The 144179-nt window shown below is 40.1% G+C and overlaps 3 long non-coding RNA genes across 5 annotated transcripts; 2 read left to right on the plus strand and 1 right to left on the minus strand.

The window, feature by feature from the left end:
• Positions 1–31301: 31301 nt before the first annotated feature.
• On the minus strand, positions 31302–54396 carry LOC137184037 (uncharacterized). Of its 2 annotated transcripts, XR_010928608.1 has the most exons (4): positions 54067–54396; positions 53095–53181; positions 39329–39426; positions 31302–32015 (listed from the first exon to the last, which is right to left on the minus strand). It is a non-coding gene; the product is annotated as an uncharacterized lncRNA (long non-coding RNA). The 2 variants fall into 2 exon arrangements; XR_010928607.1 differs by lacking the exon at positions 39329–39426 and having other exon boundaries at positions 53099–53181; positions 54067–54387.
• LOC137184038 (uncharacterized) lies at positions 54306–73632 on the plus strand. Of its 2 annotated transcripts, XR_010928609.1 has the most exons (5): positions 54306–54435; positions 69714–69847; positions 70631–70879; positions 71823–72077; positions 72169–73632. It is a non-coding gene; the product is annotated as an uncharacterized lncRNA (long non-coding RNA). The 2 variants fall into 2 exon arrangements; XR_010928610.1 differs by lacking the exon at positions 69714–69847 and having other exon boundaries at positions 54315–54435; positions 72169–73631.
• A 29964-nt stretch (positions 73633–103596) lies between these two features.
• Positions 103597–105772, plus strand: LOC137185313 (uncharacterized). Its single transcript, XR_010928824.1, has 4 exons — positions 103597–103685; positions 104163–104327; positions 104540–104599; positions 105100–105772. It is a non-coding gene; the product is annotated as an uncharacterized lncRNA (long non-coding RNA).
• Positions 105773–144179: the final 38407 nt, after the last annotated feature.

Raw genomic sequence — 144179 nt, forward strand, 5'->3', positions numbered from 1 at the left:
ACTTTAATGCTACAGCTAGGAGTATAACATTGTCATTTACATCAATGTCTTTCTTCAAGTCTTCCTCCACTGTGATCCCTCCACTTCACAGTGGAGACACTCAAGACTGCACAGAGAGAGAAACATGTAAAAGAAGCTGAACATCATGCAGCTCTCAAAAACTTCTCTGTGTGAAATGGCACTGGACAGAAAATTGTTTCTTGCACTGCAGCAGTGTTGAAGGTATTTGATTATTATGTATTATGTAACTCTTGAATATGTTTTGTGTCATAGTCTTTAGTTTATTAACTTTCTGTTTTCTTTTGTCAGGACCAGCTCCATCCCCCTACCTTCACATCACCATCTGTGCATCCATCACAGTGGAGCCTAACTACTGTTGATCCTTTGTCAAGTGATCAGGTGTACTGCTGCAGGGACACATGCACAATGCTGCACATCAGCCCTCACTCAGTTTCTGAGTGACAATTCCTCCAACTGTGCAACATCAAGCTCTCCCCTAAACAACAAGGTAACACTTTTATTATTTTACTTCCTTCATACAAGATCCCTCGTCAACCAAACCACCTGGTGCATGCTGTTTGCATTTACAACTCCAGAACACATCGACCAGATAATTGGAAATGTCAAAGGTCATGTTGACACTGTACTCCGTTGGTTTGTGCCGACAATGGACAGATTCAACAAACAGCAACATGATAGAACACATGCCTGGACAGTTGACAAAATGACTGCTTCTCTGAAAAACAATACACCAATTTAAAAGATTCTTTTTTGATTGTCGACATCTATCCAAGCAATGTATGTTTATTTTGTATTTCATAAGAATTTATTCCTTTCCTTTTCATTTACCACAAGCTAACTAATTAACCCAGAGAAGAGGAGAGGTTTTAGAAATATTAATCATTAGGGTGGGGTTTCAGCTGGGAGGTACGTCAAAGGTCTTTCACACTTGTGTGCGTAGCCTTGGGCTGATCTAAACCTCATGGTATACACAGCGGTCATTTATATAACTCCTGTGTTAAAAGTTCAGAATATTCAGAGCAGTCTTCACAATGCCCACAACACATGCCTAGGTCAAAAAGCCACATCTAATGATTTGATTGGGAAAGAAATGTTCCCATGCTAGTTTTGACATGACTGTCAATTCAGGGATACTGGATCTTTAAAGCCATGAACTAATGGCGGTACCCTATCAGCCTAGGTCTAACCATGATGTGAAAAGCCTTTAATGGTATGGCTGAAGAATATTGCAAACCATCAGAATTGTAATGTCTTTGTTGATCAGTGTCTCACAGAGGACACTATGTATACAATTTTCTAATGCCAGTAGCTCTGTTTAGACACATTTGTCACAAGTTCTTGTGCACAGTATTATTTGTGCACTGTGCCTACCATAAAACCATAAAAAAACAAACAAAAGAATGGCTGAAAGAACAATGTATAACAACAACCTAACAATGCATATTTTGCACGTACAGGACATAACTAGTGCAACTGATGGTGAAATATATTGTTCAGCTCTGCCTTATACAACTATACTAAACTATACTACTTATACTAAAGCAGTATGGATTTTGGTTGTTATTCATTTTACTGCAAGCTCTGCAGTCTTTTATAAGGCAACTCATTGAGAATCAAAGTCTGTATTTTAATTTAATTGTTTGTTTGTTTGTTTGTTTGAGTTGAAATAGGGCCAACCCACAGGTGAGCACCCCATTGGCTTCATGGGATACATCATCACACATTTAAATCATAGAAATCTTCCTAAAATTTACTTTATAAACGCTGTCTCAAAACTCACTCTTTTTTTTTTAGTTAGTAAGTTGACTGAGAGGGTTTAAACCTTATGCTGTATGCAAAGGTATAGGCCCATTTCCAATTTTCAATTCACTTCAATTATTTCCAGGTCTCTTCCATCATGGTCATTTTATATACACATAACTTAGTTCAGTTCAATTCAGTTCAATACATTACTGTGGCTACCATCTGAGCTTCTGGTAAGGTCTGGGGGCTTTTATTCTTAGGTTAGATTGCTGACAGGAAATATTTACTGGTATATTGTAAACCATTGATATTGTAATATCTTTGTTCATTAATCTCCATCAAATGATACAAAGTTGTGCAATCTTCTAATGTCAAAAGCTCTGTTTTGACAAGTTTGTCACTCTCATAGGCACCATGGTTTTTGGTTTTGCAAGTACAGTTTTTATGTATTTTCTCTGTTCTTTTGATGATGAAACATACTGACAATCAAAGTTTATAAGCACTATGGATTTTGTTTTTTTCTTTGTATTTTCTATGTTCTTTTTAGTTGTTTATTGGTTATTTCTTTTACTGCAAGTAAGTTTGTAATTTTCATATCTATTCAATTCATTTAATTTCAGTTCACTTCAAGTATGTTCAATCAATTTCAATGTGATTTCTTTCAGTTTTATTCAGTTCAATAAATTATTCATCCTTACTTGGACAATTGAATATGTGGAGATGCTGTCACTGTTACAGCCCTACCCTGTGTGGGGTTGCACATGCAGAACTGTGAAAGACATCTTGTGGACATTTGGTGAAAAGATAAATAAAGTCAATCTAATGTTGGATCAAAGCAATGACTTGTGGCACCGAAAATCAAATGAAAGATGTCGAGTTCTCTGTCAGAAGAACAGTTCATAATGTTCATAAATACATGGTGACTAAAATCGTTGCTGAAATATTGCACTACTAATCATCGCTATTGTCTGGGTCCAGGTATCATCGGATAATTCGTAATTCATTTGTAATTTGTAATTCAAAAACCAAAAAACAGTAAATCTGTTATTTGTTTCAAAACAAAAAACAAAAAAATGTTTTTGGTGTCGGAATCAAATAACGAAAAACCAATCAAACCCGTCCCTTTTTTCGTTTTTGCCGATTCGTTTTATTGTTATTCCTTTTTGGATTGAATATTGCACAGGTCTGCCAACATTCAGCCAATTCGTTTTTGCAATTTGAAACCAAAAACGGAAGTCACGTGTTTTTCTCCTTTTTTCATTTTAATCCAAAAACGAAATCACATGATCTATTCCTTTTTTGTTTCCCAACAAAAATCCATAAAACCAAATTCAAAAGACCATGCAATTTTGGTTTAGAAATCAAGTATTTTTGTCAGTTTTGTACGATAGATGTGACCTTCATATATGTCATACACAATGTGTATGACAAGAGAATAAATTAAACATAAATAATTAATAAATAATTACATTATGTAACAGTGGAGGTTGAATAAAATGCACAATCTAAAGTCCAGTTTGATGAAAATTACCAAAGTGAAAGTGTAGGGCTTAAATGAGGGATGTGAAACGTAAAGTTCAGTTTTATAACTCCATCTTTATCCTATTTACACACATGCGCGCGTGCTCACGTATTAATTACGTATTATTAATTAATATATTGAGGTCTAAACTGTGTTGACGGATGGTTGGTTTATATATCATAATATAAATGTCCTTTATGAAATAAAGACTATGCAATGTGTTAGTATACTTTACAGGTCTGGCAGAAAATATAAGTAAAATAAGTGGCGCTAACTCTCAAACAGTTTCACGGGGTTCCTCTGTTCCTCTGTCGCGTCTGCTTGCTGAGCATGACAAGAGACAGACAGACGCTGCATCTCAATTGCTCGCATGTGCCACCTGGTGGTTATTGTTGCGCACTGCAGCTACTCCCGGATAAATTATTTCACCCCTTTCACTGTGGTCATGACATTGAAATGAGTGACACCTGTATGTGAAATGGTAACAACAGTTTGGTAACGTGGGCACTTCTGCTTGTCACTTCTGTGACTGTTTGGGAAGGACGACACAGACTATTTCCACACATGTAATTAATTAGGCTATTAATTCACTCTATACAAATAATATATCACACATTTTTTGGATAAATTATATTTCATATGCATAGCATATGTAGGCCTATTTATTAATTTTATTAGGTCCTGTGCTTGCATAATGTTGGGTGTTACATTTTTAATAGAATGGCCATTCTATCCTCTTGGAATTTAATTTTGACGTTTTTACACTTTACTTCCGCTTCCTGTCTTTCCACCACGTCCCAAATGAGAAATGAAAAAAGGAATTTGCAAAAACCAAAATTGCACAGTCTTTTGAATTTGGTTTTCTGGATTTTCGTTGGGAAACAAAAAAGGAATAGATCATGAGATTTAGTTTTTCGTTTTTGGTTTAAAATGAAAAAAAGGAATTGGAATTATCCGATGATACCTGGACCCAAAAGACCATGCAATTTTGGTTTAGAAATCAAGTATTTTTTGTCAGTTTTGTACGATAGCGGAAGCAGCTACATTAGTCTACCCATGATCCTCAGCGACCATTGCTATGGTGAAGACGCCAGCAACAGCCGCGTGTGTGTGTAAAACATGGTGTAAATGAGATGAAGATGGGGTTATAAAACTGAGCTTTACATTTCACATCCCTCATTTAAGCCCTACACTTTCACTTTCGTAAAGTGCTAAATTACGAGCGCTGCTGCTAAAATTTCAGACAATCATTAATATAAATGAGCGGCTCATGATTTTCACTCGCACAATAATACCCTACGTCACTGTGGATTTTCTTTAGTCATCCTCCCTCTCTTCGTTCTTCAAAAGGGCATCTATGTGAAAGGTACAAGGGTAACATAGCTCCTTTAAGGAATAAGGCAGTGCGTGTGTAGGTATGTGTATGTAAATGTGCGTGTGTAGTTGCGCAAGCGCAGAGGGTGAGTGGCAGAAACATGACAGGAACGTGAGCGGAGCAGAGGAAAAGTTTAGCAGTAAGTTGTCAATCTGACAGTAAATGTACAGTACAGGCTGTTTGTCAGTAAATAAATGCTGCAGCTCCTCAAGACAAAGAAAATACTCACCTATCGAAGGGGGTTAGCCCCGAAGTTAGCAACTACGTGTTAGCTTAACTTGACCAGGCTCACTTAAGGTGGACTTACTTTTAAGGTGGACCAGCAATTCTCATTTTAGTGTCAATCTCAGCCACTGTTTAACAGAGAACAGAGAAATGTCTGGCTGATGAGTCTCTGTCTTGAGTTTTTCATATGCCCCCCGCCGCTGCTCCAACGCAGTCAACTTTTTCATCAAACTGGACTTTAGATTGTGCATTTTATTCAACCTTCACTGTTACATAATGTAATTATTTATTAATTATTTATGTTTAATTTATTCTCTTGTCACCTTCATATATTTCATACACTTTGTTTCTTTGTCCATAGCACACATTATTTTCCTTACAGTTCAATGTACAGTAAAGTACGTTGATCCCAATCATAACCAATAATCTGCAGTACTACATAATGTTATACTGACTATATGTTAAGGCTGTTGCTGGCGTCTTCACCATAACAACGGTCGCTGAGGATCATGGGTAGGCTAATGTAGCCGCTTCCGCTACCGTTCAAAACTGACAAAAAATACTTGATTCTAAACCAAAATTGCACGGTCTTTTGAATTTGGTTTTCTGGATTTTCATTGGGAAACAAAAAAGGAATAGATCACGTGATTTCATTTTTGGTTTAAAAGGAAAAAAGCATGTGACCTCCGTTTTTGGTTTCAAACGCAAAAACGAATTGGCTGAATGTCTGCAGACCTGTGCAATATTCAATCCAAAAAAGAATAACGATAAAACGAATCAGCAAAAACCAAAAATGGGCCGGGTTTGATTGCTTTTTCGTCATTTGATTCTGACATCAAAAACGGTTTTCCGTTTTTTGTTTTGAAATAAATAACAGATTTACCGTTTTTTGGTTTTTGAATCACAAATGAATTATGAATTATCCGATGATACCTGGACCTGTCTGCGTGTGTAAAATCAGCTGTGTGTTAATGAATGTGGCGCATGAAAAAACTGAAGGCACCAGCTGCCAAATAAAGCGTAAAGGTAATTCACCAATCAGAATAGTTCTCTCCGTGTAGTGTCTGTAAAGACGAAATTTCACCTCACTGGTTGCGGTGTGATGTCATCGGTTGTCAAGCCTTTGCCCCCCCATGCTTCCCACAAGGCGTCAAAGTGTAAAACACGTTACTTCCTGTTGCCAGTAGGTGGCACTATGACTCAGATCCAGTATTCACAAATGGATCTGTTAAGGGCGGGACTCTTTTCAAGCACAAAAGGTTTAGGTCTTTTAGGATCATGTATGCCGGAGTTATTGCAGTTTCAATTTTCAAAACTCACCATTTTGATAACTTTTCATCTCCAGGGTCTGTAGATGATACTGACTGAATTTGAAGTTGCTGAGGTCAAATCTCTTGGAGGAGTATGTTAAAGTATGCGGGCTGGAAATGACTAAATCTGCGTAAAAATCGCAATGTTGATCCAAAATGGCCAACTTCCTTTTGGACTTAGGGTATGTGTCCAAGAGACTTTTTGGTGCATCTGGTCATGATACATAAGCATACTGAATTTCGTTCTTCTAAGACAATCTGTATCGAGGGGCTCAATTTTCTTAATTTTCTGGGGGGCGCTGTTGAGCCATTTTGCCCCGCCTTTTTGTGAAACCCATAAAATATCAAATTTTTCACCACTTCCGATGTATGTGCAAAGTTTAACAACTTTTCGTGCACGTTTAGGCCCTCAAAAATGCGTTTGTTTCGGAAGAATAATAATAATAGAGAAAAATAATTCCTTCAGATCCAATAGGGCCTTCACACTGTTCGGTGCTCAGGCCCTAATAATCCAGTAAATATAATCTGTATAATAAATCCAATAAATATAGTTAATAATATATAATAATAGTTAATAAATACATTTGAACATAAACTTTTAACAGAGCGCAAATATAATCTGTATAATAAATAAAATAAATGATCATTTAAAGATGCACAGGAAATAAATAACTATCTTACATTTTTATATCTGCAAACACATTAGATCTCTCTGTTTGAACGCTGAATATGGCTGATGTGCTTGCCATTAACTTGGATCTCCACCTTTCCTTTCTTTAGATCCCCATCAAATGGCTGCCATGAAGCTTCATTGATTTTCAGTACCTCTCCAGTTTCAAGGAGTACTTCAAGTTCCTCCTTGTTCGAGTCCACCTCCATCACACCAATGATGTGCGCAGTGACACTTGTGTCTTTTGCCTTCTGTTGAGATAAAGTAAACATACCTTGTCACTTAACCAGTCATGGAAGATGTATTCAGATACAACAATGTAAAAATACTCCATTACAAGTAAAAGTCCTGCATGAAAAATCATACTACAGTAAAAGTACATAAAATAAAAAAAAAATTAAAAAAATAAGAAATACTTTCTATGTGAATCAGCCACAGCCTCTCTCTCTCCAGCTCACCAGCAGTATCACATCCTTACAAGTTAAATAGTTAATTTTTTTCAAAACTTAATAAATACGTAGTTTTCCCTTGTATACTTCAAAATTGTAATAAAAAAAAGGAAAAAATATTATGGTTGTGTTTAAAAATGAAAAAACAAAGGGAACAGCAATGTACCTCAGTCTCAGTACAATTCGTTGTCTGGAGCTGTAGTCTGCAGTCACTGGTGGAGGCTTTTACATGCGAAAATTTGACATGGTCCCCAATGTTGAGGTCAGTAACCGCTGCCTCCCTCCACAGGCTCAGGTTAATCCTGACTGTGTCCTGTTAAAGATAAGGGAATACCATGTTATTTATGTAATGCCACATTAATACCCAGGTGAAAAAACAAAAAAAACAACAAAAAAAAAACGTCATGTCAGATCTGAATCTGAGATTACTTTTGAACTTCAGTTAAACAAATGAACCAATTTATCTAATGTATAGCCTACCTGCTCAAGGGTGATCCTCCGAAGTGGGACCAGGTCTCTCCCTGGACGGACTTGGCTCAATGCAGATATCTAAACAAGGTAGATTGCTGTGTTGATTACATTTTACACTTTTTATGACCATATTCAGGAGTTTTATATTATCAAAACTTTGATTCCAGAAAGAAGCCACTCTCTCATCAACTAACAGACAATCAAGTAAAAGAGAGCACACTCCATTGTAAAAGTAAAAAACTTACTTCAACCACCTGTCCCTCGATGGTCATGAGGCCCTTGGCATCTCTGCAGTCACGCAGATGGGTAGGGGGTGAAGTGGGGTGCAGCAGTGCCTCCACGGACTCAGTGCGGAGCTGCTCAGACGCTGCAAGGTCTGAGGTCCGAAAAATCTGGCAGCATCAACCAATGCTCAGGAAGAAAGGGGGAGACTGTCCCCTCAGACTGCGGCCTCTGAGGATATAGCTCCTTCCCTCTTGAAATCGTGTGCTGAATTCTTCGGGAGAAACTTCTCGTCATCATAGCAATCATAGCAAGCTATTTTTAGACCTGTTTTAAAAATGTCATTAAGTCTATCCCGCTCTATCTGATTTTGTATTGAAAAAATCTTGCTACCTAATTTGTACTGATACACAATTTGTATGGTGAGGTAATCCACCAATCAGAATAATTCTCTCCTTGTAGCTTCTGTAAAGACGAATTTTTGCGGCGCTGGCCGCGGTGTGACATCATTGGTTATCAAGCCTTTGTCATTGGCTAATCGCTATTGTCTGTGTGCGTGTGGGGTGGCAGGAGAAACTACTCCTCATCATAGCAAGCTATTTTTAGACCTGTTTTAAAAATAGCTTCTATTCTCCATATCTATTCTCTCCTCCTCCTCCTTACAATTACACAACATAAGACACAATACAATACAATACATAATACAATAAACACATTAAACACAACAGATGCAGTGAATACAGTTAATACTACATAATAAAAGTGAATGAATACACTGAACATAAACTTTTAACAGAGCGGAATAAATATCAATAAATAATAATCCTATAAATATAATCTGTATAATAAATACAATAAATATAGTTAATAATATATAATAAAAGTGAATGAATACATTTGAACATAAACTTTAAACAGAGCGCAATAAATATCAATAAATAATAATCCAATAAATATAATCTGTATAATAAATACAATAAATATAGTTAATAATATATAATAAAAGTAAATGAATACATTTGAACATAAACTTTTAACAGTGCACAATTAATTAAAATATCAAAATGTTCCATTCTTTAAGGACATTTATGGTTGTATTCAGCTTTTTTATACCTTTTATACTTTTTATAATATTCAGCTTTTTCTAAAAAATTTCTGCCATTGAAATGAATGGACGGAATGTTCAAATCCTCTTCTACCCACCCCACATTTCAGCCTTAAACAGGTCAAAAGACTTTCAGCTATTAAACTATATTCAGCTTTTTGATATCTTTTACGTTTTTACACAATCACAGTTGAAGTTTTATCAAATTTTCAGCCCTTCTCAGATTTTTACAGTAGTGTGTATTGCATTGAATGTTCAGGCTCAAATATAAATTATCACAGCTCCTTTGTTTTAAATCATACAGAAACATATCCTACATCAGTGTCACCACTGAGGTCTCGGCTCACTCATGCTGAAGACATTGTTTCACTGTGACTTTTAGTTTTTCAGTTATATGAAGTTGTTCATGCCTGATTTTGGCCTAATAACAGATTGTCTTCCCCCATTTTCATTTCATTTCATTCTCAGAGGGGTGCACGAAGCTATTTTTAGACCTGTTTTAAAGGTTTATTCCACCCAAATACTGAGTTCTGTGCAACTCCTTACGTTTAAAGGTTCATTCCACTCAAATACTGCCTTCTGTCCAACTACTCATATGCATTTGTTCTTTCAGTCTTTTCAGGCATTATATATTCCAACTTCCATCTTTGACAGTATTATAATTTAGCTTCTGGCTTTTCTAGCAATGTATTTCAACTCTTGGCTTCTTTAGCTAATTAAGTTCAGCTTCCAATGTTGCTAGTTTTACATTTCAGCTTCCAGGATTTTCAGCAGTACAGTGCAATGCATTTCAGCTTTGAGCCTTTTTAAACAAAATTAATTTCAGATTTCTGCATTTTCAGCAATGTTATTCTTTTTCTTCTTCTATACATTTTTCGCAACCTTTCAACTGCTTCATACTTTCAGCTATTTCAACCTTTCAAATATCAAAATATTCAGCTGTTTAAGTACTTTTATGCAGTTTTTTTCACAACCTTTCACCTCTTTTATACTTTCAGCTATTTTAACCATTCAAATATAAAAATATTCAGCTCTTTAAGTACTTTTATGCAGTTTTTCACAACCTTTCACTTATTTCATACTTTCAGCTATTTCAACCAAATATCAAAATATTGAGCTCTTTAAGCACTTTTATGCAGTTTTTTCGCAACCTTTCACCTCTTTCATACTTTCAGCTATTTCAACCATTCAAATATCCAAATATTCAGCTCTTTAAATACTTTTATGCAGCAATTTTTTACGATTCACTTCAGCTGTCAGCATTTACACATATTTTCCACAGGAAATGCATTTTCTAGTTGTGTGAGTGCTGAAAGCAATCACACATTGTTCTTCTAACTCTTTATTGTGTGATTGCTGAAAGCAGTCACACTTTGTTCTCACTCTTTATTGTGTGATTGCTTTCAACAATCTTTGTTCTTCTCACTCTTTATTCTTATTCCGTCTTCTGTACGTTTTTTGCCATGTTTCAACTGCTGCATACTTTGTGCTATAAGAACCATTCAACTGTCAATCTGTGCAACTCATTCAGCAGATGTGTGCTTGTATTTTTCTGAAATGTAACATGTTTCAGCGATTTTATATAATTTTTTAAAACATTAAAATTTATAATGGCAGTCTATGGGACGAACCGTCCAACTGAGTTGGAACCTTGGTCACTTTGACACTCAACTGCTCGGACGTCCCTTATCGTACAGACGCCAACTGTAAAAAAGTTCACAAAACTTTGAACTTTCAAATTTATCAGATTGTTTAGTGATATCTTTTATAGTTTTTCAGCTACTTAATCCCAAAGTCAGGGGTTTTGCAGACTTTGTCAGGTCTCACCAGTGTGTCATGTGATCAGGCACAGTGGAGAGCACAGATATTTTTAGGCAAGAAATTTTTTTCTAAACTGCTGTCACTCCCACAATTTTAACTCCTCAAGCACATATCTTGCCTCAGTATGTTTCCACAAGCCTCCTCCCTCTCACAATGTAAATACATTTCACATAGGACTTACAGTTTTTGAGATCTGAACCTTAATTGATAGAGAGTCGCTGTCATGTTCTCATTAACTGCAATACAGTCTGCAGGATGTGTGTCTGCTCTCACTCCGGTTTCTTAAACTTACAGATTCTCTCTTCCTTCAAACACTTTTTACACATATCATTCATTCTCATGTTAAACTAGTCTTGCTTTCACTAATGATGCACAAATCTCTGGGCTTCAAGCTCTAGTTTGAGACAAATACATTTTCATCATCAAAATGGAGATTTTTTCCCCTCATTTTTGTGAATGTCTGTTGGCTCAGTGGTTTAGAACATTGTTCTCCTTATCAGCTTCACCTTAGATGGTAAGGTTGTGTGTTCGATACCGGCTTGCTGCAGTGCTCCTCATAATATTGCTCTCATGTACAAAGTTGCTTTACATCTCTATCATATACCATAAGTCAATTCCTCTCTATCTTACTCTAACATTATTACCTAAAATGTGGATTGATATGCTTGTTAAATACATCTTTTCCTGTGCTAAACAGCATGTGTGAGTAGTACAGTGGTTTAAGCTCATGTCAATTCTCAACTCCTTTCAGATCCAAAGGTTGTGAGTTTGTGCCCCACTTAGTGCAGAACTCAGTAGAGATGAAGGAGTCCAGGTGATTTCAATCTGTTTAATGAGACTGCTACTGATAAATTTCATGCAATTGACAGACAAAACACCAGAATCTGGCCTGGCATTGCTGTATGACATGTTAGCTCAGTGCATAGCATGTCTGTTTTACAAACATGAGGGTGTAGGTTCAATTCCACCCATTGCTGATTTTAATCTTGGTAGATTTTTCAATAGTGTTCAGCTTCCAATAATGCAATCTAAAATTGCTTTCAGCAATCACATGCAATTTCTACAGAAATTGCATTTACCAGTTTGTTTTAGCACCTGACAGATAATTGACAGTTGATCTTGATAGTAAACGAGCAGGCTGTACAAAACAGACAGATAAAGAGATGAGCACATAGGAAGAAAAAAAACAAACAAGGAAAGACAAGACAGGCAAACAGTCAGAAAGTTAAATAAACAATATAGAAACAGGTGAGGTTTGTCTGGGGGAATCCTGCACATCAACGCATAAGGTATTCCAAACTTGTCTGTCCAATGCTGAAGGAACTCACACACAAGCTTGCCCACACACATCACACAAACACACACACTGCACACTTGGCCTAGAGACAGACAGAGAAAGATAGATAGAGGAGCCTGACATCAAATCCATTCAGATAAGAGAGCACTAGGGGAGATAATAAGCTAGCTTGATGAGATAGACTAGACTCCTCAAATCAACATGATCCAGCCCTGAAATGAGAGGAGAGGGGAGAGGAGGGATACATTTTTGCTGTTTGAATGTTACCCATTAAGTTTCATTCGAATTCTCAAAGAAACATCAGATTTACACTTAAAAAGGGTTTTTTGGTCAGCTAGAGAGGCAAGTTTGCTGAATTTGATAGACTAAAAGAAAATCTGTACAGTTTATATATAAAAAATATATAAAAAAACATGTATCCTTTCTTTGCTAAAGAGCATCCCTGCTGGTAATTCACCTCCAGAATATCCAGCAGGTGTTAGGAGTTACACTGGGGAGCTGACAGGAATGTTAGTATGCCTCTACGTGGGCAAGTTCTGCTTCAAGGCCCATAGTGTAAATTGAATCAGATCTATTTTATTAGGGGAGGTCTTGTAATGTAATTTAACTGTATGTACTATGTGATATTGCAGGACTTTTTCATAGGTAGTTTAGGTAACTTAAAAGGTAATTATTGCCTTGTGCTATTCATTTATTGCCTATTTTTTACAACCTAACTTTGTGGAAAGGAGAAGGGGAACAACAGGTTATGGAGAGTCCCTTGGGAGCACTTTGTGTGTGTCAGTAGTTCAGCTTTATCTCTGGGGAACATCCCCAACTCCGGGAGTGATGTCCAAATTACTAAATGTGTGTCATGTAGCAGATGGATGTGACTGCCCTCGTTGAGACCTGCTGATAGATGTAACAGTGGAGCAGAGGACAGAGACTGAGATAGTGATGTAACCAACCTGCACGCTGGTATTTGACATTTTACAAAATTCCACTATTTGTCCTTTGCTGAATAATGTATTTGTTTTCGGGCACACCCCTACTCTATGATATGAAATAACTTAAATGACTGTCAGCACTAAGAGTCTACAACCATACTAGCAGCTCTGTGAGGCTGTACTCAAGGCACAATGCTGCTCTGAGCTAGATGCTAATGTTAGCATGTTAACATGCAATCTGTCCAGTAGTTGTTGAGACATTTGAGTCTGGACCGACCGATCAACCAGCCAACATCGCCATAGAACCACGTTGACAGCAAGGATAAAAACCAATATATCACAGCTCATAACAACCATAATCAGTGACGGCAATACAAAAAACTGTGGTAATGCCATGGCTATAGTCATAATCACAGTAACAGTAACAGCCTCAACAGCAGAGTCCATGTGTACTGTGGCCAGTCACAGAATATCATATAATATCATAATGCAGTCATGCTGTATGCTACTGTCAGAGTTCAGACTTCCTCTGTGTATCAGAGGGATGTAAAAAGTATTACAAGTATTGCAAAACTTGAAGCAGTATAGGCTGAGATTTCCTGACTTTAAGTCCCTGGTATGGGTCAATTCCTAATAAGAGGTAATGCAAAAGAAAATAAAAAAATCCAACCATGACCATGAAAAAAACATGAAATTTCTGAGATTTCTCTTTCTAGACTTGAAGAAGTCAAATCCATGCTGAATTGAAAATAATTAAAAGTGAAACAATGGGATGTTCAAGTTGATGTTTAATACATTGCCAACATGGACTACAGCTATACTTTAATGATAAATGTTTGTTTTTTGTTTTTAATGAAAATCCCATTAGTATGTATTTGATTTCCTTTATTGTATGTCATAGTTGTAAAAAAAAAACAAAAACAACATTGAACATTGGGTAAGCAGACTGTATTGGCAGCATTACTTCCATTGATCAACATATTTGTCCTCTGGGCATGTCAGTATTTATACCTCTGAATTTGTGTATTAGTGTGTGTATATCTGTGTGTATGTGTGTGTGTGTGTGTGTGTGTGTGTGTGTGTGTGTGTGTGTAGCAGTCTGTGCATGAAACCTCCCAGCTGCTCTTCCATTGACTTTTACTTTCCCTGATAGAGGATGTCAGTTTAGTCGACTAAATATCTACTAGCCCTTTATTTATGACACATGGATGAAGTGTTGCTGCTTGCTTTTTCTTCTTCTCTGAAGAGGTATAGAGAGAGTGAAGTGTGTGTATGTCTGTGGAGAGAAGAAGGGGAGGCAAGAGAGGACAAGAAAGGCAGAAATCAATATATTTTTACTGAAAGCCCTTGTGTAGCAGGAACAGAGACAGGAAGGAATGAAGGAGGACAGACAAAGGAGGGAAAGGGGTTCAGGGCAAGGGAAGAAGTCAGAAAGGATGGAGGGAAGCAAGAAAGGAAGGATGCAAAAAGAGTTGTTTTTCATGTCTTGCTTGTCAGTCAAGTTTCACAGCAGCCTTAGTATTCAGGAATACACTGTACTGGGGTGAGTGTGGACTGCAGTGGTTCATAGGTTGGTGTTGTGAGGCTTACACTGCAAAAAAGTTCCCACAACAAACAGAAAATGCTGCCAACAAGACAGCTGACCTTGTTTCCAGTGCAATTTCACTTTCAGGACTGTTTCCACTAGTCAACATCTTAACTTTCAAATGCATGAATTACAGTATATTTTACTGCTTTATTCTATTTGGTGGATGATTGGGGTCCTTCTGATAATGTATGAAAGGGGACATATTATGCTTTTCCTTATTGTCAGACATATATATAATGTCAGAATGTCGGATGTTCATTTTAAAAGTGGCCAATGTGTCAAATAACAAGGTAAACATATGTAGAGGTAATCCCTGTGCACAATAAGCACTGGCGTCAGACTGCTCTGAATGTTGGAAGTGTGCTTTTCATCAGCTCTTGATCAAACATCATCATCACTGTGGCTGTTTGACTGCTTGTACTATTCCTCCCTGCATTATTAGGGCCTGAGCCCCAAAGGACGAAGGCCCTTGTTTCTGTCTTTCTTTATTATTCCGCCACTTCAGACCTAAATTTGACCCCCTAAACATGCTCAAAAACTCACCAAATTTGGCACACACATCAGGTCTGGTGAAAAATTTAATAAAATGTAAAAATTAACCCCCAGTTTGCCAAAATGAGCTCTCTAGTGCCACCTATGTAACTAAAATGGCCGCCACGGCCCGTAGGAATGTCGTTGAGAGATCAAACCAACTCAATTATTCGTTTCATCAAGACCTACAAATCATATGCTGATACCCCTGACCTAAATCCAACAGGAAGTCCACAATTATCCTGTTAATATAAGACTTTGCCTCAATTTTGGCCCCTGAACAAACGTTTTCTCCTCCGAGGGCGTTAATGGTATCGTATTCAAACTTTAATAGATGACTTATGATACTGTGCTGAAAACAAGATGTTAAAAATAATTGTAATAACTTGAACGGTTTGGATTTTATAAGCCCTGAAAGTTGCAGTGCCACATCACATCAAATGTATCCCTTACAATGTAAAACAATGGGGGAGGCATGGACTTTGTGTCAAACATAGGCTTCTGACATCTAAACTCTAAGTCTGACCACTTTCAAACCTGTATCAATGGAATTGCCATGAAATTTCCTACTAAAATACGATTTTTAATGTAATATTTGGCCAAAGTAATGGGATTTATGAGGAGATTTCACAAAAAGCGTACTCTAAAATCCTCCTCTCCAACTGCTCCTGGTCATGTGACTCCCTCAATGCTGTGAAACATTCTGCAATACACACTCATTATAAAATCACAGGAGGAGCAAGAAAAGACTCTAAAAGTCAAACTCTAATATCTCAAAAACAGTAAAGGATAAAAACATGTAAATTCAAGATTTGTGGGTCAAAGTCTTGTGACTAATTTAAAGTTCAAATGAAGTCTGTATCTAAAACTATGTGGAAGCAGTAAATGTTCAAAAAGGTGTGGGTTTGCTCACACTCTCCATTCAAGTGTATGAGTATTTTTCTGTGTCCAGCTGCAGTTACTTATTGTCTCTACACACCTGACAGTACACATCTCAGTCAAACTTTGACCAGGTCATGTGGGTTAAAAGTCTTTACTTTTCTAAAAATTTACTTGATGAAAATTAGGAAATTAATTTGTTTTACGCACAAACTCATCAAGCGTTTTCAATTTACTAATTGAAATTCAAGTGAATGGGCCCAAAACTTGCATAATTTTGATGACAGGTGTGAGCAAGACAGACATGTCTCACCCTGCAGAAAATTCTCATCCTCACACCATTGAGATTTGATGTTTCGCCATGACAGAGGAAGTTGTTATAAATTTATTGTAAATGCTCCAGTCTGCACCAAACTTTACATGTTTGATAAGACTCCCGGCCTGAACACATCTACATGACAATATTCCATCAGTGATGCAAACTGGCTGAATAGTGCCCCCTACGAAATTTCAGCAAAGCAGCTCCAAAATAGTGGACAAAGGAAGTGATGTTTATCTCCTTCTTGCACTGTCTGAAAACAGCCCGGGTCTGAAGACATCTACATGCCTGAGACAGAAGCCTTTCGATTGCGCCGCAGCCTGACATGCACAGAGGCGCGAGGGCCTGTTCATCGCTGCTTGCAGTTTAATTATACATGTATTTTAAACCATCAATTATGCTTCTTTGCAGACATTCTTTCATTTTTTTTCCAATGACACATTATCTTGATTTAAAGGTGTGAAGTGATGAAATGTACCTTACCCTTTACTGGCACTTCCTGAAAGGTTGTCCTCACCACAGAACACAACATTATACAGCTCCTTGGTTTATTCATCAGAAAGATTGCATCTCATGGAGGTATAAAAATGTATACATTCATAAATGGGAAGGTTTTGCCTTAGAGCAACAATATGCAGTAGAGGGTTAAAGGTACTGAGTGGAGATTTTGACCACTAGGGGTGCTATGGAGCAATGTCTTTATGAGTGGGTCACCTGGTCACAGGAAGGAGTGGGAATCACAGATTAACTCATGATACAATACTATCATAATATTCTTCCCACGATAAAGATATACCACAACAAAGGTGATTCTGCGATACACAATATATCACAAAAGAAATAATCTACAATATCTGTAACTGAAGAAGAGAGAAACAAATACTTCAAAGAGCAGGAAATAGTTACGTAATGTACAATCTTTGTTAACAGTATATGGGTTCCACAAAAAAATAAACGCCACAAGTATAAATATCACAACACTGATAACTGTAGCCTCAGTTTGTGCCTCTCACAGAGCTTCTGTTAGCATTAGTAAACCTGATAAGAGACAAAAGAGAGGCGACATCATGCTAATAACCCAAAAATGTATTCCTTTTCTGTGACAGTAAACACAACACACAACCCGTGATAACTAAGTGATATATTCAGAGCTTTACCAGACATTCAGGGCTGACAACAGTAACGTTAACATGATAAACAGCAGGGCTACAGCTACGTACTGACTCTCCCCCATAGACACAAACAGCAGGGCCATGACTACATACTGACATTCCCCCACAGACACACACACACACACACTGGAGAGCCTCTCGTAGCAGTGCTGCTAGCTCAGCTACAACACAGGTACCACACAGAAACTTACAAAGGGCCGTGAATGTGCTTCTAGTGGCTGTCAAAGCTCCAGCAGACTCTGTGTTCCCAGCATGTACAACAAGAAGAGTGTGACAGCAGCTGCTCATGGCTAGTTATTTTGCTTGCATTTCTTTTCTGCTGTCACCTACAACTGCCATCTATCTGACCGTCACCAACCTGTTCAGTTCCTCCACTGGGAGGTGGAGGGTAGTGGCGCTCTGGTAGTGGTAAGTCAAAGTGGCTAAATCTATTCTGAGCAGTCCTATGTTTAAAAAAACGTTCAGATATTTGGCACCAGTGTATCGATAATATATAGCAAGTGGAAATATTATGATATGTTGCAATATCGATTTTTTTGTCCCACCCCTAGTCACAGGTGTCACACTATTCCAATGATCTACAGGTAGCATGTCAACAAAAGGCAAGATAAACTCCACAGTGTGACTTTAAAACAAGATTCAGGAAGACATTAGAAAAGGAACTAAATCAGAGTGATTTATCTTGGTAACTGCATTGGATGTTAAAAAATTATTTCAGTGTGGGTGGTTTTCGTAATCACATTAGACTACACGTGGGCATAGTTTGTGTGTTTGTGTACTGCAGGATGTGGCTGCACCTTGAGGTGTTGCTCATGTGTAAAAACCATTAGATTCACTTCATTGAAATTCAGATGGAATTCAGTTGTTGATCACACGTCTTGTCCTACAACATGGTGTATAGCATCTTTTGGCTCATGCAAGGATTCCTCTGCTATTCTTGAGCAGTCAGTAATTTGGCATAGCTTGCATTTCACTTATACAAGCTCCAAAGGTTCTGTGTTTGACGACAATTGCTCCCATAAACACACACATACACACATTTGGCCTGATGCGTCTTCCAGTATATCACGGCAAACTATTATTGAATGAAAGCATATAACTGTCATTTTTCATTTACAGGGGAACGCAATCCACAGTAAAAAGTTCCTTTCCCATTAATTTCCCTTTGCAGAATCTGCTCTTCTTCCTCCCTGAGAAATGGGAAAATAAAGCCGATAAACAATTTAGACAGATGCTCCATCAGAGCAGAGCCACTCCTTATTCAGATCAGTTTTTTACTTGCAACGCTAAGGTGGATGTGGAGGTATTTCACGATAGGACATTTTTTTACATTCTCTAAGTCTTATTGAGGTTTGCCCACTAGGGGGCTTCTTACCAAAGACTCCTCCGAAAGTACTGATGGTCAAGAGTTGATGATATGCAGCAAATGTATCTAATATATAATGTATCATCGTTTCAAAGTTTATTTACTCATTCAAAGATGTGACCATAATGAAATTAAAACTGTTTAATGGATACTGATATTAACATTATTATTTTAATTTGCATTAAGCAGTTTATTATTGGTATTCAGTCATACATTGGGATATACACTCACTGGCCACTTCATTAGGTTCACCTGTACAATCTAATGTAATCCAATACAACAGCTCTGCCATTTACAAAGCTTACACACTTTCAGTTTCTGTTGACATTGTCTGAAAGATGATAATTCTACCTTATGTTTATTATTGAGGTCATAGTGGGTGGTGGTGGTGTACTGGAGTGCATTTTATTGAAAAGTGTTCCTAATATTTTGCCCACTTCATGTATGTTAAATACTTATTTATATTTTAAATATAATGCACTCCAGTACACCACCACCCACTATGACCTCAATAATAAACATAAAGAAGAATTATCAGCTCATCAACAAAAACTGAAAGTGTATAGGCTTTTTTTTTAATGTAGAATTTATGGCAGAGCTGTTGTATGTCGTCCACGGAGAGGTGCCACAGCCCCACAAAGGGTTTCCAACATCATCACTGAGTGTGCTATTAAAGGGAAACTTTGGGTCCTATTCTCCTATCTTTTTGTGTCTAAGTGACTAATGGGGACAAAAACTTTTGAAATTGGTCCAGTTTTGTGTGAGAGTGCTTTAGCCAGCAGCCATGAAACATGCTACAAAGTAATCCTTTGGGGTAATTGCACCCCATCCATGTACGTCCAATAAAAGCGCTTGTTTTTGCCACTGACAGGCTCGAATTGTTATTATAAGTGTCTGACAACATTGTGGAAAGGATCCCTACAGAGAAGTAAAACTTTTTTCTTTGTTGTTGGGATCCAGTTGGTTTGTTATTGTGTCTAACCAAGTCTAGCTCAAGGAGAAGTCTTGCTCTGAAATCTCATGAGAGTTGAGTTGTTGCAGGAAGACAATGGTCGAAATGTCAGTGAGAGTAAGAGAGAAGAGTGCCCGGAAAAGTTTGTTGCGTTGGAGTACAGAAAGCATAGCTGAGTGTTATCTAAAAGATTTTCACAGTCATGGCTGAATATTTAGCTAATTATTTAGCTGTCTCCTTGCAACAACTCAACTCTTGCAAGTTTTTAGGCAAGACATTAATGTGCAAATTAAATGTAAAATGTGCATCTTGCATTGACACTCAGTGGAGGAGTCTCCCCTCCCAGCACATGGGGGAGTCATTGTGGATGGCTATTGCGGTGGGCAGGAATGACCTCTGTAATGGTCATTGTAGTGGAGCTGAGGGAGCCTCCTACTGAAGACACTCAAACTGTTGTTTTACCAGAAGGTTGTGTAGGGGGTGTTTTGTGTTGTCCATGATGCTGAGCAACTTGTGCAACATCCTCTCTCTGCAACCATCTGCAGGGGCTCCAGAGCAGTCCCAAGCACTTCTTATTTGTTACATTTTGCACTTCCTTCTTTATCAGTTTGTTAAGTTTCTTAGAGTCACTGTCTCTGATGCCTCTGCCCCAACAGATAGCTGCAAAGAAAATTGCACTTGCCACAACAGACTGGTAGGAGATGTGCGACATCTTGCTGCACCAACCCAGTCTCACATCAAAATGTATAATATCTACATTGGTCCACAGTGCAAAATGTATTAGTTTCACAATAACGACTCTTGTGAGATGACTACATTGTTTTAGCCTATTCTTTACTATTGGCCTGCATCCACATCATGTGACTGTCAAGTTTCTGTCTGTGAAAACAAACAAAATGGAGAACATTTCTTTTATTCTCAGTGAAAAATGCAATATTTTAGGATAGTCTCTGCATTAAAATGTGTTTTGATTACATTTCTAGCGAGAAATGTGGATTTTATTTTCATAATTTTTGTTCAGTGAATGTATATGACACTTAATTTGTTAGTTATTACGAAGGTTGTTTCAGTTCTCACTAGAAAATTGTAGAAATGCAAGGTTTTCTATCGTTGCCATGGTGGTTGCTATAGACCCTGCTGCTGCTGAGACCATGTAGTTGCATGTTGTTTGAATCATTGTCTTTACGTTGTGTAGTTATCTGAGCTGTTATGTTATTTGTATTATTTATATAAGTGTTTGATTATGTTATTTCAATAAAAAAACACGAGTTTAGAGTGGAGAAATGAATTGAATTTGAAATCCAGAATTTGAAGCTTTGCAATTAGCTGACCAGAGTATTAGCAGCCCGAAAGTATTTTCCTCACTGTCATCGTGTTAAGGTTTTCTTTTAATGATATCTTTAACATTTCTCAACACAAAAACACAAAAGTGTCCTTGATAACTCAACAATATGATAGGCTAATGTTAAGGCCAACAGTTTTCTTCTTCGATTCTGAGAAATAAAGTTTTTTTGTCAGTTTTCGACTGAGGAAGTGGCCTCATTACCCATGAGCCTCATCGACTGTTACTATGCAGATGAAGAAAGTCCATTTTGTGTTACGCTACAAAACTTTAACTTTACTTTTACTATTATATATGCTATTTACTTTTGATTACTGAATTTATTCCAAACTGATTAAGATTTTTGTGTGTAGTTGGTTAATTGAGTTCCCCCATCCGACCCCATTCACACACACATGCGCACCCACACACACACACACACACACACACACAGTGCATTCAACTCCTTTTTTGGCCAAAATATCTGAAATAAACCAATATCTTTACTTTTTTCTTAACATAGATCATCTAGATGCAGTGTAATTGTTAGTTCAGCTGTACTAGATATTTGATATACTCAGGAGATATACCTTTTCACGACCCTATTTTACAACCTTACTTTGCACACAGGAAGAACTACAAGTGTGGTGCTGATTTGTATCAAGCTGCAAGGCACAGCTCTAGGGAATTGTAGTTTTTTAAAAATGAGTGTTTTTCCTAGAATTTGAAGTTGTAAATACTGAATTGAGAGTACACTGAGGAGTTTAAGGGGATGGTTAACACATTTGTGTAAGCAGATATTTGAATATCTAATTGTTAAATGGGTTAAAATTAATTTTAACCATATTTTACCCATATTTGACAGCGCCCCCAGTTGTTGACTATACTCACATGATAGCTGAGGTCAAGAGGTCTCTGTAACAGGCTGAAGCCCCTTTTGTTGCTGAATTTTAAACCTTCCATTGAGGTCAAGGTTCAAAGATCAGTATTTCAAAACCAGAGCCATGTAGAATCTTCACACACATATATTACTCTCCAGGTCAAGATCTCTCCAACAATATATTTGGTTTAGCTCTACAACAAAGTTTTAATTTTCTCATTTCATGGATCCAAGCCATCTCAGGCCTAGTTTCAGAGAGAACTTTGAAGCCCCAAGATATAAAATTAAGCTTTTTGTTTGTTTGTTTTTTCTTTTTTAGTGGAAACTAGTACAGTGCCCATTCAAAACGTGCCTGTTCAGAACGGGCCAATTTCTCAATACCCTGTGCCCATAGACACAAGTTTGGTAGACACTATAATTTACCAGTGCTCCCTGAACACCTCACATGCAGGTTATCGGTAGACACTATAATTTACCCATGTTCCCTAAATGCCTCACATGCAGGCTATCGGTTGTTGGGCCTCAACCATGGGGTCAGACAAAGAAAGGCCTACATGTAAACTCTGAAGCCTGGCCACAAGGCCGCTTCTTTCCTTTGTTCCCCTGAAACAAAGGAACAGCGCCAAAATGCTGCTCACAGACTCCATTTCCAATGATGCTTTGCAAGTTCGCACCTAGGTGCGAACCCAACAGGAAGTGTCAGGCTCTCGTCTCTGATTTGCAGAGACACATCAATATCACAGGAAGTCCTGGCGACGCAGCCCTGACATCACCACCCCTGTAAAAACTGAAGGCACCCAGAAAAACATGCACTCCATAGTGCATATTGAGCTGGGGGAAGCTTTGCTGCCTCCGTGAGCCAGTATACTGAAGGAGGTAACTCCGTGCATGTGTACTCTCCCCTTGCTGGATGTGACGAGACTTCGCCCGTGTTCATCCTTTCTTCAGGAAGACGCAGATAACTTCTCTGCCCCACTCTACTTCAACTGAGTCAACTGCTGTTTTCTCCACCATGCTGCCAAGGATCAGCTGCCGTGAAACCCCACTGACAGCGTGAGGATGGCCCCGTCAGCATCTGAGCCAAGGAACCGAGCTGGACCGAAAGACAAACTTAACACACACACCCTGCTCGCTTTCTAAAGTGACCAAGTAAGAGGTTTAAGTCTGGGCAGAGACAGTGTTATAGTGTGTTAGTTTCAGCTTCAGTGCTGTTGTTGTTTTTAGCTGTTAAGCTTTGTTTTGTTGTGTGAATTGACGGACCTATACACTGTAGTATTTAAAGTTTGCTGCCTGTTTAGTTGTGTTCACCACGCTAGAATGGCAGCCAGAAACCAGACAACATGTTTTACAGACTGCCGTCCTTACGCACGCCCTCTGTGGACAAAGGAACCGCTTCCCTCCCCCTCACGGTCGCCTTCCCTCTTCCTTCCCTCTCGTTCGACTAACCCACACACGCACAGCAACAGCTGGTGCCCAGATTATTAATTAATATTAATAATCTCTTGATTTCATAACTTATAATTATCTATGATAATTATGAATTATCACTAATAACCAAATGCACTCCTAACAGTCCTAACACAGTAGACACTACAATTTACCGCTATTCCCTAAATGCCTGACATGCAGGCTATCAGTAGATGCCACAATTCACTGACACTCCCTAAACACCTCACACACAGAAAATTGTGAGACTATAATTTTGAGTTGAGCTGAAGTTGATTGGATGAACTGTAGTGTCCATTCAAAACATGCCTTACACATCGTGCACTCTGTGTTGAACATACATACAAAGTTCCTGCATGTGAGGAACAGAAATAGAGCTTAACTCTTTGAACTTTGTCAGTTCATTTTCTATGGAAGTTCTTATCACTACGGGTGTAATCCCATCTCTGACCACAATGTGGGTTGCAATGGCAGAATGGCGCTGTCTGTATTTCCACTCGGTGAATCCACATGCAGAGGAAGAAGCAGAAACAACGTTGTTTAAGAGGTATTTTTATATATTTCTGAATGTGCCTGAGAAATCCCTTTCTGAACATGCCTGAGACATCCAGCACTAATTCTTGAACGTACATGCCAAGTTTTGTTTACAGCATAAAGTTCAATAGAAGTCATTTTAAAGTCATTAACACTATGGATGTAACCCCACCCCCGACCACAATGTGGGTTGCAATGGCAGACTGGCGCTGTCCGTCTTTCCACTCATTGAATCCATATGTAGAAGAAGAAACAGAAGCAACACTGTTCATGAGATATTTTTATATATTTCTGAATGTGCTTGAGACGTCCAGCACTAAGGCCACATTCAGACCAAATCAGGCGGTGCGCCCCGCCACCGCAGGGTCGAGCGGAGGTGTGGGCATGTTTATTAGAAGGATGTATCCACTGTGAAACAATCAGAAAATAATATTTATTGAGCTGATTCACCGACTTCCTCACCACCAGCGCTCCCTCTCTTCATTCACTCTCTAGCTTGCTCGACCACAGCTGCTCTCTCTCTCTCTTGCTGGTGTTCTCAGCTCCCTCTCTCTCTCTCTCTTTTTCTCTCGTCTTTTTTAAAATGAGTCGAGAAGCCGACAGCAAAGTCTAACGTTACCAAACAAAGAGATGTCCTTACCTCCTCCTAGTAACATGCACTCCCTCATGGCAGAGTTTACAGCTCTGATCAGTCTGATCTCCGGCTGTGATTGGCCACCGCAGCCTTCAGCCGCAGTGACATCAGATTGCATTTCTCCAAAAGTTGACACTAGCTCCATGCAACCACCACAGCGGCCAAAACGCCTGCAGACGAAAAGCACTACCCCCATTCAAATGAATGGGAGGACTGGCGTTTTCGCCACACCACCTGATTTGGTCTGAATACATGCCAATACATCTGAATACATGGATGTGCATGCCAAGTTTCATTCACAGTGACATTACAGAGTTCAATAGTAGAGTTTAAGTTTTTCATGTCATTAACATTATGGTAATCCCACCTCTGACCACAATGTGGGTTGCAATGGCAGAGTGGCAATGTCCGTATTTCTGCTAGTTGACTTTACGGGCAGAAGAGGAATCAAATCAATGTTATCAACATATTTTTTATATATTTCTTGAGAACCACTCATCCAAACAACTTCACACATCAACACTGCACTTCCCCATTTCCACAGCAATCCACCCGCCAGGTATGAAGTAGATTGGATGAACAGTTCTTGAGATATGTGAGGGACAAACCCACATATATACATACATCATACATACAGACAGACAGATAGACAGACAGAGATTGCTTGCTTTATATAGAGAGATAGTGACCAAAATGAGTCACCTTCAGAGATTACAATGCTGTTGACAATCTAGTACATTACTACAGGCTTGGAGGGAGGCCTGAAGTGCTTGGGTTAGGGTTAGGGTTAGGGCTGAAAAGACCAACCCCATTCTCATTTCCAGGTCATCAAATTCAAACACATGCATAGGTTACTATCTACACAACCCCAGAGATTTTTTTTATTAGTTAGTTATTAGTTTATTAGTTTATTAGTTTATTGTTTTATTAGCCAATGCAAGCATATGAAGAATAAAAATAGACAAAAGTAAGGTAATAATAATAATAATGAAATTAACAAATTAATATTAAAGTGAAATTAAAATTTTAAAATCTATTTACAGAATGGTATAGTAGTAGTTTTGAAACCTGATATAAAACTTGAAATGAAATATTGACTGTAAAAAGGATACATGTATAGAGAAGTGTATGAAATATTTGAAGGTGACGAGCAAAAAAAAAATGACGTGCATAAATAATTAAATTATGTGATAGTGGAGGTTGAATGTGATGCACAATCTGAAGTCCAGTTTGATGAAATATTGGAATAATGACAAGTGCAGGGATTAAATGGCAGATGTGAAATATAAAGTCCAGTTTGATACCCCCATCTTCAATGTGGTATTGATGCACATGCGCACGAGCGCGCACACACACAAACACACACACACAGTATTTATTGAGGAAGACTCTATTTTTTAAGAAAGATGATTTCATATTAAATATCCTCAGCCACATATTCTTGGAAACAAAATTAAGCACATTCACATTTTACAATCACAGGCTATAAAACGCTTTTTCTTAACAGAGATAGTGACATTTGGATTCAGGGTGAGGCGGACGGCAGCAATTTGAAATGGAATGAAGCCCACTGACGGCAGACAGCCCGAAACAGTAGGTGAACACGCCACATCCGCCATAACACAACACTCTTCCCGAGCCTTCCACTATCAAAACCTGACAGAAAAACTTTATTTCTCAGAATCAAAGGAGAAATAATTAAAATGGATGGCCTTAACATTTACCTATTGTACTGTTGAGTTATCAAGGACACTTTGGTGTTTTTGTGTTGAGAAATGTTAAATAAACTTAGCACAAAAAGTAAGGAAATTTGTGTTTGGTAGATTATTTTTTTGTTGTAACAATGCTTCTTGGCAATAAATCTTATACCGTTGGGAAGCCGGTTTATTTCCCTTTTAAATGGTGCCACATTTGTAAGGAACATGCATTTGTGGGATGAGCAGCAGAGATGAGTATATGGGTTGCACCCATGGAATATTTGCCAAAACCTCTCTGCCAATGCCAAACAGCTTATTTTGCTGTTACTATTGACTCTTGTTTTGAGCTTCTGGTACCCCCAGGTGCTGCCGATCAGGTGCCTGATTGGCACCTGATTGGCTTGCCCAAACAATCCGGAACAGACTGCATGCAGCCAATCTCTGGGCTCGTAGGGCTGCCAGGAGAACTGCTATGACTGCCCTTCACCGTCAGGCCCATTTGCACTGGTGTTGGCAACACGTGCACTGGAACCTGAACATGTGGAGGAACGTTATGTTCAGTGATGAGTCCAGATTCTGCCTACAGCAGTTGGATCATAGGGTCAAAGTGTGGAGAAGACACAGAGAATGCTAAGCTGATTGCTGCACCGATAGAGTAACATCTTTTGGTGGAGGCAGTGTGATGGTGTGGGGCGGCATCTCCCTCACTGGAAAAATGAGGCTTGTCATCATTGGAGGCAATCTCAATGCAGAGAGATATGAGATGAGATTCTGCAACCATTGGCAATCCCATATCTCCACAGTCTGGGACTGAACTCCATCCTCCAAGATGACAATGCTCGCCCCCACAGAGCAGGGTTTATCAGAGACTACTTTCAGAATTTGGGAGTGGGAGAGGATGGAATGGCCTGCCAGCAGTCCTGACTTCAACCCCACTGAACACTTGTGGGATCTGCTTGGGTGTGCTGTTGGTGCCAGAGTGACCAACACAACCATGTCGGCTGATTTGCGACAAATGGTTGAAGAATGGGATGCCATCCCACAGCAGTGTGTGACCAGGCTGGTGACCAGCATGAGGAGGAGGTGCAAGGCTGTTGTGGCTGTGTATGGTTCTTCCACACACTACTGAGGCTCCTGTTTGTTAAATGAATAAATTGTTAAATTGCCAATATGTCTTGTTTCTTCAAACTTCAATCATCTAATCCACCAAACAAGAGTCAATGGCAGAATAAGCTGTTTGGCATTGGCAGGGAAGATTTGGCAAATATTCCATGGGCGCCACCCACATACTCAGCTCTGCTGCTCATCCCACAAATGCATTTTCCTTACAAATGTGGTACCATTTAAAAGAGAAATAAACAGGCTTTCCAACGATATAAGATTTATTGCCAAGAAGCATTGTTACAACAAAGAAATGATCTACCAAACACAAATTTCCTTACTTTTTATGCTAAGTTCATATCATTAAAAGAAAATCTTTGTCAGGGTGGGTGAGTGGAGCAGGTGGACCCAATTGCAAGAGACAGCAGGCAGGATACAATGCAGAATATTTAATGGATAGGTTCAAAAGTCACAGGAACATAGGAACACTGACCATAATCACAGGAACTAACACAGTACAAAAGCAGACGACTCGACAAAGACCGAACTGAAAACTGGACTATAAATACACAGGGTGTGATTGCAAACTAGACACAGGTGAGGGAAACAAGACACAGGTGAAACACATGAGATAATCAAACACAGGAAGTAAAGGTGAACCAGACACAAGGAGAAAATATTTCAAAATAAAACAGGAACTAAATTAAACAGACAATAAGTGACACAACACACGGGCAGACTGGGAGCAGATAAACTGGGGAAGACACTAGGAGCAGGGCTGGGCTAACCAGGGTGATGCAGGGCAGGTGAGAGGAGGTGCACATAAATACAGGAGGAACACACAAGGGAAACAGAGAAAAAAACAAAACCAGGCAACATAAATGCAACAGTGAAAACTCAAGAGAACAAAATACACAAAGAGTCCAAAAACCACAGAAAAAGTCTCGGTAGGATGTGACAACCTTAACATGATTGAACACAGTGAGGAAATACTTCCAAGCGGTGACTCCTCCGGTCAGCCAATTGCAAAGCTTCAAATTCTGGATTACAAATTCAATCAATTTCTGAGCTCTGAAACCTACGTTTTTTATTGAAATAACATCATCAAACAGTTACATAAAATAACACAAATAACATAACAGCTTAGATAACTACACAAACGCAAAGACAATGAGAAATAAATAAGTGTCCATAGCAACCACCATAGCAACAATAGAAAACGTTACATTCCTACAATTTTCTGGCATGACCCGAAATAACCTTTGTAATAACTGACAAACTAAACATCATATACACTCACTGAACAAAGATTATGAAAATAAAATGCATGCATTTCTCGCTAGAAATGTCATCAAAATGCATCTAAATCTGGAAACTATCCTAAAATTTTCCACTGAGAATAAAAGAATGTCAGCCATTTTGTTTTTGCAGACAGAAACTTGACAGTCACATGATGTGGACGCAGGCTAATAGAAAAGAATAGGCCAAAAAAAACATAGGCATCTCACAATTTTAGAGCCATTATTGTGACACTAATACATTTTGCACTGTGACCCAGTGTATTTATTATACATTTTGATGTGAGACTGGGTTGGCTTCACACAATGAATGGCCTAAACTTCCGCAAGAAGTAGAGTCTGCTCTGTCCCTTCCTGTAGACAGCCTCAGTGTCACATTTCCAGTCCAGTCTGCTGTCAAGGTGAATGCCCAGGTATCTGTAGCCCTCCGCCACCTTCACCTGATCTCCCAAGATGGAAATACTGTTTAGCATAGTCGCAGTCCTCCTGAAATCCACAGCCATCTCCTTTGTATTGGTCATATTTAAAAGGAGGTGATTGTTCCCACACCATGCCACGAAGCCCTAACCCTAACCCTAGAGGTGAGGAGTTTGGAAAGAAAAGGATATCATGGACTGGATTTAAAAAGGTGAGAGTAAAGGATGATAACAAAAAGGAAAAAAAGAAAGATGAAAACAAGTTCAAAGTCAGAGGACATTAGCAGAGGTTCAAGAGAGGAGCCAACAAAATGAGAGAGAGAGAGTAGTCAGAGACTGAAAGTTGAGAAAAAGAGCCATCCCTTCTTTAAAGGGCTATGTCAGCCAGTGCTGATGAATGTGGTCAAACATCAATGCAGTGTGAATGATGAGGCCTGGCACTATGTTGACACACACACACACACACACACAGACACACACACACAGCTACAGTATGTTCACAGACATATGCACTCACACAGCACTTTGCAAAAGTACCTCCTCCTTTTTTGATCCCTATAACCTCCATTTCAATTTCTATATTAAAATGTCTCCCATTGTTTTATGTGACTTGGCACATTGCTCCTTGCTCTCCAATGTCAGCGGGCTGATAAATAAATTGATGGACAGTAAAGGGCAGTGTTATCATATGCCATGACAGACCAGTGTGTCCAGCAGCAGCTCGATCATCTCTCATTCCAGACCTTGTTAAGACTGTGCTTTCTCAAAAAGAATTCAGTGCAAAACTGACCTGCTTAATGTCTTTCTTGTAAGTCATGTGATATGTCATCTGTTATGACCTTTTGACTTTGGAAAGATATTTCAATATTCAGGTCTGGAGTTGCAACTGTGCAGGTCAAACTGTAGATGTTGAGTTGTAGGATCATTTTGTTAAACTAGGAAATTAGACATATTAAAAAGTTCTTTATGGCATCAAAAATGATTCTGCTTGTAGCTTTTTCCGATAAGTGTAGTCCTTTTACTTTGACTTGCAGCTCACATTTTTATGTCTTCATCATAACCCATGTAGGTGTGTCCTTTGTCTCAGAGGCATTTTAGAGAAAAACCAGTGTGTTTCCATAATGTGTCCATAGTTCACAGGTTGAGGTATGATGTCTTGATGGATAGCTTCTGCCCTTTTTTTTGTTTTTCTTCTCTTCTCTCACTTGAAACATTGAGAAGATGTAATGCCACTGACTTTTCAATAATCCCACAGATTTAACAGGTTGTAAACACACCAAGGTTTAATCAAAACCAATGTCGGTTTATTTGTTTATTTGCAAATTTATTTGTAACGTGTATGTTCTGCTTGATTTCTCCATTTCTGCAGCAGCGCTTCCTGACAAGCACTGTTTCATCCCAGTTGTAATTGCATACACACACTCCTGTCCTATAATTACTCACCTGCTCATCACACCCATAACATGAAAAACAGAAAATGACCACATCCACCATTTCCAGCAGCGTGTGTCATCTTCATTGCGTCCCCCCCATCCCTCCTCCTCCTGAGCCTCTGAAAAGCCTTCTCTCCCATTCGTTAAGCATAGCGTCTCCTCTCCGCTCAGCCTCAGCCTGCCATTTATCACGGTGGACCAAGGCAAATGGAGCTTTCAGCTGAGTGGTGATAAGGAATCGCAGCCACATTAAAACATCTGTCACACCTCCAGAGCTGTGCACAGCGGGCGATACAGTGGCTGGAAGAGGAGGAGGAGAGGCGGATTAAAGAGAGGAGGAAAAGAGGGTGTGTGGAACCAGACAGATCCATTTGGGCGCGCTCAAATTTATCCTTGATCTCCACTTTTTCCCCCTTTTTAAAAATCATTTCCCCACTTTCTCCTTTCGTCTTCTTCTGTCCTCAGTCAAATTCCATCCACAAGCTTCCTTCTTCTCAACCACCATCAAATTGTATGTTTTACTACCCCCCCCCCCCCCCAATAAGACCACACTTCAAAGCAAAGACCACTTCAGCAGTTTATATGAACTTCAGGATGAGGCTTTATTGATCAGACATGTGCATTAGCAGTCAATGGCACACACACACATGCATGCACACACAAAAATGCACCAGTGCTTTTCTTACACAGCATTTGTTCTTACACTCAATAGCTCTTCAACCATACCACACTTGTTTTGCACACACACTTCAGAATCTACAAAGTACAATAAAAAAGTCTCCATAGGAGAATGCATTTATAGCAGCATGTAACAAAGTACAAATTCACCAAGATACAGCATCTCAGCATCTATAATTACCTACCTGGCTTGTTTTATTCAGATTTAGCAAATGACTTCAATGCCTTTTGGGTAATCTGTTTGATAGAGATAAATCCATGCAGTAACTGGTGCATGCTGGGTATTTATCCATGGATGAGTTTCTGCATCACAGTCCAATTGTTTCTGTGCAGAAAGCTAATGTAGCTTCAATTTTTAGATTTTCCAAGCTGTTTTCCAGTAAATTAGCTCAAGTCTTTCCACTGCTTTTCTGTCCCTCCACCCAAGTGTGTGTGCATAATTCGCAGTGATCAATGCACAGCTACAGCTGGTTGAAGGGGACCAAATCCATTGAACAGTTGATTTGGTTCCATTTTACCAGCTTTAGCAAAGCATTTTAGGGGTGGGCCTGGTCTGAAAGGTGGACAGAGTTGAAGAGGAAGAGGAAGTGAGGAGACAAATCTGGATGGAGACCTGAAAGAAACAGAGTGAGAGGGAAGATATTATAAGAAAAGGGGTTGTCCAGGCAAGCAGCTGCTCATTCAAAATGCGCTCATTTGTACATGCATGCACAAAACACACCCAAACATGCAGACACATAGCAAGCAATCATTGATTATCGGAGGAGACGTTGCCCTTGAAGGAGCACATGTTACTGCATAGAAGAAACAAAAATATACAAAAAAGAAATAGACTTTTTTAGAAACAAGATGAAGAAAAACAGAAGAGGACGAGAGTATGTGCATGTGAGAAGGAGATACAGAGAGAAGGGGAAAAAAACATTGTGGCTGATGAAAAAGAGATGAGAAAAACAAGGAGAAGGGCCCTAAGAGATAAGAGAAGAACACATATAAACAATGGTTGCAGACAAACTTGAGAAAACAATGAATTCATCACCTAACTGCCAATACTGCTAATGAAGCCAGCAAGACAGCAGGAAAATTAACACTCATTGACCTCTAGTGCTATGTGGAACATCTCCTCCTCTCATTCTAACACATACACACTAACACACACAAACTTCCTCATTGTTCCAATCTCTTCTCTTCCCATGATCACTTGTATTTCAGTTTTTTTGGCCCATGCATGGTTCAGCCCTGCTGCCCGCCTGAACGTGGGGGCACAGAGATGATGTACTCAGCAGTCTTCCTGCTAACTGCACGGCTCTGCTTGTCCTTGCAGCAATTTACTCATTTCCTAGTTCAATTAGCTTAGCTAATCATTTAATCATTAGGAAATAAACTGTTAAAGCAGAGTCTTGGCCCCGGAATCCAAGCTATTGATATTTTCTGTCTGGATATTTTTTGCACAACTGACTGATATTTTCTGATCATTAATTTTTTTTACATATCTAATCAGACACAGTATCTTTCCTTGTAGATTACAACTTTCCCTACACATTACTACTGATGTTCGAAGCTTAAGCTGCAACAATCAATATTTCAGTATTAATTAATGGATCAAATGACTGTGTAATGTGAAAGGAGTCGCTGTAGTGAAACATCTACAGAGCATTATCACCCAGCTTTGCAGTTCCCCTCAACTGTACAGAGCCTAGCATCTTTCAACTCTTTGTTTTGCCAGAAATACTCAGAAATGTGTATTAATCCATGGTTGAAAATAGTTCTCAACAAATACACTTTTTACTCCTCCTTGGGTAATGTCTGCTAAAAACTACAGTGCTACTGGCCTTATTCTTTAATATCACGAAATGTGATATCAGTCTAACTATAATTTCTCTTTCATGATTGTGTACTGCTACAGCTTTCACCAAAATGTAATTCTCAGCTTCATGAATTTCCCTTGATGTGCTCCTGTTAGTATTTAAACCAGTATTTAAGAGAGAGAGAGAGAGAGAGAGAGAGAGAGAGAGAGAGAGAGGGAGAGAGAGATTGCATTGTCAGTCCTGTCTCAAAGCTATCCACCCCTCTCTAGATAACAAATACATCAGCCTCACTGCACACAAATTACATTAAAAAAATAAATACTTAAATACAAGCAGTGCATACAAGGAAGCATGGAGCAAGACAAGGCCTGTTCATTCTTCCTATCTCTCTCTCCCTTTTGTTAGATAAACTTGTCACCTGAGACTTTGATGAGGGGGATGCATCCTTGGCTGAGAAAAAAAACTGTGAGGAAAAGAAAGGAGGCTGGAAACGGAGGGGAGAATGGCAAGAGGAAGAAAGTGGGAAGTAGCACACAGACAAGGAGAGGACGAGCTAGTATGGCCTGAATTCTCTACCTGTCCCAGAGCTGCTGTTGTTCTATCTGCAACATGCAGCACTGCAATGTGTGTTTGTGTGCGTGTGTGTGTGTGTGTGTGTGTGTGTGAGTGTGAGTGTGTGTGTACAGAGTTAATGTGAATGTGTGTATTCCGTGCTTCCGAGCATATAACCTGCACGGCTGTTCATGTCTATTTTTTATCTCCAAAGTGTAAGTGTGAATGTGCATGGACAGTGTTCTTGTTGTGAGCAAGTGTGTAATTTCTGCGTATTGGTCGGCAAGCTTCTGTGTGTGTGTTCAAGTGTGAATATCAGCTTCAGAGGAGAAAGCCCTGCACATGAAATCCTTTTCATAGCAGGATTTTCAGTAGATTAGGGAGAGAATCCCTTCACTACGCCGTCTGCGCTTTATTCCAGCAATCTGTGGCCCACACACTTATCAAATGGGCAACGCTCCTTCACCCTGTGCACCTCCACTCAGATCCAACTTCAAACAGAATCATTACACTTGCAGCGTTTTATCATTAACCTCGCTCAGATGCCTACTGAAAGCTTCACTGGTGAGCGCTCTTTCAACATTAAACTATAAGGTGCTCCATTAAGATAAAAACTACTATAAATGGAGGTGTTGTGCGTTTGTTAGTTTAGCAGAGCAAGAGTTATAGCCCGGATAAGTGGCGCTGCAAGTGTGCACTCTTGCATGTGTGGATGCTGTAGGTGCCCTCTGTCATCCTGACTGCATGGTTGGAGATAGGCTGGCTACTTGTCTATTCTGGGACTGTGCTGCCCGCTGCATTCTTGCCCTTATATTGGAGACAGGGAGGAGGGGATGAGGTTTAGGGACAGCTGGACACCAGCAGAGAGGGAGGGAGAGACGTAGTGGTAACAACAGTCAGGGAGTCATGGTGGGAAGGTCAGTCGGGGTGTGAGGCGTCCCTGGGGAGACTTACACAGCAGAGGTGGTGTTATGGAGCAGCTGCCAGCCCACCACTATATACAGCCTTCGCAAGACGAGTGACACTTTGAAACTAGTCCCGCAGTGGACTCTGTCACTCTTGCTCACCGTGATATTTTCATTTCAGATGTATGGCCTGACACCAGGGCTGTACAAACACATCTTGCCGCAACTCCCATCGCTCACTCTGCCTCTTCACTCTCGCTGACCATGTTGCATGCTCTGTGTCTCAGTCTCTTTCTCTCTCTGTATTCCTCTCAGCTCTCTCTCTCCTTATCAGGAAAAGTGGCTCTCAGTGACTCACTGATTGACTGACTGTCAGGACATGGCTTTCCATTCAGCGACACGCTGTGGGAGGGCAAGGCCCGGAAAAACTCTGACAGCACCACTTTCTTGTTGTAAGGCCACTGTTACAAAATAACCATTAAAATCCAATTAGAATGCAATAATCTTCTATAATGCAGCATTTAAATTAAGCAGATTTAGACAAACCATCCTAATGAAGGCCTCTGTGCCTGTCTGATGATGTTTGCCAGTTGGTAATTACCTTGATGCAAGGCACACTATAGTAATGAAACAAGTTGACCTGTGGTCAGGCTGTAAACTTTATCTTCTATGGCTGGCTGTATTTATTCCTGCTAATTACCCACTGACTAGAGGCAGAGGGAAAAGTGGGATCTATATATCAAACTGAGTGCCAACATTTAGGGTGGAGCTAACAGAACCAACAGATCCACAAAGGATGCCATCTCCACTGTTCTCCACTCAGTTTTCGCACACCTTAAAAATAACACCTACACCAGAATGCTCTTTGTTGATTTCAGCTCAGCATTTAATACAATCCCCCCCATGAAACTGATTGGAAAACTTAACACTCTGGGCTTGAGTACCACACTCTGGATATCGACTTCCCACAAGCAGACCCCAGACAGTTTGGATTGGTGGTCACACCTCCTCCACTCTAGTGTTCAACACCGGAGCCCCCCAAGGTTGTGTGCTTAGCCCTCTACTATTCACGCTGTACACTCATGACTGCAACCCTCGATATGGAGAGAACTCTGTTGTGAAGTTTACGGATGACACCACCATCATCGGCCAGATTTCAAACAATGATGAGAGTTCATATCAAGAGGAAATCAAAAATATTGCAGAATGGTGCACAGAGAACAACATACTGCTCTATGTCAACAAAACCAACAAGCTGATTTTTGATTTTAGAAAAAAGTAGGCAAAGACACACACCCCTGTCTACATCAGTGGAACTGGGGTGGAGCAGGTGAACAGTTTTAAGTTCCTGGGTATCAGAATCACAGAGAACCTGTCATGGACATCACACATCTCCACCCAAGTAAAATAGGCTCAAAAATGATTGTACTTCTTAAGGAAACTTAAGAAGGCAAAATTCCTGTCCCAAGTTCTTGTTAACTTTTACAGAGGAGAAATAGAAAGCATCCTGATTGGACATATCACAAATTGGCATGGGATGTGCATGGCCCAACTTAGGAAGGCTCTGCGGCGGGTGATTAAAATCGCCCAGAACATCACCAGTACCCATCTACCGAGCATCAGTGATATCAGTGAGGTGAGGAGCCTGCACAGACCCCAAAGGATACTAAAAGACAATAACCACCCCAACCACAGCCTGTTCTGTTCCTGCCTGGCAAGAGATACAGAAGTATCCGCTGCTGTACCACCAGATTACAGAGCAGCTTCTTTCCTCAGGCTGTGAGACTCCTCAATTCATCCTCTGCACTCCAATATAAAAAATAGTTTCATTTTTATGACTTGTTATTAATTAATCCATTTATATAATTTCTGTTTTTGTGAGTAGCATTAAGGGACTAAAAACTACATTTCGTTATTCAATCTTGTGTTATAAAATGATAATGAATCTTGAATCTTGATTATCTATAGGATTGTGATGAGCATTGCATAAGTGGTGTAAAATAACAGTCCATCAGACCCCCCCCAGCGAAGGCCCCCTGTCATGAGGTTAGCAGTGCTAATGCTACTGCAGTCCACTGCAGACACTGGCTGGCTGGCTTTTCTTCCACCACCACCCCTCCTCCCCTGCATTCGGACGTGAGCAGCACTCAGCAGCTGACTCAGCACTATTCCCGTGCCTGATTGGTTGATCAGAGAAGGAGACAGGAGCATAACAGGACCCTTTATCCTCTGCTTAGCCACTTCCTCACTCCTGTACTCTCCCTTAAGATAAAACATGTCTGCCGGATAAAAACACTTCCTGACCTTGTGCGGCTGCTCGGCTCAGGTGCCATACTGTGCCTACCATATGGCACCTGAGTGGTGAACTCTTTCCTTATCAGTCGGCAGCAGTCTCAGGGTTACTGTAGCTTATGATGATGGTATCTCTAAAGCTACGTCCACACTGTTGTTCATAATGTGGAGCAACTTTAACAGTATCTCCACACACATAAACAGCAGGGTTACCTGCTTGACCTTCTGTCGATATTTCAGTTTTCAAACAGTGCATCCAACCTAAACTATCTTTCCAGTAGATTTGTTTAAACTACTGTGACCAGTTTCGATTATGGTCCTTAAATGCATCTTGACAGCATCTTTAATGTGTCTATAGGATATCATTAAGTGTGTCTGCAGCACTCATACTTTGTGATTATTGTGGTGTTTATCTTCCACCACTCTTGATTTTACCTCACAATGATTTAATTCTCAAAGCGGTTTTATTCCTTAACCTTTTAATCTAATGGCAACACCCTTAAGACGATCAATACCTATTTAGATGATATATTTAATTATATCCTCTCCTCCCTCACATGCTCTCCCCTATCTGCCTTTATTTGTAGATGAACACAACATGTAAACTGGGCTTAACACTTATTTAACCTTTAAAAAAATACCATGTATGTATTCTAGATTAATATAACCTTACTGGACTCTTGAGGACTTTGTCTTTTCTTAGACTTTGCAGAGGTGAAATTCTTCACACTGTAAGTGTCCTTAATGAGCCACTTTATCCAGTAATTTCACCAAATATATTTCCAGAGAGTGTGCAAGCTAAAACACTGTTCAGTAAGGAGACCTCCGCATATTACATGTGCATGTGTCGTCTTACCAGCCTTAACTGCCCTTCAGACCTGTCCTCAACACAGTAACTCACCATCAATAACTCTAATGAGATTAAAAACATGGCGACAACGCCAGCATTGCTGTATCCGATTTTATGTGATATAAAATGCTGAGAAGAAAAAAGCTAAGAAAATTAAATGGAAGCGGTGGTGTCTAAAGATGCTTGGGACAGCCAATATCAGTAATTATCTGCTCATAAACTCACATAAGGATATAAAAATTGCTAAGAGCTAACTCCTGCACACAGTCTGTCACTAAACTTCTTGGCAAAGTAGAACAAAGGGAGATAAACGGAGACAGCTCGGATAGCAAGAAATGATGGGAAAAGCTTCAGTTTCTCAAGTGAAAGGAGATCGGATTAAGAGAATGAAGGGCACAGCGGAAATTAAATGAAATAGTTTTACATGTGCAGGCTCTTCATTTTGAAAGGAACTTTTTGAATTTTCTTTTTTTTTTCCACAGAAAAAGATATCAAAGTGGAGAAGACGTCATCTCGTTTTGTCAGGGAATGATGTCATGATCCATGTGCAGTGGCTGCCAAACCGCAGCAGACCTGCCTTCTGTCTTCACCTTCCTCTCTCTACCTATGCAGTCTGATTCACACTCTGAGCACGTTCAAACACCCCTCCTCCTCCTCCACCTCTTACCCTGCTCCCTCCATCCCCTCCCTTAACGAACCACCGCCACCACTTAGGTATTTTTTAGCCCTGCATTCATTACAGGCCGAAGCAGGGCCACAAAGGCACGCTTGATATACGTTCTGTCGTGAAACAAAAAATCCAGTGCAGTTTAAGTCAGAGAGGAGCTCAGGCATAAAGATAGTCCCAGCTGACACGCTTTCTATTGTGAGAGAGTTGGACACCCGCTCTTTCTAAGCCTATATATGCACAGAGATTGAGAGGCTTCATTACGACTGCTCTGTTCTAACTTGGGACAATGGGGATCGAAAGAGGCCTGAGCTAGTTAGAGACATCATGATTAGAATCTGTGTCAGATCAGCGTCTTGGTTGCTTGTGTGAAGATATATGTGTCGGGATGGGTAAGTGTGATTAAACTAAGTCAACAAAGCCTTTAGGCTTAAAGGCAAAATACAGTTTACTATGAAGGGCTGGAAGGAGTCTAAAGTGCAGTGTGGCCAGGACTCTATATTGATTTTCTTATCAACTGTTGGTCAAAGATGAATAATTTAGCTGTAAATTAAACATTTAATTTAGAGCCATTACATTTATTAATTATATAAAATTTTAATATTCACTTTTCCAGAGGTGGGAAGTAATTTGGTAAGTATATACAGTATACACAAGTAATGTACTTAAAGTGGCTACAATAAGTATTTTTATCCTAACTATGGATTGCATGACTAGTTATATGTGAAAGGGGGCTCTTGCAGTGATGAACCCACAAAGAATTATCCCCCCCCAAACTCTGCAGTTCCCCTCAGCTCTACAGAGCATTTTAGCATCTTCCAGCTCATTGTTTTTGTTTTATGCCCCACAACTTACTATTGTTTTGGTTCACTTTCACTGCTCTCATCATCGTCGTATCCAGACACAACAGGCAGCCGTTTTCAGCAAAAGACCTCTGATAAACCCACTGTACACTACCTGTTCAGAACAAAAAAACAGGCAAAGTTAGCAGCTAGCTGTTGAACATAGCGGAGCATTTAGCAGCTAAAATGCCAGGTATTTCTCTCAGTTGGTGCAGAACAAACCAGAGTTAAAAAGATAGTGAATGACTTTGAATGAATGCTAATGTTGCTTCTGACGAATGTATAAATAAGCAACTGCTTGCTAATACGTTCACTATATCAACTTTAAACACTGATGATATGTCAATCTTGAGTTTACAGCTTGTTTCCACTGCTCTGAAGTGGTCAAAAATTTCAGAGACAGATATTGTACTTTTAAGTCAGCTACACGTATTTAATAGCTGTAGTGATTAGTTACTTTGCAGATTAAGACTTTACATATATTAAGTATGATTCATTGAATTGCAGTTAAAATTAATTCCACCTCAAACAGCTAAAACAGTAAAATGCACTTATACTTTTGATACTTAAAGTATACTTTGCCAGTAACACTTTTACTTAAATAAGATTTTTAATGCAGAACATTTACTTGTATTGGAGTATACACTGTGGTATTGCCAGTTTTACTTAAGTAAAACATCTGAATAAATTTTCCAACGCTGTGCTTCTCAAACTTTCCCCCCTTTTCTTTCCACTTTCTCCTCTGCTCTCCTCCTTTAGGGACTTTGTAGCCAGGCCAGAACTCCCCCTCTGCCCTGCAGCTTTATTGTTCTCATAACAAACCACTAGAGTCCAAGAGTTTCTCTCTTTCATTTTTTCTCTCTCCATCTTTCCCTGCCACTGCACTGACCCGGCCTGGCATCATGAAGCTTAGAGTGGTCCTCTCAGCTGTGTGTCTGGCCACAGACTGACCAGTGGAGACGCATGAAAGGAAATCAGATCAAATGGAAAATACACCATGACCATAATGCAACATGAAAATGTTGCATTATGTAATGTTATGTACTGTACCTGTTTAAAGCAATTAGGAACATATTTACCATTAGTAACACTGCCTCAATCTATCTTATAGTATACATGTGTTTCATGTCATGACATCACTGAGCCCAATGCCTCAGCGAACATGTTTGTGTGTAATATAGTAACATGCATGCCACTGCTTTTATTAGTTATATTACATTTCTTATCATTAGAATTATTACTAACAGCATATGATGGAGTAGTCAGTATGGAAGTGATCAAAATCTGACCTCCACTCAGTCGGCACCATAATGCAAATCACCACTAAAACAAACAAAAACTACTTTATGCATTTTACCATATAATATGACTTCATCATCACTAAAGTGGATGATACTTACTGTTATGTATATTTTCAATTCATAGTGCAATGATTTTTGTCAGCTTGCATTAAAAAAATGAGTGCTTTATGTGAATTAACCCTAAACTACATCACTGCTCAAAGGATAAATATTTTTCTCAGTGTATTTATTATAATATATATAATTCTATATTATTATAAAAAAAAACCCTTTTAAAAACACATTTATGAGCCACACTATTGCACAGCCTGTGATTATTACAATGAACACACACACTGTAGTTTATTTTGACTCAATCCCACACACACTGTCCTGCTGCTCAAAAACAAAGAGCACCAAATATGTATTAATCCGCCGCTGTAAATGATCCCCAAAAACCCCACAGCAGTATTTAATACTGTTTGAGTAACTTTTGCTAGAAATTACAGTTCCCAGATTTGATTCCATTGAGGTGATGTGTTGATGTTGCTGGACCCAACAGGGAAAAACGTTTTCACACCACTGGGTGGAATTCTACGAAAGGAGACCATAACTACTACAATAGCCTTAGGCCAATACACAGCCCACTCATGCTGTTCACTAAACCTATAGTTTCTACAGCACACTCTGTTGCTGATACAGCACTACTGGTGCTGTGTAAAGCCCACTGTTACAGATAGTAATCCAGCTATCATATACTGTAATAGTCTCTGTGCAACAAAATGGAGGCAATTATCTCAAAGCACACAACAATCAGTGGAACAGATCACAACACATAATTCTTTATGAGTTAGTGAGGTTTACTTTTGGCAACTGACTCTCTCTTTCTGTCTGCGTAATCCAGGTTCTTTATGATCCCACCCTCTTTCTCTTTTGTTCCTCTTTTTCTCTGCCTATTGATCATTTGTTCCTCGCTTTTCTTGTTAGCCATGACCCCTTCACACATTTTTAGGTTCTAATGTAGCCTTTACATCACAACGATTTCCTTATTCGTTTCTGTCTTCTGTTCTTTAACCCTTTCCTAACACCAACCTCTATTTCCATCTCTATCTTTTCCTTGTCAATAAAACAAGTTCTGAGCAGCGAGTACAATGACGTAGGAATGCTCATAGCGCATCCCTGCCTAACTCACTGTTTGACTGACATACTCCCTGACTGACAGGCTCATTTTACCAGCTGAACTCCACTGCTTTCGCTCTCAGCCTTGCTGGCTGCTTCACTCATTCTCTCTTTCTTGGCCTGTTTGCCTCGCTATCATCCTGTATCACTGGCTATAGCAGGCACTCAGCACTCCTGCATGCTGCTCCCAATTACACTCCTCCTCTGGTAGGCCCAAGGGAAATGGATGCATGAGGCCCCACTCCGATAGAAGACATGTTAGCATTGGCAGGTTGATGGAGGCATGGGCATGCTACACGTAAATCACATATAGCCACATGACACAGACACAGTCAAACACAACTAATGTACATCAAAAGACAATGCATCTGTTGTCCAGTATGCTCATACACTTCATACACACTCACACACATTAGTTGATTAATATGATCTTCTGAATGACGCTTGACTTAAAATTATAGATTACTTACTTCTGAAAATCCTTAAAGGCACTGAAACCTATTTTTGTACTAAGCTTCTTGCTTACTTTTTCACATGAGAGATTTCTGTAGTTGTGCTTTTGCTTGTGCTCTTCTCACTGGTTTGAAGTGGGTGGGCCTGAGTTGGTAAAAAAGGTGAATTTCCATGCACCAATCAGGATTTAGCAGCATTTTAAAAATCAAAATCTACTGACAGCTCTGGGGGTTTCTACCTCATGTTGTCAATCAAATCAAACCACACCCACACAGTCCTGATGAAGCAGATTAGCTTTTTTTGTGTTTGTAACACAAAAATAAATCATAAGAATTTTTTAAAAATTGCTTATTAAGTCATAAATGTTTAATTTTAAACTGAAATACTCAAGATTTGAAAGCTGGTTGTCAGGGGCTTTAACAATCCTTCCAGTTCTGCTTCAGATCACTTCTCAAAAATGAACCTACAGAACACTCTCTCACACAGTCCTCATTCACTATTCTCATAAACAGTAATGGAAATAACAATCTGCCCAGGAATGCATTATATCTCGAGTTATACCTTATGAGATATATCACTGAGACTCTATTTTATATTTTCCCTGAGATGCCTCTGCAGGCAATATATTCTTGAAATGTTGCAGGAGATGGATGCATGTGCTCTGAGGTTGGGGGCTGTGTTATGAAAGGACAAAAATATCCTATAACTATTTTCTGTCATAATGTATTTTGAACTAATTAAAAATGGAGTGTTTATTCTGGGGTGAGTGATATCGTACTATGAGAACAAAGAATTAGAAGGGGGCAGGGGGCTTTGTTCTCATTTTTTGGTCAACTGACAATCACTGTGTCATAAAATTGTAAATGTTACAACCTTATAAACATAGACAGAGTGTAATTAGAATATTAGGATGACTGTAAACCCTGGCAGTAATTATGAGGGTGTCAATGTAAGGGTAACCTGCGTGTGAAAATGTGTATGTGTGTGTGTGTAATCTTCAGCGAGCAGGGAGAAACAGTAGCACAGTGGGGATGTTGAAGAGGGGGGTGCGGCCCACCACCACCATGCCCTTGTTCCTTTAATTACTTCCCTCTGCTTCATAGCTTCACTGCATAACAATTATCCTGTGTGTTCATTTGAAGGGAGCAGACCCTCTCTCCTTGTATTGTACAGTAATGGACAGGCTCTAGTATCGGCAACATAACTTGATGTACAGAGAACAATAGTGGGAGCCATTAGATTAGACTTGGGCTAATACAACTGTCTTTTCCCTCTTTTTTTCCTCCTTGCACCATAAACAATAAACAAGTGTCAAAGTTGCCCCTGGCATTGCTCATTCCAGATGAAGTTTTTCCTTTTCCTCTCTGCATTGCATCTTAAGACGTAAACGTGTTTGGCAAAGAGTATAATTGGAGGAAATGAGGAAATAAACTGCAAAATGATGTAATAATTTACAAGTCCAGCTGGTGTCCTAGAACTGTTCTAATCAATTATGCACTGTAGAGGAATTATTCACCTTTTAGAGATATGTTTGTGGTTTTGCTGTGTCCACACGAAGGACACACGTGCATGTGTATACACACACATAAGCACAGGCGGATGGGAAGGGGTTGGGCCTTTTGCAGTCAATTGGAGTCTAATTCAAGCAGATGTCTGTTTAATTGATCGAAACAAATTACCTCAACATTGATCCCTGTCCCAGCATAGGGACTGATCGGCTTTTTGGAGGCGCACTGTGTGTGTGTGTGTGTGTGTGTGTGTGTGTGTGTGTGTGTGTGTGTGTGTGTGTGTGTGTGTGTCTGGCAGGGTGAGGCTCTTCGACTCTGACCCACTCACAGAGAATGTATGACTTAATTGCTAAATTATAAATCGTAATTTGGTTTCTGATTATGCTGTGTTTTCTTAATTGATTCTCAGTTTCTCTTTGAACTGATGCACCATCATTCTCACATTAAAATGCTGGGCCAAATGACTAATTGACTTTTAAGGCTCATAATTATGAGTAATTCATTAGGTTTCTGAAGTAATTTATTATCAGGACTTTATCTTTTTTCTTTCATCTGATGTCATCTGTCTTTTTTCTTTCTTTCTTAGCAGTAATTTGTCATGATTTCAGGGGGATAGCTACAGTACCATCATGTTCCATCTTTGACACACTAATAAGCCTAGTGTCTGTTTTAACAAAGAGACTATTGTTTTGTAATGACTGAGTGCATGAGCAGCCTGCCAGTGTAAACTGTGAAATTACACATTTGTCTTGGCTTTAGCCCATCACTGATACTACAAATAAAAGCAGCTTCTACAGTGCGAGAAACAAATCAGTGAGCCACTGCTCTCAGTACAGACACACCATGTCCATGTAATGTGGACATATTAGAAAAAAGAACATAAACAGCTGAATAAATCAATACTGCGGCTGTTATTGCTGCTGCTGATAGCATATGTTCTATTGCAACTTGCCAAGTGTGTTTGTGTCTGTCTATCTACACATTTCATTTACATTACACCAGTACATGTAACGGTATTTCTGTGTGTATTTTATGTCTTCCTATTATTGGAAGATGACTTTGGGGGGTTCAGATGTACATTCCCCCTGAGATTCACTTTAGAGACATAAACATAGGAGGGGATATAATAGGCTGTGTCTGTGTCCTTGTATCAGGGCAAAACGACACATACATTACCACTCCACCGCATCTATTTCAACTTCTATTACTCTTTACCCCTATTATATTCCGTGAACTGCCAGAGATGCACACTTACTATAAACATGATTAAAACAGAAGAAAAAAAAATCCCGGTAATAAACTTTGACACTTAATATAAAATGCCTGACTTTACAATCTCATCCCTCCATCCTCTGCGCACATCTCCTCTTTCTCTCTTCTGTCACACACATACAGGTATACATGGATACATACTAACAGTCCATGATTTTATGTTTGTGCACATCCACACACACACAATCAGACAGAAACTCTATGTAAATGCTAAAGGCTTAATTTTCATTTCCCATTACTATTCAACCACACTTCCAGCCTCACCCCTACACGATGTTTATTTCCATGAACACCACATTTTTCTTGCATGTTTGTATTGCCATCAAAAAATACCACCCTAAATACCTGCAATTATTATTAATTATTATTATTATATAAAATGGTTCCTTTTAACATCCTATCTATTTTAATTTGTCCAGCACTGAATCATCACCACTGTGGTGAAAGACATTTTCTACAAAGTTTTATTGGGGATGCTCCTATTTTGTCTGTTCAGCCATGAGGACTACTAATTGCAAACTACCCTATCTTCTCCTTCTTCTATTTATTGCTTTTTTGAGGGCACATTTTATGCATTTATTCAAGAAATTATAGTAGAGAGATGACAAGAAATGAGGGTAGAGAGAGATGCTTAACTACATTCAAAAAAGGTCCCCAGCCAGATTTAAACAAGGGCTGTTGTAGTTCATGGTCTGTGCCTTAACTCCTAGGCTAGTCTATTAATTTCATATGCACCAGAAATTTAAAACAAGTCTTTTTCTCTGGATAAGAGAAGTAGGCACTCTACAGGTGTTTGGAACAGTAAATCTAAAATCTTTCATGAACTCAGTAAGGTTGAGCAACTATTATGTGTTGACAGAGAGTTGAAAATCAATCATTCCCTTATATTACCATGTTCATTATCATGTTAAACTACAGCTGTACAGTTGGTTTTGCATGAAATTCTTCATTCACAGACTCAGATTTCTTCGGTCGTTACAGTCAATGTTCCACATGACTGATCTGTATGTAACTACTGCTAATCCCTCACTGGACCTGTGGATTACTAGCTTTGCCTTTGCCCTTGTGTGGACTTCCAGATGGGGGAACCAGTCAACCAGCCAGTCTGTCAACCGGTAAGTCAACCAGCTTTACCAGCCGGCTACCCGCCAAGCCAGCCAAGGAGAGCAGGGAGGGAGGGTCAGGGCAGCCCTGAGACACCAGAGGTCTCTGTGTGTGTTTGTCTGTGGATGGATGGCTATCTAGTGTGGAGCAAGGCAAAATGGTGCGGCTGGTTTACTTTTAGTGGGGCCCCCCTAGTCATCCAGCTTTGACTGCCTCAGCACGGTGCCGCAGTCAGCATTGTTGCATATTTAATGTCCTGATGAGAGCTTCCACCTGCTGACACAGGCAAAGTGACAGAACAATACCCGCCCAGCCCCCTCCCATCCAACACACAAACACACACACACACACAGATACACACACACCCACACACACACACACACACACATACATACACACACACCAGCCCTGAACACCATCATCAATCCAGTAACTCTCTCTCTCTGCCTCTCTTTCGACTCGCCTCATCTCACACGCTCACTCGCCACAACTCCCTACGCTCCAATCCCACTTCAGTGTACGCTGCTCTCTTGTTTCCCTTTTGTCATCCCCCCTTCTCTCTCTGTCACCCTCAGCACTGTGTCCTTCTATCTTTGAATTCTCCCACAGTACAACAACCTTTCCCTCTGGTTCTTACAAATCACTGCAATAAATCCCCCCCAACATAAAAACACACACGCACACTTGTACTTACTCACAAACACATTTTCTATGTTTGAGGAGCTTTATGAATATGTTGCTGAAGTGTGTTTCACACATTTTTGGACACTGTTTATCTCAATGGCCTCTTCATCTGCAGCTGTTAAGATTAGACCTGTCTCTCATATTGATGCTTAATTAGCTTTGAAACACACTGTCTGACTGCATGTATTGTAGTGCTAAACAATTCTGTTCTAAACAAAGCGAATCTTCTCCTTTATTAACCCCCCTAAGATTAGATAAGATTGACAGAAAGTGTAATCCAACTGCAAATCCCTGTTGGCTCTGGCACAGTGCCCCGGGGTGTACACCTGAAAAGGGCCAAATTACTGCACTGAAACTGGCCCAAATAACACCTAAACAGGGACAGGTAAATCCTAACTAGGTCACATACAGTATTTATATACAAAGTAGGCCACTAAAACCTGACACACTTGTCATACCTGCTTCCAAATCACATCCAGATTAGTCATTGTTCACACACAAACACACACACACACACACACACACACACACACACACACACACACACACACACACACACACACACAAAGTGGCACCTATGTGTTCTGCTGGCTCAGCAGACTGAGATAGATATCATGTAGACTGACACTGTAGATTTGACTCAGAACCACCGTCATAAGTCATTTTCCCATTCTTGCTTCACTTTCCCTCTTTCAGCTATCTAGTAAATACCAAAAGACATAAAACTTTCCCAAAACAGACACTGCTCTTCAGATTTTCAAGTGCTGTGTCACAGAGAGTGAAAGAACACACAGAGCAAGATCTAACAAGGAGCTGCAAAGACTGCTGTAAAGGATCTGCATATTTTTGATCACACAAAGGACTGATTTAGATCAAGATCACTACATTAAATATGCAGTGTTCATAACCAGGCCCAACAAGTTGAGCCCAGATCCAGACAGTGTGACTACAGACAGGCATCTGAGCTTAAGAGTCCACCAGCCAGTCTCTGCTTCTTCCTCTTTCTGACCATCCTCTTGGACTGTGCTATCCATTAGCAAGCATTTAATCACTGCACCATTTACTGGAAACTGCTGTCTGCCTCTGGTGTTTGCATGTGTGTGAGTGTGTATTTTTGTAGCATTAGCGAATTCACACTATCCAATCCAAAAACCTGATAAATAACAGAAAAGGAGTATTCCGAAGAAAGCAGAACACGTTCTTGAAACCGTTGCCATTAGAGTATAAAGAAGTATGTTTGCTTTTCCGCAAATAAACTCAGAAGAACAGACTGAAAGAGATATCCAAAAATCTATTGTGGGCAAGAGGAAAATGCTGACTGGAGTTGTAGCTGCATCTACAGTCTTCAACTGTATGCATCTCTCTGCAGCACCAAGCTGACTGGACTCAACTGGGCTACATCAGGGCAAACAAAGTATGTTCACACACTGCACATGTACATGAAGCATGCATACAGAACACCTGGGAATATGATATGGAAATAAAGCACATAACACACATTATCCAGTGAGTTTCCATAGAGTCAGTTTGCAGATTCAGTCATGTTTGCAAAGCACAAATTCTTCCCGTTTAAATGTTTGAGTTTTGTTCAGAAGCAGCGCTGTAATTTTTCCTAACCTGGGATACATACTTCTTTACATTCCATAGTTGCTCTTGTTCATATGGGCATATAAAGAAGTATGTCCCCCAAGCAGGCCACTGTCCTTGGTGGCGCATCAGGCCCCTCCACCCCAGCTTCTTTTCTTCCTCTTCCTCACCCCTCTTCCTCCCCTCCTGACACACACCCACTCAACGAGGAAGAAAAAGATGTTGAATCAGGATCCACACTGACCACTGAATGCACATAAGCCCCTATCTGATCCCCCATGGCACTGGCTTCAGGGTCCCTCCGTACACTAGTGACTTAGATAGAAACTGAGTACACACAAGCAGGTAAACACACACACATACAAACTCAGGAGTACAAAAACAAATTGTTCATACAAAAACATACTGAAACACCAGTTGTTACACCTCAATAACTTTTGTAACTCCTTTAAAAAATATTTAGCTTTGTTCTTCTGACCTGTCCAGCAGTTTTTCCACCAAACCTCATTACATCATTAAGATGAAAAAGATTTTTTTTCAGTTTAGATTGACACAAGACCTTTACTGCCCGCAGATTAATCCACACCTTGTTTCATTAACAACATATATAACTGTCACCCAGAAACCATATTTCACTCTTGTAACATTGAAACACTGTAACATTGCCTTTTTTCTCACTTAAGGAAACATTTTTTACACTAGCATAACTACAATGTCTGGCGATCATGTGTCTGCTCTGCTTTGACATACTGTACATTATGAAGCAGTTTCACACACACACACACACACACACACAGACACAGACACCCGGCACGCGATTCACCTTGAGTGTCACGCTTAGAGGTTCAGCTGCAGCAGTGGAAAGAGGGAGTGGGGGGGGGGGGGGGGGGGGGGGGGGGGGGGGGGGCTGAAATGAGGGAGATGTTGCACTTACCTACAGGCAGATGTTGGATAGAAACCCCACCTCTCCTCCCTCTCTCCCTCCCCCTCCTCCCTGCCTCCTCCTCCCCTGCTTCAGCTGGGCCGATGCACCAAAGAGAAGAGGTAAAGCAATAAAGCAAGAGCAGAGAAGAAAGGAGACTGGAAAGAAGAAGTGCTTCGCTCTCTCTTCTCTCAGTCTGTGTCCCAGGTGCTGCCTCTGCAGTCTCTCTCTCTCTCTCTCTCTCTCTCTCTCTCTCTCTCTCTGTTTGCCACACACTCTCTCTCTGTCTCTCTAACATCCCCACTCTGATCCTCTCTCTGTCTTTCCCTCTCTCTCCTCTCCTTAATCTCTCCCTCTTCCTCACACAGAAAACTTTTAGTCCGGCGCGCAGCGGCTCGTCCCACCAGTCCTCCGCCGCTGAGAGCAATTCCACTTTTACCTCTTTCTCCCCGCTCTGTGCTGTTCTCCTCTTGCACACAGACACTGTCCCATGCAGTCTATAGGCTAGCATGCTATGCAGTCTCCCCTTGACTGCCCACTCCCCTCTATATAGCATGTGCTCTCATTGTCTCTGTCTCATGCTCACACACTCCACACCACACTGTCTGCCCTCCTCCCTCTCTTTTAGTCAAACTACAGCAGCATTACAGTCCCATGCTGAGCAGACAGTGGTGTGATGAGGGTGAATGCCATGTGTGAAGTGGCGCATGGACAGGTTTATGAGAAAGAGCAGCCAGAGCAAACTAAAGGGATGCCAATGCATGTGTGTGACCTACTGTACATGTGTGCTGTCTGTCAATCTGCAAATGTATGTCAGTGTGTCTTGTGTATGTGTGTTTCTTTGTATATGTGTGTGTGTCTTCAGTTGCCCTTGTTGGCTGACAGAACCCCATTCACCTGAGACCACCTGCCCCCTCCCTCAGTCCCTGATCCACAAGCAACCACCCTCTCTATACACATACACATTGACACACAGCCCCCAACCTCCTCTACTGTTTCCTCCTCCCCCAAGCACCCCCCCTCCCCTCCATCTTCTCAAAGATCAATACCAATTTATAGGCAAATGCACAAAGGCTGAGTCGCGCTTTTAATGAATTGAACCATTGCTAACGTCAGACATCTAATAAAGGCTCTGGGAGAGGTGCTAAGAAAACCTATGGCAGAGCAGCAGGAAGCATATAAGGGTTATTTGGAGTGAAGTGTGTGTGTGTGTGTGTGTGTGTGTGTGTTTGAATTACAGGTGAACAGCTGTTACTGTGTCGCAATTTTCCAACTGGGCTTCCCCTTCAGATATCTGATTCAGTTAATATGAGGTCAGTTATGATATTGAGGACATAGAGAGTGTGACAACTAAAAAAACCAAGCAAACAAACAAACAAAAACAGGGCAGACACCAGTCCCAGCATGCATTTCTCCTGGAAGCATTGGCATTGCCAAACTGCATTAAGTCTTTGTTTTGTCTTTAGCTGTCAACCTTTCACCTTGAATGAACAATACAGGTAATCAAATCTCTATAAAACTGTTGACACAGCACATTATTCACACTTCTTATTTGTAATATTCTAATATTTTTTTACTTACAAGGGACAAAAGATACATTTTTCTACTTGACTACTCCACAGTGAAGTGTGAAATTGCTGTTTTGTAAAAGCAGCTATGTCAATATTTCTTCCATGTGTCTGCACACTTGTGTTTGTGCATATCCTTTTGTGTGTCCACTGCACAGGTACTATATATTGCTTTTCCATGCCATATAATTTGACTTTTGTGTCTTGTCCTTTGCTTTGAACAGACAAATTGCCTGAGTGTATCAACTGCATCTTCAGAATCTATGTGAATATGTCATCCTGCTTAGCCCCCACTAGCCCCTTTGTGTGTTCCTACCACTGTGTAACCAGTGCCATGGGGTCTGCGCACATCAGCCCTACCCGCCCAGTAATTAAACTAAAAGTCTCTTCCATAAATCACACTCGTCCTCTCCTCTCTCTCATTCCTTCCCTCTTTTCTCTACCAGTGATGGAACGAAGGTTTTGTAAATCACCAGCCAGGGCTGGTAAACGAGGGGGGTTTTGCTCATGTGCACACTAGCGAACACGCATACACACTTCAAGCCTGCACTAGACATGGACACATTGCAAAGAATTAACCTGCCTATCCACTCTGGCCTCTACACCACCACTGTCACAATATTCCAGGCAGGAATTACAATTCTCCAGGGAGAAATAGCCAACTGCTGTAGATTGCAAGATAAGGACAGTGTGTAATATACACCCACATTGCACACAGCTTTGCAGGAAATGGATGGAATTTGCCAACGTCTGGCATGACTTCTGTAATCTTTACAAGAGGGTGGTATTGAAAAGCATGTTTCATCCCAATAAACCAGTCGGAAACAGATTGATATATATTGGAAACACTGTATAAATTCTCATCCTCTTCTTCTTATTAACCTTGTTCCTTTCTGTATGCTCTCAACATTCATAGTCACTGCAGTTAACGCCATATATATACAACCAAGCAGGCTGTCCCCCATAGGCCCAGGCTGTGCTGGGACACCCGACACCTCTCCACCTCAAGCAATTCACCCTGAAGCCTGTCAGGGCTCTGGACGCTTGACAGACAGCTGACCACCACTGATCTCCCTGGTATCTGCTAACTGGGTAAAATTAGCCTGGGCACCGGGGCGGGGGCAGAGGGATGGGAGCATATGCATGACACTTTTAGAAACTCGCTTCTACTTTAAATTTCTCTCTCTTTTTCTCTCTCTCTGGAGAGTGACACGTGTGCACCCTGTCTATAGATAGAGCTGAGGCCTGTTGGGATGGCCGCACCAACACTGAGCTTAACACTGGGACGCATTAGAGCATACTCGTGGTGTTTCTACTGATAAACCTCACCTGTCCTCCTCATGCAATTATAGCACACTGTGCAGGCCTGCGCAACACCATGCGTTTCTACACCAGGTTCTGCTACTGACATATGGAAATATTTTATGATGGGTGGCTCATATGCTAGCCAAAATGCAATGCAATAATTTGGTAAAAGATATTTATATAAACGAATTTTAATAAGAAAAAAAAACAAAGTGCAGAGAAAAAGATTTCATGTGATTTATAAAAATAAACGTTAATATTAATTTTCATATCAAATGACAACCATATATATACATCATTTTGTGTATATGTCATATGTTTATGAATTCATAAGTTCAAATAAATTCAGCACGCACATATAAATAGGCAAAAACCTAAGTTTATTACCTTTAGTTGACAACTTACTGTACTGACACTCGAGCGCTGTGCAAACTTCATACAGGGCAAATTGTGGAGTGTACTGTAAGGACGCTTTTTATTCTAAATCATTTGCACTGAATATCAATATGGCTGAACTAGCTGATTAGAAAACACTCCTGAGTGTAACACTTCAGAGATAACCCTTGACCTTTTAACCTCATGTGAATGTGCAGAGATGGTTCTTTGCCAACATGCAAATCACAAGCTGCAGTTGTAATGCTTTCTCTGCTGCAACAATTCTAACAAGGAGTGGAGTGATAAATAAATAAGACTTCTAGCTCCCTAACTCACAATCTATCTGTTTTCCAAAGAGCAGAAAAAAAAACTGTCCTGTGTGAGAAAGTGGCTGGGATAAAGCACACTGACACACACACACACACACACACACACACACACACACACACACACAGAAACACACATTCACAAATATATGCTGTAAGCAAACTCAGAAAAAAACACTCATTTCACAAATAATAAATACACAGGCATTTCTACACCTACCATAGTAAAGGTGGTCCAGATAGGGATGGTGGCTCACATGGAGTGAAGCGGTCGCTGCAGGCGGAGTCTCTCCTCCCTGGGAGCTGAATCAGCGATGGAGAGTTTAAGGATGCAGAGAGGAGAAGAGGAGGAGGAGAGGAGGAGGAGTGAAAAGAGAGGAGAGGAAAGAAAAGAAGACGGTCATGGGACTTGCTTTGCCTCTCTCTCGCTGGTTATGGTGAAAAAGGAGGAGGAGGGGAAAAAAACAGGCCGACCAAACAAAAATAAAACAACATAAAAACATAATACCCTGTGCAGGTAGACAAGAGAGAAAAAAATATTGGCCAGTAAAAAAGAAACAATAAAACTTTGAGAGGTTTGTGTAAGAAGCTTCGATTTGAAGTGATGGCTGGGAAGGGAAATGCGTCAGCTGCCAGTCCCTCCTCACCACACCAGGCCATGTAAAGTTAGAAGGAAGACAGCTGATCAGACTGCCAGAGAAGGAGATGGTGCGAGATAGTGAGTGCTGACAGAGCTGAAGGACAAATCAGGGAGAGGGAGGGAATGAGAGAGAGAGGGAGGGGTTGAGGGAATGAAAGAGTGACTGAAGAGAGAATGTGGGTAAGGAAAACCAAGGAGGAGTAATGTAGACTGAAGAGTAAAAGCAAATAGAGGGAAGGTGGAAAAAAGAAAGACTGGGAAGGAAAAGATAGAAAGGCAAGGGAGCTGAAGACAGAAATAAGAAAAAAGGGAAGTTAGGAGAAAGATGAAATGGATGGAAGAGTGAAAGGAAGGACAAGAACAGAAATAAAGAAGCAAGGAAGGAAAGAGGGAAGGAAAGAAAAAAGCATAATGGGAGGTAAAGAACACAGGTGCAAAGTTTGGATGGATAAAAGGTGGCAAAAAGATGAGCAAAAAGACAAAGAAAGGTAGGTAGAAAGGAGTAGTAGCATGGGAAGCTTTTCAGAGTACACTCAATTATCTCTTACATTTTCCTGTCCTTTCTTGTCCTTTTGTCCCCATATTCCACTCAGTCACTTTCCTGTATGACGTCCAGTTGATGAAAACAATTCCTCCAAAATAAAGAGATGAAAGAAAGACTACAAAAAAAGTTTGCACACCCCAAATGAAGGAAATATGAAATTGTTAGGTTCTGGGGTAAAAGGTTAACTGGTACAAGCAATGTTTGATTTTCTTTTTTTTTTTTTTTGTATTTAAATTTTTTCCACGGAGAGTCAAAAATAGAAGAAAGCAAGTTCGAATGAACGGCACTAAAGGACACACTGTCAGGGGGGAGCAAGTGACAGGTTCAGTGTGATCAGAGGAAACCCCCACCGTCCCAGGGTTTTTATACCAAGGTAAGAACCGGAGACACGCAGCCCTCTGCCAGCCCACTCGCGCAGCCATGCTCCACGGCCTTATTTAGTGAAGAGTGGCAAAAAATAGCCTCCCAAGTGCTGCTGGGGGGTAAAAGTGGGTGGGTGGGAGAGTGGGAGGGATAAGGCGGGGAAGACTGAGAGGTGAGTCAGAGGGGTGTCAAGGAAGGTGAGGGTGGTAGTGGTAATGGAGTCAATTTCAATCATTCTCTCTGCCATTTGACTAGTCTGGTCTGAGCTTGATTTACCCTTCATTCACATGCATCTATTTCTTTTCCTGCATCTGTTGTCACCTCTCAGTGTGTCATGTTACTGTCCTATATTCTGCCCTGCTCAGGATACTTAAGCTACTGTACTTACACTCTATCTGCACCATGCGTCTTCTAGCCTGCATTACTTTTCCTGGGCTCAACTTTTTAACAGCAGTCCATGATTAGTCCTTTTGATGGTTATTTTGAGTCTGTAAATGACAGATTATTAACTAGTCATTTTACCTAAACATTTTGAAATATTACCTCAAAGCTCAATCTGGAACCCTACATATTTTTGCAATGCAGATTTTTGAACATTATGACACAAGATTTTGTTTGCTTTATCAGCAATCAGAATTCTTAATCCAAAAAGATGGTATACATGTCTTAAATGGTAAATTGACTGTACTTGTACAGCGCCTTTCTAGTCTTCTGACCACTCAAAGCGCTTTTACGCTACGAATCACATTCACCCATTCACACACATTCATATGCTGAATGGGTACAGGGGCCACTATGCAAGGTCCCAACCTGTCCATCAAAAGAAATCTAATCAGTCACACACATTCTCACACCGATGGCACAGCCACCAGGAGCAATTTGGGGTTAAGTATCCTCCTTAAGGACACATTGACATGTGGACTGGAGGAGCCGGGAATCAAACCAGCGCTCTTCCGATTAGTAGGCAACCCGCTCTACCTCCTGAGCCACAGCTGCCTAGCATTTCAATCATCATGCAGCATAGGTCTATGGATGGCAATCTCAGTTGGTCCACCAGTTTGGTGCGGTCTGAAATGTCTCAACAACCATTGAATGGACTGGCATAGAATTTTGTACAGATATTCATGGTCCTCAGAGGATGAATCCTAATGACTTTGTTGATCCCCTGACTTTTCCTCAAGCACCACCATGAGATCGACATTTTTATTTTTTAGGGAAATATCTTGATAACTACTGGATGGATTGTCATGAAATACACACATTCATGTGCTCCTAAGGATAAATTGTACTTACGATGGTGATCCCTTTTCCTTTCATGCAGCACCATCATCAGGTCAAAATTCTTATTTCCAATAGATCCAATATTTTGGCTTATGACCAAATACTTGCAAAACTCATGACATTTTTGTCAGCCTCAGCTGTACTTGTGTTTAATACTAATTAGCAAATGTTAGCATGCTAACATGCTAAACTAAGATGGTGAACATCGTCAGCATTTCCTGCTAAAAATCAGTATGTGAGCATGAGCATTATAACAAATCTTTTCTTTTTTATGAAATAGAGTTTTAACTCTTTGGGCCTCAAACGGTCATTTATTTGAAACTATGTGAGAAGTTTGGAGGTGAAATGTCTCTTTGATTAAACTGCTAACAACTCACAGACATGTGAAATGTGACAAGAAGCTCCAATCAGACACTTCTTTTTGTAAAAGGGGTCACAAGCCAAAAGGTTTGGGAAGCACTGATTTAATCTTTAAAAATGCAGTGTAATTTATAAGCTCATCATATACCATGTATTCCATGTAAACTTTAAATTTGAAATGTAACCAGTGACTAAAGCTATCAAATAAATGTAATGGAGTAAATAGTAAAATATTCCCATCTGAGTAGACGTATCAAGTAGCATAAAAAAGAAATACTAATGTAAAGTACCTCAAAATTGTACTTAAGTGGCCCACAGTACTTAAGTAAATGTACTAAGCTACATTCCACCACTAGTATTTTATGGTATTTTTGCCTTAAATTAGTAGCTATGTATAATGTGTATCTTAATCACATGGAAGTCAATCTCAAAAGCACATGTGTCTTAAAGCACATGTGTAACTCTACCTTCTCGAAAGTCTTGCCCTTCAAAGTTGACATGCACTGAAATCAGCACTATAGTTGCAACCTCCTTAAGCCTGTCCCCCTCTCTATCACTCTCCCCTGCCAAATCTCCCTGCTGTATTTTTAGCCCTGCCAAATAAAGGGGTGCAAGGCCTTCCACCACCAAGCACCCACCCAAACTCCCACACACCCTCCCCACACTGACTTGCCACCAGTTGTAGTCCAATTGCACCATGCCCCAATCCTCAGCTCCAGGGTGGTGCTAGGTATATATGGAAAGTTATAGTGTGAGAGATGGGACCCTCATAGAGACGGCGGGGCAAGAGAGGTGTTCACTTGGTGTATGGCTCAGATCTGATGAAGAGTCTCACGTGAAGGAAATATATCTGTGCAGGAAGTGGCTGAGAGACACGGCGAGATGGAGAGAGAGGACCCGGGAATTGAGAGGACAGGAGGAAGAGAGCAGAGATGGGGAAAGAAAGGATATTGATTTCCACCTTAAAGAGGCAATCTCCGCTTCTCAGGAGCTCCGGGGACTACGCGTGTGTCTGCGCTTGTGTGTGTGTTTGTGATCTGTCGTGGGATCACAGAAGAGACTGGAGACACTAGTGCAGACATCAAGCACACACACACACACACACACACACACACACACACACACACACACACACAATTTTAGAATGTTAATGATGTTCAAAAAAGTAAAACAGAGAACAAAGGAAAAAGACAAACACCTTTAAACTATTCACTTTTCGTCTTTGGCTTCTTCACCAGTGTCCCATTGCTCCAATTAGTCCCATTACTCCTTATCTTTTCTTTTTTCCCTCTTCTTCACATCCTTTGATTCCCATTTTTTCTGTCTTTTTTCATTATTCTCAGCAACTTTTTACATTTGCTTACACTGAAGCTTTATATTTCTCTGACTTATGAGTCAGAGAGCTCTCACTGACAAATGCTTAAGTTTAACACAAAACATGAGAGCAGTGTAGATAAAAAAAAAAAACCCAGAACAAGAATATAGAGTGAAATTGGTGTCAATATTAGTGACACATGAATATTTCATGATCCACAAATTGACGACGACAATTTGTGAATGAATTATTGTGCTCAAAAATGTGTTTTCTAATCAGCAAACAAATATAACGCAACATGAACAAAGATAAACTGATTTTACAAATAAATACAACCCAACTTTTATATATAGAATATATAAAATATATAGAGAGTATTCTACATATTTCATTGTTTAATTTGGAGAACTTGGTAGGTTTGCACAATTGATAGAGTTTGTCTTTTTACAGAATTTTTTATTATAAGTAAAAAATGAAAAGACAAGCCAGTTAACTAGAATTGGCTTTCTTCTTTGGCCTCCCATGTCATAGTAATGTTAGGAGTATTTTTGTGTTTTTCTGGTGTTTCTACAAACAAAATAATCCAATATTGACTAATAATATATATATGCAAAAGAAAAGAAGAATTTCAAAAGAAAATGTTATTGTTGTGAAAATGATGATGACATGTAGTATACTGACATTTATTCAAGCTTGGTCAAGTTGTGTCAGTTTGAAAGTCAATATTGAGTTAGATTACATCTTTAATTTCTGAATACACAAACGCTCAGTGAGTGAAGTGTTTGCCTACTGTGTATGTGTGTATATGTGTGTGCTAGGGGTGTGCCCGAATACACATACATTATTCGGCAAAGCACAAATAATGGGTTTTTTACGAATATTTGTTTCATACAAATATTAAAAAAAATATTTGTTAGTTAGAGGTCTGTCTGCAATGAGGTGATGAGTAAAGTTTAGCTCAGTAGTCAGCGCAGTCGTCTATGATCTGGGAGACTCCAGTTCAAGACCCAGTGTGGGGACTTCCTTCATAAGGTAGTTTACTTACGAACACTTATTGTAACACTTTAATTTTCTAAAATTAAAAGCGTAATAAAAACAAAAACAGGATTTTTAAGCCTCTTTCCACTTTTATTCAAATACAAATACAAATAATTTTGCTGCCTCAACAAATACAGATACAAATACAAACACTGGGCTTTCTGCTCAGTGTTGGGAAGGTTACTTTGAGGCAATGCAATGCACACTGATTTGATTGGCAAATGAGAGGCGGTGTAAATTCAAACAAGAGAACCAATCAAAAACAATGCTCAACATTTAAGCACATACTGCCAAATGAATGAAGCCTGTCTAGATGTAGAGACAGTTTGATGGTGATGCACTCAAATTTGTCCCAACGGCTTTGCTGACCCACGTTGTATTGAAATTTGCCATATGAAGGCATTCCTGCATGACAAAATACGCGAAGCAACAGAATGAATGTTATATTTTACATATAAGCTTTTTATCAAAAATAATATATTCAGATATAACCCCTTTGTAATCACTAACATTTTGATTAGTAACTGTAATTCAATTGCATATTTATTCTCAGTAACTGTAACGGATAACAATTACATTTATTTTGTAATTTAATTACATAATGCTGTTACATGTAAATAGTTACTGCCCAACACTGTGTGTGTGTGTGTGTGCATGCGTGTGTGTGTGTGTGTGTGTGTGTGTGAGTGAGTGTAAACATTCCTGCAACATGCCTTACTGTCTCTTTCCAGTCACACTGTACCTGCAGTGCTGCATGTGTGTGTGTGCTGATCTGTGTGTTTGTGAGTCGCACAGTGTTGTCAGTGTGGGCACTTTAGAGTCTGTACACTCATCTGATCCAGCTTGGTGAGCAGACAGAATAATAGGGTTGTGTTGTAGAACAAAAAACGATGAGCTCCTTCAAACTCTGTCTCTCTGACAGAACAGTCCTATCGGGGCAAACTGCTACTACCAAGACCAAACACCAAAAATTCCCTTGTTTTTTCCCCCTCCTGTTTCACTACTCCTTCCCCTCCTCCTCCCTATGATGCGGTTAAAGTTCCCTGGGGACCATTACTTTAGCTGGCGTGTGAAATGGCCCCGGAGATGAATGCTTTTTCTGCATTACCTGGTGGCTGGGGAGAAGCAATGGATACAGTGTACAGATCCCGCAGACACTTTTTAATCTGGGAGAGAGAGCTCTCTCATCCAAGCCAGCTACAAGATTGAAAAAAGTAAATGTAAACAGAGAAGGGAGAGGCCAGAAGGCAAAGATGAGGAAGCAAAAAAAAAAAAAGAAAAGAAAAGACGGAGGGGTGACAAAAAGAGTAAGATGTGTGATTGTATTTTTAATTACTACCACTGGAGAAGAAAGACTATGACTTTGGGTAATACTTTACCATAGGAGGACATTGACTTTCAATTTGGCTTTAACCCTAATTGTGCCGGACTAGCTGGACCAACTGCCAGTCCCTGAGCACCTCATGAACAAGGAGACCAAACTGTGGGTGGGGGGCCTCTGTCCGTAAACAGGAATTAGCTCACTTTATGTGTCCACACTGAGGAGCTGGAGCCAGAGGAAGCAGATGCTCTCAGAGGTCAATGACCATACCAATTGGTTAAGTAGCAAAATGCAAATCAAAACACAAACAGACTCAGGGACCCAGCTCATATTGTTATTCACAGCCACTGTGAAGCAGCCAGTGACCTTGTACATTTTCAAGCTAAATTAAAACCACAATGACAATCTTGTGAAAGAAAGAAAGAAAAAAGCTTTTTACAGATAGGTGTCTACAGGTGCATATCTGAACAAGAATATGGACTTGCAGTGGCAGACTTTATTGTTTTTATTGTTGTCCACCATTGGACATTGGATATATATATATATATATATGTATGTATGTGTACATATGCATGTACGTTTGGCCTAAATTTTAAATTTATACAAAGAAGGAAACGTAATATGAGGGAAATATCCCTCCTGTTTTTCAGTGTTGGGCAAGTTACTTAAAAATTGTAACTAATTGCTGATTACAGATTAGTCATTGTAAAAGTAATTAGGGCCTGAGTTCCAAAGGGGCGAAGACCCTATTGTATTTTGTGTGTTTGTTTGTTTCTTCTTCTTCTTCTTCTTCTTTCTTTATTATTATGCCACTTCAACCCTTAATTTGATCCCCTAAACATGCTCAAAAACTCACCAAATTTGGCACACACATCAGGTCTGGTGAAAAATTTGATAAAATGTAAAAATTATCCCCCAAAGTGCCAAAATGTGCTCTATAGCGCCACCTATGTATCTAAAATGGCTGCCACGGCCCGTAGGAATGTCGTAGAGAGATCAAACCAAAACTCAATTATTCGTCTCATCAAGACTTACAAATCATACACAGACACCCCTGACCTAAATCCAACAGGAAGTCCGCAATATCAAAGTACGACTTTGCGCCAATTTTGGACCCTCAAGAATCGCTATCCCCTCCTAGGGCGTTAATGGTATCGGCTTCAAACTTGAAGACATGACTTATGACACTGTGCTGAACAAAAGCTGTTAAAAACTTTGTAATAACTCCATCGGTTTAGATATTGTAAGCCCTGAAAGTTGTAGTGCCACATCACACCTTACAATGTAAACCAATGGGGAGGCAATCTCTTGGCATGAACTTTGTGTCAAACAAATGGTTGAATGCTCATTGAGTGAGAGTGACAGTTTAGTGATAAAGTGCTGCAGAAAAATAAAATCTGACTACTAAAATTTGTAGCTCTGTACTGCAGTTTTTCCTTAATTAGGTCCCAAGCACCTAGCAGAGCAGAGTATTTTTCTGTGTCCAGCTGCAGTCACTTATTGTCTCTACATACCTGACAGTACACATTTCAATCAAACTTTGACCAGGTCATGTGGATTAAGTCTTTACTTTTCTAAAAATAAACTTGATGAAAATTAGGAAATTAATTTGTTTTACACACAAACTCATCAAGAGTTTTGTTTACTAATTGAAATTCAAGTGAATGGGCCCAAAACTTGCATAATTTTGATGCCACAGGTGTGAGCAAGACAGACATGTCTCACCCTGCAGAAAATTCTCATCCTCACACAATTGAGATTTGATGCTTCGCCATGACAGAGGAAGTTGTTATAACTTTATTGTACATGCTCCAGTCTGCACCAAACTTTACATGTTTGTAAGAGTCCCGGCCTGAACATGTCTACATGACAATATTCCCTCAGTAATACAAACTGGCTGAATAGTGCCCCCTAAGAAATCAGCAAAGCAGCCCCAGCAGCAGGCAAAACAGTGGACAAAGGAAGTGATGTTTATCTCCTTCTCACATTGTCTGAAAACAGCCCGGGTCTGAAGACATCTACATGCCCATGACAGAAGACCTTCGATTGCATCGTGGCCCAACATGCATGGAGGTGCGAGGGCCCGTTCATCGCTGCTTGCAGCTTTAATTACATTACTTATTACTCAGCAGCAAAAATAATGTGTTATATTACTTGTTACTTTACTTTCATTACTCAGCCGTCAAATCCATCAAAGTTGCCCTTTTAAACAACACAAAGTCCTCCACACCCACACACTGCATCTCATTTAACACATGTAGAAATAGAAAATGAGACATTTGTGTTTTAGCAAGTGGGCAGGACACAATTTGGAAGGATTTACTGACCATCCAACAGCTAGTGTTAGCGTAGCCTCGTTAACTGCACACAGCACTCCAGAAGTCCAGACCCCAACTGCATGATTCACACAACTTCCAATTCTGAACTAAACTAGCATCAGGTGACTCCTGAATGTAGGCGTACCCGTGGCAAACATTACTAAGCCAGCGAAGTACACATGTCATTGGAAATAAAGCGAGTCGCATTTCTCCTCCTCCAGAGCAATCTGTCTGCTCAACGCAGAGACCACACTGATATCAACCATCCATTAATCCAGTAAGACAGTGAGTGTGCCAACCCTCAAATGTAAAAGTAACAGAGCATTACTTGGATTAGTAACTGTAATATAAGTAGTGAATTTGAAATTGTAATCCCTTACACTACTCTACTACTCCCTTACACTACTGAAAAAAGTAACATACTGCCCAAACACTGCTGTTTTAATTGTAAAAATCTGTTGTTTTTTATTTTACTTGTACATTTTTATTTTTATTGGGTTTTTTTGCCCTTTTTATTTGTATTAGCTGCTTTTGTCTTGTGTTGCATTATGGTTTTTCTGTATCGGAAAAGTTCATGGAGAAAAAAAAAGTCCCATTTGTTTCCCAGCCACTGAGGGTGCAGGCCAGAGTGTCTAATTAATATTCAATGTTGCATATTTGAGTGACAGGTAGCTGGCAAGGGAGATGCAGTATCAGCTTACTAACATGCAGTATTAGCTTAGTATGCTAGTAGCACGCTTCTGTAGTTGTAGCTTGCAGGCCAGGTTGTAGACACTATAGCAACTTTTTTGCGGACACCATCATCCAGTATGCCAACTAAGTGTCATAACATTTTTGGTATTTTATGCAAATTAAGTTTAACAAGGCTAAGAGTCTACAGCTACATTAGCAGCTCTGTGAGGCTGTGTTTATCCACAGGGGTGCTTTATGCTAAATGCTATTGTCAGCATTCTAATATATTCATAACCATGCTGATGTAGAGGAGGTATAATGTGAACGGTCTGTACCAAATGTCATAGCAATCCATTCAATAGATGTCAAGATATTTCACTCCTCAGTGATGCTAGAGGAAAAGTCAAGCGATCACCAAAGTCATCGTGAATGGCTGTAGAAAATTTCATGGAAATCCATCCAATAGTTGTTGAGATATTTTAGTATGAACCAAAGTAATTAAATTAATTGATTAATTAAAAGTATCTGAATGTATATCATTGTAGCATCAGGAAATCTAATAATGTGCCTTTACACCTTAGCTGTGAATTTCCACTTAGACTCCTAAGAGCCCATTTCTATTTAGAATAAACAACTGCACTGCCAAACTCAGAATTGGCAGTAAGTCATATTAATGAAGGGGTAGTACTAGTGATGTTGGATGACATTGCTGCAACTCATTTAAAATGTCTTAATTATTTCAAATGGCTTCATTGTCTGTGACACACTGAAATACTCATATGTTTATACACTGACCTTCATGTAAAACTATAATTTTTCAATTCAGGAAACATGAAATGCAGATTGTTAGTTGTTGTCTTTTAATAATAAATAATAATACATTTTATTTGGAGGCGCCTTTCAAGTCACCCAAGGTCACCTTACAAGAAATAGAAGTATAAAAGAATTAAAAAAAAAAAAAAAAACATCAATTAAAACAAAACATCAGCATAAAAACAGGTAAGGTGCACAGTGTCCAGTTATAGAGAGTATGCCGGTTTGAACAGGTGAGAGGTCGCCGCGAAGAGAGGCAGCTCGACGACTGCTAACAGCAATCAGAAAACAAAGTCACATTTTCTTAGCAGCCAAACAAAAAGCGCATGAACACCAGACAGAAATGAGCCAGCCTACCTCAGGAGTCCAATGCAGCTTGTGTATTACGCATGGCTCCGAGGCCACACACTCCCAGCTGCCAACCTCTGGCCGAAGTACAGGCCAACTCTGCTGGCACAGAAAGTGCATAAGACACGCCACTAATGCGACCCAAAGGTTAAAGTGGGAAGAAGCAGCAGGTCTGACGGGCAGCTGAGTGAAGTGGAGGAAGCACCGGGCCCATCGGGGTGACAGAGTCCATCGAGGGAAGCGCAGTCAGGCGGCGGAGGAGAAGGCTACATATCGGCTTCTCATAATCGGCAGAATTCGCCGATGCCGATGTTTCACTTTAGAGCTTTTATCGGCCGATACCGATGACATGCCGATAATATCTTGCATCCCTACTGACAAACACCACGAAGACCTGCAACAATATGGAAGCCTGCCTGACTTGATTAGACTGAATATAATTCTGACTGGATGACCTCCTAAAACTTAAAAAAAATGTAATGTAAAGGAAAATTACACATCCAGTGAAATCTGAAAATTACAAAACATTACCATGTGCAGAAAGTGCAACATTTTGCAGGAAAGGCAAAATCCTTTTCATTCAATATTGGCATAGTATCTCGATTCATTGCAGTGTAGAAATTTTAATGAAAATTTCATGTTATGCAAGTGACATAATTTTCACCATGCAACGATTGTTGTGTGGTTACCCCACTGGCTGACTTTTTATCCAGTTTTAGGGCACATTTTTGTCATACACTTTGTAGATCTTGGTTGTTTTTAACTGAATCTTTTAACCAGATGAAGGATTTTAGTCATCGGATGTGGATCTTTTCATTCGGTGACAACATGACTGCAGCTGGCAGCTTGGCTCCCAGCCGCATCGGATGTCTTCTGTCCACAAAACAGCATCAGAGAAACACTGAGTTTTGACGTGGGAAGTCCTGACCGGGAAGGCTGGCTGTGGATCACCATCTGTATGAGGAAAGACCTTACCCCTGGGAACAGTGCGGGGATTTCAGCTGCGCAAGTAACTTACCTGTGAATATAACTCCTGATTCCTGCTGCCTATGGACCTTGGACCTTGGTAGAATGGCTATCACAGTAAGTTACGCAGTTTTTATAGAGACTATTGGGATTATTGTGTGTTCTGGACTATCTACAGGTGATTTGCCGGCAGTGCCCAGATCAGACTAGCTTGGCTAGATTTGTTTGTCTTTAACCTGTGGTTAATCTAGCCAACCAACGTAAACAACTAAAATCATGGCTGTGTGTGGAAAATGCCTGCATAAATACTCACAGCTGAAAGACAACAAGAGGGCTGAAGGTGGAACTTAAGAAAAGGGATTAGTTAATCATGGTGTAGAAGGCAAGCCGATTCCTTTGGCTGATGTCCTGGCTTTAAAGGATGAAGTGTGGTTGATCCTTGGAGCTAAACCCATGTCCCAACTCTGCTCCACTCCCTGCCTCCTGGAGCTATGGGTCCTGGTCAGGAACAACAAAGGCCATGGTAAACATTCCATTTGGTCACCATCCCCAGTGGCTCTACAGCTGAACAATAAGTTCCAAGCCTTAGATGAGATGGACTGTCCATGTAGTGGTGCACAGAATTATGTCACATGGATCAATCCGGTGCCACACATTTAATGAGGATCTGCAGAATGCACAAATCACTTTAAGTTGACAATCGCTACATCACTGCCTCTATCTTGTACAAAAGATTTTCTGATTTTTCTCAAAATAAACAATAATAAAATACCACAAAGTCATAAAAATAAAAGATTACACCACCTCTCAAACAAATAAAAAAAATAGTCTTGGCTCAGCATAACACCATATTTCTTAATAAACAGCCATACAAAATACTAACAGGAGCGACAGTGGCTTCCTCACATGAGGGCTCCTTGTCCAGGCTCCTGCCCTGCACTCTGACCGCTACAATGGCAGGCGTAAGCCTTACATTAGCTGTTAACTGGCTAACTGTAGACAGTTGCTAATAAACACTGACAGAACCCAACACAGTGCCACAGAAGTACAGTGTAAACTTGGTCCTAGCCCAGAGTACCGAAATAACTTCACTAGCTTGCCTGCAGAATGCACAAATATCACTTTAAGTTGACAATCACTACACAGCATTTTCTGCCTCTATGCTGTACACAGAGATTCTCATTATCTGATTTGGTCAAGCGAGATTTCCCTGTGACTCCCCCTGCACATACACTGCTCATGTAGCGACACTGATGCCTGCTGGTGATTTACTGTACCACTGCCTAACAATGACACTGGCAATGAATAACGTTATGCCATAAATTTTCAACTGAAATATTATATATAAATATATATATATATATATATATATATATATATATATATAACACACCACCTCCTGGGGGGTGGTGTGTCTTCCTCAAACTCGGGTCCTCTACCAGAGGCCTGGGAGTTTGAGGATTCTACGCAGTATCTTAGCTGTTACCTAGGACTGGGCTCTTCTGGACAGGACCTCAGGTGTCGTACCTGGAATCTGCTGGAGCCACTCTCCCAGTTTGTGGGTCACAGCCCCCAGTGCTCCGATTATCACTGGCACCACTGTTGCTTTTACTCTCCACGTCTTTTCTAGCTCCTCTTTCAGCCCTTGGTAGTTTTCAAGCTTCTCATGTTCCTTCTTCCTGATGTTGCTGTCGCTTGGGACAATAAATTCCACTTGGGCAGAGGACGTGTTCAACTAAAAATAACTTATTAAACAAAATATGAGAAAAAGAAACAAAAAAAGGTAATTACCTAAAAATGTCAGCCACCGGGGCATAACCCAAGAATTAATGGCACAGGAAGACAAACCAATAAGGGAAGAAAGGGTTGGGGCTTACCAAGGCAGCAGGGATCAAACCAAGGCAGGCGAATTCACAACAAAAGAAAAACCACCTGTGACACAGCAAACCAGCAAACAAAATTGGGAGTGCGAAGGAAACCCACCACCGGAGGAGTGGACTGCTGATTGGGTCCCCAGCACCTGTGAAGTAAAAGAAAAGAAAATTAATATACAGCAAACAACAACGGTACAAAAGCCCTGGTGGTGACAATACAATCTAAAACAACTACATAGGCCCCAAATTAATATTTACAGAATATTGAAACACTAAAATAACCCAAATTGTTTTAATTCTTAACACAAATCAAAAAAAAAAGAATAAACTAACTAAGTAAAGGGAATAATTATGTCAGTAAAAGAAAATACACGCAAACAATAAGAAAAACGACCTATTTAAAAAGGATTACAGACTGAGTGGCCAGAGCTGTACGCAGGAGTTACCATGCAGCTCAGTCAGCAGGACAGCTCACCCGCAAGGCATCAGCTGCGAAGCAGCAGCGGTGAAACAATAGCTGAAACAGCAATAACTGAGAAAATACTGAAGCAGCAGCCGTATTTAGGGGGTGGTGGCCAGTGCTAAGCCACGCACCTCTACAGCCAAAAAGGGCGCAAATGATTTTTATGTAGTGGCATGGAGAGCCACTACATCATACGGCCACATTAGCCATCATCAATTTGTCAGACTGGATCTGGAAGTCCCACAGGATCTTAGCTTGGTCATTCTCAACCACCTTAGGAGGTGTCTTCCATTCAGACCTTGGGACTTCCAGCCCATACTCAGTGCAGATGTTCCTGTGCACTATGCTAGCCACTTGGTCATGGCATTCCATGTACACTGTTCCTGCCTGCATCTTACACCCCGCTATAATGTGCTGAACTGTCTCAGGAGCATCTTTGCACAGCCTGCACCTGGGGTCCTGTCTGGGATTCGCTTGGATGTTCTTGTAAAAGTCCTGAAAAGGGTATTTCTCTGAAAAATACATGGACACAAACTTTCCTCTGGTCAGCTCTGTAATGGCTGAAGTTAATCAAAGCATACTACAGTGAAACAAAACTAACAAAACAAAATATGATAACTCAGCTCATCCATACTGAAGTGGTTACACTAACTCCATCGATGACAGAGCTTAACTTAATTAATTACTTAATTACTCTACAATAAGTGGACATACTGCAATATTGATATTTTTCTGAACACTTCACACACATTCAACAAACCCGTGAATATAAATATAAAATGTTTCTACGAAAGGACTCATACCTGAAAAGGGATGATATTTTTGTCTGGAGCCCTCTGGTGAATACAACTACTATTAGTACTGCCAGTGTTAGGGTGATATCATCAACATAAAACATAAGGAAACACAAAATCCGCTATTCTCTAACTGCTGCAGCTGACAACAACATTTTAAACATAAGATAAAATGTAACATGAAAATGCTGGTAATGTACATTATTCCACCTGTTACACACTACCCTTCAAAATGAGATGTTGTCCTCAACATCATTACCTTTAACCTGAAGTTCTTGAATACCATCAAACATGTACAAAACACTGGTTTACAGACTGGAACTCTTTTGATACACCCAGTTCTTTTCACAGTCACAGAATGTGTATATCTCCAGTGTCTATAGGAGTGCCACAACTGCTCACAATACTTTTGAATTAACCACAGTCAGCTTTGTAACCAAGTCCTCAACTGTGCAATGTTTGTGACGTTAACAGCGCTCAGCTGTACGTTACATCCTCGAGCATGTGATGTGCATGAATTGTTCATGCGTGTATGATCATCAATACTCGGTTTTGCTGCAAGTCTGTGAGTGTACAGTATTTTGAACAGTCTAAAGCAGATATCTATGGAGGACCACAAGGGTAACAGAAATTGTGATAAAGCATTTCTTTAATTAATAACTAATTGTACAATAAAAACAGGAGTTAATAAATTGGTTTACAAAGCCATTAATAAATCCATGAATAAAAACAGGAACTATAAAAAGAATTAACAAATTAAATAATTATCCATCAATAAATTGTTCAAATTAAAAAAGGATTTATAAAAACAATTTTAAAACAGTTAATAAATACATCATTAAAAAACACATTAATGAATTCCTAAATAAATGATGGAATTTCAAAATCAATTTGAAAATGCAGTTTTAAAAACAAATAAATAACTGAATTTGCAAACTGAATTAAGAATACAGCAATCAGGCATTTGAAAGGGCAATTCCCTTATATTTTCCTTATCCTATTAGCTAATTGATTTGCTGAGTCATTTAGCTTCTCCATTTAGCCTCTCCACTTAGCCTTTTCGTGACACTCTGGGTCTTGCACTGGTAAGGGTAAAACAGTGCAAATTAGCCATGTAACAAGCTTGCCGATTCGCTATCACTTGGCATGTCATATGCTGACGTATGACATGGATGTGGGAACGAGAAGGTGGTAGAGGAAGAATTGCGCATTTGAAGCACTAGAATGGAAGAAACAGCCTCAAACACAACTCTGACGAGGGTGCTTCAGCTAAGGGAAAACTTGGAAGCATCCAGCCAGTGGCATTTAGAAGACGCTATTCGGGCTAAATTTAATGAGGTGGAGCATTTAATTTGCCAAAAGGGTAACATTTCAGTGATTCTGCCCTGTCTGGACATACAAAGAGACCAGTTACAGCTGCAGATCTCCCTTGGAATCCCATGCAGGGAGATAGCGAGACATTTCGGTGTGTCTTTGAAAACTCTCCATCGCAGAATGGCCCAGTGGGGATCAAGGTAAGAAACCTAGCTGTTTAGCTAGGTAAGGCTAACAACACCTAGCACTAACTGTCAGCCCATGCAAGTTGTTCTTAGAAAATATCATTTTCACTGACGGAGGAAAGATACTATGACAAAATAGTTTCAGCAGAAATTTAAATTTAAATATTGTTTATTCACCTTTTTTTTCAACTTTGGTTCTAATAGCTGCGACTTTGTGTTTACTCAGACGAGATGACTTGAACAGCAATATCATTGACAAGGAGTTGGATGTGACTGTGTCTGACATTCATCACCAATACCCCAGCACTGGCTACAAGATGATATTGGGTCACTTAAGATCAAGGAAACTTTTTGTCAAAAGTATGAGCACTTGGCTCATTTGTACAATGTAATTGAACACAGACAGCAGAGTGATCAACACATTTCTTTCAACAAAAAACATTGTCCTTTTAATCTTGTTATAGATCATAGCTAATAATCTTGAAGTCAGAATGCCTTTAAATAGCCTATCCTCATAATTTATATGAACTGTAAAAGTAACATATACAACTGTATTTATGATAAACTTGTGGACAATGTATGCCACATCATGTATTAATGTAACGCTCCTTTCATAAAGGGACATGTGTTGGCATCATTAGGACATGCGGATCCTCAAGGGGTAGTGATGCGCAGGCTGTCACTACGAATCTTAAAGCGAAGATGTTACTCTGTAGCTCTCAACAGCATTTGGCATATTGATGGCAACCATAAGCTTATACGGTAGAACAGTTGCAATGCTTTCACAACTTCTGTTTATGGCAGTGAGTTGACTATAGATAATGGTGTATTTTGGTAGGAGGGTGTGGGTGTATGTGTAGTATGGACTCTCTAACAATTCAGGAATCTCACTTGTTTCTAACTACTTAAGAGCAACAACTTCATTCACACTGTATTTATATGAGGGGTGTTCTGCATACTTTTTATCTAAAGGTGATCTGCATCATTCCTGGGGGATGACATTTCCTTCAACTTCCTTGATTAGTTATGGTCTTAATCTAAAATTTTGTACTTTGCCACACACATTTGCCACACTATCATGGGTGTTTCAATGCTACCTCTTCCAGAAAGTGGTTTAAACGACCTTCTTTTTCATATATGCAGATGGAGAGTGGTTGTACATGGTGGTATTGATGGGTTTTCACAGCTCATCCTTTACCTGACTGCAGCGACCAACAACAGAGCCCAGACTGTCCTGGATAGTTTCCTGTCTGCAGTACAACAGTATAGTTTCCCTTCCACAGTCTGCCCAGATAAGGGAGGGGAAAACATTCTGGTGGCACGCTTCATGGCGACCAGTCGTGGACTCAATAGGAACTCTCACATTGCAGGAAGAAGTGTCTACAATCAGAGGTGCTTGACACACCAATGAAGTAATTTGATAAGTTGAGTTTCTAGATATTTGCATTACAGTATTGCATTTTCTTTGCAGACATTTACTTGTTAATTACATAAATTACACAAATCAATAAAAATAAAAGTACATTCGGTTTTAAAATGACACTTGGAAAAATGATAATTATTATTATAAAAGGCTTCTATTCTCTTAGCATATAGTCTAATGAGTCCAGACATTACCACATTACTTTCTAATACTTGGAGTTAAAATATTTGAGACAGCCTATTTAAAATTCTTTTTGTCTGCCCTGGGGGTTATCAGTTATACAAGTTATTCCTGCCCTCTCACAAAGCAAACAGACTTGGGATGAGATAAATGTAATTAATATATGTTAAGTTGTTTTACTTTTAACACACACATTCATTTTGAACTGAAAGTGGAGGTCCATCAAGGAGCATCTGTGTAGCTTTACCTTCACATAATGGCTGTGTTTGTCTTAATTACCTTATAGATAATTTGTATAAATATATATATAATGAACAACAGTTGGGAGTTATTTGAATTCATCAAGTCATCTGTGTTTATCTTCCTGCATAAATAGAGGAACAGTAGTCATCGTCAGTTGTATCCATTTCTGGCCTCTTCAAAGCAAAATTTTCAATCTGAAAAATGAATATATATTGCTGTGAATAGCATTTAAGCATGCACTGCACATCTAGTCATCAAGTTTGGTAAAGATGCAGACAATGCCTGGTAATGTGAATAGTGTGTTTTGTTGGGTCATCATCTGGCATATGTTTTAATTTTATATACAATGAAAAATTATATATCCCAATAGTTTTTAGTACTTATCAGCAGTGTGTCAATGAAAAGATGGCAATGACAAATGAATGGTGAAATGGACCCGCTAGTGTTTTTGACTAGCTGTTGTTTTGTTTTGTTTTATTTTTTGAACAGCTGTGGAGGGATGTATACCACTATACCTCTATACCATTTTTCTTCACCTGGAAGCTGAAGGGTGGCTTAATCCAGACAAGGAGACAGACCTCTATGCTTTGCATAGATGTTACATGCCACATATCCAGTCACATCTGCAACAATTCCAGAGAGCATGGAGAGCACCACCACTCCTTAAGATCAGCCAGAAACCAGTCCCCGCTGCAGCTGATGTTGAGCAAAGCAAGAGATGAGAACAGGACAAACTTTTGTCAGGTGATTTTTTTAATCAATGTAGTGCCAAAATATGTAACCTTACCAGAAATAAATGTATCACTTTTACACCTAATAAACATTTAAATTCCAGGCAGATGACGAATGCAGAGTTGTGGAGAGGGTTGAAGAGACCTGTGACAGACGGAGTTCGCATTCCTGAGTTGGAGCTGTCCCGTGCCCTATCTGTGGCAGAAATGGCAACACTGCAAAATCCAACTGTACCATTGCCAGAGACAATACAAACTTAAATTGAGACAGTAAGCATTTTTCGAGAAATGCTGGATCATGTATGATTTGTCATACAGATAAGAGTACTGGTGATTGACCATTTATAACTTGTAGTTAACAGCTGATATGATTAATATTTGTGAAAGTGGTCACTGATAGTGAGGATTTTACAAAAAAAAGACTGCAGTTCCCCTCACCTCTACCGAGCATTTCAGCATCTAACCACTTGTGTTAGGAGAAAAAAAATCCATTGTAAACTACCTGCCAATCATTGAATAGCAGACAAAGTTATCAAACCAGATATTATTTTGGGAAGACCAAAACAAATGGAGAGTGAATATTGAACAGGCATTCATCAGGTGAAGAGAAATACCACTACAATTGGATAATGATATTGTTTTGTGTCTGCTGAATATGTAAATAAGCAGCTGCTTGCTATCATGTTCAACGTGTCGTTATAAGGTGATAATAAGTGAGTTTTGTTTACATCTTATTGCACTGCTGTGGCCAAAAAAAGTCTATTTGCCTGGTCTGTACATTCAGCATGGTTGTAGTGATTTGGTAGTTCCCAACAACCTGCATTCCTGTTCATATTACACATTAGCGTAATACAATGCAATAAAATGACTGACAGAATTCATTTGTGTCAACATTCAACACCTCTTAAATATTACTTAAAATCTTAAATTCAACACATTTAGATCAGTGCACTATGAAATAGTGAAAATGAGAAACCTCAACATTTCTTTAAAACTTGCACAATGAAACTGGTGGCTGTCTAAGCTACACCAACAGTTGGTGCCCAAAGAAGAGCACTGCATATTTGTGCTTTGAATGAGTCAAAGTCTCTGTGGACTGAAAGAATGTTACATGTGTTTGCTTCTGGAAAAATCTTGCCCGACTATTCTCTGAAGGAGAAAGCCATTGGGAGGTATAGTAGAGGACCCAGATGCAAATTCCAGGACATTCTCCAAGGTCAAGGGGGCACATTCTCCTTCTAGAATGAAAATGGAGTTTTTTGTTGAGCATTTAAAATAATGTTTTTTTCATTCAAAACAATTATCCTACAGCAACTTGCAAGTTTTCTTTAATTAAACTTATAGCATTCTTTATGTTTAGAAAATCTCTTTAACATATTGTTCATATTACAACCCTTGCATGCCAGGACAGACAGGCCAACACATTCACATGATTAATTTAAAACTCCTTTCTGAATGCACAAATGTGTGTATTATGGTTAACAGATGAGACTATGTAGATTTGGACTAACTTTTTTTTCACAGCAGCTATAAGGAGTAAGGACAATGATTACAACCCAAGACAAATTATATTCCATTTAACAATTTTAAAAAAAGCTTATTATATTGAGGATTTATTTTACAAGGGTTTAGTACCTTCAACATCGATTAGTCAATCTCCTGGAGGAGTCCAAGGGTGTTGAAGCCCTCCACCTGCACACACATTTGCATGTAAAATGTAAAAATCAACCAAAATATCAGCAACAACTAAGTACATCACTTTATTGCCTCTACTTTATGAAAATGTTGTTTCCACAGCATTTACTATATACATCACATCAAATATGAAGCAGCACCACTCTATGTTTTGTTTTAATGGAACTTACCAGTGCCTCCTATGTTGTGTATACTAGGGATGTGCATGGTGAGTTAGTTGACTAGAGCAACTGGAGGCCCATCAGCAAGTGCTTCTCATATTAAAGCGTAGAAAAATTCCAATCCAAATCTTTTATTGGCTGACATGGCAACACTTGCCAACAGCAGATACATCGTGCTGTAGGCCCTTGTCCATTACTGTGTACTGTTTAATCTGCCTTCAAAAAAGAAGTCAACAGCAGATTGCACCAGTGCATCCCTCTGCTTCAGTGTTGTGATGCTTCTGCAAGCTCCAACAATAGCAAGACTGTCCTCTTCTTTCTCTATTGCAGCTTTTGCATCTTCAACTGTTGTTGCTTCTTTAGTCTAGAATAGTTATGAACAATTATTGCCTTGAATGTAGCGTGAATGCTAGCACAATATACAATAGCTGTGGATCACACTGAGGTACTAAGAGACAGGTTTGATTTGATGATATATTCCTTATCAGTGTACACTGAAAGAAGGACTTGCCTTCAAAAGCCTCTCACTCACTTCCTCCAGTGTTGCAGGGTGAGTAGGTTTATCGCAAAAGCTGACTAAACAACCTCTGTGAGAAGAAATTTGGCGCCACGCCTCCATGAATTACACACACAGATATCATCCGTGCTATCTGTGTATACAGTTTTTTTTTTCCAAGGCTGTAAACAGAATATATTTAATTACTATAATGGAATGTCCAATGCTGAATGTTTCACCATTCATACCATACGCGTTTCAAGTTCTCTTGTCAGATGAGAAACCACAGCACTAATCCCCATAGAGATGCTGCTCCTACAGATTGTATGAGGATGTGTTGAGGACATTTTGTCACAATTTACCAGAACAAAACCACCACAACAACAATAATAAACAAGGATAAGTGAGATATCCACATAGGATTAAATGCTGGGTTTTCCCCTCATGCAACTAAACTTAAAAGTGTTAAAAATTTCATAATCATCACATTTCAACACATAAATGGAATACATGTAGAAATTACCATAAGTGTCAAGGGTCTATCTTTTGTCTGTCTCAGGTCCTTCATCAGCAACCTTAAATACTCTCGAGTGGGTCCACCACCATATACTGCACCTTCAGCTGTTTGTTCATTATCAACAAAAACCACATCCAATCTGGCCTCTGGACTGAAATACCGCTGTCTGAAGGCCTGAAGGGTACTCCTCAGTACATTGTGGACATTGCCATTGTAGTCTCTGCATATGTTGATCTGATTGCTGGTGGGACATGAAGTTTGATCAATCCTCTCCCCAAGTCAGTTCAGAATGGTTCTAAGGTCAGTCCTGTATAAGGATAAAATCAAACATTGAAAAAATAAGGGATTGAATGATAAAGCTGGCAATATTCTATCTTTACTTGTCAGCAAATCTCATAAAAACAAAAGGCTGGCTACTGTAGTTATTTGCAAACTCTGATCAAAGATGACAAAATGTTGATTTTGTTGGGGACTATTTTCAGCAGCAGTTTATTCCACACTTCCCAAGCTAGTTAGTACTTGTGGCATCAGGATGGTGTGTGTGGGATTCAGTCAAAATAAACTAATGTGTGTGTATGTTCATACTCGTAATGTCAGCCAATGTAACAGTGTAGTTTTTTAATATGTTTTTTAATAGTATGGACAACAATGGAGCTATTTGGCACAGAGGAATAAGATATACATGACTCAATACATGGCTGGCTTTAGTCTTCTCATTTTTTGATAAAAAGAGTATAACATATCACTAGACACATCCTTATGTACAAGACATGTTACTAAAGACTAAAACCATGCATTTGCAAAACAACATACCTTTCAGGAGAGAAAGACCTGTCATGCCCAGGGGAAGACACAGGTGATGGCAAAGGGGGGCAAGTTAACTGGTTGTTGGAATTGGGAGGTTCGACTTGATTGTTGGAATCAAGTCCTGGGACAAACTCCAATGACAACGCAAGAGTGCTTGCATACATAAATAGCTAAAAGTTACATTCTCTGATTGAAGTAAGCATGTGTTGGTATTAAGTTATCCATTTAATCTGGTAGGATCAACTTACAACCACATAATTACTAAGATGACTTAGACAGAAGGTCTAAAGAACGCAGCCGGACTGCTTTCCAACAATATGGAAATGACATATAGACAGTAATAGTAAGACATTAATTTTATGAAGTGAGAACAACTGTGAGTAAAATGAAATTCAATTCAGAGTCAACACAAATCATATTGCCGAGTAGCTGAATGTTGTATAAGCTTTAGGTATATCAAAATAATAAACTCATAGTGATCAATATCACCACTGTCACTGTTATTAGTTGTTGTTGCTAGTTTGTAATTTCTTTGTTTTCTGCAGTTAAAGCCTTGCAAAATATTCAACACAAAGGTTACACAGCTAAAAATCAAATCAAATCAAATCAAATTTATTTATAAACCACATTTAAAAACAACAACAGTTGACCAAAGTGCTGTGCAATCATGATAACAAAGGCCATGAAAACACGATTGAGACACAAAGACTGGTTTAAAAGACAAAAAGACATTTCTTGGTTTTAACACACCGGGTTAAAAGCCAAGGAATAAAAATTTTCCTATCTTAAAATAAAAATTTTAAGATAGGATTTAAAAACAGACAGTGTGGGAGCCAGTCTAATATGCAGAGGCAACTTGTTCCAGAGTTTGGGGGCTATAACAGCAAAGGTACGATCACCCCTGTGCTTCAACCTAGATCATGGCACAACTAAAAGCGACTGGTCAGCAGACCTGAGTGACTTTTATGGGATGTGTGGTTGTAAGAGGTCAGAGATAGGTTGGAGCTAGTCCATTCAATGATTTATAGGCAAACAATAAAATCTTAAAATCAATCCTAAAATGTACTGGGGGCCAGCGGAGGGAAGCCAGTACCGGGGTGCTCTCACTTGTGTGTTCCTGTCAAAAGACGAGCTGCAGCATTCTGGACCAGCTGACAGTCTTTGTTTTCCCTTAAGTTACCTTAAGGTTGTTAGTCTTATTTGGTCTTGGGTTCCTTCACTTCAAATGTTCCTTTAATGTTGTTTGTCAACTTTGAGTTTCTTTATGACATCAGTTGTGGTCAGTTTTTAAGTCTGTTTTGGGCCTAAGAAGAACAAAATAATCTGAGATCTCAGGAAAAATTTAAATAAAATAGAATGCTCCTTAGTTCGGTTCCCTTTGATTTGGTTCCTATTGCCCCCCTGGAACGGCACAACATCCACATGTCAGCATCCTGCCATAATGACGGTATCCACGAGCAGTGATGAGGATCTGGATGGCAGATGAAGCAGCTCCACTCACAGATAGAATCGTCCCTCAGAAAAACACAAAACAGCCCTAACACAAGTGTGTAGAGCAGTTATCACACAATCTGAATTTCCTTTCAGTGTCCATCAAATTAGAATTACAAGAATTAAATCTGCGCACACACACAGAATTAAACCCTTACAATGACTAAAATAAACATGGTAACAGTTTCCATGACGCCTATGTCTATAATGCATTATAAATATACTTATAATGAGTCATAATCTGCTTCTAAGTATTCATAATGCTTTATAACAATGACCATAATACATTATGAAGCATTATATAATGACTTATAAAAGTATCATATCTATCATTTTATAATGCATTATCAATGCTTTTCACTAATCAGGCAATGAGAACCCCTGCCAGGCCAAAAAAGTATTTTTTAATGCCAAAAATAAGGCCAAATATCCATTCATTCAGAAATCAATAGCGTTTGGGAGCCTCTGTGCAGCTCAGCTAGACAACTCTTGGTAGCGTAGCTCCTTTTAAGGAATACGGCAGTGTGTAATATGTGTGCGTAGTGGGTGAGTGAGTAGTTGAGTGAGAGAGCGAGCGGCAGAAAAGTGATGTGAATGCGAGCGGAGCAGAGGAAAAGGTTGGTGATAAGTGGTCAGTCTGATAGTAAATGTACAGTACAGACTACAGTGTGTAAGTTAAGAAATGCTGCAGCTTGTCAAGACCAAGAAAAGTCATGTCTGTTGTTTCCCCAACTGCTGGAAAAGTTAAGGTGGTTAGCTCCACAGTTAGCAACAATGGGTTAGCCTAACCTGAAGACACTAAGCAGAGAAATAGAGAACGGAGAAATGTCTGGCTGCTTAGTCTCCCGACTTTTACTCAGCGCAGCCCCAACCCCCCTGCCAACATAGGTGAAACACTAGTTACTCTAAGTGCATTAAAAGTTTTACAAGTAAAAAGAGTAATTTAATACAAGTCACACATATGAGTGGATACATATTTCTCTTCGCACAGAATTATTTTTAATAGCATATGTGATCAAACTGTCACACTGTACAGCCTTGTTATGTTATTCTGTTTTATATGTGTGTAATATATTCTAAAGTTTAATTATAATGAACCCTCTGGTTTCTTCAGGCCAGTCAGACAGTAACATAGAGCATCCGGTCAATTTTCAAAATTAAACACCCTGTGCAGACTCCCCATTGTATATCAATAATAAACACAATTAAAACAGACAAATTAAGAAACCATTTAACTACATGGCCTACTTACCAATAGTACAAAAATCAAGGAAAATGACCAAATCAATGAAGTCTGAGAAAGTTAACAAAATCGGGCAGTTTAGTTGCCCTGCTACTACAGTAATTACAGTAGCCTAAAGACGCTCCTTTGGCTTTGGCTAGGCTGCAGTAATTCCTTAAGTAGGAGTGCAACTGAATTTAAAAGGTGCTTGGCTTCCCTGTAGACAAAACGCTCTGCTTCTGAAACACTCCAGGTGGGATAGGACACCATGCAGAGGACAGAGCAAAACTGTGTTGGAGCTGAAACGCGGCACACACACATGCCCGGTGGGATCCTGGTGTTGTAACTAACTTATAATCATGTTTTCATGAATTATGACAGTGATTATTGATTTATTATAAAATCATTATAATGTATTACAACTATGAGAATTATAATACACTGTGATCCTTGCAAAAAAATGTCATCGAGTGACCTGCAATTAAGTATTGTGATTATATACCTTATGTCATTATAAAATGCTTTATAATGTGTTATGATTATTGTCATAAAGAGATATGAATATTTATGAGTGCTTATAACTATAATTATACAGTGCTTTAAGCAGATTATAACACAATATAAGAATGTTTATAATGCATTATGGACATGGCTTCATAGAAAGTGTTACCATAAACTTTTCTGAACTAAGTCTCTCTCCCTTTTTTGTACATATACATTTAAGATACCTTCATCTGGCGTGATGCTGACATGTGGATGTTGCACTGTTCCAAGGGGGTAATAGGAACCAAATCAAAGGGGACCAAACTAAGGAGCATTCTATTTTATTTAAATTTTTCCTGAGATCTCAGATTATTTTGTTCTTCTTAGGCCCAAAATAGACTTAAAAACTGACCACAACTGATGTCATAAAGAAACTCAAAGTTGACAAACAACGTTAAAGGAACATTTGAAGTGAAGGAACCCAAGACCAAATAAGACTAACAACCTTAAGGTAACTTAAGGGAAAACAAAGACTGTCAAGAACCGATAACTGATAATAAGTGCATTTTGGTCCAACAGAGGATACATTTAATTTGTGTATCAAGCACTGAGAGTTGAATACTTCTTTTTTTTAATTTACGGCAGTTTTTAGTTGTACATTCATTTGTTTTTAATTTTATTTTTTGTGGTATAACTGAGTTAAAGATTTGCATCAAACAAAGAAATGTTTTTTATAAAGAGATGCTTTGCATGTATAAAAAGAAGCTATCAGGAAAATGAAAAAGGACAGGATGCCTTTATAAATATATTTTCTATTATTTTCCTAAGTCAGCAGTTGTGTGTTTTGTGTGGCCTAGAGGTCTTTTCTCCTTGTAGAGGTATTAGAGATATTTTTCTCTTTTGAATTAGCCTGTTATTTCTATACTATTCTTGAATTTCATGTCAAATTTGGTTAAGTGTCAGTTTAATTTTCAGTAGTTTGTTTTTATTAGTTTTGTTTTTATCACAGATTGTTGGAGAACTTATAAAAGACTGTCAGAGAGGTTCCATCCATTATTATGTTAACCATAGGCGACACTTTGTGTACAGACAGGGTCTTGTACACAACATATTGAGAGAGCCTGGTGTTCTTATAAGGAGAACATCTACCGCTTCGTGGGGAACCGAACAGCCACAGCTCTTAAGATGAACCTCAGATTCATCGAGTGGAACCACCAGAGTGGTTGGACATCAGAGTGTTTTTTAATGTGTAAAAGTAGCACAACACAAATGCTGTGTTTTCATGTCAGAAACCTTATATAAATTTAATTTCTTTGTTAATGTCTTGTTTCAAAATATAAAAGTGACATTTGTTGAGTGGTGTGAAGACATTATTATTAGGCCTCAATAAGGAAGCAAGGACTTTTAAAATGGGCAATTTGTAACTTGATTCTTGATTATGAAGTTGTATTTGTCGGTAACTAGTAATTTATGGTAGCTACAATTTTTAAAAATATATATATATAGATATATAGGAAATTGGTTACAAGGTTGGACTGATCTGCTGAAATTATACAGAAATTGGTGAGAATCTAAATGGTTAAAAATCATACTTCAATTTACTGGCCTGCAGACTACTTGGAAATTAAGCTGCAACAGCTCACTTCAATTTAGCGGTCTGCTAAGTAGAAATTAGACAGAAACTAGTTGGAAGTTAAGCTGGTATGATCCACAGAAGTTAAGCAGAAATTACTTGGAAATTAGGCAGCAACAACTCACTTCAATTTAGGGGTCCACTCAGTAGAAATTAGACAGAAACTACTTGGAAATTAAGCTGCAACAGCTCACTTCAATTTAGGGGTCTGCTAAGTAGAAATTAGACAGAAACTAGTTGGAAGTTAGGTTTGTATGATCCACAGGAGTTACGCAGAAATTACTTGGAAATTTGGCAACAACAACTCACTTCAATTTTGGGGTCCACTCAGTAGAAATTAGACAGAAACTACTTGGAAGTTAAGCTGGTATGATCCACAGAAGTTAGGCAGAAATTACTTGGAAATTAGGCAGCAACAAGTCACTTCAATTTAGGGATCCACTCAGTAGAAATTAGACAGAAACTAGTTGGAAATTAAGCTGGTATGATCCACAGAAGTTAAGCAGAAATTACTTGGAAATTAGGCTGCAACAACCCACTTCAATTTAGGCGTCCACTCAATAGAAATTAGACAGAAACTACTTGGAAATTAAGCTGCAACAACTCACTTATTTGTGGTGAAATTTGAGGTAAATGCTGGGGTAATTTTGGGGTAATTTCAACAAAATTTCAAATAACTTACTTGCTTATTATATCTACTTACCATGAAAGTTGAGAATTTTGAGGTAATTTCGGAGTAATTTCAAAGAAGTTATTTGCTAATTATCACCTAATTACCATGAAATTTGAGGTCAATTTTGGGGTAATTTCAAAGAAATTTCAGAGAAGTTACTTGCTGATTGCCACCTAATTACCATGAAATTTGCGGACCTCTAAAATGAAGTGTTACTTAACTTCTTAAACAATGTTAAGATTTCATAAGAAAACTGTAATATCCAAATATGAATTGTTGGGCCTCAAACCACAAGGTCACACAGAGAAGGTCTACATGTAACCTGTGAGATGAGGTGCTTTTTCCTTTGTTTCCCCCGAGACAAAGGAATAGCGCCAAAATGCTGCTTACAGACAATGGGAGTCCATTGCAAACTCTATTTCCAAGGATGCTTTGCGATTTTCACACCTCAGCAGGGAACAGTCAACATACAGTCTCTCATTGGCAGAGACGCTCCTGCACAGCGGAGCGTCCTGATGACGCAGCCATGACATCACCGCCCCTTTAAAGACTGGACGTGCCCTGAAGCACACGTCTTTCCCATGTCACTGAGATAGGGGTAACTTCTGTTCCTCTGTGAGTCAGCTTGACTAAAGGGGGATCTGGAAGTCCCACAGGATCTTAGCTTGGTCATTGTCAACCACCTTAGGAGGTGTCTTCCATACTGACCTTGGGAATTCCCGCCCATACACAGTGCAGATGTTCCTGTAAACTATGCTAGCCACTTGGTTATGGCATTCCATGTATGCTGTTTCTGCCTGCATCTTACACCCTGCTATTATGTGCTGAACTCTCTCAGGAGCATCTATGCACAGCCTGCATCTGGGGTCCTGTCTGGTGTGATAGATCCCTGCCTCTATTGCTCTTGTACTAAGTGCCTGTTCTTGTGCTGCCATGATTAGCGCTTCTGTGCTTCTTTCAGTCCAGCCTTTTCCAGCCACTGGTTTTATTATGGATTTCTTGATATCAGCCACTTCTTCCATCTGTCGGTGGTACATGCTGTGTAGGGGCTTGTCCCTCCATGATGGTTCCTCCTTCTCCTATGCATCATCGGGTTTCTGCTGCCTGAGGTATTCACTTAGCAGCTGATCTTTGGGGGCCATCTTCCTGATGTGTTCCTGGATCTTGGTAGTTTCATCCTGGACAGTGGTTCTGATGCTCACCAGTCCTCGGCCTCCCGTGTTCTCCTTAGTGTACAGTCTCAGGGTGCTGGACTTGGGATGAAACCCCCCGTGCATTGTGAGGAGCTTCGTGTATAATTGGCGTCACGAAACAAAGTCTCTCAAGGGAAACATCTGTGGTCGGAAGAGGCTCTGAGGTGCAGTCCACTCTGCGCAGGGTGACAGCTGGCAATCCTCAAAAGGTAAGGCTTTTAGGTTCCTTACACCAATTTGACTAAAACAAGTGACCGTGTGTTGGGAGGCTGCTCTGGAGAGTCACTGAAGGCCAGAGAACCTCACAGACACAAAAGAACCGCGGGAAAGACCAGATAGATGACCACAACCATACTTCTGTACAGAACAGTTGGCTGAAAAGAATTTGGCTCGAGGTTAGATTAGGTCAGTTTAGAATACGTCTGGTGAAAACTAGTATTGGTGTTAGGTCAGGTTAGAATAGCTTTTCTTAGTGCAGTGCAGCCCAACTAAAATACAGCAATGGTGGTAGCAAGAATAAGTCAGATAACCCAAGAGGGGTTGAGAGCTCCGACATTTCCCGAGAGGGGGAGAGACTCAAGAGGAGTCTGTGGCCTAAGAGAGGTCATTTTTCTAAGTTGTGTGTATAAGACTCAAGAGAAGTCTGCAACCTAAGAGAGGTCATGCATGCAAATGACTGAAGGGGAGTCGGTGGCCAAGGAGGTCATGTTAAGTCAGGTGTAGAGACGCATACAATATTTAACTGTGGGAAAAGAAGTTTCCTGTTTTTGTTTTTTTTCAGTTTTCGAGGGATTCAAGAGGAATCCAGAGGAGGTGTTGGTGTAATAAGTAGAAGCTCGAGCCAAAAGAAGTGAAGGTGTGATAGGAAGCTACAATTGGAAGCCAGGTGAAAGTAGAAGTAGGGATGCACGATATTGGATTTTTTGTCGGTATCCGATATGCCGATTTTTCAAACTCCTTTGGACCGATTGCCGATGCTGATACCGATATATGCACATATTTTTTTCCACCTAAATGCAGACAATATCAAGTCTCTCCTGTAGTGGAATTAACTTTTGAAGATTGCCTGCTCTTGTCGTGATGGCCCACTGGCAGATGCAGACATAAAATACAGTGGTTTTCAAAATGTAAACATTCACTGTGCAAAATAAGAAAACTTCTTCAACTTAGGTTATATGTAAAACATGCCATTTATTTCTATGTAACATTTTCTTTCAAACAAAACTGTAAGAGTAATCTTACTTAAACAGGCTTGGATGATGCTCTCCCTGAGACAATCCTGACAATAGCTACAAGTATGGCAAAGTAAATAAATGCTATTAGAGCCAACTGAAAGAGCTAATAGACAGAAACAAATGTTATCTCTGTCCAGACTGGGATCATGTGAAAAGTGCATTGTACAACTGTACAGCAGTTAGAACTGAAAGAACATAAATAGTCAGTGTACTCTATTTCACATTGTTGAGCCTATTATGTGGCTATACAATCCTTAAAATTATAAACTTAATTTGAGCTGCACTTTTCTATGAGCTACAAACAACCCTGTAACAGCAAGGCGATGTGTAAACAAAACAAACAAAAGTGCATGAAAAATAAGCAGCTTCAGTCCTTACTGTAAACATAGCCCTCCTTTTAAGTCCACTGAACAAGGCTAAATGACTCACAGGCCTGTATTCTGTAAGTCAAATATGAGAGGTAGATTTTTCTGTACAAAAATTAGCATCTCTGCCTTTTCACACTCTATGGGATTTCTCTTTTCGTCTATGACATGGGAGACAGCGCTGAACAGCCGTTCACTATCAACACTTGTGCTGGGCGCACTGAGGTACTTGCATGCCACACGGGCAAGAGCAGAAAAGCGGGCCTGGTTGGATTTCCAGTACTCCAAAGGGCTGGCATTTTTTTTTATTTTAAAGCTTTTTGAGCTACATTTCTTGTATGAAAGGTGCTATACAAATAAAGTTATTATTATGATTACCTGTGATACTGTCTTGCTTGTGGATGTTAGTTCTGAGATGACATTCTCCTCAATAATTTCTTCGTACATGTCCAGCAGTGTTCCAGTTTGGGTCCTCTTAAGTGGGGGGTCCACAGTATTGGCATCTCCGTGCTGACCATCACCACCTACCATTTCATTCACAACTTTCAGTAGCAGATGGCGTGCCCCCGCCTTCTTATCTGAGTTGAAATACCGATCTTTATACCTTGCATCGAGCATGGTTGCAACAGAATAAAGAGGTTCGCTTTGCACACCATTAAAGCGAACATTGACAGCTTCCAGTAGAGTACTTTTGGCAGTTTGCACACCGCGGTCTGAGTCACTTGTCCTGACAAGCAGCCATGTCAGTGCCACCACAGCAGGGATGACATCTGCAGCAGAGAACTGTGCAGAACTGATCTCTCTGGTCAGCTGCTCGAAGGGGGTGAGTAGGGTGATCATATTTTCAAGAATTGCCCATTGATTTGCCATCAATGTCACCGGGAGATCAAAATCAGCAGCATACGCACCTAAAGCCCTCTTCTGCTCCACCAGGCTCTACACCATATAAAAAGTTGAATTCCACCTGGTGGAGACGTCTTGTTGTAGCCTTTTAATGGGCATCCTGAGCTCATTCTGCTCATCTTCAAATCGACTGCATGCAAGATGTGAATGCTTGAAATGTCTGACTATTCTCCTCCCCGAGGCCACAACATCTGCAACACTGTACTGAGCCAGGACACCTTCATTCTAGTTAGTGAGAAAATGGCAGAGACTACAACTGTTAAGGAGACTATTTCACCATTTATTATTAAACCTGCTGAAAAGTCAACCACTGCTACGGTATCCACTGTTAAAGTAACTACTCCCGTACTTGCTGTTAAATCAACCACTGCTACTGTATCCACTGTTAAAGCAACTACTCCTGCACTTGCTATTAAACCAACTGTTGCTGTAACTACTGCTAGAACAATTGAGAAACCTAGTCACACAACTACTGTCAAAATTGTTGAAAATTGTTGTCAACTCAGGTTGACGATTACAATTATGATGATTCACAGTCTGTCATTACAAGTATAAGTCAAGCCAAAATGTTTAGACCCCGACAGGGAAGTGTGAGACCAGTGTTTGATGCTCTTTGGGAAGCCACCAGTCAGAACGAATGGTATAAATGGGCCCATGGTAAAAGAAATGGAATTGGAAGAGTGTATAGTGTGCGCAGGTACACCAACTGTTTTACTTACTGTTGTGCCTGAGACTTACACTTTCGCAGGATGTGCGGCAGAACAGAGACGCAGGTGTGTAGAAGAGAATTTTGTAGCTAAAGAAGATCTGCCGAGCAGGATGCCATGGGATGTGTATAGACATCCAATGTGCAGCATTATATGTCGAATGTTGTACGGCTTCCCTCTGAGACATGGACTAGTGACCCAGTGTGAAGACTTCAACTGTGATGTGCGTGACCAATGTAAGAGGTCTGACATATCCACCTCACAAAAAGAACCCCCAACAAATTACAAAGTAGACGAGGGTGCTGAGTACGAATATTATGCGAGTGGGGGATACACAGGGCAGTATGGAGGTGTTGTAGTAGGCAATACCTCTGTTAACTGTGCAGTAACATGGGTCCTATCTTGGTTCCCTTAATCCAACATGAATCCACGGTTTGTAAGCAAACCAGTGTGGTATGAAAATAATATTTCTTTAAATCAGAAGTGTAAAAACCTAACTATGACCCTTCCCAGTGTACATCTGTTAAATGAACAGACGTATGCTGTTGCAGACAGTTATTGGATGTGTGGAGATAACATTCTTAGAAATACCTTGCTGAATCAATGGATTGGACTTTGCCCTCTTGTGCGTATGTAAGTACCAATTGTAATTACTTATGAGAGAGTGGAGGAAGTGTTGGCAACCGACAGAGGGAATGACCGTTTATGCAGACAGAAGAGACAGGAGATATCTGATGAACAAATTCATCTAAACAGTATTGGTCCAGAGGAACTCAAGGCTCAGAATGAGATCAGGGCAGGATTGGAGTCTATACTTCCTTGGATGACTATTAATAAAAATGTAAATTGGATCAATTACATTTATTATAACCAGCAGAGGTATGTAAATTACACCTCTGAAATCTTAAAACAATTAGGTCGACAGCTACATGAAACCAGTGTCATGGCCATGCAGAATAGGCAGGCATTAGATTGCATTTTAGCAGAGAGAAGAGGAGTCTGTAAACTTTTCGGGACACTGTGTTGCACAGTGATTTCAAATTATACATCGGCTGATGGAGCCTTTTCCATCACTATGGGTAAGCTAGAAGCTTTAAAGGTTGAGATGGCTGGAAATGCTGGTAAGGGTGGAAGCATTAAGTTGGATGAGTTGGAAGAAATTTTTGGGAAATGGGGGGCCGCTTTGGCTAAAATAGGAGTGAGTGCATTGGTAGTATTATTATGCTTTTCTTGTTGACATGTTGCATCGTGCCTATCCTGAAGAAATGGTGTGTGAGAGCCATGGACAAAAAGATGGACTTTGTGATGGACATACAAGGAGCCCAAATGCTAAGTATGTTGACCCCAAAACAGCTGGTGCGCAGAGTTCTTCTGGCACAGAGGGGGGAGGATACACCAGATCTGTTCCCAATCCCCGACTATCTGGATGACAAGTACAGTTCAGAAGCAGAAGGGGCGGTGTAAGAGGAAAAGATGGACAGTGCGCACTCAGAGGAGTATATGCCATGAAGGACATTGAGTATATCACATATTATCATTCTGTACTCTTGTATTCATTTTTATCAGTGTTAACCCCATATCATGTTTGGTTTTATATCATTTTTTACTGTTTTTATTTCTATATTAATACTCATATTATTCATACATCATTTATTGTGTTATATAATTTTCATATGTTTTGACTATATTACCTTTTTGTGTTTTAATGTCAGGAAGTTACTCACACGCAGTTCATATTACTTCATTTTGCAGTATATTGTCCAGCTGCCGGAGTCCATCCGAATGGAAATGCCGCCCGGCGGGAGGGGGGCGATGGAGGAATTTTCATAGGAAAGACAACCACTAGGTTTTTCACCTCCATCAGGAGGAATGGACAGAGGCTAGAATGCGTTATGTTCATGTGCTACTACAGACACCATACATATGCATTTTTATGTACTCTCATATTTACTTGGATCACATATGATCGGGATGCTAGGTTAGTGAGAAGACACTGGTTGTGCTCACAAAATCGAGTATCCAATTGTACCTTAACACATAAAAATCACATATCACACGCTATCTTTGAAACTGATATGATGAAGGATTCATCCTAAAGGGGGATTATGCAGAATCTGTGTAGGTATTTGGCTGTGGCGGACTTCCTTGCGGCCTCATAGTTCCCGTTTGCCTGCGAGATCCCAAGGTATTTGTAGCTGTCCTGAACATCTGCAATGCTGTCTTCTGGTAGTTCAACCCCCTCGGTTCTGATCATCTTTCCTCTCTTCGACACAAAGAGCGTTACCCTTCATGGAGAAGGAGGCTGGAGGCCAAGATCAAAACAACACGGAGAGAAGTTAGTCAACTCTCAGAGCTACAGAAAGGTGTGGGGACAAAAGGGAAAGTGAAAAGGAAGTACAACAAACTGTCTATACCTGAGGCACTGGAGACTGCCAAGCAAAGGCTCACAGCTCTGGCTACCCGCCTGAAGAGATACACAGGAGAAGCTGAAGCCAGGAGAATTAATAGGATGTTCTCCACCGAATCATCTAAAGTGTCCTCTCAGTGGCAAGGTAATAACATGAGAACAGATCCTCCCAGGGCTGAGACTGAACATTACTGGGAGAGCATATGGGAGAAGGAGGCATCACATAACACCAATGCTCAGTGGCTAGTGGATCTAAGAGCAGACCACAGCAATCTCCCAGAGCAAGATCCAGCAACCATTACAATGGCAGACATCCAAGAACTGCACTCCATGAACGCCTGGCAGCACAAATGAACCAACTGCTGATGGATGGGACCCACCCAGAATGATTAACCCAAGGGCGGACAGTCCTGATCATGAAAGACCCCCAGAAGGGCACGATCCCATCCAACTACCAGCCAATAACCTGCCTCTGTACAACATGGAAGCTCAGGCATCATAGCGGCTAAGATGAATATGCACATGGCCCGATACATGAGCAGGGCCCAGAAAGGAATTGGTAGTAATACCAGGGGAGCCAAGCACCAGCTACTGGTCGATAGAGTAGTCACCCAAGACTGCAAGACCAGGCAGACCAACCTGTGCACCACCTGGATTGCCTTCAAGAAAGCCTATGACTCAATGCCATGCACTAAGAGCCTTCATCAAGAACTCAATGGGGCTGTGGAAAATGACTTTGGAGGCCAACCCCATGTCAATTGCATCCCCGCTGCTGCTATGCATAGGCCTGAACCCCCTCAGCCAGATCATCTCAAAGAGTGGCTACGGATACCAGTTCTGAAGTGGAACAACCATCAGTCATCTCCTCTACATGGATGACATCAAGCTGTATGCCAGGAATGAGCAAGAAATCCACTCACTGATCCACATCACCAGGATCTACAGCAACAACATCAGAATGTCATTCAGACTATATAAGTATGGTCTGATGGTATCAAAAAGAGGGAAGATGATCAGAACTGAGGGGATTGAACTACCAGAAAGCAGCATTGCAGATGTTCAGGACAGCTACAAGTACCTTGGGATCCCGCAGGCAAATGGGAACCTTGAGGAGGCTGCAAGGAAGTCAGCCACAGCCAAATGCCTACACAGAGTAAGGCAGGTCTTGAAAAGTTGGCTGAATGGGAAGAACATACGAGCCATCAACACATACACCCTGCTTGTCATCAGATACCCTGCTGGTATAGTGAGATGGCCAAAGGAGGAGATAGAGGCCACTGATAAAGACAAGGAAGCTCCTCACAATGCATGGAGGGTTTCATCCCAAGTCCAGCACCCTGAGACTGTAAACTAAGCAGAACAAGAGAGGCCGAGGACTGGTGAGCATCAGAACCACTGGCCAGGAAGAAACAACCAAGATCCAGGAATACATCAGGAAGATGGCCCCCAAAGATGAACTGCTAAGTGAATACCTCAGGCAGCAGAAACCCGATGTAGAGGAGAAGAAGGAACCATCATGGAGGGACAAGCCCCTACACGGCATGTACCACCAACAGATAGAAGCAGTGGCTGATATCAAGAAACACTACCAGTGGCTGGAAAAGGCTGGACTGAAGGACAGCACACAAGCACTGATCATGGCAGCACAAGAACAGGCACTTAGTACAAGATCAATAGAGGCGGGGATCTACCACACAAGACAGGAACCCAGGTGCAGGCTGTGCAAAGATGCTCCTGAGACAGTTCAGCACATAATAGCAGGGTGTAAGATGCAGGCAGGAACTGCGTACATGGAATGCCATAACCAAGTGGCTAGCATAGTGTACAGGAACATCTGCACTGAATATGGGTGGGAAGTTCCAAGGTCACAATGGCAGACACCTCCTAAGGTGATTTAGAATGACCAAGCTAAGATCCTGTGGGACCTCCAGATCCAGACTTACAAACTGGTAATGGCTAATCAACTGGACACGTGTTGATCGACAAACAACAGAAGAAGGCAGTGGTGATAGACATAGCAATCCCAAGAGACAGCAACATCAAGAAGAAGTAACACGAGAAGCTTGAAAAATACCAAGCAAAGGCTGAAAGAAGAGCTAGAAAAGATGTGGGGAGTAAAGGCAACAGTGGTGCCAGTGGCAATTGGGGCACTGGGGGCTGTGACCCACAAACTGGGAGAGTGGCTCCAGCAGATTCCAGGTACAACATCTGAGGTCTCTGTCCAGAAGAGTGCAGTCCTAGGAACAGCTCAGATACTGCGCAAAACCCTCAAACTCCCAGGCTTCTGGTAGAGGACCTGAGCTTGAGGAAGACACACCACCACCCCCCATGGGAGGGGGTGAGAAAGTGATTTTTTCAATATATATATATATGTGTGTGCGTGTGTGTAGCCTGGAGCATTGGGACCGTGAGGGAGAAACAGTCCATCGAGGAGCTGCTAAGTTCAGCTGCACAGATAGGAAACACCTCGGCTGACAGGATGTACCACTCTGTTTGGAAAAAAAAATCTTTTTGGTTTATAACTGCAGTTGGCAACCAGCGTATTAGGTGCATTACCGCCACCTTCTGCTCCTGAGTATGGACCAGAGATTAAATCCTACACATTAATCCTGTCTGTCTAATGAACTCAATGTAAACTCCACTGCTCCACCCACTTGTAAAATCTGTCCAGCCTGGCTCATAGGCTACGACAAATATGAGAGACCCTATAAAACGGGATTCCCACCGGAAATACCGGCAAACAGCCATTTTAAAAATAAAAAATATTTGTAGGCAGCTACATAGTTAAATAATATATCTTAACTGCTTTAACTCAACCTTAACTCCTTAAGTGTACACACGTTCTGTACTGACCGTTCTTGAAGAATCTCCCCCAGCCAGCCAACCGAATTCCACCCTGCAACCCAGCAACTCCGGCACCTGGAGAAGTATTTAAGAGTGACAGAGAGAAATAGAAGGCCAGAGAGGTTACACAGTACAATACAGCAAACTTAAGAGCAAGGTGCTCTGGATAAGGCATCAGCCACAATATTTTCATAGCCTCCACATGTAGCTTAAAAGGTTGATCCATGCATGGAGCTGTAAGAACAGGGGGTGAGCAAAGGACAGATTTTACATTTTCAAAAGCTTGTTGACAAGAAGCTGACCAAACAAACTTTGCCTTTCCCTTTGAAAGATCTGTTAAAGCAGGTACAACCATCGAAAGGTTTTTACAAAAACTGCAGTAATAACCCACAAGACCCAGGAACCCCTGCAGTTCCTTCTTAGTTGCAGGCACTGGATACTTCTGGATTGCAGTCATTTTTGCCTGTACCGGATGCACAGTCCCCTGCCCGACTACTTTACCAAGATATGTGACGGTGGCCCTAGCAAACTCACACTTTGCTAAGTTAACAGTCAGGCATGCATCACCCAGACAGTTGAACAGCTTCCTGATACGAAGTAAGTGTTCTTCCCACATATTGCTGTAAATCACCATGTCATCCAGGTACACAGCACATCCCTCAAGCCTAGACACAACCATGTTCATCAGGCGCTGGAAAGTTGCCGGCGCATTACACAAACCAAAACTCATAACAGTGTAAGAGAAAAGACCAGAAGGAGTAATGAAGGATGAAATTTCCCTGGCTCTTTTGGACAGAGGTACTTGCCAATAGCCCTTCAGTAAATCAAACTTACTGACATACCGAGCTGAGCCGACCTGATCCATGCAGTCCTCAATGTGCAGCAGTGGACAAGCATCTGGTTTAGTAACCCCATTTACTTTACAATAGTCCGTACAAAATCTAGGGCTCTTATCAGACTTATCAACAAGGAAGCAAGGTGACGCCCAGCTGGAAGACAAGGGTTCTGTGATACCATTCTCAAGCATATATTTTATCTCTGCGTCCATCACCTTCTGCTTTTTTGTTCCGACAATCGGTAAAAACGCTGGCAAATCGGCTGCACCCCACCTACATCGATGTCATGTTCTACCAAGTGTGTACAGCCTGGTGTATCATTAAAGAAACACATATTTCTCTAATGAGAACAGACAGCTCAGCATGTTTCCCTTGGACCCAAAAAAAAAGTGCCCAAACAGAGACTCCAGATTTTTCGGCGTTTCAAAGTTTCTCAACTGGCCCCGCAGCAAGCTCTCATCAGGTGGTGTAACCCCATCATCCTCCTGTACAGAGGAGAAAACAGGCTCTTTCTGCTCCTCACCATCAGAGGCCACCTGTGACACATGAGCATAGTATGGTTTCTGTAGGTTCTCATGACAAAGTTGAGTGGATTTCCTATGCCCTGGTGTTGACAACAGGTAATTCAGATCTGAAACCTGGCGTAAAACTGTAAATGGTCCACTGAACTCAGTCTGAAAAGGAGAAGTAACATTTGGCAGCAGAGCAAGAACTTGATCACCCGGACCAATCTGACGTTGCTCAGTTTTTCGGTCATAAAGACGCCTCATCTTTTCCGGTGCAGAGACTAACCTCTCTTTAGCCATTTCCCCCGCCACATACAGCCGATGCTGGGACCCATTAACATACTCTATCAAGTTACTAGGAGGTTCAGGTTGCATTACAGCATCCTGCAGCAGAGAGAGCGGTCCATGCACTGTATGCCCAAAAACAAGCTCATTAGGGCTGAAGACGGTGCTTTCCTGCACCACCTCCCTGGCAGCTAACAATAACCATGGCAGCCCTTCCTCCTAATCCTGGTTCAACTTTACACAATAACCACGCAACAGAGACTTAAGGGTTTGATGAAACCTCTCCAGAGCCCCTTGACTCTGAGCGTGATATGCAGAGGCCTGGTTATGCTTAACCCGCAGCTGACAAACCTCAGCAAACAAACGAGATAAAAAATTTGAGCCCTGATCACTTTGAATCACCCTTGGAACCCCAAAGATTGAAATGAACTGTGTAAGCATTTTTACCACTGACTTAGCAGTAATGGTACGCTGCGGATCTGCAGCCGGATACCTGGTGCTCAAACACATTAATGTAAGCAAATAATTGCTACCAGATTTGGAATGAGGCAAGGGACCCACACAGTCAATAATCAGGTGCTCAAAAGGCTGCGTGATCGCTGGGATAGGACACAGAAGAGCTGGCTCAAGGCACTGATTCGGCTTCCCAGTCAACTGACATGTATGACATGTTTTGATGTATCTGGACACATCCCTTTTCACACAAGGCAAAAAAATAACGCAAGATGTAATCATACATCTTACGGACCCCCAGATGTCCTGACTGATCATGAGAAGTCTTCAACACTTCCTCACGAAACTTGGAAGGAACAACAATCTGAAAAACTGGACTACCAACAGAGTTTTCCCCATGTGCAGGACGCACACCCATGGCAACTTCACCTTGGACCAAACCACAGTTTAGCACCAGTTTATGCAGTGGAACAGGCAACACAGTTAAACCCATCCCCCACATCAGAACATAATCTCCCGTATCTTTTTCCTGAGAGAAAGGCAACACAGAACTCACAATATATGAATCAAAAGCCCCGGTGTCTCTCAGAATTTTTACCGGCATGGTGACGTCATTCCCCACTAGAGACATGCAGCTGTCAGACACCAAGCCGAGAAGTCTGACTCCACCAACCTGCATTTTGCTTCAGCTCTACTACTGACAGGAAGAAATTACAGGGCTGACAGATTTAACAGAAACAGTACACGCAGCAGACTTCCCCTGCGCTCCACTATTTCCCCACTTAGGACAGTCAGCTTTCCAATGCCGCCTGCTTCTGCGGTAGTTACAGTCTTGGTGACGTCAACCTGCATCTGGCCCTGTGCAGCCTGTTCTGGCCCACTCAGACGAGGACTAACTCTCTCCTCCCACCTACCGGAGGCACGAAACCTGCTACCATTATCGCAAGCCTGATACTCACGGTCACCCCTGTGCATAAGCACATACTCATCTGCCAATTTAGCAGCTTCTGCAGCCGACTGCACTCTATGTTCGTTAATATAGACAGCAATGTGACAGGGAACAGAATTTTTAAACTGCTCCAAAATGACCAGATCACTTTATCAACTTTTAATGCAATACACCACCGACTGAAATGAATCACCAGCTCCTTGGAGAACTCAACATGTGTCTGCTTCCTAGACTTCGCCTATGACCGAAACCTCTGATGGTACGCCTCAGGCACCAACTCGTAAGCCCTCAACACTGCAGCCTTGACCGTTGCATAAACCTTACTCTCAGCCACAGCGAGAGCAGAGTAGGCCTCCTGTGCTTTACCTGTCAGCACACATTGTAAAAGTAATGTGCGGTCAGAGTCTGACTACTCTCTACTCTTAGCTACCTGCTCAAAAAGAGAGAAAAAGGTATCTGGGTCACGTTCACAGAACTCAGGAACCAAACGCAAATTGTGACATCAAAAGAACCAGAAACACTAGATCTACCAGGCGCAGCAAAAGAAACACGGCCTGCGCCTGTACCAGAAGCACTCAAACTTAACCTGCGCTCCTCCACCTCCAGTCTTTTTATTTCCGCCTCTCTCGTCAGCTTCTCCACAGCCAGTTTTTCCCTTTCTGTTTGCAACAGAAGCAACTCCTTCCTCTGCAAAAGTTAACCCACTCTCACCAGTGCCAGGTGCATCGAAAATTTCAAGCCCAGGATCAGCAGCCTGCAACTTCGTTCTGACAATACTCATTTCATTCAGGATAGTTTTAATGTTCTCCTTCATCCTCTTATCCCCGACTTCCAGCTTAAAATGCTCTGCGATTTTTAACAACTGCTCACGTGAGCAGCGCTCTAATAACTCCTCCGACGGAGCTCTCAAGAAATCCTCCACACTAGCCATGATTTAAACACAGCACAGCTTACCTGCCCAAAACACCACACTGCTGATGCGCCAAAACCAGGCTACAAGTCCTACCCGCTAGCCCACTGAGCTTGCACAGCCCCAACACAGCCAAACATCAACGCAGCCCCGTCCCCCTAACTTCCTAACCAGAGTCCAACTAAGCTCCCCCCTAGTCTTCAGGTGCTACTTGTGGCGGGTATTTACGCACTTTAGCCCAACAGCCCGGTAAAGCAACCATAAAAATGGTGACTCACCTACAGCCGCAAATGTGCCCCCAAGACAACTGCTCCAGCCACGTTCCCACCACACAAACAACATCCAAACGAATTCCAAAGGGAACCTGCTCTTAAGCCTAACAAGGTACAGAACAATGGCGATCTACTAAGTTCACGCACAGAACTGACAGAACTCAGAGCCACATACAAAAAAACTCACCAGCATAACCAGCCTGGCAACACAAGCAAAAACTTCAACCAAATCAGCAACTCGCTACAGCAGCTTACATTATTCCAAAACAATAAACAACTTACCACACTCGTCAATGCCTCCCAACAACAGATTGCACAACTCATTCATAAAATGAGGCGCACAGCTTACTATGCCACAGCTGATCTCCAACGTCACACCAACCCCGGGTCAACAAAGATGAAATGAGCCCCCATATGTCACAGCCCAGCTCATAGGCTGTGACAAATATGGGAGACCAGACGAGTTTGCCAGTTAGGATAAGCATATTTATTTACAAAAAAATAAATGAAAACGGAAAAAACGTGGAAGTCAGTAATCAGGTGTAGGCATGTATGGATGTGTGTGTGTGTGTGTGTGTGTGTGTATGTGCGTCAGCAACAAAAGACAAAACAGCCGTGCCACACAGTGCTGGGAGAGGGAAGGGCGAGAAGAAGAAGAGAGGGAATCTCCGTGGAAGGCCAAGCTTTATACATGAGACCACACCGGGCCCAGGTGTGGCTCATGAAGCCAATGACGAATCCTTCAAAACAAAAAGAAACCAGCAAAACGAACCAAAACACGGGAGTACCTAGTGGAGCGGAGGGGTCGTCACAACAGGTTCATTAAAGTTTTAAGGCTTCCTAAATTCTTCCTTCATATATTGTCTTTCTTGATCATTCTTAGCCTGGTCACACACTGCTGTGGGATGGCATCCCATTCTACAACCAGCATTTGTCGCAAGTCAGCCAACGTGGTTGCGTTATACATATACATATATACACATATACATATATATGTGTGTGTGTGTGTGTATATATATGTGTGTGTGTATATATATATATATATATATATATATATATATATATATATACACACATATATTTTTATTAGCAGCAGCACTGCCAATGCTGTACCACTAGGGCTACTGTTGGTGGGTGAGAAGGAGCAGACTCTCCACCGCCTACTAGCACGGAGATGATGATTGATTAATGTGTACTCTAGCTGTGGACTGTTTGGCCGCGTACACGGAATCTTTGAGATGAGATGTGCGGAGCAGCACTCCCGTGTCAGTTTCCAGTCGTCCTTTCTGACTTTTTCGACAGAAAAATAGAATTCCTCTCCAGGACATTGTAAGAAATAGTAAGAAAGAGTAAGAAAGAGTAAGAAATTTCCTATGCCTTTACAAAAGTGGTTTATCTGTATTGTAATGATGATGTAGAGGACTGCTGCATAGATTGAAGCTTTTTTGCTGATTAAAATCAACAAAGTTGTTCCAATTGCTTACACAGTTTTCTGTTTGTTTACTCTTAGCGTGACTGACATGTATAGATGTCATATGTTGGCATGAGATCAATGGATTGGAGGATCATGGATCAAATTCCAAAGTTTTTAGAAGAAATCATGGCAACTTCATTTAACTGTCCTATATGCAACAAAAACTTATTCGCACTGATAAAACACATTAGGCACATTGGGCTGTTTCACCAAAATGAACCAAATTTGGTATTAACATGTGGCCTAAATGGATATATGAAATCCTGCCTTTGCTTTGACTCATATTGAACCCATATTTATAGAAAGCACAGACTCTTAGTGTTAGATACCAATCCATCTGATTCTGAATGCTTCATGGATTACCCTGAAGATGATGATACATTGGATCCTGCTGGAGATGCTGCTCATGAGCTGCCTAAACACAATGTTGTACAATCTGTGAACCACAAAACAGAGGACTTTGTCACTGGCCTTAAACGAAATCTCTGCCTTTTCATTCTTAAAGTTAGAGAGAAACACTGTGTTCCAGCTGTTGTGCATACAAGCATAATAGAGGATCTCCAGACAATTTTTGAATCCTTTTTGACTCACTATAGTGAAGCAGTAAGGTTTCACCTCCAGAAGATCAACATCAGTGTTGATGATGATGATGATGATTTGACTGAACTTTTAAGCCAAACAAAGGTTTTTGAGGACTGTATTAGAGCCATAAATACTGAGTGGACACTGGAACAATATTGCTGTCATGAATTTGGGATGGTGAAGTCAATTGAGATCCACTTAAAAGGTGAAGCTCAAACTAGCAGGGCCACATTTCAGTAAATACCACTTCTCAATATTTTACAGAGAGTTGCTGAAAATGAAGATGTCTAGGCAATGTTAAACAGAGATATTGACCCTAGCAATGATGATGTACTTTGAGACTTCACTGATGGCGATATCTGCAAGAGCAACCCTTTGCTTTGTCAAAAAAAAACACTGTCCAACATAAATTTTACTTGGATGAGTTTGAGGTGGTAAATCCCCTGGGGTCAAATAAGGGAAAACACAAACTGACAGCAGTGTATTTCAAAATTAGAAACTTGAACAGCAAGTTTTTATCAGAGCCACAAAACACATACCTTCCTACTCCTGTTCAACACAAGTTCATTCAAAAGGGCTTTACTGATTATGATTAAATATTTCAACCTCTACTGTCTGATGTTGAGATTCTGGAAACATAGGGAGTGTCTTTGAAGTATGGTGGAGAGGAAAGGATCTTTCATGGTACCATAGCTACCATCTCAGCAGACAACTTGTCAACCCATGCAGTTGCTGGACTGACTAAAACATTTAGCTCAGGGAGAATCTGTCGGTTCTGTAACGCCACCAAGCAGGACCAAGAACTGCAAATTATAGCTACCAATTAGAGGCAGTGGAAGCAAATCCAGACAATGCTGTCATTTATGGAATTAGGAATGCATGCTGCTTCTCAAAGTTGAAGTTTGTGGCTTCTCATATTGTTTTTTTGTTTCCACCAGACATAGTGCATGATTTCCTCAAAGGCATTATCCCTGCCATTCTCATTTGCTGTTAGAACAGCTGGTGAGGGAGAAACAAATCAAATTGGCCCAGCTCAACTACAAGATACATCATTCCCCTTATGGAGTGAATGACAGAGTGTCAAAACCCCCCACCCATACCTGAGCATGCACTGAGACCCAGTGGACATCTTCCAGGCACTGCCACAGAGAAGTGGACCCTCTTTAGGTTACTGCCACAGCTGAATGGGAACCAGATTCATGGATGTGGTGCATGGGATCTTTATCTATTTCTGAGAGAGACTGGTGACATCATCATGGCCCCCATAGTGAAAAAAAAATGCTGGTTACCATACTTGGAGGAGAGGATCACAGTTTTCCGTGCCCTTGTTGAAGAGGTATTTCCAGGGAAACATAATCCAAAAATGCACTTCTTGATGCACTACCTGAGATTTCTGAGGGCATATGGATCACTGATCCATGTCTCTTGCTTACGGTTTGAGGCCAAAACACTTGCCAGGAGACATCAGATGCATTGGGAACAGACAAATGGTAACTGCTTATGAAAAAAGTTAATGCTCACTGCTGATACCTAAGATGTACCTCTGCATGTGCTTCCAGGGTACCTCATCAGAGCTCTGCAGTGTAAACTTGGGGAAAATGTGATATCTGACCATGTCATTAAAATTAAGTCCATTACTGTGGATAATGTGGCATACAAGTTAGGCAGCTGTCTTGTTATTGGAGCTACACATGCAGAGAATATTCTAGTGTTCATGAAGATCTGCGAAATTTTTAGAGCCTTGCACAGCTGGTATCTATGTGGAAAAATCTAAGACCCTCCAGTTTTTACAGCCACCTACACTTCTACATAGTTGAGGAAGACCCACACTGGATAGTGGTGTTGCCTGGTGAAGAACTAGCTTTCCATGGTCTGGATAGCTACCTCAATTCGGATGGCAGACTCAGTCAAGACAATTATATCAATGTTAATGCTGCTGATGTGTACAGACATAAAACAGAAACCATTTCAGTTTAAACCTTGTCTAAATGCAGAAATCATAAAGTATGCCTATTGCATGTATAAAAGGTATTGCTTTCTGTCATTTGCAGAAAATGTAATTGATGGTGAGACCCGCCTTTCCCTGAGTGAGAGGATGACTGACAAATTATTCCCCATCATCAAGACACAAGTTAAATTTGCCAAGTTACTTGATAATTTAAAAGGAAAACATCTCCCCAAATTCACTGGAAGGTAAATTCTTGATTGTAATTGTAAAGGCATCTTTTACTCATAAAACACTAAATAGATAGATAGATAGATAAAATGTTCATTCCACAGAAACATGACGTATCTAGTTGTGAAGTCAGATTTTGACAGACAAATAAAATTCACTAGCAAGGACCACACCATCAACAAGATACGTTTGGATGATTTTAGGAAAACAATAGATATACATAGTTCTTCCAGTTGCTGACTGCGTTGTGGGGAAGTTTACGGGGAATCCGCCGCAGCACCTGGGCAACAGCGGACCCCCTCAGGACTCTACGAAGGAGAGGAAGAATAATGAGGAAACAGGAAGAGAGAAATAGGGTGGGGGGGGAGGGGCACAGAATACAAGAGCAGAAGAAAAGGAGAAGTTTAGGTGGTATTTATAGGAATCCCGGAAGTGGCGTAGTTGAGCTGTGGTCTTGTTCCTGAAACTTTGCTGAATAACTGTAACTCATTAGCAAAGACCACACCATCAACAAGATGCGTTTGGATGCTTTATTAAGGAAAACAATAGATATGCATAGTTCCTCCAGTTGCTGACTGCGTTGTGGGGAAGCTTATGGGGAATCCGCCACAGCACCCAGGCAACAGCGGACCCCCAAAAATCTCCAGTTACTTTGCATTGGTTTCAGAAGGATTAGCAGAGACTGAACTTTGAAGTAAAATTGGATATGGCTGACCAGACTGATCTATTTTAGTTCGTTTGAGTAGTCAGATCAATTTTATATAAATGGCACCAAATCACGACTAAGTTATCTCATGGCATGTTTTGTATAAAGCAGGTCAAGACCATACTCTTAATTTATGGAGACCCAACATTCCCCCATGAGCAAGCACTTAGCGACAGTGGCGAGGAAAAACTCCCCTTTAAGGGGAAGAAACCTCGAGCAGAACTGGGCTCTAGGTGGGCAGCCATCTGCCTTGACCTGTTAGGTTGAGAGACAGGGAGACGGTGACATCTGAGAAATAAGATAAGTCTGAAAAGCAGGCATAGCAGCTTGGGTCGGAGTGAAGAGTTCAGGCAGTGAATTTGGAGCATATGTGCAAACCCAAGAATGCAAGTGAGAATGTGACTTCTAAATTAAGAGTGACTAAGGAATGCAATATCTGGAGCAGATGGTGTGAATGATGACTGACAGCAAGTTGGCAGTAAGAGGAAGGCTATGAGGATTTTTAGTTCACTCTTGGTGTAAAAGTTCTATAAAGAGTGAAATTAAACGAGAATGGTTGGAGACCAGGCCCAGCTGTCAGTTAGGAATTTAGAAAAGAAGTTGGTGCCACTTGGGTAAACACGGATGGTATGTGTTTTGATGGCCATCACAGAAGGGGTGTAGGTAATGAAACTGTCACGGTGACAAGATCGAACGATGGGCAGGTTATGCTGTATTTGTTGTGAAGCAATGACACTGAGTAGATCTCATGAACAACTGGATTTGTTTTGAAGAATTTCCTGCTACTGCGTGATCTCGGTTGGCCATTTGGAGGAAAATCATCCTCTACCATGGAAACCCCCCCAAAAATGGCAGAAAGAACAGCACCTATATAGAGCTGGTGTTTTCTGGGTGTTTCAGCTGGATGGTGGGGGGTGCTGGCATCCTGGTGCCTGGTTCCCCTGATAAGGCTGGCTGTTGAGATCGCTGCAGCTGGATTGCGGGGGGCGCTGACATCAAGGTGTCGTTCACCCTGGATGATGTAGCTGCTGGTGTTGATAAAACTTGCAACCCAGTTCTTGTAATGGCAGACATTACTGAAATGACTGCATCAGTTTTATTAGTAATTGGCAACCAAGTGCATATAAAGATGGAAGTTAAGAAGAGACGTTAGATTACCTCTATTACTAACTTGCAATGCGGTACGTGTAAAGGCAGACGATACTTAAGTGATGTTAGATTAGTTGTATTAGTAACTTGCCATCTGGTGCATGCAGTGGCAGACATTACCGAAGTGACGTTTGAATTAGTATTAGTAACTTGCAACCTGGTGCACGTAACAACAAACAATACTTAAGTGAGGTTAGATTAGTTCTATTAGTAACTTGCAACTCGGTGCACGTAACGATAGATGTTACTGATATGATGTCAGAGGCAACCCGGTGCATGTAACACCAGACGATACTGAAGTGACATTAGATTAGTTGTATTAGGAACTTGCAACCTGGTGCACGTAACAGCAGACGTTACTGAAGTGGCGTTAAATTAGTTGTATTAGTAACTTGCAACCCCGTGCACATAACGATAGATGTTACTGATATGACGTTAGAATAGTTATAGTAGTATTTGGCAACCTGGTGTACGTAACAGCAGACCTCACTGAAGTGACGTTAGATTAGTTGTATTAGTGGCTTGCGAACTGGTGCACGTAACAGCAGACGATACTGAAGTGATGTTAGATTCGTTGTATCAGTAGCTTGCAAACCGGTGCACGTAACAGCAGATGATACTGAACTTGCAACTCGGTGGACATAATGATAGATGTTACTGATATGACCTTAGAATAGTTATTATAGTATTTGGCAACCTGGTGCACTTAACAGCAGACGTTACTGAAGTGACGTTAGATTAGTTGTATTAGTGACTTGCAACCCGGTGCATGTAACAGCAGACAATACTGAAGTGATGTTAGAATAGTTATAATAGTATTTGGCAACCTGGTGCACGTAACAGCAGACGTTACTGAAGTGACGTTAGGTTAGTTGCATTAGTAGCTTGCAACCCGCTGCATGTAACGATAGATGTTACTGATATGATGTTAGAGTAGTTATGATAGTATTTGTCAACCCGGTGCATGTAACAGACATTACTGAAGTGACGTTAGATTAATTGTATAGTAACTAGCGACCCAATACAAATAACGATATACCTTACTGAGGTGACGTAAATGAGCAACTGGCTACCTGGTGGCAGTAATTATGAATGTTATTAAAGTGACATTATAGTTTGATTAGTAACTTGCAACCCAGTGCAAGTAACGACAGATGTTACCGAAATGACATTCAATTAGTTATTATTAACTTGCAAAATCATAATGATAGACTTTGTTACATTAGATCAGTTGTATTAGTGAAAGGCAAGCCGGTGCTGGTAACTATGATGGAACTTGAGGCTTCTAGAAAAGCATTTGCGATGTTTGCTGCACAGGGGGAAATATGACCTGGCCCCCACCAGGGGGTGCTGATGATGTAGGTTGTGGCCGTGGAGGCAGCAGTGGGTCTGTGACGTCACGCTTGCCGACTCTGTCAGTGAGTGGCTCTGGCGATGAAACCAGAAGCGCGGGAGGTTCAGTGATCGTTGTTGACACTGAGTAGAGATGAAACAGTCTGACTTTATTGTCGCTGTGGTTGAAGGGAATGCCTTTAGGCCCTCACTGATGGAGGCGAGGAGGCCTGAGATCTGCCGGGAAGCGGAGAGAACATTAGGAAAGCATGAGTGGAGGTGCCCACGAGGACAGTATGAAAACCAGTTTCAAACAAATCGTCATCTGAATCGGATGTGTTGATCTGCAGTTCATGATCCATGGTGAGTTGACTTTTTGAAAATTGAAATTCCAACGTTTGTCCAAGTTTTTTATAATGTAATCATGCGATTAGGGGTGGAGTGCGGTTTTGTCTGTCTGAAATTTGAGACAAAACGGCTAATATCTGGTGGTAGCTTGAGACTGAGACCGCATGTACGTGAAGCACAGAATACAAGAGCGGAAGAAGAGGAGAGGGTTAGGTGGTATTTATAGGAATGCCGGAAGTGGCGTAGTTGAGGTGTGGTCCTGCTCCTGAAACTTTGCTGAATAGCTTCAATTAATCATACATAATGTTTCCACTCTCCTCCTCCGGAAAAAGCTCCATCAGCATGGCCTCATTTTTTTCACTTACCAGAGTTTCCAGCTGTCCTGCAGCACAAACTCATGGAGGAGAGCTTGGACTTTCATACCCCTGCCTACAGATCAAAGTGGAGGTCCCAGATCATACAAGTCCTGTTTGACACAATTTGTATGTACATATGGTACATTTAGCCTGAAGCAATGGAAAATGGAGAACTAAACAAAACTGCATAATTTAGGTCAGTGTCTATCAAAAGCACATCTTAGCCTGGACCCACAGTGCTTATAGCTAGTGCTTTAATCATGATCAAGTATCAAAATAATAACAGTTTTATAACACATTTACAGACAAACACTGTGACATTGTTCATCAGTCCTTTAAATGATGTGCTCTGTGTTTCTTTGAAAAGGTACTCAACCAGTAGGCAGTACCATGATGTTTGTGCTATTCTTGTATCTAAACATCCTCTCCTCCGGAATCGCACAGGACAAGGATATGTAAGTGAATTACTAAAGGTCCGGTGTGTAGGATTTAGAGGGATCCCTTGACAGAGTATGGCAAAAATTGATTATAATATTCATAATTATGATTTCATTAGTGTATAATCAGCTGAAAATAAGAATTGTTGTGTTGTTGTTACTTTATAATGAGCCCTTTATATCTATAGAGGGAGCAGGTCCTCTTCTGTGGAATTGCCCAGTAGCCCAGAACGGACAAACCAAATACTGGCTCCAGAGAGGGTCTTTAGTGTTTTAGCGACGGCCACCGTAGGTTCTCCTAAGGCTAGTGATGTTCAGTTGGTTGCAGTCTGGAACTTCATTGCGAGATGCCACTAAATCCTACACACTGAACTTGTAAATGCATGCTCTTCACACTGAATGGCTACACTTGTACTGGCATATTGCTCAAGGTGTTGTCTGTAAGAACAAAGCCATGAACCAAAGCTGTGAATTTCCTTGTGCTATCTTTCTTAGGAGTCTTGGTTGGGAATGCTTAAAAATAAGTTTAAAAAGGAGTGAATCCCACTTGTCAGTCCTGAGGTAGAGTATCACAGAGGAAAGCATGGCAAAAGGAGGCTGTCAGTGTCTTCAGCAGAAGGGAACTCATCACTGGCACAACAACCAGCAAAGAAAGCCATGGTGAGTGTTGATTATTCCACAAGCAAGTCAGCAGCTTATTTTCTTGACAAGTGGAAATTAACATATACATACAAATAACCTGTGATGAAATTAAACCCATAGTTTGCTTAGCCTGATTTTCACAAACAGTAGCTTGCAGGATGACATTGTTACTGTTGTCCATCCTAACCCTTACATTTTACTTTATGTGATTTCCTTTCTCGTCCATACAGATGCCTGCTGGCGAGGATGCTGTAATTCAAGGCCACAGCTCTGCAATCTCTACTATCAAGGTAGTAACCATCAAAGTCTGCTGCACACTACATGCTTCTGACAAGAGCTGTGTTCGGAATCGCATACTGGACGCTACATACTGCATACTGCATACATATATACTGTATACAGCCTGCTACTTCATGTAGAAGTATACAGTGCAGTATGCTGTATGTGAAAATTACCGTACTGTGCTACATAGTCACATGACCAATGGACTTATAAGTGATCACCATGGAAACAATTACCCAGCAGCTGTTAGTAGATGTTTATAGAAGTTTCCATTACATTGTTACACAGACATCAATGTGAAATCATTTGCTGGATATGAGATTGTTCATATTAATTGCCAGTGTTGGTTGCTACCTAGCATTAGCTAGCTTATTAGCTCATTTAAACTTTTCAAACTGCAAGAGTAAACTATTTTTTGCAGCATCATCATTTATATGAAAATGTATCATAACAAAACAAACAAAACAATTTTTTGTATTTACACTTGTAGTCGCTCGTCTCCCCACAGCGCCTCAATGGTGTGCATGGCAGAGGAGAAAAGCCACTTCTCTCCAAAAAGAACATTACTGCCGTCTACGGTTCACTCAAGACCATGTGGATAAGCCAGAAGGTGATATGTTCTCTGAATGGATGAGACCAAAATCAAACTTTTCGGCTTGAATGAGAAGTGTTATGTTTGGCGATGAGCAAAAACTGCATTCCAACATAAGAACCTTATCCCATCTGTGAAACATGGTGCTGGTAGTATCATGGTTTGGGCTGCTTTGCTGCCTCTGAACCAGGGCAGCTTGCAATCATTGATGGAGCTAAGAGTTCTGAGTTGTACAAGCAAATTCTACAGGAAAGTGTAAAGGTATCCATCTGTGAACTGAAGCTCAACAGAAAGTGTATCATGCAGTAAGACAATAACACTAAACACACAAGTCGTTCTACCAAAGAATGGTGAAAGCAGAAGAATATTGTTTTGGACTGGCTGAGTCAAAGTCCTGACCTTAATCCTAAAGAAATGCTGTGGAAGGACCTGAAGCATGTAGTTCATGCAAAGAAGCCCACCAACATCCCCGAGTTGAAACTGTTCTGTAAGGAGGAATGAGCCAAAATTCCTCCAAGCTGATGTGCAGGGCTGATAAACAGTTACCGGAACATTTGGTTGAAGTTAGTGCTGCAAAAGGGGGTCACACCAGTTACTGAAAACAAGGGTTCACATGCTTTTGCCTCCCAAAAATATGTAAGATTGGATAATTTTCCTCAATAAATAAATGGAAAAGATGAAAGAAATTATTTTTTGTCTCATTTGTTTAATTGGGTTTACTTTATCTAGTTTTAAGACTTGTGTAAAAATCTGATCATGTTTTAGGTCATATTTATGCAGAAATAGAGACAATTCTAAAGGGTTCTCAAACTTTCAAGCAGCACTGTACATCTGGGTATATTTGGCAAACTCGAGATTTTCAGGTTTGTCACATACTACTTACTACTTACTAATTTTGGTCAGAATCAGTATTCCAGTAGTAGATATTATGCCATTTTGTACACAGCAAAGATCTTGCCTTAAGACATACAACTCTTGCAATTTAAGTTCAATGAAATCCTGTATTGTGCAGCAGTCATATGCAGAAGCTTGCAGGATGTAGTTGTTCCTGCTCAGCATCATAACTGTGACTTTAGTTAGTCTGATTTTCTCTCTCATCCATGCAGATAGGTGCTGTTGAGATGGGAGCTACAGGAGCTACAAACCAGAGGCCCACACCTTGCTCAGGCACTGTTAACAACATATTTGTGAAAATAGAGAAGAAAATCAAGGTCTGTGTGCTACATTTGCATTCAGTTTACATTAATATATAACAATCTTTGGTATGTCTGGAAAAAAATCTGGTTCTAATAAGGGATAACTGTTAATTGATTAACTGTTCTATTTTAATGATCATGTTTTTATTTTTTCCCTGACACCTGCTGGCAAGGATGAAGATGCTCTTGTCCACGGTGCTATCTCCTTCAAGTCCAATGTAAGTTTTTAAATGATGCATATTCACTTTTTTTTTAAACAAACCCTACCTTTTCCTCAATATTAAGGATACATGTCCTATAACATTTACAGGGAATTAGGGCTATAGTGTACAGATGTATGTTGCAAGAATGAAAGAGGAGTGCAAAAAGGGCCATCCAAACATCGACATCCTGAAGGAGAAAATGAAGAGGACATCACTGAAAGTCCACTTCATTCAAAGCCACTCCACCAGTGACATTCTTCAGGAGTTCCCAGCTTTACGGCATATCAGCATTTTGAGTTCAAACCCCACATGGAGTTAATGTATAAAAGTTTCACTTTTAATAGGTTACTCTTCTAGGCAAATTTGTAATGTATACAAAATATTCATCTTTTAGATTTTCTCTGAAATCAAGCACATCAACACATCATAACCTTTTGAAAACTGCATTGCAAAATTGGTGCTTGAACACTTCCTCCCTTAAAAAAAAATTGTTGTTGTGTCTACATTTTCTTATATCAAAAGGGACTTCTGAAGCCGACAGAGTGAGAGCCTGCACAGGGGAGGAGGCCTTCGCAGTGTGTGCACAGCAGTGCTTGACACTGTGTCAGTGACTCCTCTTGGCTCTGATTGGTTGTTTTCATTTGGACGTGGTGGATTCTTGCAAATGGCATTAGGAGCACTAAGAAGAGCCAGAGGAACCTGATTTCTTTCCTGTCATTCTGTCAGGACATAGTGACAGTTTCAGCAAATATGACAAGTTATTTTCATAAAAGTTACCAACTGAACCTTTAACTGCAAAATATTGTCATTGTTTAGAACTTGATATCTAATTAATGCCGTATTAACCTACACAAGATTAATATGCAATAGAAACAGTATTTAAGTTGCCATTGCAGACAGTTAAATAAAAGAGAGAGTGCTTGAATACCACATTATAAATATCATATACTCATGACAGATAATGTATTTGTTGTGTGCTTTTCATAGGTGGTGAAGGCTCCTACACCTGTGCTGCAGGTGAGTGGGAACCCCTTCAGTGTTGAATGTGAAATTTCTCTTCACATGGATGGAATTGACATTGCAAAGCCAGATGACATCTTGGCGGGAGTTGGTGCTGTACTGGGGATCTATTTTATCTTTCGAGTTAAATATGCACAGACCACAAAGAAGACTCTAATTGCAGTGCATGGTTGGTATGAAGTCAAATGATAAAGTTCCAATATTGTGCATTAAAATGGCAAATTTCTTGCTCTAAATGTCACAAGTGAGAAATGAACTGAAATGAATTGAAATTACACAAATATTGATACACAGTATTACACATATTTTTTTGAATTGAATTGTTGGATTCATATATTTATTGACATTATACAAATATACAATGTTTATTTATTCCCGTGTAACATTTCATGCAGGTCTAATGTATATTAATTTAGTTACTTATAACATTACAAACGTATTGATCATTAATGAGACATTATATTGTACATGTACATGCACATATTTTTTTAAATGAATTGTTGGATTAATATATTTATTGACATTATACAATGTTTATTTTTTCCTGTGCACTGAATTGTTGGGTTAATATATTTATTGACATTATACAGTTATACAATGTTAATTTATTCCTGTGTAATCTTTTGTATTTATTGAGTTTTCCATTTATTTATTTTTGCAAATTAGAAAAAGTTCAACCCACAATCATTACGGTTCTACTATACAGTTAATTAATCAATAATAATTACTATAAAGGTTCCTCTCAGAGCTTCAAAAGGTTCCTCAAGTAACCTCAAGAATGGATTCTTCTGAGAACCTTTTCTTGAAGGTTCCTCAAAGCACCTTAAGAGGTTCCTCCACAGTTTCAAATTGAAGGTCCTCTAAAAGTTCCACACAGAACCATGGGTACACCCTCGATCTTGTTTTTACACTTGGCTTGACTCTTTATTCCCTGCATGTGTCTGGTTTAGTGTTGCTGATCACAAATGTATAATTTTTGACACGGTTCTACAGTCATTGTTGACTTCTCAGAAACAAACTATACAGTCTCACATTGTTAATGAGCATTCTGCAGCTAAGCTTTCCCCTCTCCTCCTTGATATGTCCAAGGGAATTCCTAAGTTTTCCAATATCAATGACTTCATTAACTGGTTTATTGAATTGTGCTCCTTAGCTCTTGATACCGTTACTGCAAATAAGATCAGACTAGCCCCAGTTGTTAATCTGTCCCCTTGGATAGATGCTTCCATTCAATGCCATAGAAGTAATTAAAGAAAGGCCAAGGTTCCATGTTCACTACCTTCAAATGAAGGAGCTATTAACCATACTCAATCAACTCATCAAGGATGCAAGAGCAGTATATTTTTCTGGCCTGATTAATAATAACAAGCATAACCCCTTTTTTTTAATGCTATTAACCAACTTCTGAATCATGCTCATTCTGGATATCCTGCCACCACCTCTGACAACTGTGATAAGATCAGTGGTCCGTATGAGTTCAGCCCTACCTGTCCAGCAACAAAACAGCAGACAGACTAAGTTAGCAACAAGCTGATGAACATAATGGAGCATTTAGCAGCAAATGAGTTGGTTTCCGTTGGTGGAGATTGAGAGTGAATATTAGATTTACATTCATCTGGTTGAGTCATAAACACAACTCCAACTTAATGCTAAATTTGCTATGTGTCTGCAGAACATGTAAATAGCAACAGTTTCCTGATACATTAGTCACACATTAGTAATATGTCAAATGTGAGTTCTGTCCCCAAGTGGCCCAAAAAAGAAAGTAAGAAAGATTAATGCCGCTTTGGGTATACCCAAGGAAAAATACTTATGGATGTAAAAACAAGTTACAAGTGGTAGATATTTCTTCTTTTCCTTTTAAAGGATAATTGTAGCTATTTCCTTGTCTGGTTATCATCCAATATGGCAATTGCAGTATTTTTATTCAGAATTCTCAGGTATGCCGTTAAATTTAATCTCAAAGATGTATTTAAAGATCTCCCTTTAGTATAGTACCAATCAAACTGCAGCTGTCAAATAGCTGCAGTTGGAAACTATATGAAAGTGGTCTCTCTACTATTTGTAGGTTTCGGGCTGATATAACATCCACAAATCAAGATGCCATGTGAGAGACAAACAGTTTTATGTATCTTGAGTTAATCAGACCCTGGATGTTGAAGCAGGACCTCAAGAGTAAAAAAGTCAAAAGTAAGTCAATTAATTGCTTTTTTGGGTTCGGCGGTTAGAGAATGTGTTTGCCCTCTAGCTGTGTGCTGGAGATTGATTGTGTTCACTTAACCTCTAAGTCGAGCTTGATTTCCCTCCAGTTTGTTGGCAGTGCTGGCAAAAACTAGGAATTTAAAGACCAGGTTTAAAATGATAATATTATCCTTTAGGTCACAGTATCTACAGTATATCAGGTCCAAATCTTAATTTGCCCAGTACTTTGGATTGTGACTAAATACCTGCAAAACTAATGAAGTTCCCATCAGCATCAACTGTGGTTTGTGTTTAGTGCTGATAAGCATATGTTAGTGTGCTAATATGCTAAACTAAGATTGTTAACATGATAAACATTAGATTCAAGATTTAATTTGTCATTTTCTTGTGTATTTGTGTACACAAAAACACAAAATAGCGTTCCACCCAGCCCGCAGCAGTGCAACAACAACAGAAACTATAAAGATATACTGTACATCTAAAAATTCCCTTTAAAAAATGATAAAAACATATAAATCCCATGAGAAAAAACAAAAAAACAAAAAAAGAGTTAGTGGAGCTTTCAGTTGAAATTATTTTTTCACAGCCGGGTAATTGTGTTGAAGCTGAGCTGGTGCTGTCGGCAAGTATGCTGCTGTTCCAATTGCAGAACGATTGTACTGTGTCCACCTGTCCTCAGAAGTTTTGTACTCCTGAGTTGACCTTGCCAAGTCCTAACCAGCAAGAATGCAAGTCAGAACTTGACATACTTGATACTGAGGATTGGTATTGGCTTCAGTCAAAGCCAGGCAGACTTCCTGGGGGCTTGGTCGCCATGTGTCACCACTTCCTGTATCTGTCTATTCAAATTAAAAGCCCTCTAGTGTGTCATATATGGCTCAGCCATACACTAGCTTTTGACCTAATCTTGTTGGCTAAAAGTTGTTGTGTGTAACACTGGTTGAAAATGACAGATTGCTACCGGGTAAAGTTAACCCAATGTTGTATTGGTGCTATATTGGCCCAAACTGGGTAAAATTTCAACCAAGCAATTAATGTGATTTTTTTTTTTTTTTTTTTTTTTTTTGCAGAATAGATAGAGATCCAGTATGCAGCCAAGTTCAGTGTTTCAGAAAAAAATACAATTTTAAATATGGGTTCAAAATTATGTTTTTTTTTCATGTTAAAAGCCTTGCTGCGATATTTTTGAGTGGTTAAAGTTGAGATAAAGATGCCTTGGTGGTACCAAAAAATGATATACAGCTATAGCTGACACAGGTGGATATAAAGAAATGAGGGTTTTGTGGCATTAGTTCATCTACTAGTGTCCTGTCACAGGTAGCAGAGCAGGTGAACTCAAATGCAGGGACTGGGGCAGAATTACTGATTAAAGATGTTTACTTAGAGTTCAGCAGTCAGGTAACAGAAGGCTCAGGTAACAGGCGTGCATGAAACAAGGAACATAGATAAGATGAAACACCATACATATTGACAACGACCTGGCAATCAACTAAGAGAACAGGTAGGTATATATACACATGGCACTAATCACAACACAAAGCACAGCTAGAGTGAGCAGGGACCAGAATAAGGAGGGAACATAATGATTGGGTAACGAGGTGATAGGAGGCAAAACACAGGGCAAGGCTGATGAGGCCTTATGCTAGTTTCACTTGTACTTTCAAACGTTCAAGTGAAACTAGCATAAGGAACAACAAAAATCTGACACACTGATAATGTCAAGTCATTTTAACATGTTAGATATTTATAGAACATTCACCTTCAGTCCCCCTTCAATCTATCCATGAATATTGATCAATAGAGAACAGATCAATAAATACAAAGGGCATCTATGGCAATGTAAGAGCAAAACACTGGATTAAATAGTCAATTCAACTTAATGTTCAAAGTATCTGTCCTTCTCCCACTCAGTCCAGACTTAACATCACAGAGAGAAAAAGCTGAGGGTCTCTGGTGGACTGCTGGATCTGCATTTGCATGCAGATAAGAGCAATAACACAAACTGAGGCAAAAAAGTACATGATAAACAAATTTATAAAATTATTTGGTATTTTCAATCCCTGTAAAACTGCAACAGTTGCATTTATACTAAAGCATCAACACATAACAAAACAAGTTTCACATTCGTACAGTGCTGTGCTAGCTCTTGGCGACAGCCGCTGCTTGTGTGTGCTTGCTCTCTCATACTCAATTGTTTGCATGAGACACTGATACACAGCGATCCGCCCTAATGGACTGTACTCTGGTGGGAGTCCTAATTCACAGAGAAAATAATCACCTGGTGGCGCCTGGCTCTGAGCGAAGAGGAATGAATGAACAGATGTATGAGGGGAGCGAGGTAGCGTGTTAACACACACACATCGCTATCACAAGCCACAGCTGCAGCTGTGATCTCTCCCAGCCCTCGACATGCTCAGCTCCCCCGGCCCTTCTTTACAATGCCTCTCTCAGCCCCTGACTCCATCCTTCGACCCTTCTCTTGCCTTCTCCCCCTTCCACAGCCCTCTCCTTATTTCTCTATCCAAGTGCTTTGCATTGTTCAGCTCATTATCTAATTCCCCCCTATTACCCTTCTCTCTTTTCTTGCTCCGTCTTTCTCTTTTCCTTGTCTCTTTGTCTCTGTCCTCTCTCCTCTGTCTCTCTTCTTGCCTCTCTCTCTGTCCTTGAGTGGCCAGGAGAATGATTATTCGAAGCAGGACTGAGATCCATCAATGTGTCACCGGCTTGTTCCCCAAGCCCCCTCTGAGGGCCTGTCCCTCCACCCCCTGCCTTCCTCTGGCCCTCCTCCGGCCCACTGACCGGTGGTGCATTGCCATGGCGGAGTACAGTGGCCAGACAAGGCACGCTTTTGCTGACAATAGGGATAATTGAAACTCGCCTTGATTTAGCATTGTTCTTTGGTGGTCGTTGTCTTGCTGTAATGCAACTGAGAGCAAGTGAGGATCGGGAAACAAAGAGGAGAGCGAGTGTGTGAAACTGTCACATGACCTTGCCATTGAGACATAATATATCTGTGTGAAACAAAGGGCAAGTCAATGCTATTCTCAGCCTAAGGAAGAAGTCCATGTATACAAAAAAGGCAGTCTGGCCCAAAGCCATGGACCTCCTACCTTTCTTCCTCTGTCTTCTACTAGAATTTACTCTCATCTTACTCTGCCCTCACTTGGTCAAACTGTGTTTGGTGTGTATGTGCGTGCGTGTGTGCATGTGTGCATGTGGAGGGAGATTCCCTTTATCTCTTCCTTTGACTGATGGCTCAGTCAAAACCCAGCACTGCAGTAACATCATGAACACTCACCGTCTCCCCAACAGTCTCTCTCTCTCTCTCTCTCTCTCACACACACACACACACACACACACACACACTCACTCACACAAAGACACTTCTGTCCAACGGCTGGATTTTTATTGAAAAATAAAACGGGGAAGATTTTGTCAGTGTTACATGAGACAAGTTTATATTTAGATGTGTTCATCGATTTGCAGCTGACACACTACACTGGAGCTGTCTGCAGCCCATAACTCAGCTTGTGCCACAGAGATTGGCCAAATCCTGCCGCCACTAAATCAATCAGCAGCAGGGGAGCGGCACAAGAGGGCAGAAACAGGCTTATGAGTGATTCTGAATGGTTTACTTGAGGAGCATTTTTTACATTCTTGTAGGACACATTGCAGGCTTTTCTTTAATTTCATGGGATAAAGCAACCTTTCCTTAATTTCAAATTGAGGAAGTGACTAAATTCTACAGAGACATGGCTGAGTGCCTCACCCCTGGACCATTGCACTGACCTTTTTGCCAAGCTGGGGTCTGACAACATGACATTGACCAAAGTTAAACACTGTGACAAAATGGAGATTGGACAGACCTCCTGAGAGGCCATATCTGACCAATAACTAAATTATGGCCTGAACTAAAAGCATGAATGACCTCTGGGGTCATTTTAACCAGGAGAAAAGACCAACATCTCCACGTAAACATGGACAGAAAACCCCTTTCCTTATCTCCCCAGACCAGTCATAAAGCTCTCACATTCCTGGGGGAAATTCATTGAGTCTTTCTGCAAATCTGAACTTGTGTGAATTAAATATCTAATCATTATGTAAATCTTGTAATGTTGTTTGTTATAAAAATTCATAAAGAATGGCATAACTTTGATAATTATGCTATCATCTATTGAGGGGATATTAATTTGTGATTTTATTACATTTTCAACACGTGATGAATCTGTCCCCACTGATAAGGTTAGAACATCATGTTGGATTTTTAATGTTAAGAGTTAATGAATGCTTATATGATCACTATGCAATAGTATTTTTAAAATCAGTGTTTAACTTTTGCTTTAATAACCTCATAGACAATCACATTTTAATAGTTGAATTAGATAAGTAGTTGTATTGAAAGAAGAAGTTTCTGAAGTAATAGGAATGTTAAAGATAATAATATAATAATACAAAACATAATAATAATAATAATAATAGTCATATTGGATGTTTTCATATTATGAAGTGAGAGTTATGTTGAATCTATATATGAAATTATGTTTTTGAAAGTTTAATCTAATCACATAATTGTTGCTTTAAACTTTTATTTCACTAATAGATATGTAAATGGTATGAGAATGTTGAATCAATGAAGGTTGAATGTCTAAATATCAGAAGTGTTAATATTAATGTTAATGTTCGGTATGTTGACAGGAAGGATTGACTTATTATCAAATAAATGTGTAATGCTGAACTGTTTTTCTGAATTGTTTTACAATATATTGTTCAATATGACATGAAGTATTCAGACGTAGTGACTCTGAACTGTGAATTTTATGTATAAAACTCAAAACTTAATTCCTCAGTGTAGGAAATTTAACATCTCAAGTCAAAGTCAGCCACACCTTAAAGTCACCAAACAAAGGAAATGAATATTCATCAAAATCTAGAATAGAATTTAAAATCCTTCTCCTTACTTACAAAGCCCTTAATGGTCGGGCACCATCATATCTTGAAGAGCTCATAGTACCGTATTACCCCACTAGAACACTGCACTCCCAGAATGCAGGCTTACTGGTGGTTCCTACAGTCTTCAAAAGTAGAATGGGAGGCAGAGCCTTCAGCTATCAGGCTGCTCTCCTGTGGAACTATCTTCTAGATTCGATCCAGGGGGCAGACACCCTCTCTACGTTTAAGAGTAGGCTTAAAACTTTCTTTTTTGATAAAGCTTATACTTAGGGCTGGCCAGACTTGCCTTGGATCAGCCCTTAGTTATGCTGCTATAGGCCTAGACTGCCGGGGAACTTCCCATGATGCACTGAGCCCCTCTCTCCCCCTCCTCCTCTCCATCTGTGTGCATTCATGTACCTTCAATGCATGTTACTAACTTGGCTTCTTCCCCAGAGTTTTTTGTGCTTTCTCATCTTGCAGGAAACCCTGGGTTGCAGGCTGAGCCTTTGTGGTCCTTAGCAGTCCTGTTGGTGTCCTTCCCCAGCTATTGCTGCTGTTGTTGTTATTGTTTTGATTGTTGTTAATCTTTTACTGAAACAAGTTCAGTTTGTTTTTGTTTTATTTGTAACATTAAGTCTCGTGTTTCCACAAATAGTACTTGCTTTTGAAGTTATCAACACACATGGACTTTATCCACTACTGATTTGAGAAGATTTGAGTGATTAATTGAATTTTATTTTCAATTACGATTTTGGCTTCCAATGATTATGAAAACAAGATAATCCTGATAAAATTATTATTGTGCCGCATTCCGTTTCGCAATGATGCTGTGGTTCTATCTTGTGTTATAAATCCAGTGCATCGTGTGTTGGAGCAGCCAGACAGTGCATTGAGAGACAGACAGGGAGTTGAGCCAAAAGAAAGACTCTTTCACGGCGCAGCCTAAAATGGCTTGACTCTGCTTCATTGGTGATTCATCACCACTGTACCCACAAAGGCTCATCCACAGCACGGTGCTTTGTACTGTGCACCAACTAAAACCCGCTGGTTGCTTAACACTGCAACTACCAAGCAAACATGCCCCTTTGGGACCCATGTGGGGCCACTGCAGGAATAAAAAGGAGCCCCGCAGGGGCAGCCCACTGTGGGCCCCATTACTGGCGTGAAATGTGGGGCACATGTGTGCCCAGGTGGTGCCCTAGTGGGACAGCCCATACTCAGCCCATACTTTGGGCTGGGTGTGGGCCCCATAGTGTGGGGCCCAGCCGAGGCCCACATTTCACGCTGGCAATGGGGCCCACAGTGGGCTGCCCCTGCGGGGCTCACTTTATTCCAGCAGTGGCCCCACATGGGTCCCAAAGGGGCATGTTTGCTGAAATTAGGGTGAGAAAAACAATCAAAAGGTCTTCAGCAGATCAAAACTTTTAACAAACAGTGTCAATCAATTCTCTTCAAATAAAGTGACAAAAACAAATATGTTTCATACCACATATACAGATTTAAATTTTACATTCCAGTTCTTTTGGTTAACTGTCTTGGGCCCCGCATGGACTATTCCACAGGGAGGCCCATGTGGGCATTCTGTGGACAAGCCCACAATGGGTTGCCCACAGAAAACCCTCACTGGGGCCTGAAGAAGTAAAACTGCTGTGGACCCTGCAGAGGCTAACCCATAAGCCTACAGAGGGTATTCCACGGGAACCTATCATAGTGGCCCCAAAGGTTGAAACTGCTGTAGGCCCTGCGCGGGCTATCCCACAGGGGAGCCTGTGTGGGCTTTCTGTGGGCAAGCCCACAGTGGGTTTCCCACAGAAAACCATGATGATGGCCCAAAAGGGCAAGACTGCTGTGGGGCCTGCACGAGCTATCCTGCAGGGGGCCCATGTGGGTTTTCTGTGGGCAAGCCCACAGTGGGTTTCCCACAGAAAGCTAACAGAGGGGCCCCAAAGGGAAAAACTGCTGTGGGCCCCGCATAGGCTTACCCACATGGGGTCCACGTGGGATTAGTGTGGGTTTGCCCTGCCCACACCTCCCCACAGCAAACCCACACATACCCATAGTGGGCCCACATGGGCATGTTTGCTGGGCTGTTAAAGATGAAACAGTGGTTTCCAAACTTTTTGGCTTTTGACGTCTTACGAAAAGCAGTGTGAAGTTGAGGTCACATATCAGATGTCTATGAGTTGCTAACAGCTCTACCAAATCATTTTTCCATCTAAACTTTTCACATGGTTTCATTTCAATAAATGTTCAAATTATCCAATATTCCACCAAAAATCAAAGATTAGAGAAAAAGTCCAAAAACAGTAAACAAGTTTGTGTATCAAAACATTGTTTTTTCTTCTTTCCTCTCCTACTAATCATCTCACAACCCCTCAGATTTATCTGGTGACTGTTTGGAGGTGCCCAACCCCTTGGTTGGGAACCAGTGGACTAAACTAGCTAACTGTATATAAAGTAGTTCAAACTAGCGCCACCTCCAGCAGCTACAACAGTAACATGCTCCTTACACACTGATGCTTCAGTATTAATAATCTATTTATGTCATATATAATAATATATCAGTCAGAGGGACCAAACCACTACTTTTACTGCTAACACTTGTACTTTTACTTAAGTGGGACTTTTCATGCAGGGCTTTTACTTGTAATGGGGTATTTTTAAATTGTTGTATTGGTACTTTTACTTAAGTAAAAGAAGACTTCTTCTACCACTGTTTATCAGAGCTTTGTTTGTTTTGTTTTTTTGCTGAAAACAACTGTCTGCTGCTGCCGGAAATTAAGTTGATAAGAGTGATGAGACTGAATCAAACAATTAAGTTGTGACTGTGAAAAACAATGATTGGTATTAAAAATAGTGGTTAGTACAGCTTTAAATAATTTAGCTTACTATAACATATTAATGTTATAGTTTTAACAGATGGTAAAAGTTTCCATTTTATTCTTTGTTGCTCCTACATATTTGCAGACAAACATTAATAAAGTTTAATTTGATCTTATATGGGTATAGAAAGCATAGTATGGTTAATAGTTACAGTTAATATGTTATATCTTGATTTGACTTGTGGATGTTGCAGTACATGCAGAGTAGTACAGGTTCTGGCCTGAATTTCTGGTCCCTCAGTGATAACACAGCATAGAGTAAATTGCTGTTGAGCAAAAGTGTGTCCTTTAATTCAAATGTGGCTAATAAAACAGAAGGTGAGAGAGGCAGTGCAAGTGTCATGGTGAGTAGCAGGAATGTACCCAAACACGGAGGCCGAAAGCAAAGTAGGTCTGAAGGACAGCTCTGTATTAGGCGTGAACAGCAAAAACAAAAGCTGCTGGAACAGTAAACCTGAGTGTAGGCAGGTATCAAAGCAGAACCAAAACAGAACCAATTGACTGGACTGGACTGGATTGGATTGGACTGGACTGGACTGGACTGGACTGACTTGACTTAACAGAACAGAAGATCCAACAAAGACTAAACTGAAAACCAGACCTTAAATACAAACTAGAAAATGCAATTTCTGTAGAAATTGCGTGTGATTGCTGAAAGCGAATTTAGATTGCATAACTGTAAACTGAACACTATTGAAAAATCTAGCAAGATTAAAATCTGCAATGGCTAGAATTGAACCTGCATCCTCATGTTTGTAAGACAGACATGCTATACACTGAGCTAACATGTCACACAGCAATGCCAGGCCAGAATCTACTATTTAGTCTGTCAATTGCATGAAATTGACAAAAAAGCAGTTCAGTTCATTAAGCAGATTGACATCACCTGGACTCCTTCACCTCTACCAAGCTCTGCCCTAAGCAGGGCTTGAACTCACAACCTTTAGATCTGAAAGGAGGTGAGAAGTGACATGAGCTTAAACCACTGGACTACTCAGACTAGATTGGTAGAATTGGAAAAGATGTATTTAACAAGAATAGCAATCCACACCTTAGGTAATAATGTTAAAGTGAGCTAGAGAGGAATTGACTTATGGTACATGATAGAGATGGAAAGCAACTTTGTACATGACAGCAATATTATGAGTAGCACTGCAGAGAGCAGGTATTGAACACACAACCTTGTCATCTAAGGGATAGCTGATTATGAGAACAGTGTTCTAAACCACTGAGCCAACAGACATTCCCAGTAATGAAAGGAAAAAAATCTCCATTTTGATGATGAAAATGTATTTGTCTCAAACTAGAGCTTGAAGCCCAGAGATTCGTACATCATTAGTGAAAGCAAGACTAGTTTAACATGAGAATGAATGATATATGTAAAAAGTGTTTGAAGGAAGAGAGAATCTGTAAGTTTAAGAAACTGCAGTGAGAGGAGACACACATCCTGCAGACTGTATTGCAGTCAGTGAGAACATGACAGGGACTCTCTATCAATTAAGGTTCAGATCTCAAAAATTATCAGTCCTATGTGAAATGTATTTACATTTTGAGAGAGAGGAGGCTTGTGGCAACATCATGAGGCAAGATATGTGCTTGAGGAGTTAAAATTGTGGGAGTGACAGCAGTTTAGAAAAACATTTCTGGTCTAAAATTACCTGTGCTCTCCACTGTGCCTGATCACATGACACACGGGTGAGACCTGAAAAAATCTGAAACACCCCTGACTTTGGGCTTAAATTGCTGAAAAACTACAAAAGATATCACTAAACAATCTGATAACTTTGTAAGTTCAAAGTTTTGTGAACTTTTTACAGTTTGAATGGTGTCTGTTCGATAAGGGACTTCCGAGCAATTGAGTGTCAAAGTGACCAAGGTTCCAACTCAGTTGGACGGTTCGTCCCATAGACTGCCATTATAAATTTTAATGTTTTAAAAAATTATATAAAATCGCTGAAACATGTTACATTTCAGAAAAATACAAGCACACATCTGCTGAATGAGTTGCACAGATTGACAGTTGAATGGTTTTTATAGCACAAAGCATGCAGCAGTTGAAATGTGGCAAAAAATGTACAGAAGACAGAATAAGAATAAAGACTGAGAAGAACAATGTGTGATTGCTTCCAGCACACAACTTAACTAATCAGGGAATGGGGAACTGGTGACTAGACACAAGGGCAGGTTGGGAGCAATTTGCCGAAGGAAACACAGTGAGCAGGTCGAGGCTGACGAGGTAATGCAGGGCAGGTGACAGGAGGAGCACATTAACATGGGAGAAAACACAGGGAAACCAGAAAAATCCAAATCCAGGCAACATAAGTGCAACATAGAAACCCCAAAAGAACAAAAACATAAAGAGTCCAAAAAAAACCCCAGAAAGTCCAGGCAGGATCTGACAGCAAGACTAATTACATACATGTGCCTGTGTGTGTTTGTGTGGGAAAGAGAAAGAGACAGAGAGAGACAAAGAAAGAGAGAGATGAATAAAAGTAGAGCACTAATCCAGTGATGAATCTGTGTGTATTTTGGTGGTGGCAGCTCTGATTTATCACCAACACTTTATTCAAGGTCCTGAAATTAGTAAGTGGCTCCACAAGATGGAAACCCCCAACTTCAGAGATGGTGACAAACTGGGTGTCTGCAGCTGTGTTGTATGTCTTTGTGTGTGTGTGTAAACGTGCTTTATGTGCATGTGTTTAATATGTTCACCTGTGTGGGTTGCTCAACACCGCATGTGATAATATAGTGTGTGTGTGTGTGTGTGTGTGTGTGTGTGTGTGTGTGTGTGTGTGTGTGTGTGTTTTATGCATGTGTGATGTGCTGCTGTTGGGCAAATCCGTCCTAGACTAAGAGTGCAGTCAGACTACCAGTGTCAGCCATGAATAGACCTAATAGAAACACTTTTACCTCTGGGACAAAAGTTTCTTCAAGGTGCAGATCCACTTCCTAGAAGATGAACAAAATATTAGCTTAATGATAGAGGGAAGCAGATTGAGGCTATTGTAAAAGAGAGAGGTGGGAGGGGGGTGCTCTCCTGAGGACATTACGAAAAGTGGGACTGAGGTGATGACATAAAAGTGTATATATATATATATATATATATTTTTTTTTTTTCAAAAGAGGATAAAAATGTTTTTGATGTTGGCTATGTTGAAACAGTATTTAAGTGTACTGTATAAGGTCTCTGGGTGGGTATTTCCCATGCCAGTGGTTGAGTGACAACAGAGAGCTAGCGTTAGTTTGATAGCTTGCTAATGTTAGCACTGATTCTTCGTAGACATTACTTTTGGTATGACACAGAGTATTAAAGAGTAATATGGGGGGTGCTCAAGTAAGATTAAGTAACAGCTAACAATGTTGATCTTCAGCTGGCCATTGGAACTGAAGTGTTGTCACCCCCCACAGACATTGCCACAATCAAATTACAGTGCTGACATCAGCGGTACCAAAAAATGAATTCCCCCTGGAGAACACAAATGAAGGGGCACTCGTTACCAATGGAGACTTGGAACTGAAGGTAAAAAGCCTATATTTTTTGGCCATAGTGATGATTATATTGGTAAAACTTGCACCCACTACATGAAGACTTTTAATTCATAGGTTGGTGAATGGGAAGGTGCAATCTTTTCTTGGCCCACATCTTTTTTGTTGAATCTGGGCCTCAACATTTTTTCTGCTTCCAGAGCAGCCTGGAGCTCCAGCTGGAGATGGATGTGTGCTGGATGGACAAGGTGACGGGGAAGAGAGTACTGGATAATGGAAGAGGGAAGCAGTGAGTAGAAGTAGAAGGATGGGGGCAGAGCCGAGCATGGTTGGTATAGTGAGGGAGCGGATATTAGAGATTGCAGGTCTGTGTTGAGATGGATTGATGCTGGCTGGGCCCAGGTGTACCTGCTATCAGTTGTACAGGGGGTGAAGGAAAAAGAGGAAAGGCATGGGAGGTGGATGATTAGAGACTGTGAAAGTCGAGGGAAGAAGAGTGGAGGAGGGTTAGAAGGCAAGAAGAGGAACAGGAGGTGATAATCCAGGGTGATGGAAGGGAGGGTGAAAATGGAGGGGAAGGCAAAGAAGAGAGGGTGAAAGAGGGCAGGGTGACAGGAAAAAAGTAAGTGGAATACGGGGGAGGTTTGAAAGAGTAAAAACCAACTAGCCAAGTGAGTTTCAGCTCTCTCTCATGTTCAGTAGTATTTATGAGCTAAAAGCATTTCCTCCTTTTCTGCATGCAGCTCAAGTATGTGTGTTTGTTTGTTTGTGTACTCATGCATCATAGATTTCCCCTGACTTAACCCAATTTGTTTGACCTCAAAATGCTGCCCAGTGACTTTGACGACATGCTAGACCATCAGCCCTCGCAGGAACAGAAACACACACACACTTATTGTAGACTCACACACACATAGGATTGTTCTGAATGTTCTGTATTTACCCTAAGGATTTAATGGTTTTGGCTTGACACTTGGTAACACGAGGGCTTAGCAGCAGGACAGTATCAGCAGAGGAGGAAAACAACATTCATTTACAACCTTTGACCTATTCATAGACTTTCCGGGCCCTATTTTCATGATTTTAATGATGCGCAAGGTCTGAAGCACATGGCGCAAATGCATTTAGGGTGTGTCCAAATCCACTTTTGCTATTTTAACGGCAGGAAAAATGGTCGATGCACCAGGCACATGGTTCAAAGGGGTTGTCCATAGTCTCCTAATTAATCATGGGTGTGTTTTGTATGTAACATGCAATAAACTAATCATTGTGTCATCTCCCATTCCTTTTAAAAGGCCAGTGTGCTTGCACCTTGGCGGATTGCTTTTATAATGGCGCATTTGCCAAGTAGTAAGAGGGAACGCTTCGTTGCAGAGGAAACGGATCTGCTTGTGCAAGATGTGAAAGTGCATGATCCATTACGAGCACACTGGCCCCTGCTACTCCTGGACCCTCCCCAGGCCAGCCACAGACCACCAGTTTAAGATCCTGTTCATCGATTTGTTGCAAATTCTTTTTGTTTGTTTGTGAAAAGATTTATTTTTTTTAATTAGAGCTTTGTTTCTCTTTACAATCGTTTTGTTCAGTCATGGAGTAACAAGTAAAATCGGCAGGGTTTTAATTGCTGTAATCTGAAAAAAAAATTGTTAAATATTGTTCAGAAATTAAATAATTAATTTTAATCATGTGAAAAATCATCATACACAGTTGTCAGGATTTGATCAGCTCTCCAAAGTGCTGGTCCTGCTGCTGGCAACAGCAAGGAGCTGTCCAGAGTTCTTTCCTTCTTTAGTTTAATCATTGTTTGCACCTCATTTATTTCCCCACGTGTTCCTCATGTCCTCATGTATTGATTTAGCAGGAAAGTGGATCCATGTCTGATCCGTTGTTGACACCCTCAACCTGACGGGTCAGTTTAAATACCTATGTGTATTGCCACGATTTGGTCACATAATTTGACAGTTTCATCCGTCATTACTGCAATTAGCTAATTCTGATAAATATTATGACTAACCATTATGACATGTATTTTTTAAAATATGTTAATGTAGCCTATACAATAATAATCTTTCACATTGTAATCCTTTCATTTGTAATCTTTTGCATTTTTGTGCGCTGTTGTGCTTCCGTATGTGTGTAACAAGCAGAGTGTATGCACATTGTACACCCGCCTATGTAGGCGCATATTACTCTCTTGATAATGCGCCCTTAGAATAATAGTGAAATACTGCACCATTGACTTCAAACCCGGTTTTCGCTAGTCAATCGTGCAATCGCTCTCCGCTGCCTCAAGATAGCAACGTGCCAACAATGCACCTTACCACCTCATTTTAAGACCAACATGCCCATGGGCGCTCAGATGGGTGCAAGTGCATTTGCTTTTAAACAACATGGGCTCTAGACGGGAAAATGGCAACTGCTGCGGTGGAAGTATAGTAACAAAAAGAGGGACTTTAGCACTAAAAAGACCGTAACGTTGAAAGATATCTACTTGATTTGACTCATTTGAATGACTGATTATCTTCAAATAAACATTTAAATAATTTTTTTCATATTGAGGGTTGTGGTTTTTGGCCCTTATCACTTACATTGAACATTCAGTTCAATTCAAGTCAGTTTTATTTATATAGCGCCAAATCACAACAGACGTTATCTCAGGGCACTTTTCACATAGGGCAGGTCTAGACCTGTTTAATTTACAGAGACCCACCATGAGCAAGCACTTAGCGACAGTGGCATAGAAAAATTCCCCTTTAACAGGAAGAAACCTCAAGCAGAACCGGGCTCTAGGTGGGCGGCCATCTTCCTTGACTGGTTGACTGGATGACTGGAGCAATATCGGGTTCAGTATCTTGCCCAAGGACACTTTGACATGTGGACTGGAGTTGGAGTGGGATCACACCCCAATCTTCTGATTAGTGAATGACCTGCTCTACCTCCTGAGCTACAGTCAGTGGCAGAGTTGAAGGTCTATAGTAGGGATGTGCAGAAGGCCCAGTATTTGTATTTGTATCTGTATTTGTTGAAGCAGAAAAAAGTGTATTTGTATTTGTATTCGAATAAAAGTAAAGAGACTTGAAAATCCTACTTTTGTTTTTATTACATTTTTAATTTTAGAAAATTAAAGTGTTACAATAAGTGTTTATGAATAAACTACCTTACGAAGGAGGTTGCCACACCAGGTCTCGAACTGGAGCCTCCCAGATCATAGATGTCTGTGCTGACTACTGAGCTAAAACTTTACTCAGTGCCTCATTGCAAACAGACCTTTACCTATTTATAAATCTATAGCCAAGAGACAGCACACCATGTAACGTGTAGGGAAGAACTTCAAAGGCGATTATTGCTTCATACTTTTCATTTATTGCCTATTTTTTACGATCTAACTTTGTGGAAACTGAAGGGGAACAGGTTATGGAGAGTCCCTTTGGAACACTTCGCATGTCTCTGGCAAACACCCCCAACTCCAGGAGTGATGTCCAAATTAGGAAATATGCATCATGTAGCAGGTGGATGTGACTCCCCTAGTTGAGACCTGCTGATAGACGTAACAGCAGAGCAGAGGAGAGAGACTGATATAGCAATGCACCTGACCTGCACGCTGGTATTTGACATGTTTTTTTTTTTCTTTCAAAAAACAGATAATTTTTAAAATATTTGTGTGAAACAAACTATAACACACACTATATGTGCTTTGCCGAATAACATATTTGTATTTGGGCACACCTCTAGTCTGTAGCGGGCTAAAATGCCTGAATCAAGAAAAGCTTCTTAAGAAATTTAATTACAGCTATTTTAAGGGACTGTGGTTCATAGCCTGTTAGTAAAGACAAATTGATCATATTTAGTAAAGAAGTGCTAACTAAGGGTAAGACCTCCTTAAGCAGCCTAGTTGGGATGGGGTCTAATAGACAGGTTGTTGGTTTAGATGAAGAAATCACTGAAGTTAGTTCATGAAGGTCAGTCTAAATATATATCAGGTCTCACAGCTATTTTTAAGGTTCCTGTGTTTGGGGAGATATCGGTGCCTGTTAAGGGCCGGAGGTGATGAATTATGTCTCTAATAGTTAGAATTTTATCATTAAAGAAGCTCATGAAGTTGTTACTACTGACAGCTATAGGAATACATGGATCAATAGAGTTATGACTCTTTGTCAGCCTGGCCAAAGTGCTGAAAAGGAACCTAGGGCTGTTTTTATTCTCTATTAATGATGAGTAATAGGTGGCTCTGGTATTACAGAGGGCCTTACTACATGTTTTAAGACTATCTTGCCAGACTAAGTGAGATTCCTTGAGTTTGATGGAACACCATATCCTTTCAAATTTGCTTTAATTTGCGGGTTTGGGAATTATACCATGGAGCTAACCTCTTTTGTTTTAAAGGGGCGATAGAGTCAAGTATTATTTGTAGTGAGCCTGCAGCACCATCAACAAGATTATCAATTTGGGAGGGACTAATATTAGCATAAGAGTCCTCTGTAGTATTGATACATGGTACTGAATTCAATACTGATGGAATTGCTTCCTTAAATTTAGCTACAGCACTATCAGATAGACATCTAGTGAAGACAGTTTGCCTAATGGCATGTAATCCTGTAATAGGAATTCAAAAGTTTATATAGTAATGGTCTGATAAAAAAGGATTTTGTGGAAAAACTATTAAATGTTCAATTTCAATGGCATATGTCAGAGCAAGGTCGAGGGTGTGGTTAAGACAGTGAGTGGCTCATCCATTATGAAGGGATCTTCCAATGACCAGTATGAACAGAAGGAATGATTACAGCAAGAAAAATCTATTTCATTGTTGATTTGGGCACCTGATTGTTATTTTAGGACAGACTTAACAAACTGTGAACCTATCTTTTAAGATTTCCTTTGTTGAACTACTTTTTCTTGTGTCACGAATGAAAGTTCATGCTCAGGCTTATTGCATAATCCCCAGATACCATGCCAGCATTATACTGCCAGGTTTTGTGTTAATTTGATGAAACACAGTGCATATAAGAGTGGTGTAAATGAAAGCTGTGACAGACTTTGAAGGGTCAACATTTGTCCAACATTGTAACAATGTCATATTGGACAATATGAGACTGTAATGCAGCAGTCTCAGCCGAAATTCCAATCCCTTCCAACAATACCAATGCTCTCTCTTGCTCAATGAAAGTGTGATTTTATTTCAGTGTGGTGTTTATTAAATTTACAAACATTACATATCTCTCTATATCTCATTTCAGGAAGCTGATGTGGCAGTTGAAGCAAGTTATGTGGTGAGTGAGATGATAGCCAAAGTGGGAAAGCCATTTACTGAAGGCTAGTTTCTAAAAGACTGCATGCTGCAAGTTGCAAATATTGTCTGTCCTGAAAAGAGTCAATTCAGCAACATCAGTCTGTCTATCAGCCAACACAGTGGTAGAGCAGATTAGTGTGCTATCAAGTGTCATTTATGATCAGCTATGTGACAAAGCCAAAATTTCAGTGCATACTCTGTGGCTCTCAATGAGAGCACTGATGTAAATGATAATGCTCAACTTGGCATCTTTGTCCATGGTATCAATAACTATTTCGAAGTGACGTAAGAGTTACTTAGTATGAACCTGTTGCAAGGCCATACCACAGCCAAGGATATATTTCAGCAACTGTGTGACACACACACACACAAATGAGCATGCTGGTCTATCATGGAAGTTGCTCATACAAATAACCACAGATGGTGCACCATCAATGACAGAGAAGAGAAACAGACTGGTAGCGCTTGTTCAAAGAAAATTGGAGGAGGAAGGTGCAGATTCGGCAATTGCTCTGCACTGCATTATTCATCAGCAGGGACTTTGCAGCAAGTGCTTGATGTTTGACAACGTGATGTCTGTCGTTGTGAAATGCATCGATTACATAAGATTCTGGGGCTTACAGCACTGCCAGTTGCGTGCCTTTTTCAAGGAAATTGACACAGCATATGCCGATGTTCTGTACTTCACAGAAGTACGTTGGCTCAGCAGGGAAAATGTTCTGAAGAGGTTTTTTGAATTGGGAACAGAAATGAAGACCATCATGGAGGAGGATGGCTCTTTCTGAGCTTGATGATCCCAAATGGCTGATGGGCGTAGCTTTTCCAGTTGACATCACACAGGAGCTGAACACACTCAATCTGAAGTTGCAGGGCCCAGGCCAGCTTGTCACTGCGGCTTTTGAAAATCTCAAAGCATTCTCCACAAAACTGAGGTTATGGAAAGCCCAGCTCTCTGAAAAAAAAAACTCAGGTTTCTTGTGGAGGAGGGCACAGCATTCAGTGGTGAGAAATATGTTGATTGCAGACCCCTTCTCCTTCAATGTGCAAAATGACAGACCTTTCCAGAATGTTCAAGTGGGCTATGTGCCTTTTTGGAAGTACGTATCTTTGTGAAAAACTATTCTCCACCATGAACTTCAATAAATTAAAGTACAGGTCCAGACTTAGTGATGTCCATCTTCAAGCCATACTGAGGGTTTCAGCTTCCACCTCCCTCAGAGTAAATGTGGCTTAGTTTTCTGAAAAGAAGTGCATTAGGCAAGAAAAACCAAGAATGACTGTAAATAGCTAATATTGAGAAGTACCGAAAAGTACGGAACAGTTGAACTTTTTTTTTTTTGGAATACTTAAGATGGACTATATAAAATTAATTTTATTTAGTCTTTTCATTACCACTAAATGCCTGCAGTTTTGAATTTATGTGTCTAGAAATACGTTGTTGTTGTTGTGTTTTTTTTTTTTTTGTTTTTTTTTGTTTTTTGCTGTCTTGAGTCAGTAGTTTTTTGTCATAGTACGTTCATGTGGTTTTGATAATTGTATTAAGAAATTTGAGCATGGACTTGCTGTTCCACACACAGTTTTTTTTGGAAGTACGTATCTTTGTGAAAAACTATTCTCCACCATGAACTTCAATAAATTAAAGTACAGGTCCAGACTTAGTGATGTCCATCTTCAAGCATGGACTTGCTGTTCCACACACAGTTTTGGTGTCAGTGCATCAAATCAGTGAGGAAAAAATGTAATTTAACTGCAAAAAACATGAAATAAAATAATGTGACTTTTGGGGATCTGGGGACATTAGTACACATTTCTGTGAGTTTTTAAAAAGAAAACTTCACAGAACTACAACTTATTTCACACATTTGCAATACCAGCTGTTTTCATTTTCTACAGCAGGGGTGCAAACTCATTTTAGGTCAGGGGCCACATGGAAGAAAATGTATTCCCAAGTGGGCCAGACCGGTAAAATCATGGCATAATAACTTAAAAATAACGAGAACTTCAGACTGTTTTCTTTGTTTTACTTTGGTCCAAAATAAAACAAGCGCATTCTGAAAATGTACACATCACAAATAATCCTCCTGACAAAACACTTAGTTGAAAATTCTGAGGAAAAAATTGGTGCAATTTTAAGAACACAATGCCTCAGTGATTGGAACTTAGACTTTGTCTCAGTGTATTTACAAAGCCATTCAACTTTAAGTCACAGCCTATCACAACTTTGTTGTGGCCTTGCAGCATTTTTTCAAGTTCTTCAAGTGCTCTGTAACATCCACCATAAATGCAAGGTCCTTCATCCATTCTGTGGACTGGAATTCTAACACTGGTTTGCCCTTTTTTCCATGAACTGTTCAATTTCCTCTCGTAAATCAAAGAAATGCCTCAGTACAGCACCTCGGCTTAACCATCTTACCTCGGTGTGGTACGGCAGGCCATAGTTGTGGTCTTTCTCTCTGAGAAGGCTGTCAAACTGACAATGATTCAGGCCTCTGGATTGGATGAAATTAACAGTTTGGACGACCACCTTCATAACGTTATCCATCTTTAATGACTTGCAACACAAAGCCTCCTGATGCAGAATACAGTGAAAAGTCCAAAAATCATGTCCTCTATTTGCAGTCTGCATTTTCTCTCTGAACATTGTCACAACACCTGCTTTTTTCCCGATCATTGAAGGCGCACCATCTGTAGCCAGGCTGACGGCGCGTCCACTCTGACCCTGTCCAGCGCGCCGACGAGTGCAGTGAAAATATCAGCTGCTGTTGTAGTATCCGTCATTGGCACCAACTCCAATTCCTCAGTGACGGTCAAAGTGTCATCAATCCATGGATGAATATGGCCAGTTGCGCAACATCTGTAATGTCCCTCCGTTTTGAAGCAACTGCTATTTCATTAGCAATGAGGTAGCTAGCTTTCACTGCAGCGTCACTGATTTCTAGGCTTTGAGTAAACACAGACTGCTGTTTCTTCAGACCCCCCAACAATTCATTCACCTTCTCTCTTCTCTGTTGTCCTTGGAGGTTGTTGTATTTGACGGCATGAAGAGTCTCATAGTGGCGACGAAGGTTATATTCTTTCAGCACTGAAACATGCTGTGAACACACCAAACACACAGCTTTGCCATTCACTTCCATGAATAAATAGGAGGATGTCCACTTTTCTTGGAACACTCTGCCTTCTGCGTCCACTTTTCTCTTTTTTGACAGAGACATTAGGGGGAATGAGGGTGCCAAAGCACTTAATGTTCAAAGTAGAAGACGTAGTAGGGCAGGTAGCATGACAAGGTAGCTCTGGACTAGCTGTACTTGCTTGGCCTACTTGCTCAGCCCCAATATAAACAGTTTGCTTGCTTAACAGAATTGCTATTGCGACATCCAGTGGACACATCTTGAACAGCAGTTTCTTTCATTGAAAAATTGCAGCTCATTTTTATACTTTGCAAAATCATCTTGCAGGCCGAATTAAACCTGGCCAATCAGGCCCGCGGGCCATAAGTTTGACATCCCTGCATTAAAGGCTTTAAATACATATTCTTTTGCATCTGTTCTTTTATGAATATTTGTTTCATACAAATATTTCAAAAATTATTTGTTTTCATCTATGATCTAGGTGACTCCAGTTCGAGACCCAGTGTGGGGACCTCCTTTGAAAGGAGGTAAAAAGGTAATTTATTCATTTAATTTTCTAAAATTAAAAGCATAATAAAAACAAAAAACGGCTTTTTAAGACTCTTTCCACTTTTATTCGAATACAAATACAAATATAAATAATTTTGCTACCTCAAATACAAATACTGGGCTCTATGTACATCCCTACTGTTAAGTACACAACTATGCTGTGTACACAATTCCTGTCTTTAAGTGGGTACTCATGTAACACAGCTTTGGAAAGCTAACATTTTTGTGATTAAGTAATTAATGCAAACCATGTCAAGATACAATCACAACAGCAGGTACAATCAATGCCTCTGTCAGACCACCAACAAACAAACAATTACAAAATTCACGCTACTCACCTATGAAGCCTCATATTACTCCACTGACTGATACAACTCCGTCAATCCAGTCCAGTAAAATATTTAGTCCAAAACACATTATTACATCAATAAATATCCACGAATGGCTGTTGCATCATTTCAAATTAGCCGGCAGATGTCCTAATATCCTCCCACTTATTTTCTGTCACAACTCACGTTAGCATGTAAACATTAGCCACATCATGGTATCAAAATGGTGGCAGCACTTAGATATTTCGATTGACACCTCACTTGACCCAATAGGAGCTTCCATGTCCTGTCCACCGGCTAAAATATCCAAAGAGAGTCCGTGTTTAAGGAGGTGTCTGCCCCTCTTCTTTCATGTAAAGACAGAGCCAGTGGGAACAGATTCTGCCGATGACTGGTGCTTCAAATAGCCAATGAAATTCTAAAAATGACCATATGCAGTTTTATTGCTTTTTGTGAAGCCACAACATGGAAATTATATAAATATAAATAGTTTTCTGTGATTTATTTTTTATATGAACTGCTTTTCCACCATAGTACTTGTTTGACTTGACTCTTTTATATGCACAAAGTTTAGCTTCAACGGGGGAACAAAGCACTATGATGTGTTTATGCTTCATTTACTCTGAAGCAGGAGTTATTTGGTGTCTCTAAATGGCCTTTTTTTGGAAGAGACATACCCTTAGAAAAATACTAAAATATTCATTTTCAGTGGTATTGTTATTAAATTTGAACTTGGACTAGGTAAGGTTCCATGCTGGGTCCATTGTGTTTTCCATCTAATAAGTCACAGCTATAGGTGACCTGCAGGCATCTGTTGGCAAAAAAATATTCAGGTGGAAATAAAAACCCTATACCTCAGTGTGTTCAAGCATCTATTACTCATTGCCAGTGGCACTTACAGTAATTCTGACTATTGGGGGGGGAAAAAACCTTAGTATTACCTTTCAAAAGAGACCAAAACCATGCATGTACTCCTAATGGTTCAAGATCAGCTTTCAAATTACTTGAGGTATGCCTTGGATAAGTGTTTTAAACTATTTTTACAGGAATTTAAAGGGATGTTAAGGTATACTACAAAAAGTGACAGCAAGCAAAGTGAAGTCAACATACCTACTGCGCTGAAAGAAGGTGAATGCTGCAGTGGATAAAAGACTTCCCTGGCAGCATAGCTCAGTGTCAGGGCCACAGGTCTGCAGAGGAGACAGTGCTGAGCTTTTTAATGGAAAGAAATTGAACATTTGAGTCAGTAAAGTTAGAATCAGCAGCATTTAGCAGCTTGAAGGATCTGGATATATAGAGTGCTTAAGACTGTACGAGTTACAGAGTGCACTTGCACAGTACAAAATTACCCAGAGTTGCAGGGTAGCTTTAAGGGTTCCAGTTTGGGAGAAGGCTCTGAGGAGGGTTTAAAGTTCAGGCGTCAGACATTGCAGAGATGGTACTGCAGAACGAGTGAAGAGCCTGCTTTTTATCTTTTTGTCCTCCATGTATTTAATTCACTTTAGCACTTTTTGATCACTCTTTTTTTTCTTAGACCTGTTCAAAAAAGCTGGAGCATATGTGTATGACAGAATAAATAAGAGAGTGTTTATGTGGGGAAAATCACACAGTCCCCTGTGGGCAAAAGAGCTTTATATCTACATCAATGCTGTACAGTATATCTACAGTAATCATTACTGTTGTAATGTTGACTTTATTTAAAGCTGTAGTGCGGGACTTTTGTCTCCCCCTTCTGGCAGTGAGAGTAAAGGGGGGCACCGGGCTGTGATTGCCTGACACAGGCATGCAGCATGCTCTCATGCTCTCCTAAATGACAGGGACACAGAGAGGGCATATTCTTTGACGGACCGCCAGCCCACCGATATTTTTCCCAAAACAGTATGCCTGATAGCCAGTACACCACTGGCACTAACCACTGGCCCCATGAAATGACTTGTGTCACTATCAGTATTTGATGCTTTCGGTCCTATAACATTTGGAAAGTCCAGAACGGCCAGACTGCCAGTGCGGGTATGTTGCCCCCGACATTAGATATAAAAACTCTGTATACTGTGAAATACAGAGAAATTTATCTGGCAGTGATAGACTTAATCAGCATTGTGTGAACTTGTTTGGCAAGGGCTTGAATGTAACGGCCGTTCATTAATATGTAAAAATTCCACAGTTGCAGGTTTAATGTAAGCTTTTATTGAAGTTTGAAGAAAAGTGGTTTGAAATATCTCACCAAAAAGTAGATTGTGTGAGTTGGGTGAAGTAGAAAGTGAGTCCCGTTTTCTTTTGTACTGTCCAAATTATTATGATTTAAGAGTTAATTTTCCATGAAGTGACTTGAAAAAAGCCTGAAATATTCTGGTGCACAGATGATCATAAATTGGAATGACTGTTTAAAGGATGGGTTTTCAATTTTATTTTCAAGTGTGTCTTGAAACAATAGTCAGGTGCCCAAATGAACATTGAAATAGGTTTTTCTTGCCATAATCATTTCTCCTGTTCATACTGGCCATTAGAGGATCCTTCATAATGCACTTACAATGTAAGTGATGGGGGCCAAAACCCACTGCCCTCAATATGCAAAAAAATGTTTGAATGTTTATCTTAAGTTAATATACATCTTCAGCCATCCAAATTAGTCAAATCAAGTAGATGCTAGGGATATGCAGAGGACCCAGTATTTGTATTTGTATCTGTATTTGTTGAGACAGCAAAATTATTTGTATTTGTATTTGTATTCAAATAAAAGTGGAAAGAGGCTTAAAAATCCTGTTTTTGTTTTTATTATGCCTCTAATTTTAGAAAAGTAAAGTGTTAGAATAAGTGTCCATGAATAAACTACCTTACGAAGGAGGTCCCCACACTGGGTCTCACACTGGAGTCTCCTAGATCATAGATGACTGCGCTGACTACTGAGCTAAAACTTTACTCATTGGCTCATTGCAGACAGATCTCTGCCTATTTATACACCCATAACACAGAGACAGCACAGCAGGTAACGTCTGTGTAGAGAACTTCAGAGGTGATAATTGCTTTGCACTTTTCATTCATTGCCTATTTTTTACAACCAAACTTTGTGGAAAGGAGAAGGGGAACAAGAGGTTATGGAGAGTCCCTTGGGAGCACTTCACTAGTGTCAGTAGCTCAGCTTTATCTCTGGGTAACACCCCCAACTCCAGGAGTGATGTCCAAATTAGGAAATGTGTGTCATGTAGCAGGTGGATGTGACTCCCCTTGTTGAGACCTGCTGATAGACATAACAGTGCAGCAGAGGAGAGAGACTGAGATAGCGATATAACTGGGGTTTTTTTATCCTGAAAACAAATCATTTTTAAAATATTTGTATTAAACAAATATTCGTATAAAACCCACTATTTGTGCTTTGCAAAATAATGTATTTGTATTGACAATTATTTATTGTTAACTGTTGAACAGCAACACCTACATTTTACTTATACTTATTTTCATTGTGTGCAGGGATTGTCCTCTTCCATATGGCAGAAATACCCAGGCTGAATAGTGAATTGCTGCAATTTTATCGGTGATGCATAATGCAAATCGTTTGGACAGCAGAACAAAATAAGTTGTTTACCCTTAAAGACATAAACTGGAGCAAAAGAGCCTGTTGCCTGCAGCTTTTCGTCTACCAGCTCACTGTGGCTGTTTCCTTGTTTACCAATCATCCTTTGCAATATTTAAAACTGATCTGCTGACTAAAAAGCACAAAACATTTTGCTGTGTAGACCAACGTTTACTGACCAATAGCACCAGTGCAGTCTGTTTTTCATTTCCTGTACATGCTTCATAATAAAAGCCACACAGTAGTAAATCAGTGAGAAGCTTTTAATGTGAAGTAGCAACAGCAGGAAATATTTGGTCTGCATGGGCTTACTTAACACAGTAAAGAAGAATGTAGTAAATAAGAATGTTTTCTTTTCAGTGTTTCCGGTTCATTTTTGAAAACATTATACCATGTCTCCTCTAGCCATAAAAGAAGCAGGGACCATACAACTTTCTATCCCCTCAATATCATTCTTTAACAAATGTATACATTACAAACATTAGCAAATATTACAGACGTTAAAAATCCAATATGTAAAAAGCTACGTAAATCTGTAGCAACAGTTAAACAAATCCTCAAGAAAAAATAATATTGATGCCACCTCTTAAGCCCACTACAAATTAAAAAAAAAGAAAGAAAGAAAATCAAATCACTGAACTTGATATATATATAAATAATATATTAGACACTGTTATTTCCTTGAAACAAAAAAATGGGTAATCTAAACATGGATATTCAACTGTGGGAGATGTAAAGTCACCAGGTAGTCAGGCGTCCATAGAGTCTTTAAAATTTTGTTTGTGGATGTGCACTTGTCTGTAAAAAGTCCAACAGCCCACCTGAGTCCACTTTGCATCACAGGTCGGATGGGCCAAAAGGCTTTGGATTCTTGCAGGTCAGGAGATGGGTGGTTTCACTTTGATCCCTCACTGCAAATAGAATGACAGCTAATGTAGATAACAGAACCCTACAGTGTTTCAGGAAGTATAGTAGTAGTAGAAGTAGTAGAAGTAGTAGTAGTAGTAGTAGTAGTAGTAGTAGTAGTAGTAGAAGAGTTTAACACAATGCACAGTCAGGTTAATTATGGATTTCTGTCAGCTAAAAGACCACTAGCTAACGTTATAATGTTAGCAAAACACATTTCTGAACCACCAGAAATGGATGTGAATAATTTAACTACAAAAACTAGCTTGGTGTAATGTCTGGTGTTAGTCAGGACCAAGTGTTTTAATGCTGAAGACACTTACTGATCTGCTGTTGATGTCGGTGACTCCTGCTGCTGCTGCTGCTGCTCCAGATTGACAGCTAATGTTAACGTTAACTTAATGTTACTCCTTACCACGCTGCAATAAGTGCACTGTCCACAATGCGAAGAATATCTGTTGAACAGACGTCTTTATGGTCTTCAATATCTTCCATTGCTCATTTATGAATATTCCGAGTTTGTTGCATCCTTTATTTTAGAGTACTGTGCAGTTAAATGACAGCTGGTAAAGTTAGCAAGCTGTAGAATGTCAGAAAGTCCACTTTATCCATCTATGATACCGTCTGACAACTTTAGACCAAGCAAAAACAGAATACAAGCACTTAAAGAGAATCCTTTAAAGTAAAAAAAAAAAAAAGATCACATAGTGATACAAAAAGCTGGTAAGTCCCAAACCGGCTGCAGTAAAGTTACTCTGGCACCTAAAATGACTCAGTGACACTATTCAAGTTTGAGATCACATGATGCATTTCTTTGGCTCAACCAGTCAGCTCACAACTTCAGTGACACTGCCTGTCATGACATGATAACACTGAGACAAATTTAAAAACTGAAAGTAACAGCTTGCAGAAGCATGAAGAAACAAGGCCATCTTGAAGTACAGTGGAAACTGCTTAAAGTGATCAGGATTACAGTGATCAACCGCTTATATGGATCAAAAAGCTTGGGACAGAATTATTCCTATGTGACTATGTATTTATTTATTGAGACCATGTACAGTGTCAAACATAAATGTTACCATTTAATGTACTGTACCAGAGTTAGCTTATAGCTAATTTTCATCTGCAGTCTCTTATACACACAATTAAAACATGTAACAGCACAATAACAAACAGTACAAAGCAAAACACACAGAATACAAAATACAAAGCTACACACAATAGCACACTCACAATGTCAACTAGGAATGATTATTTTAAACTTGTCAAATTAAAAGCAAGATTATTTATGTTCATGAGAAGACCATGAGATGAAATTGAGTGTCAATGTTTACAGAGCTGAGTAGTTTTTAGCAGATCTTTTAATTTGGTTTTGAACGTACTGATTGAACATCAATTTAACTTATACAAATGCCGTTTAAATAATTTCAAGTAATCAAGTAGTCCACTTACAGTGTTCATTTTGGGTCTTTTCATATATGCAAACATATGGTTTTTTTTTTTTTTAAAGCTACGGTAATTCTATTTTCTTTTTACCTTACTCTCATAGTACATGTATGATGTGTATTTAGCGGCTTTGCAGCGCACCTCCGCAGGGTTGTGTGGTGTGGGATGTGGTTGTGGACATGTTTATTTGTAACTGCCGTGAAACAATCAGAAAATATTGTTTTATTCCTCTCATTCATTGGCTTTCTCACTACCACTGCTCACTCCTCTCATTTACTCTCTAGTTCACTCGACCACTGCTTCTCTCTCTCTCCCTCTCGTCTTTTTTAAAACGAGTCAGGAAGCTGTCATCAAAGCCTAACTTTACTTTTAATGTTATCAAACGAAGAGAAATGTTCTCCCCTCCTCCTAGTTTTGTTTTTGTTTTCCCTCATGGCAAGGTTGTACAGCGTTACAGGTTGCGTTTTTCCAGAGGTTGATTCCAGAGGTTGAGCCTAACACACAACGCACAACCTGCCTGCCACTGGCTGTTTACCTGAGGCTCCTGCTGCGTGCACATTGAAATCATGATGGGAGAAAGAAAATTGTTTTCTTTCAATGAAAAATAGTCTCATTGAAGCTTATAACAAACTGCCAAAAACAAGCCTGCGAGATGCAGCAGTGAAACAAGCATTTAAATAGCTGTACTGTATTTTGAAACAGTCAGTAAAATTCAATAAATACCAAAGCTGCTGGTTTCATTTCTTTATATTTGTATATTTATATTTATATATACAAATGTCAATTAGATGGTAATCTGCATGAGAAATTAAGAAAAAGAAACAAATATGGTAATAATAATCATCCGCTTATAGTGATCAATTTGACCCGGATGGATGTGATCACTATAAGCAGTTTCCACTGTACTTGAATTCATATGAAAAAAATAATAATTTCAAACCAATGTTTAAATTATGTAATCTGCAACATGAATATGAGGGCTTTATTTGAAATTATCAAAAAAAGAAAAAAACAGGTATTTCAGGCTCCCTGCAGTCATTTGTGAAGTTAATTAATTGCAGTGACCTGCAGACAGCACACCAGGTTTCTTGGCTGATCATGTCGGAAATTTCCAGTCACCCTTCATCACCACCTCCCTCAGTTTCTCTGCTTTTTTCCCTTTTCATCTCTGTGGCTGTTCCTTGCTCTTTTCTCCACCTCCGTCTCTCTCTCTCTTCCACTCCCTCATCTCTCCCATCTGTGTCTTCAGCTGGTGCTGAAATGTGATGCTGTCAGCCACTGTAAGCGGAGCTGTCACCAGGGCTTGTAACAGCCGTATGGTGGCTATTTTAGCGTGGATTCTGATGGTTGTGGCTGGCACATATGCAGTCTCCTGCCCGACTGCACACGCACTGCTGCTGGTTTATAGCAACACACACACACACACACACACACACGCACACACAGTCATTTCCTGGAGACTTATCCTAACCTTACCCATAATCACCCCATGTCTAACCCTAACCATTACTCTAACCTTAACACAACCCTAAACTTAACTTAACTTTAAACCAAGACTTCACCCTAAAATGAATGATTTATGTTAATGGGACATGCTTTTTGTCCCCACAACGGAGATGAGTCCCCACAATATGACTTTGTGAACAGATTTACATTTCCCCACAACGTGAGGAATACCTGGTAAACACACACACACACACACACACACACACACACACACACACACACACACACCTAGGTCACTTTTGGGGACATTACATAGACTTACATTGATTTCCTGGAGACTTACCCTAACCATAACCACTACTTGCCTAACCCTAAACCTTGCCCTAACCTTAACCTAAACCTAACCTTAACCACTGGCCCAAAAGTTGGTATTTTACCAACTGGGGACACGGCTTTTGTCCCCAAATGGACAAGCTGTCCAAATTAACTAGTCTTTAGTCTGAAATTTGTTCCTGAAAGTAGCCTATGACAGACACACACACACACACACACATGTGACCTCATGCATGCATTACTGCTGCAATGCACATGTCTGCACACTCATAAACATATACACATTTGCATGCATGGAGCACACAACCTCACCTACATACAGACAAAAAAGCACTAGTGTGCACATATGCACGCAATAAACACACATACAAATATAAACACACCAATAAGTTTAGGCACAAGAAGACCCATATGCACATGTTCACACACACGCACACACACACACACACACAGAATGCAGAGCTGAGCAGCACTGCAGAAAGGTCACTATGCTGCCATTACTTACAATGCTGGACGCTCGCTTCCCTGCCTATCCCTTTTTGTCCCCCGCCCACCTCCCTCCTTTTCTGAGTCTCTTATTTTCTTTTCTTTTTATCTGACTGACTTTCTCTTCTCTACACATTGTGCTCTCTCTCTCTCTCTCACCATCCCATTTTTCATTCATTCCCTTGTTCATTTAGCTCAGTGATTTATTCTTTATGATTTCTGGTTCTTTTGCTCTCCCCTTCTTGTTCTCATTCTGTTCTCTCTCTCTGCCTTCATGCTCAGTGACTTGCCTTTCCTTCCTCAGTCACTCACATTCACACCAAAGTGGCTCCCTTGTGCTGAGAGGATAGCATAACCCTTACACAATATTTGAAGTGTTACAACCCTCCTCGCTCAGCTCCCATTGAGTCGAGTCCAGCTTTCTCGCCCACTGAGAGTAACTGGGTCTCAAAGCTACAGTGGTGAGCCCTCTACTCATGTCTCTGACCCTGGGGCTTCAGTGGATCAGAGGAGAGATAGACCCACAGCCCTCCTCACTTTCAGCCAGCCACTTTAGCTGAATACTGAAATGTTAACAGTACCAACACACAGTGTCTCTCTCACAAAACCTGCTGCTGCTTGTCGAAACCCTGCAGTGAGGAGACAGAGGTTATTCAAAACCTTCCAAACTATCAATCATGCAAAAGTCTCATGGGACCCGAAGCTGAAACCAAAGGGGCTATTCGGTGGACATTTTAACATCAGAAGCATTACTGCAAAGAGCAATCAGCTAACTCATCTTGTGTCTGACTCAAATCTGGACTTTCTCTGTCTGACTGAAACATGGTTGAAACAAACAACTCCTGCGAGTGTGTTCACAGTACCCGGATACCAATGTTTCAGAAGAGACAGACCTGATGGAAGAGGAGGAGGGGTGCTTTTTTTTATGTGAGAGACAACATCAAATGTGAACGTGGTTTATAATGCGGGTAACACATTAGATTATGTTAGGATAAAAATAATGTTATCACAACAAATGTCTTTTAACATCATAGGTGTCTATAGGCCCCCTTCTGCAGATGACATTTTCTATGATCAACTCACAGAAGTCTTGAAAGAGTGCAATCTCAACAAAGAATTATTACTTATGGGTGATTTTAATGTGAACTAGGAGGATAAAACTAAGAGGAAAAAAACTAAAAATGATCACAGAGAAATTCCAACTAGAACAACTAGTAAAACGCCCAACTAGGATTGCAAAATGCTCCAGTACACAAATTGATCTGATATTTACTAACAAACCATAAAGAATATCTAAAAGTTATAATTTAATCACTGGCTTATCAGATCACAACCTAACCCTATGTTTGAGAAAAGTGACTAAAGGTAGATTTAAGACCATGGCAACTAAGACAATGATCCTTCAATGCATACCCAGAGCTAAGCAAGAAGAATTTACCAATGAAATTAACAGCTTGATGCGATGATGTACTGTCCTCTGATGATCTGGACTATGGCTGTGATACTTTTACTCACAGAATCAACTCTGTGAGGAAAAGATTTAATGTGAGGATACAGATAAAATCTAAAAATAAAAACAATTAACCATGGTTTAATGAAAATTTGTGGAAACTGATGAAGTCTAGAGATGCTGCACTAAGGAAGGCAATTAAAACTAGAAGGGACACTGACATGCTGATTTATAAAGGTTTAAGAAACAAAGTTATCCAAGAGCTAAGAGACACTAAATCTCGTTTTTATCTCAATATTTTGAATGAGGCAAAAGGCAACAGTAAATTGATCTGGAAAAACATTGATAATCTCGCAAGGAGGGACCCAAATTTTTTTAGGAGATTTTAAACTCAAAGTACAGGAAAAGTTAATTGAAGATCATCTTACTGTTGCTTCTGTCTTTAATGTTTTTTTTCTTGAGTCTGTATAAGAGTTGGGAAAAAAAATGTACAAAAAAGAAACTGGATATTGTTCCTATAGATGCTACAGGCCAGGTTTTCGAGCTGGTAGAAACTGACTTACAAGTAAACAAAATCATCAGCTCCTTAAAAAGCTCCAAAAATAGAGATGCTTTCCAATTTGACATCATGCTTGTCAAATCACACAAAGATATTTTAACGCCTCCTACTGCTCATTTAATTAACTTGTCTTTTAAACACAGCTCCTTTCCTGATGACTGGAAATGTGCCATTGTCACACCTATTTTTAAATCTGGAGACTGCCTTGAAGCCAGTAACTACAGACCAATAAGTATACTGCCAGTACTCTCAAAGGTTGCTGAGAAAGTTGTCATTAAACAACTGACAACATTTCTTAATACAAGCAATTTTGGTCTACATTGTATGCAATTTGGCTTGAGAGCAAATCATTCCACCAAAACTGCTACTTTGCACTTAATAGAGCAAATTAAATCAAGACTTGAAAAAGGAGAAGTAGTTGGTGCTTTATTTTTAGATCTGCGTAAAGCATTCGACACAGTCAATCATGTTTTAATATCGAAACTGTCTAAATTTGACTTCTCATCTGGAGCACTGGCATGGATGTCTTCATGTTTATCTAATAGGAGACGATGTGTTAAAGTTGGTGACACACTGTCCAGTAACATGAAGTGCACAATGGGTGTTCCACAAGGGTCAGAGTTAGGTCCCTATTATTTAGCCTATATATTAATGATCTCCCTCAACAATGTCATGATGCAGAACTACAAATGTATGCAGATGACACTGTTGTGTACACACATGCAAAAACAGCTGAGTTAGCTGCTGCTAAGCTAACAATTGCATTGGAAAGGATCACACATTGGCTTGATCAATCATGTCTGAGTCTACATGTAAACAAGACAAAAGGTATGTTTTTCCCCAAAACTATGGTACAACCCCCTAATGCTGATATTTTCATAAAAGGTGAAAAAATTGACATAGTTACTGATTTTAAATATCTTGGTGTGACACTGGTTCCAAATTTGAACTTTAAGAAACATGTTAAAAAAAACAGTTAAAACCATAAAGTACAACTTAGCAAATTTTAGACATATTAGAAACTGTCTCTCTTTGGACACAGCCAAAATATTTATGCATGCTATGATTCTTTCCCATATGTCTTATTGCATCACATGTTGGGGGCAAGCTGGAGAAACAGCCATAAAACCTCTTGAGTCCTTATACAAACAAACTTTAAAAACTCTGGACAAAAAGCCAATGCATTTCCATCACTATAGGGTACTGGAGAAATACAATTTACTGAGCTTTGAGAATTTTAGATTACTCTCAAATTTGTGCCTAGTTTATAAAATTTTAAATGGTTTGGCCCCTCCTCCACTATGTGACTTTGTGTACACTTCCTCAGTAAGTTCTATTAGATCCTCCAAAATATCCTCTATAAAAGATTGTACCATACCATTTCGTCGCACTGCATTTGGGCAGTCAGCTTTCTCTGTGAAAGCCACAACTCAGTGGAATGCCCTACCTGATGAACTGTAGTTCTATCAATGTATTCAAGACCAGACTGAAACATGTACTAAAGACCAATCAGTTTAGTTTGAGTTTAGTTTACCTTATTTCTAACTGACATTGTGGGTGTATATGATGTGCTGTGTGTAGCTTTCTATTTTGTATGGTGTGTTCTGTGTGGGGTTTTTTTGTTGTTGTTTTTGTTTGTTTTTTGTTTTTGTTTTTTTGCTTTTTACTGTTTGTTGTTGTGCTGTTGTATTTTTGTATGTTTTTTTTGTTGGGGACTACAGATGCAAATTAGCTTCATGCTAACTCTGGTGCAGTGCATCTTTAATGTTTCAAACTGCACACTGTCCCATTGAATAAATAAATAAATAAAATAAATCAAACACGCAGATACAACAGGGCTTTGCAATTAAAATAAATATTTAAGTGTCATCTGCTGTGTCACTGTGTGTATATGTGTTTGTTTTTTTTTCTTGGCTTTTTGATAGTATTTTCACTAAATACTATATAAATGGATTGCGACGCCAATTCTGGAACACGGACTTGAAAGACTGATACTGGTGAGTTTGCTAGCCAGCTTGGTTAGTTAGTTTAGCTTGGCTGTTTCACAGCCTTTGGTGGCTGATGCAACTAACATTATACCTACTCTGCTTGGTCTTCTAGGTATACGTTGCACAAACAAACAAAATGCCACCAAGAAAGAAGAAGTGTGCCATTATGAACAAGGAAGTAAAGAAGATGAAGAAAGTGCTCAGTGCTCGACTTTCTGTCAAAAGAGATTGCAACTGTCTCTAAGTGTGACGGGTCGTCTCTTTCTGTGAGGATGGTGGATGTATCCCTGATGTCTATGGTGCAGGAAGAACGGCACGGCCACACAGGACTTGCTCTCACTCTGGCTCACTTTACTCTGGTACTGGTTCAAAAATCAGCAACACACAGTCACGGTCAATAGTGTGTCATGCAATTGCAAGCATTCAGGTCTCCAGCTTGAAAGTGTCTTTTTTTGATTTTTACAAAAGACTAATATAAAATACATCCTCACATTACAGTGCTGTCAGTCTTTTATTCCTATACATTCTAGTGTAAAACAAACATGTGATTGTATAGTGGCAACATTATGCATGATTTTCTATTGAGCACCTAAGCAGTAAGAGCTATTTTCTTCTAAATTCACAATAAAAATTCTAAAACAACCTAAATAAACATTTTATCCACAGACAACAAATGAAATATATATAGTGCAACATGTCATTTCTGTTTTACAAAAACCTTGTATCAACCTGGTACAAAAATCAGTAACACACAATCACCATCAATTGCTTGTCATGCAACCATAAGCATTCAGGTCTGTGTAACAAAGAGTGGAAAGATAACCATCTCAAATAGTTACTAGAAGACATTACGCCACGGAGCAAGCCAGCGGGTGCGAGGCCAGCTAACTAGCATTCGCTCAACATGCTAATCAAAGCACCACTCATGGATAAAGTTACTATTCCTGCACATAAACATCCATAACTTTCTGACTACATGCTACTAGTGTTTATAGTCAAAATGCATGCTACTGAGTGTTGCAAAAACAATTTTAAAGCATTAATCATAGACACATTGGTTGCAGGATTGCTCATGTGCACCCACCTCCAGCTTGAATATATCTTTCTTTGCTGAGGCATGTACAGTGCGCCAAGAGGAACGTTATCTGTGCAGTTGTGCTATTATTCCACCAGGTGGCCTCAAAACTATGTACATACAAGACAGGCATATCTATTTTGTGGAAATTCATAATAGGGGTTATTTTTAGCCCCTTTACATAAGCAGTAGAAAATTATAATGGATTTGATGGGTGAAAGCAAGGAACTTAAAAGAAAAAATGCCGAGAAGGATAAGGGGAGTGCCAAGTGGCAGACTTGGACCAGTATTCCCAAATGAATGACATTATTGTCAGGGCTGCAGCGCCGGTGGAGAGATAGCCCACTGAGCCTGATCTGGACTCCCTTGAGAAACAGGTGATCACCTTCGACAACAGCAAGGTAATATGACTAGACTGCAACAATATTGAGGTGTGTCATCCTCTTTCCCCAAAAAATAGAGGCAAGAAACTGGCCACAATAATTTGTGAACACGAAATAAAAACAAGCACTGCTCAGGCAG

This window comes from Thunnus thynnus, chromosome 6, assembly GCF_963924715.1.
Source record: "Thunnus thynnus chromosome 6, fThuThy2.1, whole genome shotgun sequence".
Taxonomy (NCBI): Eukaryota; Metazoa; Chordata; class Actinopteri; order Scombriformes; family Scombridae; genus Thunnus; species Thunnus thynnus.